Here is a 144,179-nt window from a genome sequence, read left to right on the forward strand (position 1 = left end):
TACTTTCTGACATGAGTTCTGTGATAGCGCCACACAGAAGGCAAAACTTCAATGTCCTGGTAGGAATCAAACAAACTTAACTAAATGGATCTCTCAAAAGGCCAGTGTTAAACTGAAGTAAAATGAGAAGCTTCCAGATTTAAGAGACAAGGAAACTAAAGACAGTTTATGAGCCTGGGTTAATATTGGACTAAAGATTAAGGTAGTTGTGAAAGGAATTGTTAGAACATTTTGCAAAATTGGACTTGATATCTACAAATGAGATAATACAGTTTGTTAGTTTTTATAATTATATCTGATTATTCTCTCTAAAAGTTTATGCTTATTTTTATTTTATGTATATGTTCTGTCTGCATGTATAGATGTGTTCTGCATATATATTTGGTATCCAACGAGTTCAGAAATTGGTATAGAATCTCCCAAATTGTAGTTACTGACAGCTGTGAGCTTCCATGTGGGTGTTGGGAACAAAACCCAGATCCTCTGCAAGTGTAGCAAGTGTTCTTGATGCCAAACCATCTATTTCTCTATCCCAACACTTGACCATTCTTGTTCTTAGGCACATAATATTTAAGTTTTTATGGTAAAAAAACTAGAAATGTCCAGTTTATTGTAACATGGGTTGAAAATATCTAATGCAGTTTTGTAGAAAGGCAAAGCTTCAGTATTTATGTTATACAGCATAGACAATTGGGAAATACAGATAAACTGATTTTTCCCCAAGCTATTTCTCTCCTTTGCCTTTGGTAGTGTTTTTCAGAATAGAAATTGGGAAAGAAATGGCACAAACACCTCCTACTCCTGCCACAGCAGGAGGTTCTCTGAGACCTGCCCACTTCTCAAACACAAATCGACTTGTGATTTTTGATGATCTTATACCAGCTGCATTTGAAGCAGGAACAGAGTAGTCATCAAGTTTAGACGTTGCAGAGTTAAAAGGACACTGCTAATTTTACTTTACACAATAGTCCTGCACTCAGCTCATTGCCCTGCAGACAATGTGGCTTTGTGCTTTTTAAAGACTAGTGTCTCAGTTACTAGTCCATTACTGTGAATCGAAACCATGACCCAGGCAATGTATAAAAGAAAGCATTTAATTTGGGGATAATGGTTCCAAGGAGTAGTGAAGTCCATAACCATCATGATGGGAAGCATGGCAGTAGGCAGGCATGAATCTGGAGCAGTAGCTGAGAGCTCACACACTGAGACAGGAGCCACAAGGCAGAGAGAGAGAGCCAAATGGAATGATGTGGGCTTTTGAAAACCCAATGGTGCACCTTCTTTAATATGGCCACACATCCTAGTTCTTCTCAATTATTTCTAACAATTGGGGAACAAGCATTCAAATATATGGGAACAATCCTTATTCAATAAACACAGCTAGATATATTCAACTATTCACAAGTATCACATTTAAATTTTCATTTATCTGTAGAGTCATCTCATTGATTTTATGACTTGGCCAGTGTCAATAGTGCCACAATGAACTGGGCATGTATGAATCTCTAATGTACATGTTCTTTGATACACCCAAGAGTGGTGGAGTTGGATTGCGTAGTGATTTGTCTCTTAAGTTTAGAGACACTTTCATGCTGATTTCCATGGGCTAGCTTATATTGCTATCAACAGTGTATAGGGTTCCCTTTTCCCTGTTTCTCAACAATGGCTGCTGCTTGTGTCCTTGCTGACAGTTTTTGCCACTGAGATGAAATAGAAATTCAGTGCAATTCTGGTCTGTGTTTCACTGATGGCTAAGGATGTTACATATTTTCCTTAGGTACCTATTGGCCATTTACATCTCTGTATTTCAAACTTTTCAGTTCAATTGTGTGTTCTCAACTGAATTATTTGGTTTTTTTGATGATTGTTTTGAGCTCTTCATATAGTCTAAATATTAATCCCCTGATAAATTAATAGTTGTAAAAGATAATTTTTCATTCTGTAGACTGTCTTTTTACTGTTGGTTATTTTCTTTTGCTATGTAGAAATGTTTTAATATATTGATATAACACCGTTAATTATTTATTATTTTTTATACTATTAAAGTCTATCCAGAAAAACATTTTGTCTCCATTGTGAAATATTTTTCCTATTTTTTCTCTAGTAGTTTCAAAGATTCATATTAAATCATTGATTCCTTGTGTTTGAGACCAAATGGATTTTTCCAGACAAATATTATTTTAATAACTTTTAAATCAATATTGTTACATTGGTACCACTTATCTTTGGGGTTCTGTGATCAAAAATAAGTCTTTCACACATTGTTTATAGTTGGAATTACAAATATGCATATTATTCTCTGACATCATATAGCAGGATGTGGCATGTGAAAAAAACAGTATATATCATGCATTAAATAAAAACTCAGAGGTAAAAAGGTCTAAAAGGTCTATCTATCCACCTATTCATCCATCCATCTATTCATCCCTTATTTACTTATTATCTATCTTAACAATTGTTCGAATAACATAACATTTACTTTGCTTCATATTTCAACATGGATTTCATTGACATATACATTTTTGTATGTGTATGCACACATGAGTGTAGGTGCCTCGGTGGGTTCTGAAAGCCTATCTGGATCTGCTAAAAGAAGAGCACTCTCTGCCCCTGAACCATGTCTTCAGCCCCATGCAATTCTCAGTCACTTAGTGCAGATTGGTGTACAGAGGCAAAGTTTCCTCTCAAGACATATAGCTCACATTCACGCTCGTGTCTTAGAATTAACAACTGAAACATGCTACATAAAGCTACAGGTTTGAATCAAAATGTCCAGCTCTGTGAGAACTTCATGTTCTCTCATACTTGAAATCAGTTTACGACCCCACGTTCTTCCTCCTTCCAGATCTGTTCAGTGTTCCGCACGTGATTCAGAAGCACTGGGTAGGACAGCCTCCTCCCATGTTTTACTGACTTAACTATAAAAGCAGCACAGCTTACATGATGAGAATGTGGGGCATTAGAGGCGGAGTCGCCTTCAGTAATTACATTTTCTTACAGTCTAACAACCCATGGCAGAAAGACATCAGATGATATGTCTTATCACCCAGTTTAGTGAGGCTTAGTCATGTGCTGTGCTGTGCAGCTGGATTCCCGGCCCTAAAGTGACTGAGGCAGGAGGATTTGAGGACTTTCTGAGCTCACCTCAAACTTCACACCCCTGTCATCCAGAAAGCACAAATGAATTCCAGCTCTCGTACTCGCTGCCTGCCTGTCTGTGTCAGGCGCACTTTGTGTTGCTGGGATGAAATAAACAAGAAAGGGTGAAGAAAGTTTTATTTCAGCCCACAGTGCTATTGGAGGCAACCTACATGTCAAGGCTGCTGTTTCCATGCTTGTGCTGAGGCAGAGCATCAGGTTCCTGAAAGCATAGTGAAAGCGTGCACGGCGCTGCTTGTCTCAGGGCAAACAGAGAGAGCAGACAGGAACGTGGCTGGAGAACTAGCTCCCTGGAAACCCTTAGCGACCTACTTCCACCAACCAAGGTACTTCTCTGATGCTTTCCTTCCTCCCAATAATGCCACCAAAGTTGAGTCCATTGAGTAATTAATCTTCTGAGTAGGTCAGAGACCATAGGATGCAATCGTGTCTCCCAGAGTCTATCTGCTGACCACAAAGATACCAATATATAAGACTATAGGGGCATTTCATACTCAGACATCATCTGGTTTTTTAATTCATCATATAAACCTCTCAGAATCCTGACCACCTACCACAGAAATGTCTTTACATTGCTCTAGTGATGACCATATTTCAAATAAGAGCAAAAAAATGGTATCTTGTTCTGCCAAATGATAAATTGCTGTCACCGTATAAATTTAATAACTTTGTTCAGTGTGAAGGTTGTTATGTGCGAATGAAAAACAGTGTTGAGAAAAGGCACAAACAGCTCAACTATCTGCCATAACACAAGTGGCAGACTCCCTGGGAGCTCTTCTAAGCAAAAGCCTAACACTTCCACCGTCAATGTGGATCCCTGTAACACTGCTTTGACTTACAGAGTTTGAGTTGTCTAGAACATGGCTGAACATTACATCACCAACTCCATTACCTCCAATACCAGGTGTTTGCAAGGAGATTACCCATGCATTGTTTAAATAAAACATGTATTAATTGATTAATGTAAGTCTTCAAGCCATTGGGTATTTATAGATGGATGGTCGCTCTGTTGCTTAGTTTTTGTCAGCTTGACATAAACTAGAGTAATTTGCTCAGGGGGAACTTCACGTGAAGACGTGTGACCATCAGATTGGCCTTTGGGCATGTCTGTGGGGACATTTTAAGTGATGATCAGCGTGGGAGGACCCAGTCTACTGTGGATAGCAGGTGGTCCCGGGCTGTATGAGAAAGCAAGCTGAGCAAGCCATGAGAACCAAGCTCTAAGCAGTGTTCCTGCACAGACTGACTTCCCTCAGTGATCATGGTGTTTATTACAGCAGCAGAACAAACCAGCATCACCCCAAACCAAATTTCAAGAAGAACCTTTTTTGCTGAGTGTAGTTGCCATGAGGTAGTAAGAATTTTCCACCATGCTGCGACATAGTGATAGCTTAAAAGAAAGCTCTTAGGAACCACCAGCTGCAGGTTACAAATACTCATTTACTGTATGTGTCTGTCTGTCTGTCTGTCTGTCTCTGCACGTCTCTCTGTGCACCCGAGCACAGGGTGGGTAATTTGAATGCCCATGTGGTATCAGAGATCAATTTAAGTTCTCTTTTTCTCTCAACTCTCCACTTTTTCAGGCAAGGCTCAGCGGAGCCTGGAGCTCAGCCGGCCTCAAGCTAGAGACGCCCTTCACTATGGAAGACGGCTATATGAATGCAGGAGACCCCCAACTCCTGTCCCCATACTTTCGCCCCGAGCACCTTAACCACTGAAAGATTTCCCATCTGTTCTTGTTGAGGTTTTGGTTTCGACAGATGTATGCCAATTAGTACGGTTTTTAAAACAAGTGTTCAAAGCAGTTAGGACGTTGGAGAAAACTTGCCAAACCGAGCCACTGTTTCTGGCGTTCAAATAAATGAATCAGAAATATTTTTTCCTAAAGCAAGCAGGCATCATTGGAAAATGTCCGTTTTCTTGTTGGTTTTCTCAGGAACATTCTTCAGTAAGAACGCAGATTGCTCTTTCAAAGTGGAGTCCAAATTACGTCGGAGCTTGGGAACGGAAATAATCATCTCGAGAAAATGAAAGAAGCTTGGAAGAAGGAGAGGATCCTGTTTTCTGAGTGTTATTTAAAAGAAACTTCCTCGAAAGCCCTCCCTTGGCATTGCTAAAGAAACCTACTTTGGGAGCAGTTAGCCCTCCCAAGCCCAAATAAAGAGCATTCCCGGCTCCCCCTAGTTTAGGTTTATTCTGGCTGTGCATGTTGTGGCTTCCAGACAGGGGTCGGCGGATTTCTGGACGGTCCTTTCGATCCCTTTAAAGGTGGGGATCGTGACGGAGGATGTGGGGGAAGAAGGCGGGAGGCGAGGGCTGGAGAGTCGCGGTTGACATAGTAACTCCTCAGCTGCTCTCCTTGGCGGCTGCCACTGAGGCCCCGCCTGTGCCCTCTGCCTGGGAGCCTGGGGCCGCCTGTCTGAACGGTCCGGATGCCATCAGGTCTCCCAAGCCTCTAAGTAGTGACTTCCACTCTGGCGGGCAGAGAAGCCACTGGCAGAAACCAGTCAGCCAGGCATCTGCGTCTCTTCCCTCACCTTCCTTTCCCGGGTATCGCTTTGCTCTGGGCCAGCTCGGTAGGTGACGCGACCCCTTCTTCCCAGGTCCACGGAAGCCGGGTGCTGCCAGGCCGGGCGCTGTGCCATGAGCCAGAACCCAGGGTTCGTGACCCGTAGGGGCGGCTCTCCGAAGGCTGCCCCTGGAGCCTGTGCACGGCGTAACGAGAGTCAGGACAATCTGCTGATGGACGAGATGGGAGACGACGGCTACCCTCAGCTCCCCCTGCCTCCTTATGGCTACTACCCCAATTTGTAAGTACGGGCGAGGTGAGGGCAGCATGGGTTGCAGGAGTGGGTCCCGCGCGTGTCTCACCAGCGATGTCTCTCCCGACTCCTAGACAAGCTAGGGGTACGAGAGCGCGTGGGACTAGGCTGGCTACCAGTAAGCACTTGAGGGCTGTGCTCACCCTCAGAGTGAGCCCGCATGGTTCCTGCCCCACCACAGTTGGTGCGATGCAAGGTCACCACAGGGGACCTGATGCTTTGTCACCGCAAGGGGTGGGGTATGCTTAGTCAATTTCTAAAGCCCCTGCGACCCTGAGGAACTCTGCTCAACAGGCACTATCTGAACTGGTTCCCGTTTTCTCTCTAGTGACTCAGTTTGTGTGGGAGAGATGATCAGAACTCTAAGTGTCTTTGAAGACACTTTGGGGCAGAAACCCACTATAGTGCACTCACCATAGTCTTCTGGTCTTGAGCAAGGATTACTTAGGGAGCTGAAATTAAGATGGGGGGGGGGACCCAATTAGTATTTTGTACCCGTAGCAGGACAGAAAAACAGAGACTAGCTCTTTACCAGTGGCCCCTCAATAACCATGAGCCTTTAACAACAGAAGCAGCAGCAGTAGCAGCAACAACAAAACAACTGCCCCCCCCCATGTGAGGTTGGTGACAGTGGTGCTGGGGAGGGACAGACAGCAGGTAATAGAATGGAGAAATAAAGTCTCCATTCCTCTTTTGCTCCCCACAGCCTGTGACCACATGTGCGGCAGGCAGATAGTGTTTCCGGCTCTTTACACCTTCCCTTAATCTCTGCTTGACTGAGTACCCGGGTTTCCTGGCCTGTCACAGCCATCCGCAAGCTGTTTCCTAGAAAAGCCTTTATCAGTTAGTTAGCTCTTCTAGAATGTGGAGGGAAGGCTTTAATCCCCCCCACACACACCCCAGGGGACCTGGAAGACCCCCTGACATAGGCTGGCTTTTGGGGGTAGTGGGACCTGGAAGACCCCCTGACATAGGCTGGCTTTTGGGGGTAGTGGGACCTGGAAGACCCCCTGACATAGGCTGGCTTTTGGGGGTAGTGGGACCTGGAAGACCCCCTGACATAAGCTGGCTTTGGGGGAAGTGATCAGAGCTGAGAGAGGCAGAGTTGGAGGTGGTTTATTCTCTTGGTGAGAACTGAGCCCCCCCGGGAAATGGGGCATCTACATTTTCTGATGATGAAAAAAAAGTTGGAAGTGGTTCCGTTCATCTGAGCGGTGCAAGCCAAACTCATCTAAAACAACCCACCCTTCTGTTTCTGAGAAATTCAGATACAACAGACAACATAAAATTCATCTCTTAAGCTGTACTGCCCAGCATTTTTTTTTTTTCTGCTCATGTAAAAGTCAATAGGTAATTTCAGGACATTTTTGTCAGTTATATTTTCTGTCCAGTTAGAAATCTCTCTCCTTCTTCCTCTTCCTCTCCCTCCCTCCCTGTGTGTGTGCAGGTGTGGTACTGTGTGAATGTGCTTGCCCATCTGTTAGTGTGGAGAGGTCTGAGATAGAAACAGATTATCTTCCTTGACAGTGCTCCACATTACTTTTGGGGGGGGACAGGGTTTCTCACTGACCTGATGCTCACCGTAATGCTTAGACTGGCAGACTAAGTTCTAACAAGATGTTGGGGATTTGAACTTGGGTCCTCATGATTTTGCAATAGGCAGTTTTACCCACTGAGCCTTCTCTCAGCCCTAGAATGTTCTGTCTCCTAAGACAGACTTAAACCATCTCAAACTTTGATAAGCATATGACCACCTGGAGGCTCTACTAAACTTCAGTTCTCTGCATCCTAGAGGTAGCTGGCTGTGATGCGTTTTTAACAGTCTCTAGTGATGATGGCTGTGCTTCCGGACAGTCTAACACTCACGATAAGAAGATGCATGGGAAGAAAAAATAATTATAGAAAAGTGAATTGGTCCCAGCTTTTCATACATAGCTATTTGCAAATTTACTGTGAAGCTGGGCCAGGTGGCCCACACCCATAGTCTTATCGATTTAAGAGGTTTCAAGTTTTTGGTCAGTCTGAGCAGCATAAGAAAACTTTATCTTTGGATTGAACCTGCCACACTCTAATGCTGTTTAGTAACATTATCTGTTGGCTAAATTAAGTGATTTAATAACTGTGTGCCTTTTCAAGAATTAGATGGTCTCATTATTAAAGTACTTTTATTCTATAATCTCTGCTCTGATTTATCTCTTTGTCTTTAGAAAAATGTTTTGCTTTAAATACTTATTCTGTTATCGGCAGTGAGATTAAATGAAGTAAGATTTCCAACTTCTCTAGAAGCTTTCTATAATGTCTTTAAACATCATTTACTGTTTAAATTATACATTTCTTTAAATTACTCGTGTATATAATCATTTTATGCAATTATATATTCAATCATTCTATATTTAGAGCAAACATACTTTTCTCCTTTGGTCCAGGAATCTCAGACCACTCTGCGTGTGGGCAGGTAAGAAACAGATGTAGGCAGATGCTGGACTGGGGCCCACTTCATGATGAGCACTGTGTGTTGAGTCATGTTGACAGTAAAACATACACCAAAATTAAAGCTTTTCTTTCCCAAATCTATTTTTTTCCAAAAAGTTTAGGGTTCTATTTGTCCACTATGTTTTTTTGTCAAAGTTTTAAGATTTTACAGTTGAATGAAAATGTAACTGGGAAAGTCTAAGCAGTGAGCACTGCTTCTTCCATGTGTAAGACGAGGAGGAAGTGCTGAGGAAAATCAGCCCCCTTGGTAGAGGCTCCGAAGCTTGTGAAGGGATGAGTTCTGCCTTTGCTTTTGTTTTGTCTTGTTCTTCACAGCTGGTGGAGTTTCATGTGCCCTGGTGGGTTGTAGCCATCACTGCTGCGTGCACCTCAGTTACAGGGTGATTCGTTTCTCAAGTCATTAAGATTTCCCGATAAGATTCCGGAGTTTTCTTAGTGACCATTCTGGTGCTACAAACTCACCCAGTCTAAACAATGCTCTTTCACATTTCTCTTCTTTAAAAGAATGTTTTTACAAGTAGTCTTAGAGGTCGATTACTGAGGGTTGTGGGAAATTATACTGTGGAAGACCAACTGCACGTTCTCAGGCTTTGGGAAGTGGGAGTGTTGGTGCTTTTGAAACAAAAATTCTCAGTTTCTTTTCTCTCTAACTTCCAATTAGAAATCAAATGCCATATTCTATTAGTCATTTTGAGTGATTAATCAAATACAGTCTCAAGTCCTGCCAAGACCCCAGGAGTTCCTTTATTCAAAGGTGTGTCTCTAGTCTATGACTGAATGTGAGGGAGAATCTCAGATATGTACACATAAAGTGTTTCCAAAGTAACAAAAACTAGTTGACTTAGTTCAATTGGTCACTGGGTTCTAAGCCATTGAATTGTTACTATTACTGTTAAGATTGTGAATAATGACATAGTAAGAAAAAGCTGTGGGCAATATGATTAATGTTTGTTTAAAGCAACAAGAAAAACTTATGGTTATGAGCAGCACAGTAGCTCAGTGGTTAAAGCTGCTTGTCAACTCCTGAGTTTGATCCCTGGGATCTGGAAAAATAGCCTCTGACTTCCATATGTGTACTGTGCAGCATGTGCCCCCCAAAAATAAATGTAAAAAGTACCCCCAATATCGAAAGCACATTGTAATAATATATTTTAAAATATATTAAAACATTAGTAACTTGACAGGCTGAGGATAGATATAGCTCCATGGTAAGATGCTTGTCAACATATCCAAAGTTTTGGATTTGATCAAAAGTACCACGGAACAAAACAAGAACATTATTTAAATTGCTAAAGAATTATAAGGGATTGCTGTATTTCAGGAACAAAGATGCCAGAGATAGTATAATGTGAGAAGGTCTGAGCTGTAAATGAGCTAGAACTGAGATGTATCTCGAATAAACCATAGCTCTCTGAATACTGAGACATGAGGGAAAACCATGCGCACTAGTACAGAGTCAGGACAAAAACCAGGAAGTAGGCATCTCCACCCCTGGTAATGTCAACTAGAGATCCTCAAGCCTTGGGCTCTTAGTGTATTAACCCTGACCCTAAGTCATGAAGAAGGAATAGTCCTGTCCATGTTGACTGCTTAGGAGATTTATCCAAGAGCAAGTTGCTGAAAATAGGCTCACTACAGCCAGTGACCAAGCACACTGGGAGACAGTTAACCAAGAGAGAGTTAGGTAACAACAGAATCCACCACAAAACAAGCTGAGAACTGCAGTGTGAGGGCCTTAGAAACTTAGGATGACAGTGTAACCAGGGGAAAGGTTAAAGTTGGTGTGCATAAAATATCACAATATAAAAACAGAAAACTGTATGGGAAGAATGAAACTGAGAAAAGTGACAGATGGAACATTACAAAAGAGGGCACTTTCATTTTACAAAGTTTTTGTCAAAATTTTTGACTTATTGTGTGTATTCATGTATGCTTGAGGATACACCCACAAAAGAAAATAATCCAACTCTATTTTTAAAGTTGATTACAAGTGTGTGTGTATGATGTTTGTGTCCATGTGCACATGCTTGTGTGTATGTGTGTGTGTGCATGTATGGTGATTGCACATAACTGTAGGTGTGTGCTCCTGTTGTGCGTGTGGAGGACAGAGCAAGGCTTTGAATGTGTTTTTCTATGATTCTTTGCCCTGTTGCCTCTTCCAGTGAGACAAAGCCTCTCTCTGACCCATCCGTGTCTTTCACCTACCTCGGTTGGCTAGTAAGGGCTTTCAAATCAATTAGTTTCTACTTCCTGATTCTGGGCTTACAGGTTTATGCAACCATTCCTGGATTTTTCCCCCCTTGGGTTCTGGAATTTGAACTTAGATCCTCACATTGGCAGAACAAGCACTCTCATCTCTTCAAACCCCTGAAAGATTTTGAAATTCCATTTTCTATTTCCTGTTAAGGAAACAATAATGCATAGGTAGTGTTTTGAATTCAGTGAGAATATTTTGAATTCAGTGAGAATGGTAATTATCTGTTATGCCCTTTAAAATAATATCAGTAACACTAACAACAAATCCTGAACTTTGGTTAAGATAGGCAAATAGATCATCTATTCATAAAAATATAATTCCACTTTTATTTTTGAGGTCGAGTTTCACCAGTTGTCCAGGCTAACATTGAATCCATGATGTAGTAAAGGTTGAACTCCTGTTAAGTGCTGAAATTATGGTTGTTGTAGCACCATACATAGCTGAAAATACAGTTCTTAGAGAAAAGAATTCAATGCAACAATAAAATACAATTTGGATATAGAATAGTTGATAATGTCCCAAATGCAGTGGTAGATAGAAATATCAATGACTATCAACCAGTATTTAATGGTGAAATTTTACATTCTAGAGCCCCATCTCAGGGGAAGAACAGGTCTGAAAATAATGTTGATTTTGGTTTCTCAGTTTCATTAGGGATCAGCACCTCTCTAGCCATTTACAGTTTAGGAGGGTCTCACCCTTGACCTCATGGAGAGGGTTTTGCATGACAGACACACCTTGTACTGGCTGGTTTTATGTGTCAACTTGACACAAGCTGGAGTTATTACAGAGAAAGGAGCCTCAGTTGAGAAAATGCCTCCATGAGATCCAGCTGTAAGGCATTTTCTCTACTAGTGATCAAGGGGGGAAGGCCCAGCCCATTGTGGGTGGTGCTATCCCTGGGCTGGCAGACCTGGGTTCTATAACAAAGCAAGCTGAGTATTCAAGGGGAAGCAAGCCAGTAAGTAATGTCCCTCCATGGCCTCTGCACCAGCTCCTGCTTCCTGACCTGCTTGAGTTCTGCTCCTGACTTCCTTTGGAAGGAACAGATGAACAGCGATATGGAAGTGTAAGCTGAATAAACCCTTTCCTCCCCAACTTGCTTCTTGGTCATGATGTTTTGTGCAGGAATAAAAACCCTGACTGAGACACACCTGTTTGGTTTGAAGTCATCAATAACCACTGGGAAACACTGATTGTCATGAGCTATGTCTTTAAAGCGCCAGCACTGTGCGACAAATGATCCTCAGATGGACTTGGCGTCAGGCCTGCAGCACTCGCCCTAGTTAGTGTGAACATCGGAGGAATCGCACGTTTTTCTTCACATGCTGTGCTCCCTGGGTTGTCAGAAGTAACTTCCCAGGGCAATTTGTATTTTAGATAGTAAAAGTCATTTAAAAAGGACATTTTGTTGAATCCACTCTTTTTTCCCTTCTTTGTTTCATTGAAATAATGGCTATAGTTGCATCTAATGAGTTAAATTCCCATTTGTGATTGCTCTTTGTTTAGAAGTGTTATTCTGGTTTCAATGGAAGGAAACATCTTCATCCTTACACCATGCTTCAATTAAATTCTGGCATTTAAAATGTGATATGCTTCTCAAAATTCGACGCCACTGGAGTTTACTGAACCCCAGGTTTTTACAAATGTGTTACAGCTATCCCGTGGCACGTGGCTGGGGCATGACCGGCTTCAGGAAGAGAAGAAAAATACTGAGAATTGTATACAATGCAGCATAAGTTTCTGTTTCTACAGACAACTTATCCAAAATATTTACATCTGTCTGGGAATCTCACATTTTTGGGATACCTACTCTGTAGTAAGTCGTCGTTTGGTTGTACAAATGTGGTCGAGTCATAAAAGCAGCTACTTGGCTATGTTTAATGTTTGTTTTACAAATAATGATGAAGAAATTTACAGATGTTAGGCATGAGCAGGAAGTCACAAAGCTGGCAAGTTTTCACAAAAGTCCAACCAAGTGTCTCTCAGAAGGGCATGTGTCACACATGCACAGAAAGATCCTCTACCCTCTCAGTGTCCCACACGATCACGCTTGTACCTATATAAAGGGCTCATCACACTGTTTCTCCCTTACGTATCCTTCCCCTTGCTAGAGATAAGTTGGAGAGTCACATGCTGGCTCTGCTATATGGAGCCAAGGTCCCTGTGCTATGCTCATTAATACAGAAGAAGACAGGAGAGAAAATCTCACGTATCTGCATGGCACTAGACATCTTTGACTGTGACTTTCTATTTCTAAAATGTTCTCCGTCTTTGCTGGTCAGAGCCAACCCGCATACTTCAGACCTTTAATTGCTTTCTGAATCTATTTACTCATCTCTATTGACCTGATATGGTTACACCCAGTAAGGAGAATTTATTGTGGACTTTTAAATTAATTAATCTACATCCCAAGTACTACCTACATTCCTGGTCCTCCCTCACTGAGACCCTCCCCACCCCTTTTTCTCTTGTCATTTGAGAAGGTAGAGCTTCCCTGGTTATCCTGCTACCTTGGTGTATCAAGTCTCTGCCATATTAGATGAAGTTTCTCTCACTGAGGCCAGTCTCAGAAACCAAGCAGTGAACACACAAGGACTGGAATGAGGCTCCCTGCACATATGCAGCAGATGTGCAGCTCAATCTCCATGTGGGCACTCCAACAGCTGGAGCAGAGGCTCTCCCTACAGCTGTAACCTAACTGTGGTGTTGTAGATGTTTCTGTGCTTCACCAACAGATACTAAGTCATTCAACCTCGAATAAAAGCTGTAAGGTGTGAGCATTCCACCCTCTTACTATACTGATACAGAAAGAATCGCACAGCTAAGGGACTGATGAATGTTTCTACGGTGTCACTGCTTGCAGGAGAAGGAATAGGAATGTAGGGAGGGACCAGGACCCCCTCATCAGCTCCATCAACAGTGAAATGAAGCTTTGAAGGTTTACCAGCCTTTCTCACCAAGAAAGGCCTGTGTTCCACAATGAGTGTTCTGTAGGTGACTTGCAAATTTAACCGAAGATTCACAAATAGCTGACAACTCTTTAAAGAATACAGACATTGTGTATAAACATGTATATATAATTTAAATAGATCTTTCTAATCTGTGAGGACAATGCTTCCTCCAAGAGCCAAAAGTCACCTAACAAATGCTCCTAAACCAAGTGTGAAAAACCCTCTTTTGAGGCAGGGTTGTGGAAGAACCTCCCAAAACACATAGGATATATGTGTTGCTATTGTTCTTATTTCTGAAGACACATATACTTCAAACACAGGGCCCAGAGGCTCCTGAACTGGAATGGACCTGAACACCTCCTTCCTGAAGCCTAGGTCTCATGGTATTGAAGGTGCAGTGCCACACAAGCTTCCAAAGGAGAGAGGAGGCCAACGGCCTTCCCCAGTTGTGATGCTGATGGACATATACAAGGAGAAACATGACATACCAACCCTAACCTGCAATAGTGCCGTTCTTGCCTTGGGGGTAATCTACAGCATCTAATTCAATAAGAGAGACATCATATCTGGTCCTGGGAAAGTCAGTCTATCTCAAAGGAGAAGCTCCAACCTCCACTGTCCTAAACCAGCATGACCCCTAACTACACTCTTAGTATTTGTTTTACAATTACAGAAAAGTGTAGTCCTCACACTCATTGAGAAAATTTCTCTTTACAAAACACAGACCATTACAAAAAAAAAATTAATAAAAGTACAGAATTGTGAAGCCCAGTTCCAATGGATACATGTACAAAACACTCCTATGTAAGTAAGGTTCAGAGAACATCGCATAAGAGGGTCAAAGAGTTTGCTTTGAGATTGGTTCTCTTAGTAATGTCGAAAGCTACACTCAAAGTCTCAACAGCAAGCATGCACTGAACAAGATCAACAATAGACGTGTCAAACTGGACTGGGAACAATCATGAGGCCTCAACCCTACACAAAGAACTGCAGGCACCCAAAGAATACCAAACATGGGAGAAATAGTCTTCCCATTGGTCAGCCCTGAAAATACAAGTAACATTTTACAGGCTGAGCATGTTATGTTTAGATATATACATGTATTCGTGCGCTACTGAAGAAAAAGGAAGGTATGAATTTGAATGAGAACAAGGACATGTATATAAGAGGGATTGTGAGGGAGAAACAGGAATGGAGAAATACAGTATATTATAATTCTAGAAACAAGAGATTATAAATATAAAGTGCACTTTTCTAAAAGAAGCACAAAAGGTCTCACATGCCAGCATACAGTTCATGTTAAAGACAGACTCTAATGACAGGGTGAGGTCCTGGAGTAATGGCTCAACTGCTGAGTGCTCACACTGCCTCTGAGAGGACCAGAACTCAATCTCCAGCCTCTGTCTAGCATAGCTAGAACTCAAGCTCCAAGGGATCTATGTTCTGCCCTAATAAGTCCTTCACGGGCACCTACACCTACACAGCACATACCTACCCCCTAAAGTTAAAATTATTAACAACAGCATGAAACTAGAATTCAATGTAGGATTTGCACAATTTATTCTTAAAATTTTATTATATGTGTGTGTGTGTGTGTGTGTGTGTGTCTGTGTGTCTGTGTGTCTGTGTGTGCGCATTGGTCATAATTTTTCTTTCTCCCAACTCTTGACTGTTTCTTTTCATCCAACTTTGTCTTTTTTCTTGCTCTCAAAACAAACAGACAAACAAACAACAGAACAAACAAAAAACAAACTAAAAATTATGAGACAAAAGAAAACTCAGAAAAACAGAAATTGATTTGCTTATTTGAAAAAGTATGTGTGTAATGTACTGCAGAAACTTAGTTGAGGCAGTGGTCATGTTAAGACTGAGGCAGTGGTCATGTTAAGACTGAGGCAGTGGTCATGTTAAGACTGACTGAGGCAGTGGTCATGTTAAGACTGAGGCAGTGGTCATGTTAAGACTGAGGCTGTGGTCATGTTAAGACTGAGGCAGTGGTCATGTTAAGACTGACTGAGGCAGTGGTCATGTTAAGACTGAGGCAGTGGTCATGTTAAGACTGAGGCTGTGGTCATGTTAAGACTGAGGCAGTGGTCATGTTAAGACTGACTGAGGCAGTGGTCATGTTAAGACTGACTGAGGCAGTGGTCATGTTAAGACTGAGGCAGTGGTCATGTTAAGACTGACTGAGGCAGTGGTCATGTTAAGACTGAGGCAGTGGTCATGTTAAGACTGAGGCTGTGGTCATGTTAAGACTGAGGCAGTGGTCATGTTAAGACTGACTGAGGCAGTGGTCATGTTAAGACTGAGGCTGTGGTCATGTTAAGACTGAGGCAGTGGTCATGTTAAGACTGAGGCTGTGGTCATGTTAAGACTGACTGAGGCAGTGGTCATGTTAAGACTGACTGAGGCAGTGGTCATGTTAAGACTGACTGAAACAGTGGTCATGTTAAGACTGACTGAGGCAGTGGTCATGTTAAGACTGAGGCAGTGGTCATGTTAAGACTGACTGAGGCAGTGGTCATGTTAAGACTGAGGCTGTGGTCATGTTAAGACTGAGGCAGTGGTCATGTTAAGACTGAGGCTGTGGTCATGTTAAGACTGAGGCTGTGGTCATGTTAAGACTGAGGCAGTGGTCATGTTAAGACTGACTGAGGCAGTGGTCATGTTAAGACTGAGGCAGTGGTCATGTTAAGACTGATCGCCTATGCTCTGCTGAGCACAGGAAGTGTCCTGTCCTGAAGTGATCAATAGGAACAAAACCTTCATGCTGAAGCCTGAGAGGCTCTTTCAGGGCCAGGCTGTCAAAATGAACATTTAAATGACCGAATTACCATATGAATTCGAAATGAGCTGATTTCTAAGAGTGGCTTAAAAATTCTCTCAGGGAGTTAAACTGTTATGAATAAAAGTCTTGCTGTTATTGCAATATTAGCATTCTTTTTAAAACTATTTTTGATTTTTCTTTTTTCTTAGATATTTTATGTATTGACATTTTAAATATTACCTCCTTTCTTGGTGGTTTCCCCTCCAGAACCCTCTTCTTCCTTCTTTTCTTTCCCTGCTTCTTTGAGGGTGCTCCCCCTCCCACCCACCCACTCCCACCTCACAACCCTGGCACTTCCCTACACCAGAAAATTGAGCATTCAAAGGACCTAGGGCTTTTCTGATGCCAGACAATGAGGATGAAGTCATGGGTCCCTCCATGTGTACTCTTTGGTTAGTGGTTTAGTTCCTAGAAGCTTGGGGGGGGGGGTCTGGTTGGATGATATTGTTTTTCCTATGGGGTTGCAAACCCCTTCAACTCCTTCAGTCTTTTCTCTAGCTCCTCCATAAGGGTCCCTGTGCTCAGTCCAATAATTGGCTGTGAGCCTCTGACTCTGTATTTGTCAGGCTCTGACAGAGCCTCTCAGGAGACAGTTATATCAGGCTCCTGTTAGCAAGCATCCCCAAAAGTGTCTGGGTTTGGTGTTTGTATATGGGATGAATCCCCAGGTGGGGTCCCTGGATGGCCTTTACTTCAGTCTCTGCTCCACACTTTGTCCTCGAATTTCCTTTAGACAGGAGCCCTTCATGGTTGAGAATTTGGAGATGGATTTCTCATCACCCAAATGGAATCCTTGCCTAATCTCTGGATATGGTCTCTCCAGGTTCTCCCTCCACTTTGTTGGCATTTCAGCTAATCTCATCCCTGTTGGGTCCTGGGAGCCTCTTGCTTTCCTGGCATCTGGGACTTGCTTGTAGCTACCCAGTTCCCCATCCCCTATTGCTACACACCTCTGATCAAATTCCTGACCCTCTGTATATCATCCCAGTCTCCTCCCAAATCTGATCCTGACCCCCTTTCCCCCTCCTGTTCTTCTCCTCCTCCCAAGTCCCTCCCACCTTCTATCTCCCATGAACATTTTGTTTCCCCTTCTAAGAAGGACTGAAGCATCCACATTTTGGTCTTCTTTCTTCTTGAACTTCATATAGTCTGTGAATTATATCTTGGGTGTTGCAAACTCTGGGGCTAATATCCACTTATCAGTGAGTGCATATCTTGTGTGTTCTTTTGTGTCTGGGTTACCTCACTCAAGATGATACTTTCTAGTTTGATCCATTTGCCTCAGAATTTCATGAGGTCATTGTTTCTAATAGCTGAGTAGTACTCCATTGTGTAAATGTACCACATTTTTAAAATTCCATTCCTCTGTTGAAGGACATTTGGGTTCGTTCCAGCTTCTGGCAATTATAAATAAGGCTGCTATGAATATAGTGGAGAATGTGTCCCTCTTATATGTTGGAGCATCTTTTGGGTATATGCCCAGGGGGGGGATATAGCTGGGTCCTCAGGTAGCACTATGTTCAATTTTCTGAGGAACTACCAGACTTATTTCCACAGTGGTTGCACCAGCTTGCAATTTCCCCAGCAGTGGAGGAGTATTCCTCTTTCTCCACATCATTTCCAGCCTCTGCTGTTACCTGAGTTTTTGATCTTAGCCATTCTGAGTGGTGTGAAATGGTGTCTAGTTGTTTTTATTTGCATTTCCCTGAGGAATAAGGATGTTGAACATTTCCTTAGTTGCTTCTCAGCCATTCAGTATTCCTCAGTTGAGACTTCTTTGTTTAGCTCTGCAGACATTTGTAAGAACAGACTGAAGAGCAGTGGGCAGCTGTGCAGGCCTTGTCTCTGAGTGGGGTGAAAATTCTTGCACTTACTTATGCTGTCTTCTCCTGTGCTTCCTACTTACATTCAGAGCCGGTCACTTCTCCAAGATGAAAGTCACTAATTAATTTCAATGTTATTTAAGTGATTAATATTCATCTGGCACTGCAATTGAAATCTATGAGCTTCACATATTATTAACTCCAAGGAGCTATAATCTGTAGCCTCAAGAAACTGTAGTTTATATTTATTTTATATTTGTTGAAATGACAACATTTATGTAGATGTGACTTGTGTATGACATAAGAACACAGAAAAGAGGCATTTCTATAAAATAATTTTTTAACCACATCACGGACACTTCACATTCAAGAAGTGATTCTCCTGAGTCCATTTTAACTGAGACTTGTCAATGGCCCTGTATTCTACAGAGTGCTGTCCTAAACAGCAAACGGGATATTGGTGTAGAAACAGTTTTAAAGTGTATTTATTTGCTTACTTATTGTTATTATGTATTCATGTGTGTGTGCGTGCATACATGCATGCCTGTGTGTATGTACATGTTTACAGATGTGTGCAGATCCCAGTGAAGTCCGTAAAAGGTATTAGACATCCCTAGAGCTGGAGTTGCAGGTTGTTGCCTGTTGTGGGCACTGGGGACTAATCTAATGCTCTCTACAAAGCCTCAAGGACTCTGACTCTCGAAGCTATTTCTCTAGCTCCTACTATAGGTGTTATTATTTTTTTTAATTTCAAGTTATGCATTGATTGGTATGATGCAGTTAAACTGACTTTCTAATTATATGTTTTCAGAACACTGTTTAAAGAACTCGATTTACTGCTGTTCCTTATGGACTCCCTGTAGTCCCCGACATATACACAAATGCACAAGTATTTCTTATGCGTGAGGAGAATATTTCACACTATTCCTGGGATTTATTTTTGAACTTTTATCCCCCACTGAACCCGTGGAGGCTATTGCCTTTAATGTTCCTACAGGCACCACTGATTAAAGCTATGTCCCAGAAAAGATTGACACCCAGCAGAGCTTTAGCATAGAAGCTTACAATGTAAGACACGTGCACTTCCAGGCTTGTTAATATAGGAGAAACAAGGGCTGATCCCTAGGAGAAGCCATCTCTCCCAGCAGGCGTCAGTTGCCTGTAGTTCTCAGTCCAAGGGCGAGACCCCATGGAACTTCCCCACTAGCATGTCTCCTAATAATGCCATTTCCAGGAGATATTGTTTCACACCAGACTGCTTGTATTCTGTTTCTTATAATCTTTCTGCCCCTCTCCCATAATGTCCCCTGAATAGATGCAGGAATTGTGACATAGATGAATCCATTGGGGCTGGGCATCCCGTGATCTGTTGGTCTTCAATGGGGCTGGATACCCCATGATTTGTTGGTCTTTGATGATCTCCAGTTGTGCTTGTCAGTAATGATTGATCTCTGCTGTAAAGTGAAACTTCTCTGATGTCAGGTGATAGATTCATTTATCTGTGTGTATAAAGTTTAGAATGTAGTAAGGGATTATGCTGGTCTAGCAGAACAGTGATTCTTTTCCTAAAATCTGTGACTTTACTAACTCTGTGAAGTTGGGTAGGTTTTAGTCTCAGGTATGGGAACAGACCTTCCTTCCTGTTGAGTGGGTCTTAAGATGAATTTGGCAGCTGATGGTTACCATGAACATGCAAATGCTGCTTATTACACTTTTATACACAGTATATTCTAGTACTATGAAGGCTAGACAGCCGGAAGGAGGCTTTTAGTTAGATTTTGCTAGAATCATCCAAGTCCCATATCCTAAGTGTGAACTGCTTCACCCATCCCAGACTGAATTATATCAACACACACACAGCTGCTGTATCATCACAGGCTTATTCTCTCTCCTGTCTTGTGGGTCTCTGCTGTTACATCGATGGGTATTGACAGTTGCTAAGACAACAGTGGATATGTGCTCCCTGTAGTGGTGGAGTTCTGCATCTGCTCTGTGCCATATGGCAGTCTTCTGTGGTGTGGAGGTTGTGGAATATGACAATGAGTGAGAAGTGACTTCTAGCTTTGTTTAGTCTCCACCAGTGCCCACTGTTTTATGCAGCCAGGCCAGCACATTGATTAGTTTCTTGAAGCACCAGCAGAGGAAACATGACCAAAGGCACATTGTGTTCCAGGCACTAGCTTAAGCATTTTGGACATGCAAACTCTTTAATACCCAGTAGCAATCCTATGATGTAGGCTTACTGTGTCTCTCCATGTTATGGATAGGGGGAAATGACGCTGTCCTTCTAAAGTCATGTGTTTAATTAACCCAGGTGGGATTCAAACTGAAGCACTATGTGATCTTGGGTAAAGAAGGTGATTTTGATACTTTCTTCGAAACTCATATTCCAAAGGGGTCAGGAACAAGGGCAAAGGTCATTTCCCATTCATGTTTAAATTTATGATGGAAATGGAAAGTTTCACAGAGACAGGCACAATAAATTTTTTAAAAAAGATAGAAAAGAAAAAAAAATTGCAATGGGGTTTGCTGTGGAAAAATTGTGGGATTCAGGATGAGGTCATAGTTCTCTCCAAGGCGGGAACTTCCCTAAAGAAGCACATAGTGTCCAGTCTGTTTCCTACAAGTCTGGTAAAACTGGGTGACTTCCTCTACTACACTTCTCCTCCTCCTCCTCCTCCTCCTCCTCCTCCTCCTCCTCCTTCTCCTCCTCTTCCTCCTCCTCCTCCTCCTTTCCCTCCTCTTCCTCCTCCTCCTCCTTTTTCTCCTCCTCACTCTCTTTCTTCTCTTCTTCCTTCTCCTCCTCTTCCTCCTCCTTCTTTTTCTCCTCTTCCTCTTCTTCCTCTCCCTCTTCCTCCTCCTTCTCCTCCTCCTCATCGTCCTCCCCCTCCTCTTCCTCTTTCTCCTCTTCCTCCCCCTCCTTTTTCTTCTCATTCTCTTTCTTCTCTTCTTCCTTCTCCTCCTCCTTCTTTTCCTCTTCATCCTCTTCCTCCTCTTCTTCCTTCTCCTCCTCTTCCTCCTTCTTCTCCTTTTTCTCCTCCTTCTCCTACTCTTTGTCCTCCTCCTCTTCCTCCTCCATCTTCTCTTACTCCTCCTTCTACTCTTCCTCCTTCTCCTCTTCCTCCTTCTTCTTCTCTTTCTCCTCCTTCTCCTCTACCTCCTCCTTCTCCTTCTCTACTTCCTTCTCCTCCTCTTCCTCCTCCTCCTTCTTCTTCTTTTTCTTCTTTTTCTCTTCCTTTACCTCCTTCCTTCTTTCTCCTCCTACCCTTTCTTCCTCACCCTATGCATATATCTCTCTTCAGTTGCAGATTTTACTTTTGCATCTTCTTTTTCTTTTATGAGATTTCCTTTTATCAAATTTCAGGAGAATTAGAGGAAAAAGACACACAAACATTATAAGCTGCCATGATCAAAGTCACGTTGAAGTTTTAGTACCTCAGGACATGCCTTTACCTCTATTTCTCTCTGTTCATCTAGACAACCAACTCCATTCTCCTATAATATGGGATGGCTTTGGCTTTTCAGAGGTATATTCTAGGTCATTTACTAAGAATTACTTAAATTCTTAAAAATTTACTTTTCAAAAAAGTTTTCATGATTATTCCTTAATACATTTATATGCCTATATATATTAAATATAAATAATCACATATGTATATGTTCATAAAATAATGTTGTTTTATATATATTCATATTTTATATTTATATATCATGTATATTCTAAACATGACAATGGCATTCCTAATTGTTTTTGTTTCCACTTGACATTATTATCACAAATTTTAGGCTATTTAAATTTAGCCTTAGAACTTTCTAAAAGTGACAGACTTATTATATTAAATGAGAGTAAGTTTCATTCCATGTATATTCATGGAAAAAACATTTTTCTCTCAGAGTTTGAACAGATCACATATAATAGAAAGTATTTAAAAAGAAGAATCACTCTTCTTCAGTGTACTTCATTTTACATGGAAATTTAAAATAAAAGTGTTATTTATATGTGTGGTTATTGTATAACTGAAAGATTTGCAAAGAACTTCTTGTATAGAGTTTATAAGTGCTCATTTTAGCCTAAACTAAAGATTTTACCTGTTATCATGAAATTTGTTCTGTATGTTTCGCCCACAGCATACTCGAAAGAACAAGTGAGCAGAGACAACCCTCAGCAGTTTGTAATTTTCATTGTTGTACAGGTTTATGTAAAAGATGAGCTACTCAAACAGGTTATCCTGTAGGAAGAAGTGTCTCATAACAGCCAAACTCACTTAAAATATTGATATTTTATTGGCAGTGAGGTATCATGATTAACATTTACAAGGGTACTCTGGAATTATAAAAACAAACTTGATCATGATTTGTCAAAGGGAAAACATAAACAATGCATTTAGAGAGGCCTTAAAATCAAATGAATTGGATTAATAAAAATGTTCATGCATTGAGACATGATAAGGGAATAGATCACTCCTGACTGTGGGTTTGTCTTATGAGCAACACTCACTGAGATGCTCCAGGGAACAAGCTGCATCTACTGAGTCCTGCTGACTGACTGCTGCCTTAGTCCCCAACATCAGTTCGCTTTGGTTTTCCAACCTTTGTATTTACCAACACATGGCAGCTTCTCCTTCTGGAATTCCTCCACTCTTTCCTGGCACAGGCTATGCTTGCCTTGCTTTTTACCAAGGCATCCCTCAGCGAAGGCTTCCTTCAGCCTTCTCTGAACTTTACATACTTTTCCATAGAGCTCCCATAATGCTCTGGGAAAACTGACTTGGAATTTTTAGACAATGCAGTACAAGGACTCTGAGGTGTTTGGGGCTTAGTACTATGCTCATAGGTTTTAAAACAATGCGATATCCAAACTACGTCTGATGCATGGGTGGATGGTTGAATGAATTAGTCTAAACAACTCAAATTTATCCACCAATAATAAAAAATAAATAACTTTGATGTAAAGATAGGAAAGGGGACATATTTACTGTGAAGCTGCCCTTTATGACAATGGCAATTTATATTTGGTTTTGATCAATAGTTACCATGACACACCAGAAGTATGAGGAATGTTTCAAATACTGGATGATCCAAAAGTACAATAAATCAGATATAACTCCTAGCCTATAATTTTTAAAGACTTAGAATGAGCAAACAGTCGGTTTCCATGAGACTGTAGTTCACGGTTGAAGAAGCTCTGCTCTCTCAAAGGCTGCAGTAATGAAATCTGCTTCTGTCAATCCACAGTCATGGTGTTCTGTGTGCTCTCCAGGCCTCAGCTTTATGTCTAAAGCTGGGCCAACTGTCCTTTCTTTTTCACAAGGTGACCAGCCAAAACTTTAGAAATGAACTGATACAAGAGATAAATTGAGTAAAAATGTAGATACTTGTAAGTTTATGAAGAAATAAATATTTAAAACATGACATTGATAATATTTCTTTGAGTTCCCTGAAAAAACTTCCAGGCAGTGTCCGCAGCAGGTCAGACTTATTAAGGCTTAATGTCTATGGTCCCAACATCATGAAAAAACATTCCAGAGGGACTTGCTGAGATGGAGAATGTCAAACTTTACAAATAAAAAATTATTTATATAAAATTCTTAATGTTTTATGTTCCCCACTGCAGAATAAAAATGACTTGCTCTCAGAGAGATCTGGTACATCCTGCTTTAAGCACAAATATTTCTTAATGTTTGTTTTATATTAAAAGTTTGCATCTGATTCCACAATGTTCCCATGTTAACTTCTCCCAGAGAGATGTAATGTGTTTATCCATAACTTTGTGTGTCATTAGGCTGTACCACAAGCTCAGGGGTATTTGTTCTAAAATAGGGAAAAGCCCATGACTCACACTGATTACTATGCAAAGGAAAATATGAATGTAACTACTCTCTAAGCTCAGACCATGAACAAATACACAGCCCATAGGACCCTTCCCAGGCGGGAAAAGGAAGTTGTGGAACTGACAGGAAGCCTTTAAAGGCTATGGAAGAGCAGAGAGGGCTGGGGCAGCTTGATGAAAGAGTAGGATGCCATGTCACAGAGTTGAAAAGGAAGATATGTGTGAACGGAAGAAATAATACAGAACCAGCATATGCTCCATGACCAGCTGACCCCAAGCCTAAAGCCTCCTGCCTGCCTCTGAAGAATGGGGGAGAAAAGCTTATTTCATCAAAAGGGGGTGAGTTGTGTGATCACCTATTGATATATAAGTCACAGGACATGACTCCAAAATTCACATTTCCCTTGTTGCCAGCTATGTCCTGTGGCATAGCACAGAGTATGAATTCAAAGACATCAGCCCGCACTGTGAGCTCTGGGGTAAGAGACACACCAATCTGACCTGGAAAAACCCAAGCTGTGGAGTGGGGCCACGATGACTGTGCCTGGACTTAGCAACAGTGAAGACATGCTTAGGAAAGGCAAGAAGGGAAGGAGTTAAAGGTGTGCAAGAATGATTAGCAGGACAGCGAACTGCAGGGTACAGGGCTGCTGAGGGTGCCTCTAGCTCTGTCAGTCCAGTGGCTATTCATGCCAGTCAGGAGTTTAGAGACTATTTCTCACTACCTTTTAATTAGCAAAGAATGCTTGTTGGTTTGCTGTTTTTCACGTTCTTTTGTTCCTCCCAACTCTTCATGTGAGGGTTCTGATTTGCTTCTCTCATTGCTTGGTTTTGGGCAGCCACTACCCGGAACAGACTAGGTTGGGAGTAGACTTCCGAGGTTACCATTGGGCCTCACTGTTGCCAGGGAAACCCACCCAGCATATTCCCAGTCCTTCTGGGTTTTACCCAGAGTCCTGCAAGCCTGGGAAATGGTAAGGAGTCAAGCACAATGGGCTGTTGTTCCTCCCTTACCAAGTCCAGTTCCAGTGTTGCTCAACTTTGGAATAACCACAAGTGTCCAGTTAAGACAATAAGTATAGCATTTATGCAAATTAAGGCTTTTAAAATGAGTATATGTAAATATAAAACTTTAAAACTTAGGTCCAATTCAATGCAATTCTCCAGTTAATAAAATACAGAAGTAAAAAGAGGCAGCTTCCCCTTTGAGCTCTTCCTGCTAAAACCACACAGGATGCATCACTTCGTCTAACACATCCATTACACCGCACACTCTGGTCTGTCTGCCTGGAATGTTGATGGTTTTTCTTTATTTATAGACTCAATTGCATTGGTCACATGTAGTTTAGACTTCACCTTCCTCTAAATTCAGCTGAGACTCCAACATTTCTAACTCTTTATTCTATGCACAGTACATGTATATGCCCTCCCAACATTTCCCCACTAAGTTGAGAGATCATGTCACAGTGTGCGGAACAAGGCAGGCACTTGTAAATGATTCCCTCCCACTGTCTTCTGATCCCAGCACGATAAGTCTTACAAGCACATCTGTGGCAGCAGTGATTCCTGAGTATTTTGATCCCTCTGATGCTACCTGTGGAGCTAAAAGATGGTGACCAGAAGGCCCTTTGAACGGTTCAAGGTCTTGAGTAGTTCTCAGTGGTGTGGCATAGCTGTTATGTCTGCAGGAAAACATGGCTGAGCACAAAGGCAGCCTGGAGATTTCTTTAGCTTTTTTACTTTATTGTCTCAGAGTTTTATATATTTATATAATAATTTTAGTAATTTCACCCCACATTCTTTTCTCATTCTCCCCCTCTCACATTGGAGCCCTTCCTCTCAACTAGCCCCACCCCTTATTTCTCAGTCTTATTTTATGTGTTGCATCCCAAGTTTAATTAGGGTTTCTTGTCTAAGCATGAACGGGGTTATTCACTCGAACTGGGGCAAGTTATCAACGACAACAGCACTGGAGAAAACAGCACCCTCCCCAGCAATCATTCACTGCTAACAGTTCCTCACCAACTCATGGTGACCTGCTGAGGGGCCTAATACTGTTCAGATAGTCACTGGAATTTCATAGGAGCACAGTCTAGGTGGTCCTAAAGTATTTTTTCTAATAGGCTAATGACCCAAATATGAGCAGTTACTACAGTTTTAGGCTAAAATTGGTGTCAAAGGGTCTTATCTGATAGGTGGCCAAGTCAATAGAATTTAGTGAGCAGTGAAAAATTTGTACCCAGCCTATGGTGGCATCTGTCTGTTTTAGTTCTTCCAGCATGAATTGGAATATTGGCTGTGACAGAGGCACAGTGGAAGGAAGACAAAGTTGAGTGTGGAAGAGACAAAAACCAACATTTAAAGCAAATGTATTAAAGGTGGAATTCAGGGTGTATGCAAGTTGTCTCCCTTAGAGGCTGGAGCAACTGTGGGTACCCAGGTTAGCTCAGGCTCATGTCCTGACTCAGCCAGGGCAGAAGAAGACGAATGCTGTTTCCTTCTTGGTGCACTTTATCCCATGATTTGGTTTCCCATTCGAATCCACTTCCATAATTTCTGCAAACCTAGACTTAAAGCATTTTTGTATGACTGGCAATAAAACAGTTTTCTAGTATTTAAAAAAAAATCCCTTGGTTCTGATATTTTTACCTTACATCCACCATTGGAAGCAGAAAAGCCACTCTGACTCGAGTTCGATGAGGTTCATCATTTTCCTATATAAACATACCCTTTCATGTTCATGTATGCTATTCTCAGCCTCCCCAGAGCCCAGAATTAGACGGGGTACTTTTCCACTGGGGTAAAATGTCTTCTCCACACTGGTAGGAAAGAGAAATGCACAAGTTCTAAGCATGATACAGTTTGAGACATCTACTATCTTCATAAGAGATAGAGTTTATAAAATTACTCAATTTAGTAGAGGTAGAACTTCATTTCTTTTAGAATCTGTTGTGAAGAATTAACATATGCTTCTTTTTAAAAAATCTGAGCAATAAATAAACAGATAAAAAAATGAGAAGAAAAAGAAATCTCTAGAGCAGAACTTGGTTTCTGACTTAGTGGCTCAGTTTCTGTTCAATGTTGACACAGCCTTAATTATTTGGCACAAATATTTCCGAGAACATTTTTTTCTCTTGACACACAGACCACTGTGACAGCAGCTGATAAACATGTTGAGAGCCAACTCATTCAGACAGTTACACAAGTCTGTCTCCTTTGTTGTCATTTAAACATGGGTCATGTGGGCTTCCTCGTGCCACCATCTTTCTCACTTTTTTCTTTTATTTATATGTGGCCCAGACTTTAACTTTGTTCATTTTATTTTTGTTTTGTTGAAGAAATTCATAACTTTCTGGATCCTAAACATGATGAATGAATATAGAGAAAGCCTGCAATATTAGTAATGTCAATTATGAGGAGAGACCTGGATTTCCAGTTGCATATTTACAAAATAACCTGTCATAGTTTTGTAGACACTGGGGAAAGACACTAATTTATTTCTTGGTCTCAGGTAATCAGGTTTCTGTTACAGCAATGACAGCAGCAAATGTGTTTTCAATGCTGAACTGCTTTCCCATGTTCTGATTTTGTCTCGGAGGTGCAAGAGGATGAGATGTTACCTGTTCCTCCAGAGAGGCGTGTGATAGAGTCGTTCATTCTGTGCTCAGTTTACCTAAGTTTTACCAAGACAGCAAAAATCTTGATAAGTCCTCAGCTCAGTAGAGGGCACATGCTATCTTGGAAGGCAGCTTGCTGTACCCTTCTTGAAAACATTCTTACAAAAGGTACAACACCGTCTCCACCAGAATATGTAGGGACTCCAAACACAGCTGGACCTAACTGAATGTTAGAGATGACTCTGAGTTGCTAATAGGTAGGGTTGTTTTATCGGAAGGAGCTGGGATCACTCACTTACTACCTACTCAAGAGCAAGCTAACCAAAATTGCAGTATGTCTGCTCCAGGCCCCTTTCTACTGAAGCAATACGAGGAAGGTAGAGACTTGGTGTGTTCCAGGAATGGTGAGGAAACAAACCCAGGTCTTTGGAGTAGGAGACAGTGAGAGGTGAGCTGTAAGATACCTGTTTGATTTTTCTCCAGATAGTTTGTAAAGGGATTTTTATACAAACTGATGGCAGTAGGAGATGCTTATAGTTTCTCTTTTAGCAAAGCAACATTAAACATCTGACTTTATACTGTAAGAAAGATAGACTTTTGAGTAGGAGATAAGGCTAGACCCTGGAGACCAGTTAGGGGCCTAACGCTGGCAAGCATAACAGAGGTGGTGCGAAGATAAAGTGCAGTTTTATAAGCAGATATACTTCTAAATGACTGGATTTCAGATAGACGTAGCTTGTTATGTAGATATTAGCTGTATCTAAAAAAGGAAAAGAGATCATGACTTCTCCAAAGCAGATGTGGTGACCATCTGTTGAGTGAAAGCCAACTGGAGAACAGGAGAAATGGAATCCAAGTCTCACCCTGGGCATTTAAATTGCAGATGCTTATTAGATTCCCATATATGTTCAAAGTAGAAGAGTCAGCAGGACCCAGTAATATAGACTTATTATTTAGATCCAAACATTAAATGGATTTTTGTAGGCATGAGTCAAAGAAGACTAGACAAGACATCAATCCTGGGACAAAACAAAAACATGAATAAATAAACTGGCCACTGAATTTTCAGTATGAAAGTCAATAATAGCATTGATCCAGAGTGTTCGGTGACATAAACATGCCTATCTGATGGAACAGTTGGAAGAGAGTCTGGGTAGAGAGATCACAGGCAGTGGGATTGTTTAGCAGTTTTGAAAGTGTTTGCTATCTAGACCCTGCCTACCTCTTTTCTCCAACACACAGTCAGATACCTTCTACCTATTAACATCAGCAGATAACACTGAAACTGATATCTTCTACAAATTAACAGCAGTGGATAGCAGTGAAACTGACGTTTTCTAACTATTAGCACTGGTAGATAACAGTCAAGTTGAAAATGTTGACTGAAGCAAGGACTTTAAATCAATTACTTCAGGGTTGCTATATTAAGTTAGAGCATAATTAAAACCACAAAATAAGACAGACTCACTGATGTTGTGTGTTGTAAAACCATAATGAACTATTTAAGTGTATTAGAAATTCAGTGCGGTTGGAACAATGGCAGGGTTAATACAGTCTTTACCTTATTCAGGACAGAGTTTGATCTTCAGAATCTATACGTAAATACTGTCTTGTGTGCTGTCATGCAGGGACCCCCAGGGGTAACTGTCTAGTCAGTCCTACCTAAATGAGGAGCTCCAGGTCAATAAGTGACCATCTCAAGGAAGGTGAGCCGCATTCCCTAGGATAACAACCTGAGGTTTTCCTTTGACCTCTTTATATGTGTGTGCATAAACATTGCTCAGTCAAAAAAAAAAAGTCACTTGCTTCATAGTCTTGAAAATCTGAGCCTGGTACCCAAACCTGGGGATGAAGCTGGGCATGGTGGTTAACACTTGCAGCCCCAGATATGGCCCGGTAGGAGGCAGAGACGGGCAGCTAGCTGGAAAGCTCTTTGCCCTGCTAGTCTGACCTATGTGGTAAGTTCCAGGCTTTAGAGAAGACACCTGAAAATGATACCTAACGTTGTCTTCTGACCTCCACAAACTTGTATAAAAATGCCTAATGTACACCCATATCTACCTATGTATTCTCTTTCTCTCCCTTTCCTTCCTCCCATCATGTGCACATACAAAAACTTCAGGTCCTTAATTGTGATAACTGCTTCAAATACTTGACAGCAATATTTAAATTGTATCTACTGTACAGGATGGTACCAACTAATATAATTTTACCTTTGAAAGTTTTATTGCTCAGCCAGGCTGAATAGATGTCTATGAGAACTGATAGTTCCCAAAATACACAGAGCTTTACCAGATAATGTTAAACTGACTTTCAAACAGTCTTCCATTTTCTCTTCCATCAGACAATCTGAGCATCCACCTTAGCCAAATCTTGTACAAAGTTTGTCTCAGTCTGTGAGTGCTGCTTAAACAGGGCATCAGGAAACAAGTGCCCTTCTATAGCAGAAAGCTCTTATCCTCCATTTCTGGAAGCTACAAAGTTAAAGCTGAGATGTTAGCAACTTTAATTTCTCCTCAGGTATTTCTCCCCTCCCAGCCTCCTTCCATCTCTCCCCTCCCCTCCCTCCGTTTCCCCCTCCTCCTCCTCCTTCTCCTCCTCCTCCTCCTCCTCTTCCTCCTCTCTCTCTCTCTCTCTCTCTCTCTCTCTCTCTCTCTCTCTCTCTCTCTCTCTCTCTCTCTCTCTCTCTCTCTCTCTCTCTCTCTCCCTCCCCAGTCACACTGGATCAGAGCCCATTCTAATAATCTCACCTTCATTTGATAACTCTTGTTTAGATCCTATCACGTGTAAGGTCACATTCAGTGACACTGGTTTAGGACTTCATTGTGTGAACTCTGAGGCAGAAAAACACAACCCAACCCTTTACAGATTTTTTTTTTATGTCTTAATATTTTCAAATCTCACAAAAATGTCATGCTATCTAATTACAGTTTTACCTTTATTTACCATCATTTAAGCAATCTTTCTATATATATGTTCTCTTGTTAATCTTTCAATATAGCAAATAAAAACCCTGGCCATGGTTGGCACAATAGCTCAGTGGGTTAAGGGCTCTTGATACTATACTAAGCCTATTGACCTGAGCTCCATCTAGGACAGTCATAACTGTGCTTGACATCCACACACATGCTGTGGCACACATAAAAACACAGACACAGATGAAACACATACTACACAGATATACATAAGTACATATAAAATATGAGTAAAAAAGCACCGGCCCATCGGAGTTTTCACTCCCTCTGCCCTGCACCTGTCCACATCTTTGTCCGAGACCCTCCTCTGTCTCTGCTGCTCTTTCAATCCTGCCCTGTCCAGCTTATCTTCACATCATGATTTGCCTTTAGTTTTGTATTTCAGTTCTGGTCTCCTATTCTGTGGCCTACTTCTTTTAGAGAGTAGATTTTTGAGTGTGGGTATGCGCATCTTTAACCCCAGCACTCGCAATGGTGAAGCAGGTGGATCTCCGAGTTTGAGGCTAACCTAAGATGGGAGATTACTTTGTCTGTCTGTTTTGGTTTTACAAGCAAACAAATATCCCAAAGATTCAAGTATGTTCTTAAATACAACTTACCTTATTTATGGCTGATCTTTTTTGTGTGTTTTGTTAAAATGTCTTTTAAATAGGCATGACCTATTCTCTCCATGTTGTTCTCCAGAACCTTGGTAGGTTTGCTTTTTCTAATTTACAGAGTTTTTATACCTGGGCTTTTTGTTTGTTTGGGTTTTTTGTTTTGTTTTGTTTTTCTGTTTATTTTATTTGGTGTAAACTTCTTTTCAGTAAAGAAAACCATTTTTTTCAGCCATGTTTATTGAAATGTGACACTATTCTGGCTGTGCACAGACTGCCTGTGTGAATTCACAGTGCTTTGCTCTGCTCTGGTGTCTGTCTTGTTTCCTTTTCCCACCAAAGCTCCACTGCAGGTCCTACTGGCAGGAGTCTGACTAACTTGTCTTTTTATTTTAAGAGTGTCCAAGTTTCTAGTGACCTGTTGCGTGATCTAGTTTTTAATAGTTTCTTTTATCAGAATAAGTTTGTCTCTATTCCTGGATGGGAAAAGACTTATTTTAAAATATCCTGATAGAAGCTGAATTGTAGGAACAGTTTTCCAACAGCCATAGTAAACTTTTGCTTATTGTCCTCTGCTGTTCCAAGAACATGATGGGTGCTTCGGTATTATTATCATCATCTGGTCAATCAAGAAGCCATGAACCACAAGGGTAAGTATCAGGCCTGAATTTCCAGATATCTAGTAGAAAAGTTGGGATTCAAACTCAGAACTTTGGGTTAATTCAAAACTTAATTATACTTATTTATACAATACATTGCTACTGAGCAATCTCCATGTTTCTTTGAAAGTGACAAATATATGGATGTTGTGGCGAAAGAAAAGAAGATGATGAAAGTTCCCATCCTCTGCCTAGAGCCGACTTTAATCAGTGGAACAAAACTTCTCTTAATGCGCTAAGGCTGAAGTTGAATGAACTCTTTAGAGAATGATTTAGTTCCATAAGGAGGCTCTATCATATGGTGCAGAGCGTTAGGTTGCAAGTTAAAAGCCTCCACCTCGAAACAGATTCAAGAAATCTAGCTTAAACAGGTTCATGTATCTGATAAACACAAGGTCCAATTGCTTCAGTTACTGAGGACACATATTAATCACGTAAAGACCAGCAGAGATCTTTAGTGACTAGACCTTGTGAGAGTCACACACTTGGATGTATAGGTATTCCTCATGAACTGAATGAATTCCTGAGAGGCCATTTCCCAGAACTGAAGAAGTGACTACTGTTCCTAACATGTTCCCGGAAAAATAAAAGACTCAAACAGAAACAAACACCAACTAATGTGAGGATTACAAAGCAAGCCTGCCTTCATATCCCTCGGAGTGAGATTGATAGGTCAGAGGGTACATGTGTACTTTCGAAAAGGGCCAGACACCAGCATGTGTGAGCTGCAGGTGGCCCACAGTCTCATTAGATTGGCATAGTGAGAACTTCTAATTAGCCGCCTCATAACTAATTATGTTGAGGACCTTTCTATGTATGAATCGGGCATTAGATTATTTATTCATTTGCTATTAGAGATTTTCTTATCTGTATTTTACGTATGTGAGTGTTTGCCTCCATTTATATGTGTGCTGCATGTGTGTGCCTCATGTTCATGGAGACCAGCAGGGGTGTCAGATTTCCTATAACTGGAGTTAGAGACAGTTGAGAAAGACCATATGCTGGGAATCAAACCCGAGTCCTCTAGAGCAGCCAAGGTCTTAACTGTTGAGCCAGCTTTACATACTTACTTATTTTAAAGTATTTCTCTGTGTATCATTCTTTTTGTGTTATTAAGATTGCTTTATATTTTGTAAATATTTTCTATGTAGTGAGGTTTTTGTTTTTGTTTTTTGTTTGTTTTTTTGTTTGGTTTTTGGAGACAAGGTCTATAGTAGCTCAGTGACTTCCAATGGAGAGAGAGATTGGACACGCTTCTGCCTTCTGAGTACTGGATTTGGACAGGTCCACCGCCATGTTAGTCAAGAAGGTTCTAATTTTAAGGAAACAAAATTTGATATATTTGAAACAGATTTGAAATTTATATTTTTAAAATTCTATTAAAATCTTTGTGTATCCAATGGTCACTCAATTATCTCATATTTCCTCTGAGGTTTTATTTTTTGTGTTAAAGTTTCATCTTTAATGTCTCTATGCTTACTTTTCATTTTCTTTCTTATAACTTAAAATTATATATATGTACATACACACACACACACTCACACACGCATATATATATATATTCGTTAGCCATAAAGATAGCTTATATGAATAGCTGTAAAAACATTCCAAAATTAATTTTTGTCTTTTCAGTAGCAAAATCTCTATGCCTTTTTAAGTTAATCTTCTCATTTTAAATTTCTTTCAGTAATATATTTTTTTTTAAATTTCCCAATACAGGCCTTTTAATGTTAGATACTTGATATTTTACTTATTTCATTGTATTTATTTATACTTACATATGTATTAATAATTATTCCTATTACTTCAATTTTTATTCTAGCAGAAGGTACACCACCTGAGCAAGGTGGCTCCGTAAATAAAGGCACTTGCTGCCAGGCCTGAGGACCTGAGTTTAATCCCCAGACATACTTGGTATAAAGAGAGAACAAACAAAAGAGAACAAGAGGTTCTCTACCCTACCATGTGTGCCATGAAACATGGGTACCATTCACATGCATACATACATGCATACATACATGCATACATGCATACATACATGCATGCACACATACATACATACATACATGCATACATACATACATGCTTATATGCATACATACATACATACATACTTACATGCATGCATACATGCTTATATGCATACATACATACATGCGTGCATACATGCGTGCATACATACTTACTAAATATATACATTAGTAAAACTTCTATTTGAATGAAAGGACACGTTTTGACATGGTTACTTAGTAGTCAGTTATACTGCAGTAAAGAGAGGACAGCTGCCCTTCACTCTTCAGGGAGGCTTAGTGGCAATCTGCTTCCTCTGGTAAGATGACAGACATGACAATGCTCCCTAGCAATATCTAAATTTCAAAGATAAGGTTTAACCTAAATATTTCATCATATGATCATGTGTCATTTACTGCTTACTGATGCACTTCCTTTTTGCTGTCTACATTTGGTTGATGTATTTCAGTGTCAAAATCTCATTCATCTCCAATTGATTTTTGTCTTGTGCATTATGTTTATTTTAATATAATAAAATATATAAATTTAAAGTATTTATGAATAGAATTACGTATTGACTAAAAATACATGTATACATAGTATACATACAGACATATTCTGCAGCCTCACATTTAAGAAAGAGTCTATGCTGTCATGAACTGTACAGAACTGACAAGAAATCATAACAGCAGGACTTATTTGTTAATTTTTTTAAAACAGCTTTTAATAATATTTCTTTTGGCAAATAAATTATTTCATGTAGTTCAGTGAATTTAAAAAAAATGTATACCATTGCTCTTTTAATCTAAACAAAATGCCTGTGAAAAGAGTTATAGTTACACACACATAAAGAGTGCTTGTTACATCTTCTGTGTTGCTAGCAAATGTAGCTTCCTCTGGGCAGCAGCAGATTGGCCAAGAGCAAAGTGCACAGTGCAGTGAGGTCCTGAGTGTACGATGGAGCTGCGAGTCCCTGTCTCCCACTGACAGAGCAGCCATGCTCTCATGGAGCAGTGCCCTCCTCACACATTCAGGAAGAAGCTGGACAACAGTTCCATCTCCCTATCCGTTCTATAAAACTGCAGCAACGTGACTCCGAGTTGTATCTGATGCTCTTTTGTGATTACGAACGACTCTGTGGCTGGTTTCTGTATTTACTTTCTATTCTTTTAGTGTGCGCCTCTACTTACATGAAAGTTGATAATGATATAGGTATATTGGAAAAATAACTTCTGGTATTCTGTGGCACAGAAGGGTGAGCATATTGTATACCTTAAAATAGAAGAAAGACTTTTGAGTGTCTATTGCATAAATAAACACTAAGGAGCTGGGTGAGGCTTCCGTGGGCAAGAGTGTTTGCTTTGCAAGCAATGAGGAACCAAGTTTAACACCCCAGCACTTGTGCAAAAAGGTCAGGCATTGCTATGTGTGTCTGTTACCTCTGCATCAAGGGGTGGAGAAAGCCAGTTCTCCAGAGCTCTGCAGCTTGCCAACCTGGCTAAAATAGTGAGCATCCAGTTCAGTGAGAGACTCTGTCTCAAGGCATAGTGGAGCATGTGTCCTTGTTCTACGTTGGAGCATCTTTTGGGTAGGTGTCCAGTAGTGGTATAGCTGGGTTCTCAGGAACTGCCAGACTGATTTTCAGAGTGGTTACACCAGCTTACAATCCCGCCAGCAATGGAAGAGTAGTCCTCTTTCTCCACATCATTGCCAGCATCAGCTGTTACCTGAATTTTTTTATCTAAGCCATTCTGACTGGTGTGAAGTGGAATCTCAGGGTTGTTTTGATTTGCATTTCCTGATGACTATGGATGTTAAACATTTCTTTAGGTGCTTCTCAGTCATTCAGTATTCCTCAGTCGAAAATTCTTTGTTTAGCTCTGTACCCCATTTTTAATAGGGTTATTTGGTTCTCTGGAGTCTAACTTCTTGAGTTCTTTGTATATATTGGATATCAGCACTCTGTCAGATTGGTAAAGATCTTCTTCCAATATGTTGGTCGCTGTTTTGTCCTGCTGACAGTGTCCTTTGCCTTATGGAAACTTTGCAATTTTATGAGGTCTCGTTTCTTGATTCTTGATCTTAGAGCATAAGCCATTGGTGTTTTGTTCAGAAAAGATTCCCCTGTGCCCATGTGTTCAAGGCTCTTGCCCACATTCTCTTCTATTATTTTGAATGTATCTGGTTTTATGTGGAGGTCCTTGATTCATGTGCACTTGAGCTTTGTACAAGAAGGCAAGAATGGATCAATTTGCATTTTTCTACATGCTGACCATCAGTTGAACCAGTATAATTTGTTGAAAATGCTGTCTTTTTTCCACTGGATAGTTTAGCTCCTTTGTCATTTTATCTTTGACAAGGATTATAGGTGTGTGGGTTCATATCTGGGTCTTCAGTTCTATTCCATTGATCAACCTGCCTGTCTCTGTACCAATACCATGTAGTTTTATCATGGTTGATTTATAATACAGCTTGAGGTCAGGGATGGTGATTTCCCCAGAAGTTCTTTTATTGTTGAGAATAGTTTGACTATTCTGTTTTTTTTATTCCAAATTAATTTGCAAATTGCTCTTTCCAACTCTATGAAGAATTGAGTTGGAATTTTGATGGGTATTGCACTGAATCTGTAGATTGCTTTTGGCAAGATTTCAAGATTTTTACTATATTAATTCTTCCAATTCATGAACATGGAAGATCTTTCCATCTTCTGAGATCCTCTTCGATTTCTTTCTCCAGAGACTTGAAGTTTTTGTCATTACAGATGTTTCACTTGCTTGGTTAGAGTCAAAAGAAGGTATTTTATATTACTTGTGACTATCGTGAAGGATGTCAATTCTCTAATTCCTTTCTCAGCCTGTTTATCCTTTGAATAGAGGAAGGCTACTGATTTGTTCAAGTTAATTTTATATCCAGCCATTTTGCTGAGTTATTTATCAGATTTAGAAGTTCTCTGATGGAATTTTGGGGTCACTTAAGTATACTATCATATCATTTGCAAATGGTGATATTTTGACTTCCCCCTTTTCTATTTGACCTCTTTTTTTTTCTTTTTCTTTCTTTTTTTTTTTTTTTTTTTTTTTTTTTTTTTTTTTTTTTTTTGTCTAATTGCTCTCTCTAGAATTTTGAGTACTATACTGAGTAGGTAGGGAGAGAGTGGGCAGCTTTGTGTAGTCCCTGATTTTAGTGGGATTGTTTCAAGCTTCTCTTCATTTAGTTTGATGTTGACTTCTGGTTTGCTATATATTGCTTTTACTATATTTAAATATGGGTCTTAAATTTCTAATTTTTCTAAGACTTTTAACATGAAGGAGTGTTGAATTTTGTCAAATGCTTTCTCAGAATCCAATGAGATGATCAAGTGTTTTTTTCTTTTTATCTTTGAGTGTGTTCATAAACTGGATTACATTGATGGATTTCCATATATTGATCCATCCCTGCATCCCTGGGATGAAGCATACTCGATCATGATGGATGATCTGGGCAGGATATGGGTCCTGAGAGCTGTGCCACATGGTTAACTCCAGGGTACAGTTCCCTAATTGTTTCTTGATTACATCAATAAAGATGGCAGAAGTTAATCACTGTGTGAAGACAAAGAGGTGGGATTTACTGTTCCCAGGAGGAAGATGAGAAAGAAATAGTCAATGGGGTTAGAGATGGGAGCACGAACTATGAAAGGTCTGCAGGCTATAAGAACCAGTGGCAGCTTCCACCCCCAGCAGAATTCTGATTAGAATAGCTGATTAATTTAGGGCTATAGCTTCTTCACCTATTGAGTTATCTGGCAAGTTTTAAAATATTAAGGCTATTTCTTGGGTATTCATAGCTTTCTGGGGCTAGTATCCAATTATCAGTGGCTGCATACCATATCTGTTCTTTTGTGGGTTACCTCACTCAGGATGATAGTATCTAGTTCCATCCATTTGCCCGGGAATTTTGTAAAATCATTGTTTTAATAGCTGATTAGTACTCCATTGTGTAAATATAGCACACTTCCTGTATCCATTCCTTTGTTGAAGGACATCTGGGTTCTTTCCAGCTTCTGGCTATTACAAATAAGGCTGCTATGAACATGATGGAGTATGCGTCTTTATGATATGTTGGAGCTTCTTTGGGTATATGCCCAGAAGTGGAATAACAGGGTCTGCAGGTTATGTCCAATTTTCTGAGGAACTTCCAGACTGATTTCCAGAGTGGCTGTACCAGCTTACAACCCCACCAACAGTGGAGGAGTGCTCCTTTTTCTCCACATCCTCACCAGCATCTGCTGTCATATGAGTTTTTGATCTTAGTCATTCTGACAGGTGTTAGGTGGAATCTCAGGGTTGTTTTGATTTTCATTTCCCTGATGACTAGGGATGTTGAGCATTTCTTTAGGTCCTTCTCAGGCATTCAACCAAGAAACAACTCTCAGATTATATGAAGCTCAAAAAGGAGGGCCAAAATGTAGAAGCCTCAGTCCTTCGTAGAAAAAGAAAAATAAGTGTATAGCACCCTCTCAGAGTGTGGTATACCTAGACCTTAAATTATTAATAATTCAAGAGCTAAGAATGCAGCCTTGTGGCTATCCTTGGTATTTAAAAGTCGTTATGTTTAATCTTTACACACCAAAAAAATTTAGACTATTTCCATGTTACATTTTGTTTTATATGTACTTTATGCTCATTGTAACTAATAAGTTTTCATTGTATATTATCAAACCCTTAAAAAAATCAAGTACTGACAAAAAATTATATTCATATAGTTTCATGCAAAAAAACTTTTAAAATTTGTACATTCATCTCTGCTTTTAAAAGCAAAGTTGTGTAGTTTAAAAAATAAAAAAGCATTTTGATTACTTAAAAAATATTAAGACTGTCCGGGGTTTCCATCTGACTTTGGTGACTTAGGTAGGCAAGAGAAAGGACACAGCATGGGTGGTTTGTCAGTGTGGAGAGACCCAGCTCCCTCTATTCATGCGAAAAGCGTGAGCTGGCAGTGCTTGATCCTGGACCATAGTTCGGCCTTGGCACCGAGCAAGGAGCCAGCATGGATGTAAAATTACACAACATGCCCTTGTCAGACAGATAGCAGCCTCATGTGTCCCATGTTTATGGCATCACTCTGTCTGTATCTGGATGTTCAGTTGAATGACTGATTTGTACTACTGATGTTTGTATAAAACACTGATATTTCCACAATGACAAACCACATTTTATTGTACTCTTCAGTGGCAAACAATGGTTGGCCCTGTTAGTATTGGAACTCTGTCGTTAACACAGGTAAATTAAAACCCGTGTTTGTTCTCAGAATTGCAGAGACACTTGCTTGTTCAGTAATGTCACAAAGGGCACGAGACAATATAGCCAAATTGTTTCTTCAGAAAAAAAAGTATCATAGAGACATGGAGTTTAATGTTATCTAGAATAAAAGAATGCATCTTCTAATATTGATTTTCAAGCTTGAGAGTAATTAGTAGAATCCTACTAGACTCGGAAGCTGTAATCTAAGTGGGCTTTGCAAAATTGAGAAACCACAGTTGACATTTCAAGCAAACTATAAATTTCACCGAGAAACAAATCAGTTATAAGAGACAAATTTCTGTGGTATGCTGACTTAAAGTTTTTCAGATATTCCAGGAATGGAGTGGCTGGGCTGCATATCCTTTTGCATCAAGAAAACGGATTTATGTGAAAAGTATTGTGACTACACTGGAGGAAACATAAGATAATGACAAAAGATCTGCATGGTGGGAACCTTACGATGGATGCCATCTATGGCAGACATTTCGTCCAGTCACCCTTCACAGAGAATGGGGGAGAAACTCTGTGTGTGTGTGCATTATGCATGCAGTTAGTATTTTAAGAAATGGAGATATTGCTAGACGCAGCCTTGAAACTGAAGCTCTTGCATAATGGCAGCATTGTTGTAATGCTGCGGTTCATTTACACTATAGCTAAGTGGGTAAGAAGAGCCCAGCAGAGGTGCATGCTCCAGTCTTTTCCATGTACTGGGATATTCACCTTTGTGCCTACCATGGTACCCACAGTGCCCATTAGTAAAGGGAGCTGTGGGATAGAAGCATGCGTGAGAAGCCACCTGTAGATCTCAAGAGCGCTGACTAACCAAGCAGACACACCCAGGTCCATTTCTGAGTATACACATGTTTATCTTGCCGAGGACAAAGCTATCCCTTTAAGATCAATGCTTCTCACGTCAGCAGCCACTATAGATATGAAACGGCAGCAGATGTAAAACAATATACAGGAGTAACAGAAAGACACGCTTCGCCAAATTTGTTGCAGGAAGGAGTAGAGTTTTTCACAGAATGACAATATACATTCTTAATTATTTTCTATGGTCATAGAACATTTAGATATCTTTATTTTTCATTTTCCTAGACCAACTTCCCTTAAATGATCATTGTCAGTACAGTAGAATATTTGGGGAGATATTGGATACATATTTTTAAAAATCACTGCTGTTGTTTAGTCTTTGAGAATGTTTTCTATTGTGTTTCATCCAATAATAACTATCTGTGAAGTGAACTATTATCTAACATCAGGGGAAATTATACATCTTTCTTCCTCCTTCCCTCCTTCTCTCCCTCTCTTCACTTTCTCCCTCCTTCTCTCCCTCCCTCCCCCTCCTTCTTTTTTCCCCCTTTAACTTTCACTGCAATTGATTTTAAATGTTTTACAAGAAAGGTAAAGAACAGAAGGTTCTAGAGTTGAAGACATTGCCACCTGACCAGTCCATTCTGTAATGCATTTTGGAAATGATGCTGGACAGAGAACAGGAAGCTCCAAGGGAAGGATGCCATTATGGAACACAGAGGCTGAGGGCGAGCCAACTTCCAAGTATGATCCCTTTTTCAAATATTCTATCAGATCTTTCCATTGCTCTGCCAACCTCCTGACTTTTCTTTCCACCCTGAAAAGAAAAGAAAATCACACAGAACAAAGAAAAAGAGGAGGAAAAGTCCAAGCATACAAATAAAACACCACAAAGTGAGTGGCATTTGGCTCTAATAAAGTCACTTCCAGGGAGAAGTAATTAATCTTAAATCTGGAACTAGACAAGAACATGAATTTTAAAGTAATTAAAAAGCATGCATGATTTAAATGCTTTAATTTATTTAAAAGGTATAACATCTAGTTAGAAAGAGCAAAGTGACTTTCTAAACATGTTTTAATTTTCACACAGTAACAGAGAAGAGAAAAGGTACAGGTCTATGTCCCTCCACTGACAGCCGAGAGGTAATTTTGTGTCAGTTTGACTGAGCCACAAGTTAGAAAGCCAAATATCTGTCAATCTGTATGTGTGAGAGATTCTCCAGAAAAACCAACATTTTTACTGATGGACTGAGGAGTGCAAGTGTCCCGCAGTGTGAGCCTGCATTTCCATCACTCCACCCGTGAAGAGTCCAAACAAGAAGGTACCTCGAGAAGCACACCCTGAATGGCCATCCTTATTCAGGTCTCATGCCTTTGACTCAGACTTGCATGACACCACCATTTTTTCTTTGATCTACTATGTGCAGAGGGTGGGACTCCTCCGCCCACTTAACCAAAAGGCCATTTCTATACATTAAGTCTTCCTGCTTCTGTTTCTCTGGATCTTTCTGACAAATACAACAGACAACCAAAAGATTAGATGTGTAAACTCACACCACCCCAGCAGCTCAGAGGCCCGAGTGTTTGAACTTTTCAATGCAGACAGAAGAGGGTGCCGCTGAGCTGGGAATCTTACTCCACGCAGCAAGGCCAGGGGATGCAGGTCCCACATACCCAGTCCTCCAGCAGTCTGCCATTGCTCTCTTACTTCAGCCATTGCAGTGCATCTGCAGTGCATCTCACAGGGGTTTGGTTTGTTTTCTAAAGGGTTGATATTTGTTATCCATATATGCTTCCACTAAGGATCTGCTAAATATATTCATTTTAAACTGAATTCTACTGCTAGTGAGGCAGAAGAACACACAAAGCTGCCATTCAAACATGTCTAAGGACCTGAGTTGTGTCCCTGCAACCTGCAGAGAGTAGAATCGAGCTGACCTGCAAACTTGGTTTTTGATCTCCATGCACATCTCCACTCACACACATCATGCACGCACAGATAATAATCTTGAGTTTACTGGGTTTTTCTTTACCCTCTTCCTATCTATGGTTCTGGATGTTGAGTGTAGGGCCTTGAGCGTGGTAGACAGGCTGAGTTACCTCCACAGAACCTGATATCTTAATTGAAATCTTATCACATTATCTTATGTGTCTTTTACTAGATTTGCCACATGAGCATATTTTCTCCCAGACCCTGGATTTTCACAGACTGTGTTTTGGGTGTCGTATCTAAAATTCTGTTCCAGTGCGCATCATTGAACATATATACTGATAAAGTGATCTGCAGTCTGTCATACTTTTCAACATATAGAGACTGTAATATTAATTCTCTTACTTTTCTCAATTGTAATTTGTGGTTTTTTGTCTTATTTTTTCTTTTTATGGTGGTTGCTCTTGTGTTGGTTTGTTTGGGGGTTTTGTTGTTTCTGTCAGTTTGTGTTGACAGAGACTTACAAGTGTCATCTGCCTTTCTGAAGAACTCCTTTGACATTTTGTATATTGAACATGAACCTCATGTTTCAGTTCAGGCATCAAGTCACATGACATAGATGTGTTTACCCGTTCAGTGTAACCTCAGCTAGCGTCTGCTCAGTGTCAGGGGTAATCTGCATACTTGGAATAAATCGCTGAGGATGAGGACATGTTGCTTCAAAAGCAGAAGACCAAAGAAGGAAAATTCTTCCTTCTTTTCTTCAAACTGGCATGAAATATTATTGGGTTGCTTTATTTGGTTTAGTGCCCTGTAAAAAAGAAAACTGTGTTTCAGAAACACAGGAACTGCTGGGCATCTGAGCTCAGAGGGGAAGTAGATGCAAAGTGTGACCTGTGGCTGAGAAGCTGTTTGCAACTGACATCTGCTGAGAAAGGGGAAGGATCCCCAAGCAATGATATTGAGTACTTCAACAACGCTCCAGGGCAGTCCTTTCCCAGGAGCAGTTGGCACATTGTGTGTGTGTGTGTGTGTGTGTGTGTGTGTGTGTGTGTGTGTGTATGTGTGTGTATGTGTGTGTGTGTGTGTGTATGTGTGTATGTGTGTATGTGTGTGTGTATGTGTGTGTATGTGTGTGTATGTGTGTATGTGTGTGTGTGTGTATGTATGTGTGTGTATGTGTGTGTATGTGTGTGTATGTGTGTGTATGTGTGTGTGTGTATGTGTATGTGTGTATGTGTGTATGTGTGTGTGTGTATGTGTGTGTGTATGTGTGTGTGTGTGTGTGTATGTGTGTGTGTGTGTATGTGTGTGTGAAGAGAAGAGTGCTTCCCTTCCCACTTACTTTAGAGAAGTCTCAGGACTTTGTAGGTGGAGTCACCTTGCCAGTCTCAAGTAGAAGTATGTTATGACTAGAGTAAGCATTATTTCATTCTTAACAATGTAAGTGGCTGCTTTGCCACTGGCTGGTCACACTAAGGTAGCTTTTGTTCAGTGCTTTGTTCTGCAGAACTTGTCTTAAAAATAATACAAGCAAGGGGCTAGAGAGGTGGCTCATTGGGAAAGAGCATTTTCCGTGTCTTCTGAGGACACAAGTTTGGTTCCCAGCACCCCTAGTGGATAACTCCTGTTCCAGGTGATCTGATACTCATTTCTGGCCTCCACAGCACCAACACATATGTGACATTCATACACACTTGTTAAAAATATAAAACTTTAAAGCAATACAAACAAAAGAGGTCATATGATAAAACAAAGAAACCTGTAGCTTGCACCTTTACTAAAGACAACATGAGCTTGCCTGAGCCTCTCTGATATGTGCTTTGACCTGTGCATTTGGAACAGAGTAGAGAACAGTAGACAGGAAAAGAGGCCTTAGCTACACAGAACTCACAATTCCCATACCTGCTGACTGACCCAGGAGCTCTGGGTTGGTTCTCAGGGAAGCTGGCTGGACACAGTAAGTCACAAACTTCTCTGATAGGAAACACCCTCCAAGTGTCCTACACCAACAGTGTTTCTTCATTTTGCTTTTTGTGTATGTAGCTAACAAAAGTATAAAATGAAGAGGATTTTTAATATAAAAGCTAGGTACTTGCTCCTTGTAATGATCAATGGTATAATTAGGTGGGGACAGAGATAAATTTTGTCAAATTTATTATTTCTTTAAAAATTATAGTTTTTTAACCTATTTCTGTCACAGCAAGGAAAACAATGTAGAAATATTACTGTCTGCAAACCTGAATTTGCAATCATACATCTCTACTTGTTCATGAAGCCACTGTCTTTATTAAATTTGTGTTCTGGTACAGCTGTAAGTGGAATTTTCCAAATTAACACACACACACACACACACACACAGAGAGAGAGAGAGAGAGAGAGAGAGAGAGAGAGAGAGAGAGACAGAGACAGAGAAACAGAGACAGAGACAGAGAGCTTTGCTATCACTTCTGTGAAAAGAGCATTTTTATTCTCATTTTTTAGGAAGCCAGACAGTCAACAAATGGTAAAGCCAGAACCAAAATCTACGTCTGCTTCCTCCAGCATCTGTGCCTTCAGTTGTCAGAATTTGGAATGTGAGCTAAAATCTGAACATATAATGAGGGGGGAAAAAAGGAAAGAATAAAATTTGTCTGGGCCAGCAGATGAGCTAAGTTAGTAAAGGGCTTGCTGTGTGTACTAGTCAGGATTCTGCAAAGTAACAAAACTCAGAATGAATCTCTCTCTCTCTCTCTCTCTCTCTCTCTCTCTCTCTCTCTCTCTCTCTCTCTCTCTCTCCTCTCCCTCTCTTCCTCTCTCTCTCTTCCTCTCTCCCTCCCTCCACCCCCTCTCTCTTTCTCTCCCTCTCTCCCTCTCTCTCTCCCTCCCTCCCTCCCTTCCTGTGTGTGTATGTGTAAAAGAGATTTATTACTATGATTCACAGGCTGCAGTCAAACTGATCTAAAAATGGCTGGCTATGAATGGAAAGTTCAAGAATCCAGTAGCCAGTCCTCAAAGCTGGATGCCTCAGACAGTGTTCACTGTATGCTGGGATCTCAAAGAAGTAGCCTCTAATGTAAGTGAAAGATCGACTTGCTATCAAGGTGATGGCAAGGAGGCCAAGACCAAGGGCTTTCATATTCCATTTTCTTATATAGGCTCCCAACGAAGGTATGGTCCAGATTAGGGGTGGCTTTTCCCATCTCTAACAATCTGGATTAAAGGTGTATCTTCCTGCCTCAAGATCCAGATTAAAGATATGTCTTTCCCTGGCTCAAAAGATCTGTATTAGACCCAGATCTCTGTACTTCCAATTAAACAAAAATCCCTCACAGGTATGCCTTCTATTTTGGGGTTTTAGTTAATCCGTTTGTAGTCAAGTTGGCAACCAAGAACAGCCACCACATTGAACAAGCATGAAGATTCTGTTCGGATCCCCAGACTCATGTAAAAGGTGGATATGGAAGCTCATGGACCAGCCAGACTAGAAGAAACAGGAAACTCCCAGATCAGTGAGATTACCTGTTTCAAAAGAACCATGTAAAGAGGTGGTTAAACAAGACAGCTGACATGAGCATCCACAGCCCCCACTGGCAAACAGAGCTGTAAAAATTTTAAAAAAATTCTGGGGCAGGGTTTCTATTCACCTTAGACCATTTATGTTCCCGAATGAAAGAGACACACACAGACAGCCTTTATATTTTAATGTGCCTTAAGCAACACGATAGCTGGGCAATTTTCTACCCTCCACACCATTATACTCTGCCTTTCTACAGCTAACCCAGCTATTACTTACTATGTTTCATCTGGGCTGTTCTTAGCTCCAATTGGCTCTCCCACATGGCCACATTTTTTATGGTATCACTAACCTGTGGTGGCTGTCCTTTCTTCTCTCCTTGTTCTTTGTAGAGTGAGAAAATGTTAACTAAACCCTAGTTTCCTAATTGTTTGATTGGCTAAAGAAAAACAGGGGAAGCTGATTGTTGGGTGAAGTTATGCAGGTGAGTTTTCTGGGTCCCAGAGAGGAAGAAGAGGACAGGATACATAACGAGACTTTTTGGACAGGCAGTGGAAAGAGGAACATAGGCACCATGTAGTCTGGCTAGCTCAGGCTAGACCCTGGTGGCAGGTGCAGAATCAACCATGGAAGTAGATGGTTGGTATAGAGTGATCACAGATCCCAGTTGTTTATGGGAAAAGTGTAAGCTAGCCATGGGAGCTGGGCGTGATGCCATTGCGTGGGGGCAAAGAACAGAGCCCAGAGCTGCTTGGCAAAGCTAACTGTGGGGGCAGGGTGAGACCACTGCTTCGGGCACCTACATGGAGCAAGCATAGATTAATTCAAATTACACACAACAGTTCATTTTCATTTGGGGCTTCTCTTCCCCTTCTTTTTCCTTCTAAGACCACCCAAGCCCAACCTCACCTATTTCTCTTTTCCTCCCCTTCCCCCCAGCTATTAGCCATTGGCATCTTTATTCACCAATCACAATCAACTGGGGCAGAGTCACTCAGTTTCTTACCTCTGGACTCTCCTCTTTAAAGCAAATAGCCTTGGGGGCTCAAATTAGCATTAGAACACAAGCAGCCTTAGGCCAGCCCACTACAGAAAAGCCTCCAGACTTGTCTGTACAATTACACACAATGCCTTGATACTAAGAACATCATAAGGACAATTTTTTAAAATATGGATCAATTTTGAAATCCCCTGGGGTTTATTAAATGTTTATAATGCTTCTTAAACCTAAACCCAACAGGTCTAGGACATTAGCCCATTAAAAAGACAGAAAGGTGCATTATAGAAAGATCTTAGTTGTTTTTCAAAAGAGCATGTAAAAAATTTATAAATTTAGTCTTTTGACAACTTTTATAGCCAGATGTAAAATTGTCTTTCAGATTTTGATTTGAAACCTGATGTGTGATTAATGAGGTTGCATTCTATACAAATAGTAAGTTCAAGCTTCAAAGTAAACATGGTCTCAGTATAAACTGAGCTCACCCCCTTTCTCCCCAAGGGTCATATAAATATTTGGAAGACACAGTTTCTTGATAGTATACAGCTCATGTTATTTAAAATTATCTCTAAGATGGAACAGGAAGGCCATATAGTATGGATATTATCTATTTAGCTGTTAAAGATAAATTAGTTTATTACTAGATGATATCATTGAAAGCCTCTTGATGTGGAATAATAAAAGCTTTCCCACGACTTTTTTGAAGATTGAAAATGTCTTTTACAAAATGAAAACCCTCAAATGACCTTGATTCAGTTTTCTTTTTATAGTTTCTCTCCATTTGTTTATTTATTTAAGATTCATTATAGAGTTTGTGCTTCGCCCCTGGTCTTGGCTCTGGAATACAAAAAAGAGTTTATAATTTCAGAACACTGATGCACAAGAAAAGAAAGCAAAATATGTAATGAAGGCCCAAGGTGGAACAATGGAACGCACTTGTGAGGATAAGAAATGAAAGTTAAAGCACTGAAGATGCTAATTTGGACACGATGGTGTTTCTGATAAAGTCTCTCACAGGAGCAATACTGGCACATGTGTTATGGGGGTAACTCTCTGCTTTCTGACTGACTCTAAGACCTACTCCATGAGTTGGAATTTGTATTTGGTCCTGTTAAAACGCTAAGAACATGTGGTTAAGTTGGCCATAGGCCCCTAAAGGAGAACACAATGATAGCATTCTACTAAATTAATATAGTATTAAAGCACATTTTATTTTTAGTTGACATACAAGTAATTTCACACATGAATATGGGTTGTGCTATATAATTTATAATGATCATATCAGACTTAGCATATGTATCACTTCAATGATTTATTGTTTCTCTGTAGTGAGAACATTTAAAATTCCCTTCTAATAATTATAACATTATGCCATCATTAACTAATTGTATAACTTATTCTTCTACATCAGTTTTAGCACTGTACCCATTAACCAGTCTCTTCCTTTTCCCTCTACCTGTGACCTTTCCTGCCTCTTGCAGTCTATTATAACTATTACATTTACTACTAGTATGAGATAAACATTTTCAGCATCCACATATAAGCAAATTTCATATGTGCTATTGTCCTCCTGTACCTGGCTTATTTCCTTAATATACCATAGGTTCGTCTATTTTTCTACAAATCACAGGATCTTAATATTTATGTTGAATAATATTGCATCGTGTGTGACACATTTTCTTTGTGCACTCAAGCTGGTGGATACTTAGATTGATCCCATTTACTGACTATTATAAATAATGTTGCCATTACCGTGAGAAGATAGAAGTATTTGATAAATATACTTCTTTTCCTTTGGACATATAGTGAGAAGGGTATCACTTGGTCACACTGTAACTGTGTTTGTGAACATTAATTCATGTTTCACCAACAATACATGTTGCTTTTTCTCTGCATCTCACAAGCACCTTTTTTTTAATCCTTCTCCTCCTTTTTCTTGTCTTCTATGAAAAATATCTGATCACATTATTTATCTGACACTGGTCTTGAACAATCATGATTAAGAAGCTTTGTAGTCCACAGTAGACAAAGCACAGTTCATTAAACTAAATTTTATGAATCATCAATTTCATAATAACCCTGAATGCAGGGCTATCCCTCTATCCCATGAAGCGATATGAGGCTTAGCAGCCGACCCAATAAAAATGTAGGAACTGCAGGGCCAAGTCTTTGTGCTCTTCCTATTGTTTCATAGATTCCCCCAAGTGACACCAAGCTCAGATTTAGGAGACTCTGAGTTTAGTTGCAATGAGATCTGCTTGAGTGATACTCAGCTTAGAGACTGGAATCTTAAGAACCCAGGTGACTCAGAGCAATACTTGTTGGACTGGATACACACTCAATACATGAATTCTGAAACTCAAATCTCTAAAAGATGATCCTGAGCTTTCAGAGTGCCCTAAACAGTCTCATTTCTAATTAAAATCAAGTCCTAAGAGCTAAACAGTGAAGGTCAACTGATGCTCTGCACCCAGCCCCAGGTCCCAGACCCCCAGTGAAATAAAGCCAGCAACCAGATTTGTCACTGCAGGAGGCAACTCTTGAGTTCTCCGAATGAAGGCAAAGTTTCTGCGTGCTGACTCATAGAGCAGGCTGATTTCTCTGTTTGTTTGTTCTTCTTGTGTTGTTTTCTAGCCATCCCTCCTCTCTGCTAGTTTTTGCTTTTCATTAGTTTCAGCCACATTTGTTCTGAGGAGGGTTTTTCCTTATCCATAGACTGGTTTCAAAATTGCCTGCTACCGGTTTGCACAGTACATCACCCCATCATGAGAACCTCCACATTTGATCTTCTGGTCTCTTTTCTACCTCATCCCCTCATGCAATATTCCTCATGTTGCAAGCACAGGAACTTGAACATTCTGGAGTAGTCATCTGGCAAATAGTGCAACAGCTAGACAAACAAGATACATAATTAGAGTAAAGGTACTGCCACCATGCTTGTCAAACTCAGTTTCACACCTGGACTCATAGTTCTAGAAAGATATAAGTGACTTATGCAAGTTTTTTTTCTGACATCTACATTGTGCTGTGGCAACGCACATAGTACACATGAACACAAATGCACCCCCCCACACACACACAAAACATGAAAGGAAAAACATTTGATCTCTTAAATGATTGAATCAATGCAATTGGTAACTTCCACCTAAATCATACCTGATCCATGAAGAAAGATGTCTGTAATTTTGGTTTCAATAAATGAAGTCAGTATGCTGCATGGTAATTTAACACTGACGTTCTTTGTAACCATATTTGCTGATACAAGCATCCTCCTGTAAAGTGAGGCTTCAGTAATAGATGCTTAGATCTAGCTCTGGTAGTAGAAGTCAAGAGTGTAAGAAATGGTTCTAGAATCTCAAGAATGACCACACAATTGAAAGTATTTAAGGTTAAAAAATAGTACTTCAGAAAGGGACGTGGCATGATGAGTTCCGAAAGGGGTATGGCGTGCTGAATGGGGCACATACCCCATGTGTGCAGTGTGTGTGCACTTGTAGAATTTCTGCTAGGTTCTTATTGCTCACACAAAGGGTCCCATACATCCCTCCGAGGGCTCAGTGTCAGCGCACATTGTTACAAGACTGGCTAGATTGAAACAATGAAGCTGAGAAACTGAATGTATTTTTAAAACTGAGTGTGAAATGTTCGGCACTATTTTGACTTTAAGAAAGGGCAGTAGCCTTCATTTATACGTTCCACAGGAGCAAGATCCAGATGTATCATTCATACTTGTTTCTGGGAACCAGCATCATCAGTGTAGACTCTTTACAACTGTTTGTGACAAATCAGAAACACCAGACTGACTCCTTCTCAACTTTAGAATATGAATTGTTCACCCAAAGCCTTATATGAACATTAGCTTAAAACCCAGAGAGATTATATTTGTTAGAGACTTTTAAAAAGATAAGAGACTTGGCTGAACTTGAATGTGAGTGTCTTTCCTGGCAAAGCTTAGAGATGTAAGAACTGATAACCACCTAGTGAAGGTTCCTCCACTTCTCAATACATGTTTCTGCCAGTCATTTCTGAAGGAGTTCACCATGGCAAAGTTAAGTTCACTGTGAATCTTAGGCTGAGTGCTATTGGCTTGGTCTATCTTGCACTCTATCCAGTGTGTGAGGGCCATCATTACCGATCTGCATAGATTACATCAGTGGGCTCATTTGTCTCCTGGCACTGGCCATGTTTCAGCCTATGGGAAGAAATGTGAGTTGCAGAGGACAGGAAAGTGAGATCCTGGTCCCTGGCTCATTCCTCAAAGAGTAGAACCTCTGCTAAATTGTTCTTTTACAATGACTTTGCTTCACTTCTGATAAGTTTAAAAATGTGTCTTCTCTCTCTCTCTCTCTCTCTCTCTCTCTCTCTCTCTCTCTCTCTCTCTCTCTCCCCCCCCCTTGGGTGTGTGTGTCTACGCACATCACATACTTGTGCAACTTCCAAAAGAGGATGTCAGCTCCCGAGGGTCAGAGTAACAGGTGTTAGTCATCCAACATGGGTGATGGTAGCTGGTTTCCTGTTCTTTGTAAGAGCAGTGAGTGCTCCTATCTCTAGGCCATCTCTGTGTCCCACACTTTTGGTGGCCGGCCACCTTCTCACAGCACTTTATATCTGCACCTCAGCTGTGCTGGCGTGGGTATCGCATGGCACTGTGTTAGCACGCCATTCCCCAAACCATGTTAACCAGTATAAACATTCTCCTTTCTGTCCTGGCCTTATATTCATGCTCCTTGTGCAATGGGAACGGATCTGTGTAAAGTACACAGGATCAGGCAGTTGTTAGTAATAGAAGAAAAAGGTTTAAACTTCTTTCTTTGACATAATTGGTGTCTATTTTGCTCATGTTGTATACAAAGGTTTTAATAGTCTCATGAACACACATCAAAATAGAGAAACATGAATGTCTGTCCCCAGAACTCTCCCAAAAAGCATTTCAAAGAAAGAAAGATGGCAACGAAATTAACTGAACTTGAACTGGAAGCTGAAAAACAGAGCAGCTCTGCATGTCAGATGTAGTTCTTCCATGAAAGCCAAGTTTTGTTCACATTCAGAAGTCGTTTGTCTCTTTCCTCTTACAGTTTGAGATCCAACTGATTCAAACAAGATGATAATTGGTAATTAAAACCAAAATGTGCAATTCAGTTTGCGCCATGAGCAAGATCTTCTTTCTGTCCGTACTTTTGCTACCTCTGAGTGAGAAACATCTCTGGCTCCATTTTGCCCAGGGACTGTCAGGACAGGTCAGGGACTCTGACTGATCAAGTGGGAAGTTAGGTTTGATGAAATGAGATAAGTTCACAGGAAAACCAAGGCATAAAAACCATGCTGCAGAGAAGCTTCTGGTGCTCAGCTGGGTCTGCTGATACATCGTGAGGAGTGGCGGCCACACTGCAGTGCCAAGTCAGGGAGGAAGAGCAGAGCTCCTGGGAAGCTATTAATTCTATTTTTAAGGGTAAAACAATCTCAATGGGAGGCATTAAAAACACACTTTTCAACTTCTCCTATTCCCCACTGAGGTTGTTGTTTATTGAGGAGCATGAAATGTTATATTTGCACAGCAAGACACACTGTAGCTTAGGCTGTGTGCTGTGTCTTTCTTTGCTGGAGCATTGCACATGGTGACTGTGGGCTGTGGGGTTAATGCAGAATTTGAACTAAGGCTGTGAACTTGATCCCTGGAAAGACAGGAGTCACTTATTGGCATGTGTGTACTGAGCTTTCACAGAGCACTCTCCCAGTGTGAATTCAAGGCTCCTGAGGGACGGAGACACAACCCACTAAGAGTTACTCCTTCCTCAACTCCAGAGGGGAGCCTAGAATATGGAGAGGGAAACTAAACAGACAGGGTCAAAACAGACTTAGTGTTATGTAATTATAATAAAATGACTTCTGTCATTCATCCTGAACAATGATTGTAAACGGACTACTTGTATTGATCAACAGTTTCTAACTAACTAACCAAGTCTGATTCTTCTGGGAAATAATTGTACATGTGATAAAATATAGATCACTGCATATCTTTTATTTCTGTTTCCAAGGCTAAATCTATAAAGTCTACTTCTGTGATCCCTAATATTAACTTTAGTAAGCAGATTTGTGCTTGAGTTTTCATATTCACCAGAATTTTACAAAAAACAAAACAACAACGACTACAACAACAGATGCAAGGTAAGCAAGGCACTTATAGCAAATGAAAGTGCTCCTGCACAAAGGACGCCCACTTACTGTGTGCAGGAGCACTTTCATTTGATAAAAGCACACCATCTTAAAGCAGGAAGTAGAGAAAATTACTGTACATGCTCTGGCACCCAGCAAACAGTCATTCTGCTCAGCAGCTAATTCATGCTGCTGGCTTTTGCAAGTGAGATGGAGTATTCCATCGTTCGCTATCTGGAGAAACAGGCACTCTTTTGCCAGAGACAAGAATCAGGAAAATGAGGTATGTTAAAAACCCGCTTTTCATGACCTCCTTGAGAGCTGTGAGTTGGTGGTTATTTTGAATTATTTCTAGAACTGTTATTTATATATGATGATGAGGCAAAATGTAAAGATATAAAGATAAATATGTATTATTAAACTCTCAATCATGTTAAATATGACTGAATAGAAAGGAAAATTGTGCATGTGGTATGTGTGGTATGTGTGTGTATCTATAAAACAGAAGAGATGATTTTGCAGAATAACCTTGTGGTTGAGATGAAAAAAACCTCTTGTTGATGCAGTGTTAGGTACATGGATTTGTTCTGAACAATGGGTGTTTGTTCCTGGCTGTTTTCTCTTAAGATCCAAGTCTGAATGACACTTTATATAACCCACTTTCAGAGACGTGGTGTGGTCTATTAACAGTTCCTATGCTTTCTGGAAGTGCTGAAGTATTTCTTATTTTAAAAGTTAATCTACTTTGTATTAACAGTGTGAAGTTAGGAACCAAGCAACTCATGACCAAAAACTAAACACAAAACCAAACCAAACCAAGGACCAGACATTCCCATTGGTTTCTTACTCTGTGGCTTAGAGTGAGCAGGGACAGACAGAAGCCATGTATCTACCAGCCCAGGAGCAGATTCAGAATCTCCTGCCATGGGAACTAACCTCTTCATGCATGTAGTTATTGTTCTGCTAAGGCAGTAGACGGTGCACATGTATGTAAACATCCCTGTCGCCTTTTCTTCATTGAAACAACATAAAAGACAAAATGAAAACCCAGATTTTTAAAATAAAAATGTGCCTAAAATTAATGTCACTGTGTTTCACATATATTTATGGCAGAAACATTAGGAGGGACAGAGTGGCTTCTCTCTAGAAAACAGCATTTTCCCCCTCAGGGAATGCCTTTCAAGAGGGCAGTCTGAGTGTGAAAGGCAGAGGTGTGAGAGAAAGAGGGTATGTCTCAGGATTAATGGCTTGTCAAAATAGAACATGACATATTTTCAAAGAAATAATAAGATAATAACTTTTTATTTTTAAATTTTAGAGTAAGTATGTCACTACTAAGGCAATATAAGTTCAATACAAACTTAAGTGTGTATCACATGCAAATACAGCTGTGGGGCCTGAGTAAAATGTCATCTATTGATGAAGTTACTGATCAGATCTCTTCTGTCTCTGGAAAAGGACAAGAAAGCTGCTTATTTTGGTCAGCATCATGTTCTAGGCTTTGCCAGGTTCCTTTATTTGAATGATAAGTAGCGAATGATGACGTCTAAGTGCCCTTGCTCCTTTAAGTGCCTGTTCATCAGGGTGCAAAGGAATGCAATCTGCATCTAAGTGCTTTCCAGGTCTGAACTTTAGCAGACACCCAGAGCAATACTTTGAGTTCTTTGTTTCCATTTTAATGAGTTTCAAAGAGCAACGATGAAGGCTGGAGAGGTGACTCGGTGCTCTCTGAGCATTGGCTGCTCTTCCAGAGGATCCTAGTTCAGTTCCAGCCACACATTAGGTGGTTCACAGGCACCTGTAACTCCAGTCTCAGAGGATCCAATTACCTCTCTGGCCTGTAGGATATCCACACTCATGAGGCATATGCACATAAGTAAAAATGGATAACTACTTAAAAATGGAAAAATCATGGTTCTTGATCTTTTGGTACTTTGTACTATTTTATGACTTTTCTCTATTATTATTATTATCATTATTATTTGTTTTATGGGAGCTTTCCTTGCCAACTTTCACTTCCAGATGCTTTCATCTCATCCTTTTAAATCCCCAGTTCCTAGTTCATTTCATTACTGCTATCATCATCATCACCATTATCATCATCATCGTTTTATTTTATTTGAAACTATCCTGCACCTTCAGCTGACAGCTCTTCTTTCCTCATTTTTCAATGTTCTTGTCTAAAACAGAAATCATAAAATATGATAATTATAGAACACAGGATGTGAAAGACCAAGGAGGTCATCAGAAGGCAGATAAAGATAGAGAAGGAAAAGGGCTAAGAATTTCATGGAGAAGATGATGGATAGCTGTTATAACAACACACCTCGGTGACTCCCTGTCTTCTGCCTCATCCTTGTTAACTTAGAAATAATGCTTCTCCCAGAAACTCCTGTTCTACTCAGAAAACCTGCTTTGTTAAACCAACATCAGTCCAGTCCTCCTACGGAGAGGTGGTACTCTCTTAGAAGCATGAGGACTACTGTGCCGAACAGGAAAGTAATCCACCAAGGACTGTGGTCTGTTTGTGGGAAAGCTGATGTGACACAGAGACCAAAGCAAGCAATGGAAGCAACTGCAAGGCAAATGTGTGTCACTACAATCTGCACAGCCTGCATCCTTAATATCCCAGAGGGACAGTAAAAGACACTAAAAAAGTGTTGTAAGAAAAATATTTGGGTCATGTGATGGCAGAAGACCCTAGCTTGGTTCCTGGACTTTATGGTGGAAGGAGAGAAAACACTCTTGAAAATTGTTCCCTGATCTCAACATAGGAAGATTCTCACATCACACCATATGCACATTCAGTAGTAGTGGTTATAATAATAATATATAATAGTAATAATAAATGATAATTGAAAATTGTAAAAATATAATAAAATTATAAAGGAATTTATTTTTATTATATAAATGAATCTATTTTATTATAATATATTATTTACAAATATTAATAATAACAAAAGAAAAATATAATAATAAATGCATAATGATTAAAAAGGAAGCATTAGAAAAGACCTTGAAAATTAAAAGTGTAGGGGCAGGTAAAACAAACTCATTAGTTATACAACAGGATAAGATTGAAAAAGTTCACCCAGAATATGACAGACATAGATAAATAATTGGAAATGGGAGAAAAGAGTAAAGAACTAAAAATACAATTAGAAAAATCTAACTTCCAAATATAGAAAGTTAAACACAGTAGGCAGTAAGACTACTGAAGACCTATGGCAGAAATGTTCTCAGAGCTGTTGAGGAGAAACCCATCACTTAATCTTAAAACAATAAAGACAAAGAAGTGACCCCGAATTCAAAGGACATTGTGCTCATCGGCAGTTGCTTCAGAACTTGGATCTAACAGAGTCCTGACTCCAGAGTTTCTGGAGCATAGAGCTCCTCATCTAGCCACACCATCGCTATACTCAGTGATAGGATTAAGTAATCTTAGACATGACTCATCTACAAAACATTTGCTTCCATTTACCTGTGAACTTTATCATTTTATTTTTACCAACAGCTGGATAATAAATGTTCCATCATATAAATGTACCTCATTTTTGCAATAATTTAAAAAATATTTTTGAAATAATAGAATTACATTATTTCCTCTTTTCATTTTCTCTCTCCAGGCCCCCCCCCAACCCCCACGTACCCCTTTGCTATTTGAATTTCATGGCTTCTTTTTAAAAGAAACTTATTGCTACACACACACACACACACACACACACACACACACACACACACACACACAAACACGTATATATACATACATGCATATTACTAAATACAGAAATATAACTTTCTCAGTCTATGTAATGTCACCTGTATGTGTATTAACTCAATGCTAATCACATGGTATTTGTCCTGGTTACTTTTCTAAAGAAGCACCATGACCAAGGAAACTCTTATAAAGGAAAGCATTTAACTGGAGACTTGCTTACAGCTTCAGAGGCTTAGTACATTATCTTCACGGTAAGGGCATGGTGGCTGGCAAAGGAACAGACAAGAAGGCACAGTGATCAAGAAGAAGCTGGGTGCTATGTCAGGCAACATGCAGAGAGACTGGGGAAGAGCGAGAGAGCAAGAGAGTGAGAGTGAGAGAGAGAGAGAGAAACAGAGACAGAGACAGAGACAGAGATATGGAGAGGAGAAAGTGAGGGTCTGGTGGTATGTGCTCTTAAAGCTCAAAGCTCACTTCCAATGACATACTTCCTTCAACAAGGAAACATCTATTCTAACATGGCCACACCTCCTATTTTTTCTCAAACAGTTTATCAACTGGGAACTTAATATGCAAGTACATGAGCCTATGGGGAACATTTTCCTTCAAAGCAACATGTGACTGACTATCCACAAGAGGGTTTTTCTACAGGAAGCACCTTTCATCTGCTCTTAGCATTCTCCAGTTGCTGTAGTTCTTTGTCTAGAGTCGAGGCCAAACACAGGAGCTTTCCAATTTCCACGTTAGCATGCCTATTGGTGTCTTACTGTCAGGGCTTCTTTAGGCAGCCAAAGTGATGAGATCTTAAGGGGATAACCTCTATGACATGTCTTGAAGACACAGTCTCACGACAGACTTCATGCTCTTTTGGGTCCTACAATTTTCCTGATTCCTCTCCCACAACAATCCTTGATCATCATCTGACAGACAACTTCCATTTTCTGGCTGCTGGGTATGACAGCAATGGACATGGATGAGCTAGTGTCTCTGTCGTAGGATATGATGGGTGAAAACGAAAGTTATTCTGAACCGGCACTGCACTGTACAAGCTCCTTGAACTATAATCTTGGAGTTGATGAAGTTTCACTAAGTTGTTATTGAAGGTGGGCATCACTTCTACAGACAACACAGTCAAGAAAGCAGAAGCATTCCAGAAAAAACAGGGCATTAGGTTTTCTAGACCTGGCTACATTCCGGAAAGGAGTCTTGTGACATGTATCAATTCTTATACTAGAGGGTATTTTGCAGGATTTAGAGAAGCTACACCCTTGGACATTTATAACAAAGAGACTACTCATTTGTCATCTGTTTCCTATATTTAAGCTCCTTCCTTACACAGGCCTGTCCTATTCCTCTTTGGATTTCCACTAGGCAATAGCTACTGTCATCTTATTAAATTGGAATATCTCAACTGAACAAGAGTCCTCCATCCTAAACGAGACCTCAGTCACTATGTTTTCAATTCATAAGGGATAGATTTCTTCTTATAGAAGTTTGATCAGAACATAGATTAGTTAAGCTTCTTATTATATAGACTAAAGTGCTTGGTAGGGGCCAGGGGACCCTCAGCAACAGTTTCCGTACCTTCATACCTTCCTTTCTTCCTGGATTCTTAATTATGGCCTCTTCAAATTTGCAGCAATTTTGCAAGATGGCAGAGTTCAAGCCTTAATTTTCCCAGCTAGTAAAGTTCTCACTTAGCACATTAATGATTCCTCTGTGGAAAACAGCTCCCATCATATCAAATGATCGTTTTGATGTGTTCTTAGATTCTGTTTGCAAGAATTTTATTGAGTATTGTTGCATCAATGTTCATGAGGGAAATTGGTCTAAAATCCTCTTACTTTGTAGGGTTTTTTGTGTGGTTTAGGAATGAGAGTTATTGTGGCTTCGAAGAATGAGTTGGGTAGTGTTCCCTCTGTTTCTATCTTGTGGAATAGTTTGGAGAGTATTGGCATTAGGCCTTCTATATAGGTCTGATAGAATTTAGCACTAACTAAACCAATCTTGTCCTGAGCATTTTTTTGGTTGGGAGACTTTTGATGACTGCTTCTATTTCTTTAGGGGTTGAGGGGCTGTTTAGATGGTTTATTTGATCCTGATTTAATTTGGTACCTGGTATCTGGCTCAGAGATCATTCATTTCTTCTATCTTTTCCAGTTTTGTTGAGTATAGGCTTTTGAAGTAGGATCTGATGACTTCTTGAATTTCTTCAGTTTCTGTTCTTATGTCTCTTCTTTCATTTCTGATTTTGCTAATTTGGATATCTCTGCACCCTCTTCTTAATCTGGTTTATCGATCTTGTTGATTTTCTCAAAGAACGATCTCCTGGTTTTGTTGATTCTTGGTACAGTTCTTTTTGTTTTTATTTGGTTGATTGCAGCTCTGAGTCTATTTCCTGCTGTCTACTCCTTTTGGGTGTATCTGCTTCTTTTTGTTCTATTTGTTCTAGAGCTTTCAGGTGTGCTGTCAATCTGTTAGTGTATGCTTTCCCCATTTTTTTTTTTTTTTTTTTTTTTTTTTTTTTTTTTTGGTGGGGAAGGGTCTCAGACCTATGAGTTTTCCTTTTAGCCCTGCTTTCATTCTGTTCCATCTAAAAAGTCTTTGATTTCTTTTCTTATTTCTCCCTTGACCAAGCTATCATTGAGTAGAGCACTGTTCAATTTCCATGTGTATGTGGGTTTTTTGTTGTTATTGAAGACCAGCTTTAATCCATGGTATCTGATAGCATGCATGGGATTATTTAGATGTTCTTGTATTTGTTGAGGCCTATTTTTTCACCTACTATATGGTCAATTTTGTAGAAGATGCTGTGAGGTGCTGAAAAGAATGTATATTCTTGTGTTTTATGATTCTATAGATGTCTGTTAAATCATTTGGTTCATAACTTCTGTTAGTTTCACTGTGTCTCTGTTCAGTTTCTGCTTCCACTATCTGTCCATTGATGAGAGTGGGGAGCTGAAGTCTCTTACTATTACTGTGTGTAATAGTAATATATGCTTTGAGCTTTAGTAAAGTTTCCTTTATGAATGTAGGTGTTTTGTTATTTGTAGCATAGATGTTCAGGATTGAGAGTTCATTTTGATAGATTTTTCCTTGTTAAGTAAAAAGTTTCCTTCCTTATCTTTTTTAATGACTTTTTGTTGCAGTAAATATATAATAGAATCTTGCTTGTCTCTTTATTGGACACCGTGGTCTCACTCCAGGGGCGAAGCCTTTAGTATGGAGCTGTGCACACAGACTCTATCACTTGGTCCAAGACACCCTCTCCAGTAAATTTCCTTCTCAAGCAGTTCACTCTGTCCTCTCTAGTGCTTCTGCCCCAGTGTATTTCTTTACTCCACCGCCCAGCACAAATATGACTCTAAGGCCTGATCACTTTTCATACAGGTTTATATATCAAACTCTCAATCCACAAACCCTCTACACAATAAGATTACATCAAATGGACAGAGATATAAACTGCCCTTCTATATGAGATAAAAGAACTGAGAGTTTTGCTGGATATAGTAACCTGGGCTGGTATTTGTGTTCTCTTAGGGTCTGTATGACATCTGTCCAGGATCTTCTAGCTTTCATAGTCTCTGTTGAGAAGTCTGGTGTAGTTCTGATTGGTCTGTCTTTATATGTTACTTGTCTTTTTTTTCCTTACAGCTTTCAGTATTCTTTCTTTGTTTTGAACATTTGGTGTTTTGACCATTATGTGTCAGGAGGAATTTCTATTCTGGTCCAATCTATTTGGGTTTGTGTAGGCTTCTTGTATGTTCATGGTCATCTCTTTTTTTAGGTTAGGGGAGCTTTCTTTTATAATTTTGTTGAAGATAATTACTGGGATTTTCAGTTGAGAGTCTTCCCTCTATTCTATACCTATTCTCCTTAGATTTGGTCTTCTCATTGTGTTCTGGATTTCCTGAATATTTTGGGTTAGGATCTTTTTAATTTTTACATTTTTTTCTTGCTGTTCTATCAAAGCTTTCTGTGTGATCCTTCTGCCCCTGAGATTCTCTCTTCTGTCTCTTGTATTCTGTTGGTTATGCATGCATTTATGATTCCTGACCTCTTTCTTAGGTTTTCTATCTCCAGGGTTTTCCTCTCTTTTTGTTTTCTTTATTGTTTCAATTTTTTTTTTATCCTGGATGATTTTGTTCAATTCCTTCATCTATTTGTTTGTGTTTTCCTGTGTTTCTCTAAGGGCTTGTACTTGTTTTTCTGTGTTCTCCTGTATTTCCTTAAGGGAGTTAGTTACTCATGTGCTTCTTGAGGCCCTTTATCATCAGTATGAGTTACAATTTTATTTCCAAATCTTGTTTTTTTTTTTTTTTTTTTTTTTTTTTTTTTTTTTTTTTTGATGTGTTGGGATATAAACTGCTTGCTGTGGTGGGAGACCTAGGTTCTGATGTTGCCAGGTTATATTGGTTTCTGTTGCTTATATTTATGTGTTTGCCTCTTGCCATCTTCTTATTTTTGGTGTTAGCTGTTCTTGTTGTCTCTGAATGGCGCTTGTTTTTCCTGTACATCTGTGGGCCTTGGGATCCAGAGGGAGATTGGTCCTGTGTCTCTGGGCAAGCTGTGAGTTCTGGTGGTGATATGCTAGCTCTATCTCTGGTTGCAAATAGAGACCCAAACAGTAGCTTGATACCTGCCCCCTAAGGGTTCCCGGAGGTCTTTCCCTAGATAATCAGTGGAGAGACAGCGTGGGCTCACTTGTGGGCTCAGTAGGCAGAGCACTCCTGCATCTCCTCTGGGTGTTCAGTTCTCTGTGGACAGGTCACACGTCCTAATGGCAGTGTGCCTGATCTACCTGTGGCTCAGGTGGACATAGAGCCAGTCTGATCCCAGACTGCTCTGTGATCCCTGTACCTTGTGAGTTCCTGGAGGTCTCTCCCAGATAATCAGTGGAGAGACGGTGTGAACTCACCCATGGGCTCATTAGGGAGAGTGCTTCTGCATCTCCTCTGGTTGTTTAGTTCTCTGTGGGCAGGTGGTGAGTCCTGATGGCAGAGTGAAAATTTACTATTCTGTTCGCAAGTTAGAAATGCTGTCATGTTCTTTATTCTAGTTCCATTTCTGTCAATATCACAAACAATTTAGAAAAATTAGCTTCTTTGGCTTTTGATTCCAGTTCCAGTCCATCACAGGAGGGAAGTCACAGGGGAAGAAGCTTGGGAGAGCTGTTCACAGCACAGCCACAGATAAGAGCAGAGAAGAGCTAATGTGCCCATGACACCTCCTTGCTTACTCCTGTGGTAGCTCTCCTGACTCTTACACAACCCAGAGCTTGCATACAGGGAATAGTGCTGCCCATGAACCGAGTCAATGTACAACCAGTAAAATCCCCTACAATCAGCACACAGGCTAATCAGATCTAGATAATACTTTATTCAGACTCTTTCCAGGTGGCTGTATATTGTGGCAAGTTGACATTTAAAATTAACCATCCCAGTTTTACCATCTGCAGTTCAGAAATACTCACCAACATCTCTTAGTGAGTGACACAAGAAAAAGGAATACAGTCACCAGGGCTTCTACCTCATACTGGAATGTTAAACTCTATAAAGTACTTATCTTTCTTAAATAGGAAGTTCTTGGAATTCATTCACAAATAAATTAATCTTCATCTTATCAGCTAGTACGTCTAGAGATGCTGAGGCAACATCTAATATACTTGAGGATTGCATTAGATGAATGACAGGTTATTTGGCATACGAAAATGCTCCTAATATGATTTCTTCACCATCTTTCTGTCTTACTGCAGCCGGGGTAATGAGAACAGACTGACTCACCGGCGGCAGACAGTTCTTCGTGAGAAGGGAAGAAGGTTGGCTAATCGAGGACCAGCATACATGTTTAATGATCACTCAACAAGCCTGTCTATTGAGGAGGAGCGCTTTCTAGATGCAGCTGAATATGGCAACATCCCAGTGGTGCGGAAGATGCTAGAAGAGTGTCTTTCCCTCAATGTTAACTGTGTGGATTACATGGGCCAGAACGCCCTACAGTTGGCAGTGGCCAATGAGCACCTGGAAATCACAGAGCTGTTACTCAAGAAGGAAAACTTGTCTCGAGTTGGGGATGCTTTACTCTTAGCTATTAGTAAAGGTTATGTACGGATTGTGGAGGCAATCCTTAACCATCCAGCTTTTGCTGAAGGCAAAAGGTTAGCAACAAGCCCCAGCCAGTCTGAACTCCAGCAAGATGACTTTTATGCCTATGATGAAGATGGGACACGGTTCTCCCATGATGTGACTCCAATCATTCTGGCTGCCCATTGCCAGGAATATGAAATTGTGCATACCCTCCTGAGAAAGGGTGCCCGGATTGAACGGCCTCATGATTACTTCTGCAAGTGTACAGAATGCAGCCAGAAGCAAAAGCATGACTCCTTCAGCCACTCTCGATCCAGGATCAATGCCTACAAAGGCCTAGCAAGTCCAGCATACCTGTCATTGTCCAGTGAAGATCCAGTCATGACAGCTTTAGAACTTAGCAATGAGCTAGCCGTGCTTGCCAACATTGAGAAAGAGTTTAAGGTAGGTTGTCCACAGCAGCAGTGTTCCAAAGTTTATGTACTAAGTAGATGTGTGAGCGATGTGCTGTAAAATATCACAGCAAAAATATATAATGCCTACCAGGTTTCAGTAAATTTCTGTAGAAGCTGTCATTTCAGCTATGTGTGGAAGAGTTGACAAGAACTTAGAAGGTTCAGATTGAGGGAAAGTTTGTTTGTTTGTTTTAGAGTGAGGGAAAGTTAAGCCGAGGTGTGCTTCCATGACATGTTAATTACTGTGCATTCTGAGATTTTTATGGAGATGTGTGTGTGTGTGTGTGTGTGTGTGTGTGTGTGTGTGTGTGTGTGATATGTGGTATGTGTGTTTATGTGAGTGTGTGCAAATAAATACATGTGCACATGTGGAGCCAACAGCTGGCATTGGGTTATCTGGCTTGATCAGTTTCTCCCTTATTGTTTGAAACAGGATCTCTTACTGAACCTGGATCTCATTAATACAGCTAAATGTCTGGGCAATGAGCTTCAGGTGTCCAGTAAGTGAACCTACTGCTGGGGTTACAGACATGTGCCAATATGTAGGGTTTTTAACGTGTTCCAGGGATCTCACATATTATTCTTGTACAGCAGGAACTTTATTGATTGAACCATTTTCCCAGCCTCAATTTTATGTTTCATTCAATAAGTATAATTATTGTTGTAATAATCTGCTTTCTATCAGATATTTTTTTACTTATCAGGCCCAAATGGATATTCTTTCTATTCTACACAAGGACTGGTGAATAGAATGGTTTAGTAGTACTTGACTTTAACAACTGGTAATTGATAGAGGTGGGGTCACAACACAGGCTTCCTCTAATTTTTAGCTTTCTTTCTTAAAATACATTATCTTTGTGTATAGTACACAGTAAAACATGCCAATGTATCAGAAAAACTAATAAGAGAAACAGTTAGAGAGGCAGTACATATATGAACAAAGAAATCATAAACAAAGAGTTACTGTTAGGTAGAGCTTGGACCATTGAGCTATAGAAGTTAAGGAGAAAGATTAAATTCCTACTAGGCTTCAGCCTACTCCCATGGGAGGTGGCACTTCAACTATTTGTGGAAGAATGAATGGGATTTTGGAGGGCTAAGAATGAGAGAACAGTTGCAACAGAACAGTTTTGTACACATGAATGAAGCAGGCATTCTGAACTTTATGCTGACTCTTACTAGAAGTGTCTGGGGAAAGATGTGGTATTAGATCCATGTGTATATGTGGTCCCTGCTCAGATTCCAAGCCAAAGAACATCCTCATAGTGCAGAGCTCCCTCCATGAGTTATCTAGTCTGATTGTGTTCAGTTTTCTCTGTCCTACCTTGTCATGGCTATATGTGTATATGTGTTGATGTGCATATGCATGTATGTGAATATGCATGTGTGCATAAACATGTGGTGCCCAGAGGTTGACTTCAAGTGTCTTTCTTAGTCACTGTAAACATTTTTATGTATATGTGTATTTATGTGTCATGACATGTATGTAGAGGTCAGAGACCAACTTGTGAGAGTTGATTCTCACCTTCTATTATATGGATTCTGGGGACTGAATGTGGGTCATAAGGCTTGGGGACAAGGAACTTTACTTGCTGACCCATTTCATCAGCCCTTGGCCTTAGGTTTGGAGAGAGTGTCTCTCATTGTATTTGGAGCTCCTTTATTTGGCTAGACTGGTAGTTCAGAGAGTTTCCAGGATTTGCCTGTCTCTGCCTCCCTAGCACTGGAATTTAAAGTTTGGCCTTTTATGTTGGTGCTGGGATTGAAATCATGTCTTCAAGCCTGTGCTTCAAACACTTTATGGGCCACTGAGCTATTGCCCCATCCCTAGATCACGATTGTCCACTTCACCAAACTATATGCAGCTGTGAGTCAAGTCATTTTATCAAATTCAGTGTTTTACACAAGTGCGTGATAACATCATCTTCTCTATTCTATGTGGCCTCTATACCGCACACCTTTGGAAATCATAGTAAAGTCTTTCCTGGATTGGTCCCTGGTGTCACTACCATTGAACACAGGGGAGAGGAAACTGGAGAGATGAAAGAATTTATCACACTATCAGGAAGTATATACAATTTAAAAAATAGAAATTTCTTATTTCTAGAAAATTTCCATCCATTTAGTATTTTCTGACAACTTTTAAACACTGAAATGTGAAACTTCAGAAGGCAAAAATTCTATGAAAGAGGAAGAGCTACGGTACACAGTGGTCCTGGATATACATTTCTTATTCCAGTCTTTCTGACCTCTCAAGAACAAAGTCTTCTCTGGCAATGGTGGAGGATGAAGAGGTGATGTACACTGAAAACAATCCTGATTCTCACTGCTAAACTTGACCATACATATGAAATTTAGCATTTTAAAAACGTTTTATTGGTTCTTTGTTAATTTTACATCACGCACCCCAATTCCACTCATATCCCCTCCCTTCAGACCCACCCTCCCACACTGCAACCTCTCACCCAACAGAGGAAGACATCTTGTAGAAGCCGTAGTGTGTCAGAGTTTCCCACAGTGTGCCTTTTTGCCTACACTTGGCTCTGCAAATGTTTGCTGTACTGGCTGGTTGCTGTCTGCTACTCTGTCAGTACTGGGGCCTCACTGGGACTCCTCGTGGGTATCATGTTGTTATCTGGTATCATGCAGATCCTGTAGTTTTGGATCTATGGGACCTACTTCTTCATGAATTGTAGCAGTTCACTGATGGGGTAGATGTTAGGGTGAGCCAATTCAAAGCCCTGAATCTGGGCCTGAGAGGTATCTGAGCTGGTCAGCCCATGTGCTTTCTCTCCTGCTGTCATGCCCTCAGGGCCAGCTCACCTGCTAACACATCCAGGGCAAGTTTTACTCTGCTGCCTAGGTAAGGTCTGCTCTCTGGGGTACTGCAGCAAGTGAGGGTCATTGTTAAAACTCCTGCTCTATGACCCAAGCGTCAGCTCTCCCACCTACCTCCTGTGGCGAGGAACAAGGGCAGGAGAGGCCACCTCTCCTTTACCCATGCTGCCTCACTGCAGACAAGTTGCAGGGCCAGACCCCCCCCCCCCCCAATTCACCCCACACCCTCAGGCCCCTGACATTTGGGTCCCATTTACCCTGCTGCTCGGGTGAAGTGCACGGCCTGCCCTCCTGCTTCCAAGACCCAGTTGGGGACAACTCTCCTGCCCACCTCCCATGATGAGGGCAAAAGGAGAGATCTTTTCTCCAGGACTCCACCATGCAGGAGGCAAGAGGCAAGGCCAGCTCTCCCACTAAGCCTAAATGAGGGGCAAGGCCAGTTCAGTGAGGTCATCAGACATCAAGATGTCCTCAGGCAACAGCCCAGATCCTGACTGGGAAAGACCCCTGCTGTTGCAGGGACACATCACAGGCCAGGATCCCACCAGGCCCCTAGGTGGCACCACAGGCTGTTCCTCGCTGTCCTCAAGTCTCCAGTTCTGCCTCCCTTCCTTTGTGTTTACATCTTCTGTTTCTCTTTCTCTTCCATTTCTCCTATTTCTCCTTACTTGCTCCTCTTAGTGGTACCTGAGGTCTCTGAATATCTGAGATCATCAGGAGTGGTCTCAAGAGTACTATGTCTTGCTCATGTATTATGATACCAGGTAGGGGTCATTACAGGCCTGGTCTGTCCCCCAGACCTTTACAGTGCTGGACTGGTGGTCATCTCAGGCTAGCTCCCTGTCCTCTAGGCTCCACTGTGGTTTTTGTATCAGGCTTGTTCCCCACCCCACCCCCGAATATGTAAGGCTACTAACCATTCGGGTGTTTATAGGTCAGAACACTGAGCGAACAGGTAACCTTTCCCTTCTCTGCTTCTCAGTGACACACATGTGATGTGGCAGGCACACCTGCAATGCATCTAGGGGCAAGTGAGCAGATAGCACTTTACCATTAGTCCACACACATCTTCAGCAGATGGGTGAAGTGTGGGAGGCATTGGGCACCCATTTGGTTCTATGGTGATATCATTAGAGGAAGGTCTCTTATTACTAGGTACACATGATATTTTACAAAATAGTTAAGTACCTTAACTCAAAAATATAGGCTTTACAGAGTAATTAATATAGGCGTTACACAGAATTAAGTGTTGGCAGTGGACAAAAAAATTAATAAGCAATCAAGCAAACAAATAAATAATCACAAATCCAAAAATGTAAGACCAGAACTTTTATTTTAATACTACAAAAGAGCAGATTTTCCTGCCTCTAGTCTAAGCTCAAACCAGGAGTGAGAAAGCCCAAAGGGAGAGATCAGTACAGGATGGCCCTGCGGCAAATGGAGTCATAAGTGTCCCTAAGTCCATTGGTGTCGTCATATGTTTCTGTAAGTTAGACCTATAGGCCTTTCTCTGAACCTCGCCATCTTGAGGATTGCTTTTAGTAACATAACGATTCATGTTCGGCCCCCAGTTCCCATTCATTTGTTTTATGCCATAAGGATCATCAGCGTCCCTGTCGATCTGAAGAGATAGTGTTCCAGTGCCTTTCCCTCTCCATTATGTGTCCCTAGAGGTCCATGCATTACCACGCACATGGCTCTCCAGATGCCTCTGCTGCAGAGAGGGGAGGAAACAGCAGAGGAGCTACTGCTGTACCTATTTTTAAGTCACTGCTATGTTCTTCTGTATAATGTTAAAAAATGTCTGATTTTGCCTGTTTGAAAAATAAGTATCTTCCAAGAACCTGGACTGAGCTGGGAAGCAATATTTGTTAGTATTAAGGTGGTGTGCCTATTATCAGACCTTATGGGGGGGAAAAGTGTCACTTATTTGAGATATAACCTGCTAGATGGAGTCATGTACCAGGGACCCAGAACTGAGGTCCTGGCTGGCAAAACAGGAAGGAGAAAATTTACTCTTGTTGATATCTATGGATTATTTTAAGGCATTTTCACTGTGACTTCATGACAGAGCAGCGTTCACCAGGAAACCAGACAGGGAGCTGCCATTTCCTACCTCACAAGCAGCAAGCAGGACTTTAGATGCAGTGACGCTTTATGTCCTTCCATGCTTCCTTCTGTACACTCAGTAGCTGAGTTTGCCCACCGTGTGCCTCACACTATGAAGGCTTGGGTAGACTCAAAAGAGAAGTAAGATATGGCACTTGTCTGGACGGATATTCAAATTAGTGCACACACAAAAAAAAAAAAAAAAAAAAAAAAACAAAGCAAAAAAAAACAAACAAAAAACAAACAAACAAAAAAACCAAGTAGCTTTTCTATACAGCAGTGAATACCATGCTGAGAAGTAGATCGTGTGCACAATCCCATTCACACCATTCACAGCAGTCTCAAAATACATATCTAAGAATAAAATAACCTAGGAGGTGAGAGACGTCTATGAAAAGAACTCTAACTATCTGAAGAGAGAGACTGAGGAGGACACTAAAACGTAAATCCTTCCACACTCAGGCATTGACAGATTAAATAACAGAAAAATGACCATTCTACCAAGAGCAGCTCCCATCTTAAAACTATGGAGAGAGGGCGTGGGGATGAGCCCCTGATTCGTTACTCAACGCAAACTCTTTATCCCTAGAAACATACATGTTGCAGTAAATATTAAATGGATGGCTTAACCTTTCATTGGCCCCCGTGGTCTAACGCCACAAACACTGCTGTACACATGTGGTCCCCACAGCATTTGGTGCTCCAGGCCAGCTCTAAGAACTCAGACAAGGCTCATTCCACTACCCCCGTTGTTTCTGTCCTGGGAGGATTCAACCTACTTGACATGTTCCTTTACTCCACCGCCAAACACAAACATGACTTCAAGCCTGGTAGGTTTTCAGGCAGGTTTATATATTAAATTCTCAACAAACCCTCTACGCAATAATATTACATCCAGTGGACAAAGATACAAACTGCCCTTCTATATGAGATAAAATGATCTACAGAAACCCTTAAAAACCTGGATCTAGATCCTCCTTCTCCAGCTCCATCTTGATTCCTCCTCCAATCTCCTTCCACCTCCTGTCTCCATTTCCTCTCTTCAACCTTTTACTGCCTATCTCTCTCCTGTGCAATAATAAATCTACATATACATGCAAATGACACAGAGGTGATTCACAGGGCATTCTGTGTTTAACACACACACACACACACACACACACACACACACACCTGACTAAATATTTTCTTCTCTAAAGAGGATATCAGTTCTCAGGATCTATACACAGATCTTATATTTTGACCCTGTGCTGGATTCATAATATAAGGAAAAACAATTATTTTAAAAGATAATTGATAAGTCAGATATGGTAGAACACATCTGTATTCCCAGCACTTACGAGGTAATGACAGAGGATCAGAAGTTCAAGACCACCTTGAGGTACTTGAGAATCAGTCTCAAAAAAATAACAACAAAAGGGAAAGAAAGAAAAAAGAAAATAGAAAGGCAGGAAGGTAATTGTCAAGTGCTTGCATGCTTTTTATGGTACATTTCTAGAAATCTTTTGCCATTTTAAAGTATATATTTTATACCTCAGTGGTGAAATTATACCATATAGGACAGGATCTATACCAAGTACAGTTAGTAGTCATGTTACAGAGGTTTCTCCTATATTGGTTGGTGAGTTTAGCACAGCAAAGTTTTAAAAAATAACTTTGGTGATTCTTTGAGCAGATACCATTTTTTTAGATTCTAGAGAAAATCCTTCATGGTGATAAAATATCCCAGAGGGCTGACAGCAAGGTAGAATCAAAAGATACTTAAAATAAAGCACAGTGAAAGCAGGCTGGGCATGGTCACTCATCCTAACTGCAGCACTTGGGGAAACAGTGTGCAAGTTTGCAGTGAAACTGAGACCATTAAGTTTCATATCGGCATAGGCTACAGTGTGAGACCCTGTCTCAAAGGAAAAATAAAACAAAACAAAAATATCGGGTGTACTAAAACTGAACTTTGATTTTTCCTCTTGAAATCTACAATCCCTGGATTATCTGAAACTTCGTGCCATGCATGGAATATGAGCTAGCTCTTCTCGTTTTAACCATACTTCTCTGTTCTAGAATGACTACAGGAAACTGTCCGTGCAGTGCAAGGATTTCGTTGTTGGCCTCCTGGACCTCTGCAGAAACACGGAGGAAGTGGAGGCCATCCTTAATGGGGACGCAAAGACTCGCCAGCCCGGGGATCTCGGCCGCCCGAATCTCAGCCGTTTAAAACTTGCTATTAAATATGAAGTAAAAAAAGTAAGGTCGGGTGTGAGACCCCTTCGTTACTTTAGTTTGTGTGCAGGGATACACACAGCTGCATAGAGCACGGGGTTTCTAACAGGCAGTTACAGTAAGTAGGTGGGTTCCCAAGGAAACACGGAACCCGCAGGGCTGTTCAGTCATTAAAATCCTGACCCGGATGTAGAACACCACAGTCAGTGCCATTTTACTTGACTCAGGTAGGAACAACAATGACTTTGTATATAGAAGCCCTACGGCATTGTCTGTATGAAGGAAATGAAGTCACAATATTTCAGATTTCATTATTTTCCTTGCAGTTGCGAGTTTCCAATTTGGGTCAGCAGTTTCAATTTCTTTTTCATTTTGAATCCTTCGAGGGTCGTTGTAGAAAACTTTTCAGGTTCCTCTTTAGACAATGAACCCTATCCTCTGACAACTTTTCCAGAACATGAAGACTTTTTTAGTTTTACTTATTTAATTTATTTATTATGTGTGTGCACACGTGCATATGTGTATGCTAGATAAAACCCGAGAGGATTTTGGATTCAGGGGAGCAGTAGTTTCCGGTTCTAGAGTCTGATGGATGCTGGGAAGTGAAGTCTGTTCTTCTGCTAAAGCATCAAGTTCCCTTAAACATAGTCCTCTCTCCAGCCCTTAACAAGCTCCGAAATATAAGTCTTTTCTACATATACAATAAAGCTGCTATTGTGTTTATAGTGGTTATTCAGGGTAGACTTTTCAATGTGCCAGTTAATCACAGAGAGGAATTAGCCATTACCTTTTCCTTCCCCAGATGCTTCTCTGAGCTGCTTCAGTCAACAAACACCCACGTCATTGTTTCTCTGGGTCAGCTGTATCATTCATTCTGTTATTCGAACAGTTTAGTGTGCAATGAGATTTTTATCTTTTTAAAAACTCTGGTCATTAAGACACTATGATTTTTTTTACATAGTAGACATTCTTTTTTTAAAAAAAATCAAATAATCTGATGTTTATTATCTGATCAGAACATCCAATGTAAACAAGTTTGTGAGTTCTGAACATAGTAGACATTTTTACATGTCCTACTTATTGTAAATGTCCAAGGAATCCTTGGGAGTGATATTAATATGCTAGAATTTTACTTCATACATTACTTTTATTATATTTCAGAGTATTTTGTAAATTTCCCGCACCAAAAAGATGCATACAGTTTTCAGTTCCAACAGTGTGCAGAGAGAGAAGGCTCCCTCCTCCCCACAGTGTGCATAGAGAGGCTCCCTCCTCCCCCAGTGTGCATAGAGAGACTCCCTCCTCCCCACAGTGTGCATAGAGAGGCTCCCTCCTCCCCCAGTGTGCATAGAGAGACTCCCTCCTCCCCACAGTGTGCATAGAGAGGCTCCCTCCTCCCCCAGTGTGCATAGGGAGGGCTCCCTCCTCCCCACAGTGTGCATAGGGAGGCTCCCTCCTCCCCCAGTGTGCATAGAGAGGCTCCCTCCTCCCCACAGTGTGCATAGGGAGGCTCCCTCCTCCCCCAGTGTGCATAGGGAGGGCTCCCTCCTCCCCACAGTGTGCATAGGGAGACTCCCTCCTCCCCCAGTGTGCATAGAGAGGCTCCCTCTTCCCCCAGTGTGCATAGAGAGACTCCCTCCTCCCCACAGTGTGCATAGAGAGGCTCCCTCCTCCCCCAGTGTGCATAGGGAGGGCTCCCTCCTCCCCACAGTGTGCATAGAGAGACTCCCTCCTCCCCACAGTGTGCATAGAGAGACTCCCTCCTCCCCACAGTGTGCATAGGGAGGGCTCCCTCCTCCCCACAGTGTGCATAGAGAGGCTCCCTCCTCCCCCAGTGTGCATAGGGAGGGCTCCCTCTTCCCCCAGTGTGCATAGAGAGGCTCCCTCCTCCCCCAGTGTGCATAGTGAGGGCTCCCTCCTCCCCCAGTGTGCATAGGGAGGGCTCCCTCCTCCCCACAGTGTGCATAGGGAGGGCTCCCTCCTCCCCCAGTGTGCATAGAGAGACTCCCTCCTCCCACAGTGTGCATAGAGAGGCTCCCTCCTCCCCCAGTGTGCATAGAGAGACTCCCTCCTCCCACAGTGTGCATAGAGAGACTCCCTCCTCCCCCAGTGTGCATAGAGAGGCTCCCTCCTCCCCACAGTGTGCATAGGGAGGCTCCCTCCTCCCCCAGTGTGCATAGGGAGGGCTCCCTCCTCCCCCAGTGTGCATAGGGAGGGCTCCCTCCTCCCCCAGTGTGCATAGAGAGACTCCCTCCTCCCACAGTGTGCATAGGGAGGGCTCCCTCCTCCCCCAGTGTGCATAGAGAGACTCCCTCCTCCCCCAGTGTGCATAGAGAGGTTCCCTCCTCCCCACAGTGTGCATAGAGAGACTCCCTCCTCCCCCAGTGTGCATAGAGAGACTCCCTCCTCCCCCAGTGTGCATAGGGAGGGCTCCCTCCTCCCCCAGTGTGCATAGGGAGGGCTCCCTCCTCCCCCAGTGTGCATAGAGAGGCTCCCTCCTCCCCCAGTGTGCATAGGGAGGGCTCCCTCCTCCCCACAGTGTGCATAGGGAGGGCTCCCTCCTCCCCACAGTGTGCATAGAGAGGCTCCCTCCTCCCCCAGTGTGCATAGAGAGGCTCCCTCTTCCCCCAGTGTGCATAGAGAGACTCCCTCCTCCCCACAGTGTGCATAGAGAGGCTCCCTCCTCCCCCAGTGTGCATAGGGAGGGCTCCCTCCTCCCCACAGTGTGCATAGAGAGACTCCCTCCTCCCCACAGTGTGCATAGAGAGACTCCCTCCTCCCCACAGTGTGCATAGGGAGGGCTCCCTCCTCCCCACAGTGTGCATAGAGAGGCTCCCTCCTCCCCCAGTGTGCATAGGGAGGGCTCCCTCTTCCCCCAGTGTGCATAGAGAGGCTCCCTCCTCCCCCAGTGTGCATAGTGAGGGCTCCCTCCTCCCCCAGTGTGCATAGAAAGGGCTCCCTCCTCCCCACAGTGTGCATAGGGAGGGCTCCCTCCTCCCCCAGTGTGCATAGAGAGACTCCCTCCTCCCACAGTGTGCATAGAGAGGCTCCCTCCTCCCCCAGTGTGCATAGAGAGACTCCCTCCTCCCACAGTGTGCATAGAGAGACTCCCTCCTCCCCCAGTGTGCATAGAGAGGCTCCCTCCTTCCCACAGTGTGCATAGGGAGGCTCCCTCCTCCCCCAGTGTGCATAGGGAGGGCTCCCTCCTCCCCCAGTGTGCATAGGGAGGGCTCCCTCCTCCCCCAGTGTGCATAGAGAGACTCCCTCCTCCCACAGTGTGCATAGGGAGGGCTCCCTCCTCCCCCAGTGTGCATAGAGAGACTCCCTCCTCCCCCAGTGTGCATAGAGAGGCTCCCTCCTCCCCACAGTGTGCATAGAGAGACTCCCTCCTCCCCCAGTGTGCATAGAGAGACTCCCTCCTCCCCCAGTGTGCATAGGGAGGGCTCCCTCCTCCCCCAGTGTGCATAGGGAGGGCTCCCTCCTCCCCCAGTGTGCATAGAGAGGCTCCCTCCTCCCCCAGTGTGCATAGGGAGGGCTCCCTCCTCCCCCAGTGTGCATACGGAGGGCTCCCTCCTCCCCCAGTGTGCATAGGGAGGGCTCCCTCTTCCCCCAGTGTGCATAGAGAGGCTCCCTCCTCCCCCAGTGTGCATAGAGAGGCTCCCTCCTCCCCCAGTGTGCATAGAGAGACTCCCTCCTCCCCCAGTGTGCATAGAGAGGCTCCCTCCTCCCCCAGTGTGCATAGAGAGGCTCCCTCCTCCCCCAGTGTGCATAGAGAGACTCCCTCCTCCCCCAGTGTGCATAGGGAGGGCTCCCTCCTCCCCCAGTGTGCATAGAGAGGCTCCCTCCTCCCCCAGTGTGCATAGGGAGGGCTCCCTCCTCCCCCAGTGTGCATAGGGAGGGCTCCCTCCTCCCCCAGTGTGCATAGAGAGACTCCCTCCTCCCACAGTGTGCATAGGGAGGGCTCCCTCCTCCCCCAGTGTGCATAGAGAGACTCCCTCCTCCCCCAGTGTGCATAGAGAGGCTCCCTCCTCCCCACAGTGTGCATAGGGAGGCTCCCTCCTCCCCCAGTGTGCATAGGGAGGGCTCCCTCCTCCCTCAGTGTGCATAGGGAGGGCTCCCTCCTCCCCCAGTGTGCATAGAGAGACTCCCTCCTCCCCACAGTGTGCATAGAGAGGCTCCCTCCTCCCCACAGTGTGCATAGAGAGACTCCCTCCTCCCCCAGTGTGCATAGAGAGGCTCCCTCCTCCCCACAGTGTGCATAGGGAGGCTCCCTCCTCCCCCAGTGTGCATAGGGAGGGCTCCCTCCTCCCCCAGTGTGCATAGGGAGGGCTCCCTCCTCCCCACAGTGTGCATAGGGAGGGCTCCCTCCTCCCCCAGTGTGCATAGGGAGGGCTCCCTCCTCCCCCAGTGTGCATAGAGAGGCTCCCTCCTCCCCCAGTGTGCATAGGGAGGGCTCCCTCCTCCCCCAGTGTGCATAGGGAGGGCTCCCTCCTCCCCCAGTGTGCATAGAGAGACTCCCTCCTCCCCCAGTGTGCATAGGGAGGCTCCCTCCTCCCCACAGTGTGCATAGGGAGACTCCCTCCTCCCCACAGTGTGCATAGGGAGACTCCCTCCTCCCCCAGTGTGCATAGGGAGACTCCCTCCTCCCCCAGTGTGCATAGGGAGGCTCCCTCCTCCCCACAGTGTGCATAGGGAGGGCTCCCTCCTCCCCACAGTGTGCATAGGGAGACTCCCTCCTCCCCCAGTGTGCATAGGGAGGGCTCCCTCTTCCCCACAGTGTGCATAGAGAGGCTCCCTCCTCCCCCAGTGTGCATAGAGAGACTCCCTCCTCCCCCAGTGTGCATAGGGAGGCTCCCTCCTCCCCCAACGGCTGCTAGCAAGGTTTTGCCTCTGAACAAATTTTTTGCTTTCATCCTCTTTGTGGTGAACTGTCCTTAAAACTCATCTAGATGAAGGTTCTTAAAATGTAGCCTGACTTTCCTTATAAAATTTTATTTTAGATGATTGCTTTTTTGTATACAGACTAACTTTAAACTCTCTTATATAAAACATAAATAAATATGAGGAAAAACACATTATTTAAATGAAATGTGTGAGAAGAAAGAATTCTAGAAAAGAATTGAATTGAAAGATTTAAGATGCTAGCAGAGACTGCGAGGAGCTGGGTGTAGATATGAGAGATACAAGCATCAATGTGATCCCTGCAGGAAGCACACCGTTGTAGAGTGAAGGGAAAATGGAATTTGTTTTGAAACCTTGATTTGCGGCTGGAGACATGGCTCAGCAGTTAAGAGCACATGCTCTTTGAAACGAACAACCAAGTTCAATTTCTAGCATCTATATCAGATGATTCACAGACTGCTTGTAACTCCAGAGGGGGTGTGATGTCCTTTCTCTTCTGACTTCTGAGGGCATGTGGACACATGTGTTCACAAACACACACACACACATACACACACACACACACACACATCACTCACACAAGTCACTCACACACACGTTCACACAACAGACATGCACACACAACACACACAGCCACTGACATAGTCATTCACACATACATACACACACAATCACAGACATTCATACAACACACATGTACACAACACCCACACAGTCACTCACACATATACACACACATGCATACATGTACACACAACACCCACATAGTCATTCACACACATACACAGGTATGCACATGAACCAATTAAAAGCGAATCTTTATAAATAAGTTATATGTCCACATTTCAGCTAAGATGATCTTTCTGGCTTATATATATATATACACACACACATAAAAACATTTGTGTAAAATACTTAGAAATCTTTTTATAATGTTAAAAACCCAAGTGTTTTCTGTGTTTCAAAAGACAGGCCAAAGATAGAGAAGTCATTAGCAAGAATATCTGGATATATAGAACATATTTCGGACTGTTTTGCTTGTTACCTGTTTGATGTGTTGATTCTCCTGGGAAGGCATAGAGATTCATCAGAGCTCCAGAGCATAGCCTAAGCTGAAGTGCCTTTAACCAAACCATTCTGTACGCTGTCTCACCCCTAGTTTGTGGCTCATCCAAACTGCCAACAACAGCTCCTGTCCATATGGTATGAGAACCTCTCTGGTTTACGGCAGCAGACCATGGCAGTGAAGTTCCTCGTGGTCCTTGCCGTCGCCATTGGACTGCCCTTCCTGGCTCTCATATACTGGTGTGCTCCTTGCAGCAAGGTATGTTTGTGAGACTTTCGCCTATCTGTAGTTGAACTCTGTCCAGCAGACAAAGATCTAGCTCCAAAATCAAAATCTGACCTGAAGTACACAGGTTTAAATAATCCTTCTGTTTGCTTGAGAATTTCATACATGCATGTAATGTATTTGAACAAGTCCAACCCCCACTTCTACCCTGTACACGCCACCCAATGCCTCCTAACTTCATGCTCTCTTTTAAAAACCCACAGAGTTCATTCAGTGATGCCAGCATGTGCATGCCTATAGGCTGCCCACCAGAGCATGGGTAGCCTCTCAGCAACTGCCCGTGTCCCAATCTTAGCAAGGAGCACTTGCTAACCACTCCAGCCAGGGGTGGGACTTCATGACATTTCAGACAATGAGAGACAAGTAAAATCCTAAAAATTCACCTGAAGCAAAATACTATCACTATCTTTGAAATGAATTGTCAGCCTATTTTTCCTTATTTTTCCTCTAAGCATTTAGATAGACACAGTTTTGTGCATTTTAAAATTCTAGTTTTACTGGGTTCATCTATCAAAGGCTTCCTCAAATTTGATCAGTATTTCTCCTGCAACGGTATTCGAGAAAAGAAATATATTTTGTGTGCATGTTACCTTGTGTCTTGCTTAGGTTTCACTGCTGTGAAGAGAGACCATGACCAAGGCAAAGCTTATAAGGTTTAACATTTAATTGGGGCTGCCTTACAACTTCAGAGGTTCAGTCCATGATGATTAAGGTGGGGGCATGGAAGCAGTGCAGGAGGAGCTGAGAGTTTTACATCTTCATCTGAAGGCCTCCAGGAGAAGGCAGGCATTTAGGATGAAGGTCTTAGAGCTTATTTCCACAGTGACACACTTCCTCCAACAAAGCCACACCTATTCCAGCAAGGCCATACCTTTTAATCATGCCATTCTTTGGCCAAAAATACTGAACACAACACATTCTTCTTCCTGACCCACATAAGCTTCTTCAAACACACGAATCTGTGGCATCCATTCCTAGTCATAGCATAATGCAAGGTACATTTAAACCAACTTCAAATGTCCCCATAGTCTATAGCAGTCTCAACTTTGTTAAAAGTCCAAAGTTCAAAATCTCTTCTGAGATTCATGCAGTCTCCTAACTGTAATCTTGTATAAAGCAAAAAAAAAAAAAAAAAAAAAAAAAAAAAAAAAAATCCTGGACCAACACTAGACAGAAAACCAGCTGGGCAAACTTGAAACTCCACATCTCCATATCTGGTGTCAAAGTTTTCAGATCTCCAACTCCTTTCATCCTTGCTGACTGCTGTTGGCATTCAGCAGCATCAAACTTCATTCTCTTGGGCTAGTTATATTTCCTGTCAGCAGCTTTCCAGTAGGTATTCTATGGTTCTGACACCTCTAACATCTTAGGGTATTCCAGGGAACTTCAATATTTCAGCTTCTGATTCCAGTGTCTGGAATTCACCCATGATCTTCTGGGTTCCTCAAAAGGGCTTGGGACACTTCTCCAGCTCTGCACTCTGTAGCACTTTAGGCTCTGGTTGACTCCATTCCATTGCTGCTGGTGTTCCTGGTGGTCATCCCATGGTATGGGCATCTCCAGTATGCTGGGGTTTGTCACTGCAACTAGGCTTCACCAATAGGCTCTCTTAGGTTCTATCTACGGTACCAAGCCTCAATTTCTTTTCATGACCCTTTTAACCCTGGGCCATCAACTGCAACTGAGACTGCACCTTCACCAATGGCTTTCCATGTCCTCTCACAGTAACAAGCCTCAGCTGCTGTCCATGACCAATCCATGCCTTCAAATCCAGTACCACCTTTGTGACTCTTACACATTACCAAGTTCAGCTGAAACAGGAGGTTGACTGTTTCTGGAACACAGCTTCTTTGCGCTCTCAGAAAACTCTTCTCAGAGGATTTCACCTCAGTGATGTTGGTCCCTTCTTAATCACTTCTAGCTTCCTAGCTCCAGCTAACCAGCACCAATTGTCCCAGTAGTCCCTGACAGCATCCAAGCCAGCATGATGCACGAGGAACTTAGAGTTCTGCATCGTCATGTGAAGACCTTTAGGAGAACACTGGCTTCCAGGCAGCTAAAATGAGGGTCTAAGAACCCATGCCCACAATAACACCCTTCCTCCCCACTTATTCTAACAAGGCCACACCCAGTAATAGTGTCACTGCCTTATTCAAACCACCACACATTTTATGGTCATGGAACACTAGTAGAAATGCTACTACAAGGTTTGTTTCAGTAAAGAATGTCTATATCAAGGAGAAATACACTATTAGATAAGCAACAATGGCCACCTGTTGTTAAAGCATAAACTGTGCAGGCTTTGGTAAAAACCAGGCCTTGCTTTTTTGATAAAAGTTCAAACAGAATAAAGAATTATTTATCAGGACTGAGTGTTGAATTCAAGGCCTCGGACATGCTAGGTAAACACTCTACCATCAAGTGACAATTTTAATTCTCTTTAAACTGTTTATTTTGAGACAAGATCTCACTGACTTGCCTGTTCATGCCTTGAGCTTGTGATCTTTGAGTGAGATTGCTATGTAGCTGGGCCTACAGGTCCACTATGCTAGGCATGAGGGACACTGACCTACCATCCTGTTAAACAGGGATATGAATTTGGAGCCTGCAACTTTTCATCATGTTTTTGAAGCCACATTTCTAGTTCTGTTAAATATCAAATCTGAGTCTTACTAAAATAATTCACAGATAAACACAGTCTGGTACATCTATTTTGTGTGTTGGCTAGACATATCAGGAGGTAACTGCAGTTTCTAGACACAGGTGGCCCTCATTTTAGGCACTTGTTATGTGGAGGACTTTGCATCAGCATTTCCAACATGGTGTCTTATGACCCAGATGCTGCAGGCATTTCAGTCACTGAAGGTCCATGTCCTGACTCACACTGGATGCTGGTATAGGTCTTTTAAGCAGTGGCAACTTCCTCACTACTCACAGTGATAACATTAGGAATCCACTTCCATGGAATTTTCCCCTTGTAATTTATGAGAGCAAAACTTGACCATATATAAAGTACACATTGATGACACAAACAATAAAAGATTTATTAGAAATTATATTCATTGTCCAGTTTTCTTATATAAAGTTGTGCAGTTTGTTGTATATGAAATTGTATTCTAATTCCAAGGAAATTAATTGAAAAACATTTATCTTTACTCTTTCTCTCTCTGTGGTATGTGGCACGTATATGTACACTTGTGTGTACATGAGTGTACATATGCATGTACATATATACACACACAACAAACACAGGTGTGTAGTGTATGGTGTATATGTATATGTATATGTATGTAGGTGTATGAGTGTGTGTGTGTGTATGTGTGGTGTGTGGTATGTATGGGTATATGTGTCTGTGTTCATAAATGTATGTGTGCATGTGTGTATGTATGTGTGTCTATGTACTGTGTGGTATATGGTGTGTGTATTATATGAATGTGTCTGTATAAGTATATTAAGTATGTGTATGTGTGTGTGCTGAGTGGTATGTGGTGTGTGGTATTGGTGTATGTGGTGCATGCATCTGTGTTCATGACTGTATGTGTGCATGTATATATGTGTGTGAGCATGTGTGTGTGCATTTCATGTATCCATGTGTGCACATGTGTGTGTGCACATGTTATGTGTACGTGTGCGTGTGCATGTGTGCATGTGTGTGTGTGTCTGTCTGTCATAGGACATGTGTGGAGATCTGAGGGCATCTTCATAGAGTTCATTTTTTCTGTCCACATTTCTGTGTGTTTCATGAACAAGGACCCAAGGACCTAAGAGCATTCACCTGCTCAGCTGTCTTGTTGGCATTGCTCCCATTTTCCATAAAATGAGAAATTCTTTTTAATTTAAAATGTTGAGAGTTTTGCATATTCATCATATTATATAATGAATTTTCCTTATTTATATCCTATACTGCTCCCTACCTTAGTATGTTTTAATGCTCTGCATTATTTGATTTTTAAAAGTCCTCTGGTCTCTTATAGTAGTAATACTACAAACTATTCCAAACCCATTTCCTAGCCTGATGGCAGCTACAGGCCTTCAGAAGAGTAAATCATGACCTCCAATTCTGCAGGAAGAAAACGTGAGCATAGAAAAGTTAAGGAATCTGTACAAACTTGCAAGTAATAAGGTTTAGGATTTAACTTTTAAGAAATACAGTTTCTAGACAGCTGCCGAATTCTCTATCTTTGACATCTGCTTTCCTCTCTTCTGAGTTAGTGTCTCGCCTGCATGTGTTTTAACCCCCTCTTCTGGGCACAGGCTGGACTCCTGCATCTTTGTTTCTGTTTCCCAAGGCTTCAGGAGGTAGTTCAGTAGGGTTGTGTTTCTTCTCACTCTGCGGTCATGCAACCGTGACAACCTTTCTACAGTGAACGCCGTTCCTTTCCTGGGAGCCATGGGCAGGAATCGCAGTGTTTCCTTAAGCCTTTGCAGCTTGCCCCAGATTTACACATTTCTTACATTTTACCTAAATCTTAACTATCTGATTTCTGTCTCCATTTCTTCTGCGATGGGAATGGTTCTTTTGAACATTTGTTTTCAACCCTAACTTGTCAGCATTGAGGCAAACAACTAGTTTAAACAGGCATTTTCAGAGTATTTTCCTCATATCTAAAATCTGTTTTTGGTTACTATTTATCTTTAGAATCAAGGTGAGGAAGTCTGTAATTTTATCATTCCCACTGAACTAATCAATATTACTGGGCCATAGAACTGATTTATTTTTTAATAATAATAATATCTTTGGCTAAATTGGTGTCTTTACTTTAAATACTTTTGATTTTCTTTTTTTTTTGGGGGGGGGGTGAAATTTTTTCAAGCTTTGTTATTTTAACAAAGTTACTATAATGGATGTTCTTTTTTATTGGATATATTTTATTTACATTTCAAATGTTATCCCCTTTCCCAGTTTCCCCTCAATAAACTCCTATCCTATCCCCCCTGTCATTGCTTCTGTGAGGGTGCCTGACCTCTCTTCCCACCCTGACATTTCCCTACTATGGGGCATTGGCAGGACCAAGGGCTTCTCTTCCAATTGATGCCTAACAAGGCCATCCTCTGCTACATATGCAGCTGGAGCAAAAGGTCCATCCATGTGTACTCTTTGGACAGTTGATTAATCCCTTGGAGCTCTGGTTGTTGGTACTGTTGTTTTTATGGGGTTGCAAATCCCTTCAGCTCTTTCAATGCTTTCTCAAACTCTTCCATCGAGGACCCTGCTCTCAATTCAGTGGTTGGCTGTGGGCATCTGCCTCTGTATTTGTTGTGATCTGGCAGAGCCTCTCAGGAGAGAGTTATATTAGGCTCCTGTTAATATATAATTCTTGGGATCACCAATATTGTCTGGGTTTGGTGGTTGTATATGGGCTGGATCTCCAGGTGGATCAGTCTTTGGATGGCCTTTGCTTCAGTCTCTGCATCAAACTTTGTCTTCTTATTTCTCCTGTGGATATTTTTGTTCCCCCTTCTAAGAAGTACTGAAGCATCCACACTTTGTTCTTCCTTATTTGAGTTTGATGTGGTCTGTGAATTGTATTGTTGGTAATCCAAGCTTTTGGGCTAATATCCACTTATCAGTGTGTGTATAACATGTACGTTTTGTTTTTTGGGTTTGTGTGTGTGTGTGTGTGTGTGTGTGTGTGTGAGAGAGAGAGAGAGAGAGAGAGAGAGAGAGAGAGAGAGAGAGAGAGAGAGAGAGAGAGAGATTGAGTTACCTCACTCAGGATATTTTCTAGTTCCATTCATTTGCCTAAGAATTTCATGAAATCATTGTTTCTAATAGCTGAGTAGTACTTCATTGTGTAAATGTACAACAATTTCTGCATTCATTCCTCTGTTTAAGGACATTTAGCTTTTTTTCCAGCTGCTGGATATTATAAATAAAGCTGCTATGAACATAAAGGGGCATGTTTCCTTGTTATAGGTAGGAGCATCTTTTGGGTATATGCCCAGGAGTGGTATAGCTGGGTCCTCAGGAAGTACTATGTCCAATTTTCTGATTTCCACCAGACCGATTTCCAGAGTGGTTGTACCAGCTTGCAGTCCCACCAACAATGGAGGAATGTTCCTTTTTCTTTACATCCTCACCAGTATCTGCTCTCACCTAAGTTTTGATCTTAGCCATTCTAACTGGTGTGAAGTGGAATCTCAGGGTAGTTTTGGTTTCCATTTACCCACTGACCAAGGATGATGAACATTTCTTTAGGTGCTTCTCAGCCATTTGATATTCTTCAGTTGAGAATTTTTTGTTTAGCTCTGTCCCCTATTTTTTAATAGGGGTATTTGATTCTCTGAGTTCTAACTTCTTGAGTTCTTTGTATATATTGAATATTAGTTTTCAATCAGATGTGGAATTAGTAAAGATCTTTTTCCAGTCTGTCAATTGCCGTTTTGTCCTAATGACAGTGTCCTTTGCCTTACAGAAGCTTTGAAATTTCATGAGGTCCCATTTGCTGATTCTTGATCTCAGAGCATAAACCATTGGTGTTCTGTTCTATTACTTTCAGTGTGTCTGGTTTTATGTGGAGGTTATTAATCCACTTAGACTTGAGCTTTGTAAAGATTGATAAGAATGGATTGATTTGCATTCTTCTACATGCTGACATCCATTTGTTGACAATGCTATTTTTTTTTCCAGTGGATGGTTTCATCTCCTTTGTCAAAGATCAAGTGACCATAGGCTTGTGGATTAATTTGTGGGTCTTCAATTCTATTCCATTGATCTACCTGTCTATCTCTGTATCAATACCATACAGATTTTATCTATTGCTTTGTAATACAGCTTGAGGTCAGGAATGATGATTTTCTCAGAAGTTTTTTTTTAATTGCTTAAAATAGCTTCTGTTATCCTGAACTTTTGTTATTCCAATGAATTTGCAAATTGCTCTTTCTAACTTTATGAAGAATTGAGTTGGAATTTTCTTATATAGCCACAAAAATATGCACAAATTTTTAGGAATATATATTTTCACAAATACTGCTTGTCCTTCGGTTGCTCATAGATTAAAAAACTAGAAGTGGAATTAATAATGCTTAAAAAGAAGTACTTACTTTCTTTTTCTTTAAATATTTATTTTGTTTTCATGTGCATTGGTGTTCTGCTTGGCATGCCTGGGTGAGGCCGTTAGGTCTTGGAGTTACAGACAGCTGTTTTGGTGCTGGAAATTGAACCAAAGTCCCCAGTCAGTGCTCTCTGCTGCTGAGCCACCTCTCCAGTCCCAACACTCTACCTCAATCTCTCCCATGAGCACACATCTGTCATACTGGCAACTGGAACCTCATTAAAAAAAAAAGACACAACAAAGGGTTAATATCCTGTCCTAGACCAGCTCAGGGAAACATGGGTCCCCCAAAGCTGCAACATGACTTCGCCAGACTTGAGGCCTAAGCCTCATGGCCAACATGAAACTTGGTTTAATCCGTCCTCTTTTAAATCATTTTAATTACATGCAAAAAGGTAACATCAGTCCTGAGACAGGGATCAAGAGAGATAACAACCAAAGTTCCTGTAAACATCTTACTGGAGGTCAGGTAAAAAAGGTCAGAGACAAAAATTGATACTGCTGTGCCTACATCCTGAAAACCGCTCTGCCCTGAGCTGCATTCCTAAGGATATCACTTGGAGCTTCAAATATGAATGTACTTCCCTGTGCCACATTCTTAAAAGCCCTGCTCCAGATGTAGATGTAGATGTAGATGTACTTCCTTATAGCCTTATCCCAGGGGCTCTGCCTAGAGTTACAGATACCAATGTGGTTAATATTAGCCCTTACAGGGCGTAGCACAGAAGCCAGATTCCTGCCTATAGTCAGCTTCAGGGTTCTGGTAAAATTAATAATATTATTACCCTGCTACCAACTGTCTAGAGGTTCCAAAAATGCTCTCCACAATATCTAGAATATACAAAGAACTCAGTAAACAAAGAATCAAGGAAACTAATGTGTAACACACAGTCTAAGCAGGTTGTATTTATGTATAAAATATACAGGAAAGTTAATGAAAAGACATAAGTTTGAAAGAGAGCAATAAAGGACATATGAAAGTATTGGGGGAGGAGAAAAACTCAGAGAATGATTTATTATAACCTCAAAAAACCTTAAACATATCTTAAATGGACTAGGGATATAAACAAAGGGTTTCCCATAGAAGAAATGGCTAAGAAATACCTCATAAAGTGTTTATCGCTTTATAAATTAATAGAACAAAAATTTTAAAACTTTAAGATTTCATCTTGCCCTAGTCAAAATGACTTAAGATTGACAAAATAACTTGAAACAAATGCTAATGATATTGTAGAGAAAGAGGAACCCTCCTTCTCTGTTGACAAGGATGAAGATTGGTGTAGATTTCTGGAAGTCAGTATGGGAAGCTCTCAGAGAGAGCAGAGAAAATACCCTACTGTATGGCCTAGCTCGGCAGACCACTGCTGGGCATTTCCTCCAGGACTAACGTCTCATGTCACTGACCCTTGCTCAGTACATAGACATCCTGGTAACAGTCACCAGGACATGGGAACAACCTAAATGTTCTTCAACAGAAGATGGGACAGGACAAATACCACCAAAGATATTTGATGAAGCCTTGAGGAATGATATTTTGTTTTAATTTACCTAAAGTTACAGTACACATATAATGTATAGAAAATTATGCCACTATGCCACTTGGGCTGACAATATTGCCCACAAGAACTACACACTAAGAAAAACCCAAGTAACCAAGTGTAAGAAACTGCCTTTTGAATGGTCGGACAAGGCAGTCCTAGCAACTTCCCAAACAGTATAGATTAGGAATGTAGCTCTTGGTTGCCTTGTGGGGGTGGAAGTTGGCTCTTATCGATGAAGATATACCATGCTTAAAACATAGGACTTGGATGATTATGCTCTGGATTGGACCTAAAAATCCTTCTTCCTATGGTATAGTTTCTGTAATAGCAGAAAATATTATACAAGCTGCCAAGTGCGGGGGGGGTGATTAAAGTAGTTCTGCTGAGACAGAGTACCTATGAACAACAGCAGTGATGCAATAATTGGTCCACACATGTTGATGGTGACCAATAGCTCTCTAATTGGATTGAGACCCACTCAGGAGGGAAATTGGCCTGTACTAGAAACCTAGCCAACTTTCTAGGGCTACTGAGGTCATAAAGTTGAGAATAAAACACTACCCCCACTTTATTAGACAATCATAATTCTTTACTACACTCTAAATACATTCTACACCCCCCCCAAAAAAAAAAAAAACCCAAGAGATCAATCATGGGGATCCAGACTTACCAGTTACATCTACATCACAGCTCCTGCATCCTTGACTCAGGAAACTTCAGAGAAGACAGAAAAATTATAAAACTCAGAACAACAGAACGTCTACTGTAAAACAGTCTCTCTGAGAACTGGCTGAATAAACAAGAAAGCAATAACTATTAACAAAGAACTAAAAGAACTATAGGCTATTCTTGTGAAATTGATTGTTTCTACATTTCCTGATGAAATTTTTTAGATCTCTTATGCATAATATCATATCATCTGGAAAAGAAAATACTTTGACTTTTTGTTTTTCTAATTCTATCCCTTTATTTTTCTTCTCTTGCCTTATTACTCCAGCTAGTACTTCAAGAGCAATATTGAAAGGAAGTGGGTAGACCTGTCTCATTTTCTATAGTATTGCTTCAAGGTTCTCTTCATTCAGGATAAAGTTGGGTGTGGATTTATCACATATACCTTTAATGTTTTGAGGAGTTCTCTCCAGTCCTACTCTCTTGAACACTTTTATCATGAAATCATGTTTGATTTTGTCAAAGTCCTTTCCTATATCTACTGAGAAGATTGCTTTTTGTCTTTAAATCCATTTATATAATTTATTATTATTTATTTACTTAGGTATGTTGAATTAAACATGTGTTTTCCGGATATGGCCAGTTTGATTAAAGTGGGTGATATTATTAATTTATGCCTGTATTTGTATGTATTTTATTGAGGATTTTTGAATCTATGTTCATCAATGATATTGGCCTGTTATTTTTATTTTTGTTTTGTGTGTGTGTGTGTGTGTGTGTGTGTGTGTGTGTGTGTGTGTGTGTGTGTTAGTTGTGTCTTTAATTGGTTTGGGTATTAGTGTTATAGTATCTTCATAGAATGAATTTGGAAGTGACACTTATCTTCTCTTTTGAGGAAGGGAAGTGGTTAAAGAAGAACTTATTGTAGCTTCTTTTTGGAAAGTGTGGTAGAATTCTGCTGTGAATACATCTGGCCCTGAAACACTTAGTTGGAAGACTTATTGCAGTTTCAGTCTCCTGTGTCTGTTTAGCTTATTGGTTTCTTCCAGGTTTAATTTTGATAGTTTGGATAAATAAGAAAAATCCATTTAAAAATATATTCTACCTTAATAGAATACAGGTTTTTTCAAGTATTACCTTAAATATTTTGTATTCCTTTGGTGTATGTTATAGTGTTTCTCTCTCTCTCTCTCTCTCTCTCTCTCTCTCTCTCTCTCTCTCTCTCTCTCTCTCTCTCTCTCTTTCTCTCTCTCTCTCTTTCTGATTCTGTTAATTTGGGTTCTCTTTCTTTAGTGGGGCCAAGTGTCTGTCAATCTTGTTTATTTTCCCTGAGAACCAGTTCTTAAGTACAATTATTCTTTGTGGTTTTTTCTTTGTTTCTTTTTCATTAATTTCTGTTCTTATTTTTACTTTTTTCTTCTCATCTACTGGGTTGTGTTTGGATCAATTAATCAAGAGAAAAACCATAATATTAAATGTATATGAACCAATCACTGGTGCAACAAATTTTAAACAAAGCCCACTCATGAAATTAAAGACAAAGATTAACACAAGCTCAATAGTAGTAGTCATTCTCAAAGTCCCGCTTTTATAAGAAACAGGTCATCTGGACAAAAATAAACAGAGAAACATCAGGATTAAATGAGATCTTCCATCAAATGGACCTAACAGATGTCTATAGAATAGTCCACTGAAATGATTCTAACAGATTTATATAGAATAGTCCACTGAAATGATTCTAACAGATGTTTATAGAATAGTCCACTGAAATGATTCTAACACATGTCTACACTATAGTCCACTGAAATGATTCTAGCAGATGTCTACACTATAGTCCACTGAAATGATTCTAACAGATGTCTATAGAATAGTCCACTGAAATGATTCTAACAAATGTCTACACTATAGTCCACTGAAATGATTCTAGCAGATGTCTACACTATAGTCCACTGAAATGATTCTAGCAGATGTCTACACTATAGTCCACTGAAATGATTCTAACACATGTCTATAGAATAGTTCATTGAAATCATTCTACTCAGCAACACATGGAAGCATCTCAAAGCTGAAAAACTGAACTAATCCCATATATCCTATCTGACCATTACATAATAAAACCTAAGATCCACAGCAAACAGAACTCTAGTAGGTATATAAACTCACTGAGATAAACATGGTCAGAAAATTTATAACAGCATAAAAATCATTTCCCTGTTACAAGCCATGTAAATATGTATGGCTATTTTAAGAGAAGGTTGAAATATGAAAATGTGTGTGTGAGAGAGAGAGGGGGTGGGGAAGGAGGGGAAGGGAGGGAGAGTGGGAGGGAGAGGGAAGACAAAGGTAACATTCTTCTGTTGATGTGTGTCACGGCAGATGGGGAAGATACTGCGAGGACCATTCATGAAGTTTGTAGCCCATGCAGCCTCCTTCACCATTTTTCTGGGGCTGCTTGTCATGAATGCAGCTGACAGATTTGAAGGCACCAAGCTCCTCCCTAATGAAACCAGCACAGATAATGCAAGACAGCTGTTTAGGATGAAAACATCCTGCTTCTCGTGGATGGAGATGCTCATTATATCCTGGGTAATAGGTAAAGACTGACTTCTTGTTGCTTTCTGCAGCCTTAGCAGTTGGATTGAATCATGCTGATTGTTGCACACAAATGTATGCAGCAGGAAATAGTGTTCCATGCACTGTGACTTTCTTTGTGATCTTACACAGTTGCTATGGTGGCCTTATGACCAGTCACAGTCTCTTCATATGCCGTGTGATAGCTGCATTCCCACCTCATCCCCCGAAAGGAAGAAAACCAGCAGGATGCTGTTAGTCAAACCCACCATTATGTGAGGTTTGGGAGATCTTTGATTTTGAGTTTGAAAACAGCCATGTTATTTTTTGTTGAGATTTAAGAGAAACTGAAGCTAATAGCCACTCATTTTTTTATTAAATTTTATTATGTTCAAAGCCGTTGACATACCACAAACCACAGAGTTTCTATGTACCTCAGATTTGCAAACTGTTATATATAATAATATTTTTATTGAGTTATGTGAGCATTAAATTTCTCACGTTCTTCGGTGGCTTGTGGAAGAGAAGCAATTCAGTATAAGGCATTACGAGATTTAACTTGACGTTAGAGCCCACTTACACCTGTGGATTGTCACAAATTGCAAAACACGCAAGAAAAGTGTCTCATCGATATTCATGAATATTCAACAGGTATTTCCTGTTACTGGGCAATAAGGACACCTATTCAGTTGAGTGGAACTAATCTGGCTAACAAATCAATAAGTCAACAATAAAAATCTCAATTGTACAAAATGCTAGAGTTGGGGACTTTTAAGATAGAGTACAGATTAGACTTTAAATCTGTGACAGGTGAGAAGCACAAGCAGGAACCTTCCTAAATACCACTGGCACCTTCAAGTTAAGGCTTTGGGGAAAATAAAATGTTAACTAAACCAAGCATTTGAAGGATAAGGACACAGACGGCCTGGGAGCACTAGGTGTTGAGCTGTGACAAGCTTGGACCACTTGAGATATGAGCCTGTTGCAGCTGGTGTCAGAGTGCTTCATGGATGTGGGTGACAGATGTAGGTAGTCAAATGATCAGAGGGTGATTTCCTGTGGTTGGTGATGGGTTCAGGGCACATTTCAGAAATGTTTTTTATGGTTTTGCGGTAGAGGGAAACCTGAAGGAGAGGTGAGCAGAGGCTGAGCCCATTGGAGGAAAGTTACCTGAGTTCATCATGGATAAAGAGAACCTGAGAGTGGCTTAAAGGTTGAGCTGTTAATAATTGGTAATTGTTCTGTGTCGATGGAGGTTGTGGATTGGAAGGTGTTACTGTCCTCTACAGGGGAGAACACAGATGCCCATGCTTAGAATGTGGAACGTGAAAAACTGCTTCTGAAATTTGTGATCATCTGTGAAATGTCCTAGCACTTCCAGAAATAAATGCCGACGAAATCATAGGAAGTTTGGCTCCTGGAAGTAGACTGACCATACACAAATTTGCAGGAATTCTTCAATCTCATGACTCTTAAGGTCTTGACTGCGTAGAATTCCCTCAGTAACACTATGTAGAAACATAAAGAGAAGCCTCCAGAGCTCTTGGTACAGAATCTCCAACAGTCCACAAGGTCTGTCCATCACCTGTCCATCTGAGTCACCCAGAGAAACAACTGCGGTTAATTTCATGTCACCTTTAGGACATCCATGCCTTCTTGGTGGCTTCATATTAGATCCCAAAAGATGACCAGTTGAAATATTAGAAGGGAGTGTGTCAGTCACAGCATGATTATTCTTAAATCAGAGCAATTCAATAGCTACCGAGTTATTCAGCACCTTTAAACCACAAACACATTTCTTGGAAAAACAGTTTTTCTTTGGTTTTTACTAAAACATTGGCAAATCTAGGACAAACTACAAGACTTTCACTTTTCCTTAACTCTTTCTTTTATAGTTTAATTGACAAAACTGGAAGAGGTATATTTTATCTCTGTTTTATGACTAAAGAGTAAGCATTATTACATTACCTTTATCTCATTACATGAAGTGCTAGCTTTTTACTATATCAGTATAAGTAAGACATGCAGTGCAGAGATGGGCACATAGGGCAGGCTCAGGAGATCTCAGATACTTATAAAAAGCTATCATCATTTTCTTCACAGGGTGAGTATTTCCTATTAAAAAGAGATGTCTTCTTAAGTGCAAAATTGAGAGAATTAGAGATAATGAATGTTCATTTCATTCTGTATCAAAATGTATTGTCTTCATAATTTGCTATTTTTAGTATGGACTTAGATACTTTTCACTGAAAAAAAAAAACAAAGCTGAGAATATCAAATTAATATTTTGATATGTTACAAAGAAAAGCATTTTCTATAGAAGAACTGCCCGTTAATGTTTGTTTTACTTCAGAGATTATGTCATAATGCTTATTTGAAAAATGAAGCAGCCAGCCGTGCACATGTAGTATACGTGAGGTTCCTTGTTTGTTTTCTTGTTGCTTTGTTCTTGCAAAAATGTCACAAAGCCTTCTACACATATTAAGAAAAAAATTGTTTATGTGGGTCACAGACTGGATGTGTCGCCTTGGTTGGTAGAAAATACTCATGTTTTTAAAAACAGAAAGCAAATCTATATGATTTTCATTTGATAAAAATTCGAACAGCCAAAGAGCAGAACTGATTTTATAAGAGATTTGTGCAGAGTAATTCACACCCAAGTTGGTGTAAGGTCTAGCAGGAACGCAAGGCAGGGTGTGTGCTTGAAAGTGCTAATGTTCATGGGTCGATAGTGAGTTGCTGGGAAAGCACAAACAATCCTGGGTTCACTCTAAGAGGGTAGTAAGCACACTCAGACTGCCACTGTCCTGCTGTGGAGACTAAGGCTGCAAATTAACAAAGAACAGTGCATGCCTGTCACAGCAACTGTAGAGCAAGTGACCTCACAGTGTGTTCTTTGGAGGATTTGTGAGAGTTACTGTTCTCACTGACGGTGATAGAAAGAAGGGGGCACAATATTGTAACTTGAGCTTTATTCCATTGGTGGCGAGGGTCTCATTTAGAGAGAAAGAAAGAAGATGAACTATGCCTGGAAGGAGGGCCAAGCAGGGTACGTTGAAGCCCAAGCCTGCTCAGTTTCACAGATCAACATGACTCTGCTAGAGAAGCTCTTTAGAGATATTCAAGTGTAAAGGGAGCTGACTTGTCAGGCTCTCCGAGCAGAAACAGAGCCAGCGTATTCTCTTTGAAGTCCTCACAGTGTGGCAGCAGAGCAGAGTCTCCCTCAGCAGTAGTTAAGCCCCTCCCTCACCCAGTGCTGGTCAAGCAGTGAGGTCTCTACGGAGAACTGTCTGGCATAGGGAAGAAGCCATACTAGGTGTGGGCAGTTTCTAAACCAACAGCTCAGAGGTGAAGATGGACATACATCCTTTAAGCTGATACCTCTGAATACTCACGGTGGTCTGTCAGCTACAGCAAGATTTATATTTATATAAATTTATATAATATTTATACTATGGAAAAGCTGGTGGAAAGATATGAGGAAGAAGGAAAGCTTTAAGAATGGCGATTGTTTGAGTTTTATGGAGGTCTGTTGGTTCCTGTGATTGCAGACTTTGCAGTCCTCCTGTCACTTTAGTCGTTGCTGAGGTTGGGAGACACATGAAGATCACACCAAGAACTTAGATGTTTTTAGGTTTTCCATCCTGTTCACTGCTTTGCTGTGAATATGAGTCTTGCACTATTTCTCGTTACAAATTTGTAGGAGTTCATAGAAAGTCAATACCAATGCTCCCTTAACCTGAAATCTCCTGACAGGGGCAGGGAAATGGCCTTGCCGGTAAGATCACATTCTTTGATTCTTTGTGCTACACTGAGAAAAGCAGACGATGTGTTCTTGGAGCATAGGCCATGACACTTTCCTCATCTCCACAGGCTCCTCAGGCATCAGAGTGGTGTGTTCTGTGATACACATGAGGTGACTGTGAGAACTGGGGTGGGGTTCCTGAAGGTTAGGAGAGCACCCCACTTCAGTCAGCAGTTACCGGTGGAGCAAGGCTTGAACTTGGGGTGAAATGAGGAGGGCTCTAAGAGGGAATGGGATAACAGAGCAGAAGGCATTTTTAACTTCTTTTTAACTGAGTATTCTTCAAGTTAAGAAAGAGGATATGTGAATATTCTGAGTAAATCAAAGAAGGAAGGACAAAGTGCTATAGTTTCTTCACAAAAGCCAGCACTTCCTGATGGCTTTTACTTCTACATTGTCTTGCAAAGCAGGTCAATTTGCATCCTCATTTTGTGAGCTGCATTCCTGGATTTAGTGGAGAAGCAAAATCTCGCAACCAGTACTCCTAAAGACTGCATTAAATCTTTGACAAACCATGACGTGTTGTTAGTAAGTCCATCCCAGCAGTCAGCTCCTAGAAGTGCACCGGTACTGACGCTTCTTTCATTTCTTTTAGTCTTCCAAGATGCTCATTTAAAATGTGTTCACAAGCTGCATGCCATTTAAAAATTTTAAATTTATGGTATGTGTTCTGGTCCCCAAGATACATATAGAAATACTAAGTAACCAATACGGAGATAGAAAGAAGTGCAACTTTATTATGAAGAACTTTTTCTGAGGAAAACAGTGGGGAGGGAGTCAGGCAGGGGCTGCTAAACCAGTTGCATGCTAAGCCCTAAGTGTTGGAGAAGAGGGTAAACCATCTTTTGTTAGATGTGTTTGAACTTTCATTCACACTAAGAGAAATATGGCAAGGTCATTAATATTTGAGCCAAAGGCCCCATCAGAGGACTTTACGTGTTCCTCTGTCTGGCCGGGAGTGGTACACAGTTGGAAGAGTGGAAGTTGTTTTCAGTAGACAGTAGATGAGGCTCATGGTCAACAAAGGTTCTGTATTTATAAGTTAGCGTGTTATTCCTGTAACTCACAGTAATTTATATGATATCATATCCAATGTCTGCATAACTTTGTTGTGAAACTGTGAGCATTTCCATTTTAAATATGTGGGTATGTTGTGTTTGGGTTGTGTGGGTATGTTGTGTTTGATTTATCATAATGAACATCTTAATTATTTTTTCCATTGCTAGAAATAAAAGACAACTTCACTTGAGATTCTTGATCACTTGGTTGCTTTCTGAGAGCTCTGTGATGTTGTTGGGCTGTGGTTTTTCGGGTGGGAAAGGAAGGATGGGGAAAATTTACAGGATCTGAATAGCCAGTGAGACTTTTCCAATGGCTTTTCTTTGTGGAAGAGCTAAAGTCAGACCGAAATTGATCTGTTATATTAACCCTTTACTGATGCAGGCATGATATGGGCTGAATGCAAAGAAATCTGGACTCAAGGCCCCAAAGAATACTTATTTGAGTTGTGGAATATGCTTGACTTTGGGATGCTGGCAATCTTTGCAGCATCATTCATTGCAAGATTTATGGCATTCTGGCATGCATCCAAAGCTCAGAGCATCATCGATGCAAATGACACTTTAAAGGACTTGACAAAAGTCTCACTGGGTGACAACGTCAAATACTACAATCTGGGTGAGTTCATAATACTGATTAAACTAATGAAAATCAACTTGTGAAAAAGACATAAATATTAGTAGTTTTTCTCCACTTCACATAAATTTGTTTATTGATGGCATTTGTATTTGACAAATAGCATCAGTATCTGAAGAATTGTGCTTTCTGCCTCTCCTTTTTGTTTACCTTCTGATTGGAAACCTTTATTAATCATCTCCCATTATCTCAATTAGATAGCTATACAATCAACTGAAAATTACTATCTCATAGCTTATATCTATGCATCGTTATATTTTATTTTTATTTATGAGTCTCTACATGTGTTTCCCATGTAAAACCAAGTTCATAAAGAGTCCAGAAGTTGTTAGATATACTGAAGCTAGAGTTACAGGGGGCTATGAGCTGTTAGATGGGACTTATGGGAACTGAATTTGTGTCCTTTACAAAAGAAGCAAGCATTCTTAAGCATGGAGCCCTATCTCTACTCCATATTTTTTCCTAGTCTATTAAGATATATGGTCCACATTAGACAGTGATCCAAAAAGAACTACAATAGGTATTTGACCAATCATGTCTTCCATGTCATGAAAGCATCCCCTTCTTCCTAAAGCCTCTATTAAAATCTTCTTTTGGCTGTATCTCTGTCTATAATGGTGTAAGAAAGCAGAGATCTCACAGTGGGCACCCCTCATACATCTCAGTATCTCATTGATTAAACTCCCTTGACTGTTCACCTACTGCATAGACCCAAGCAAGTCCATTTTTAGTACTTTTGTAAAAACAGCTTTGAGTCGTTAGTAACTGTGGATAAAAAAGATATGGCTTTTTTTCTATTTTTTCTTCTCCTCCTCCTCTTTCTTCTTTTCCTCCTCCTTCTCCTCCTCCTCCTCCTCCTCCTCCTCCTTCTTCTTCTTCTCTCTCTCTCTCTCTCTCTCTCTCTCTCTCTCTCTCTCTCTCTCTCTCTCTCTCTTTTTTTTTTCAGATAGAGTTTCTCTGTATAGTACTGGCTGTGCCCTAAAACTCACTTTGTAAGCCATGTTGGCTTTGAACGCACAAAGGTCCATCTACTTATGCCTCCCAAGTGTCATAGTCAAAGATCAGGACCACCACACCTGGCCAAATATGGCTTCTTAGTGCAGGTTTTGTTGGAGCATTTGACAGGATCACATGTTGACGGCAGGTGTTCAATAGGCATTTGTCTAATCAAACATGTTTAACAATTGTGAAATTTTGAAATAGAAAAGTTCATATTTGAACTATGTATACATGATGAAATGATACTTGAATTTAAATAAGAAAGAAGATAATTTTTTGCAAAGCCATGATGAATACCATGTTATGTGAAACAAGACTGGTATGGACAAAAAAATTCTCATGATGTTACTTATATGTGTGTTGTCATGGGAGTACACCATGTTCTTACCACACAGAAAAAGTATGTGAAGTGATTGATATTTTAATTATATTAACTTAATCAGTATGACATGTCAAAATATGTGACATTGAACCCACATACACATGATTTTTAAAAGTTTATATTTGAACCTATTTTCCTGTCAAGACATATAAACTCTTTCAAACCAAAAGTCTTTGAAGTCTCCACAAGGGCTTTCAGTCAATAGTAATGTCACTGTTTCCAACCAGGCATTGAATACGATGAGAGATTAAATGACTATGGAGTTGAGTTCTAATAATCATTCCTAAACCTGACCAAAGGGTAGATTTCATAAGTCTGAACCAAACAGATCACCAAAACTGAGTAGCAGAAATTTCCACAAATATCATCCAATTTTCAGACAGCAGTGGACAGCTAATGTCTCAGTGAGGGGTGGCAGGGTGACTGCAATAAATGGTTGACCATGAGACTAAAGAAGTCAATGCAAGTCCCATCCCTGATTAACAAGCCAGGTGAGATATTCTTCTCCCCTGGAGAAAGGTGACTAAGGAATGGATATAAAGTTTAATATTTGCCAAAGGAAAATCATCCCTCCCATAGAAACTTGGCTTGAGGGAAATATAGTCCTTTTGAATATTTATTGAAACTCTCTAGTGAGAAGTCTATTAACATTCAAATGGCACCTTTGTGTGTTTAATGTCTATATCACTAAGGCATCTCCATTATGAATTCTTAGTACCTATTTCAATTCTAAGTTTTTAATTTAAGGAGTTTCTAAGCTATATTTAAAAAATCTATTTATAGGGAATATTCAAACACTACAAAAACATATTCATAAGTCCTGTGTTATCCTTTTCCAATTCTAATTCTCTGCAAATAAGGAAATGCAAATTTATAATTATATATATTTGCTTCTTATAAATATATATATTGCTTCTTACATACTGTGCTGCATTTTTCTTCATAATGGTCCCTTAAGTGGGTTTTGGTGGCCTGATGTAATAATACCAGAAGAAACTATTAATGAATTATAGATTATTTTTGTCAAAATAGATTTGTTTTTACTGACCAATAAAAAGTATTTCTAGTAAGTTTAAATAATAAAAAGGATAAATCTCAAATAACATTATTTTGTAGCTACAGTTTAAGATGATGAATGCTTCAACTGAGTAAGTGACAGATGTAGCTATCAATAGAATCAATAGTGTCACTTGCTCAACTGGTCTAAGCCATAGTGAGAATTCATAACAAATCACCCCAATCAAGTCAAAATATACAGACACTTGAAGTTCTTCAGAGTTCAAACATTTACTCTGGAAATGTGGTTGTACATTTATTTCCTCAGAAAAGTATTTACCTAAACAAATAACCCAAGGAAACTTGCCATAATCTTTGTCTCTAATTTTTTTTTCTTTAGCCAGGATAAAGTGGGACCCTACTGATCCTCAAATCATCTCTGAAGGTCTTTATGCAATCGCTGTGGTTTTAAGTTTCTCCAGAATAGCTTACATTTTACCAGCAAATGAAAGCTTTGGACCTCTGCAGATTTCACTTGGAAGAACAGTGAAAGATATCTTCAAATTTATGGTCATATTCATCATGGTGTTTGTAGCCTTTATGATTGGAATGTTCAACCTCTACTCCTATTACATTGGTGCAAAACAGAATGAAGCCTTCACAACGTATGTGGTACTAAGTGTCCTGATGTTAGAAGCTGTAGATTAGAGGATTAGCAGAGGATTAGACCAATAGCATTTATACTTGCAGGTCTACACTTCGATGCAATCAATCTTCCTCTCTCAGTGTGATGTGAGGACAAAATCAGCAAGATGTGATGTTAAAGTGGATTGCAAGAAAACTAGCATATAGGAACCTAAAACAATGATAATAATGTTTTAGAGTCATATTAGATGACAATATCTCCCATGCATGCCTTTATTATCTTCAGTCCACAAAAAGAAGAAACCAAAGCTCACTAAAGCTAAACAATGTTGCATACGTGCTGACAATGTTTACTACGTGGCATCCACTGCCCTGAATCCTGAGCCTTTCTCTGTAATAGGGACTCCAGACACTAGGTATGAGGACAGCTGCTCTCCTACTTTCGTTTTCTAGAACCTATCACCACACACACAACTGAAAATACTGTGCTGCAATGGGTGCTTAAACGCCAGAGCCTCCGTATCACACTGCACATGGCGTCTCAGGAAAAACTACTGTTTTTCATATTCTTTTGAAGTGCATTTTTAAAGGGAAAATTAAACCAGCTTGGTTAAAAACATGGGCTTAACCTTGGACAAACAATTGCATCTACAGCAAGACAATTATTCCTAGGTCATCCCAGGAATTTTGGTACCATTGGATATTGTAACATTTCCTGACATAATTTATTTTCTATTTATTTTGTATGAATGAAAGCACAAATGAAGCAGAAACTACAATCACTCTAACAAGTTGTATTTTTAATCCAATTTGTTTAACTTTGCCAAATCCAGCGAATATAAATGTCTGTCAGTTGTGAAGTTATCTCACAGACTTTACCATCTATCCAATGTGAATACTGTGATTTCTCTTAAGTATCTAGTTGTTTGCAAGAATATAGAAGCAACTGATTTATGATGGTGCTATTATTATGTATTCATATCTTTTCTCATATTCTTCTTTCTCTTATTTGATTCCCCCAGAGTTGAGGAAAGTTTTAAGACTCTGTTCTGGGCTATATTTGGTCTTTCTGAAGTGAAGTCGGTGGTCATCAACTACAATCACAAGTTCATTGAGAACATCGGCTATGTTCTGTATGGCGTCTATAATGTCACAATGGTCATTGTTTTGCTAAATATGTTAATTGCGATGATCAACAGCTCATTCCAGGAAATTGAGGTATGAAATCTATGTGATCACATTGTCCATGCTTACATCTTCCAAGTAGTGTAAGAATCAGTAATCAGTGGAATGCAGCAGATTCTGCCTTCCTTCTTATTTCTCCATGCTTCATGCTTGTTTGGTCAGTGTTGGTCAAGGAATGCTGAAGAGTTTAATTTTGCTCTTAAATACAGTATTGATGGGATATGCTGTGTGAGCAAAGTCCAAGGGGTAGACATGTCTAATGCATCACTGTTTTAAAATTTAAAATATTTATACAAGGTAAACAATTTTGTGGTGTTTTGGTCTTCTATTTTTTTTTTTTTTTTTTTTTGAGATATAATTTCTTGAAATTCAAGATAGCCTAGAACTTATTGCATAGCAGAGAATAATTCTGAGTTCCTGGTTCTCCCGTCTACCTCTGAATCCATGTGCCACTGTGCCTAGTAGCAAATTCTTATTTTAATAAACAGTTATTACCAACAGCCAGGTGTTGTGGCCCAAGCCTGAAACCTTAACATTTGTAAGACTGAGGCAGATAGAATAATATGAATTTCAGACATGCTTGGGTCTACAGTAAGACTTCATCTCAAAGCAATACCACCAAAAAAGAAAAAAAGTAGTCCTGCAAGCATGGCATCAGTGTACCACAGAGCTCTCAGATTAGGGAATCTTAAGTCCTTTGTAGCCTTTGCCTCTTCTCTCTAGCCATGTGGTGTTACAAGAACTTGATAATTCTGTTTCCCTGCTGAACAATCACATCTGTTTGTACAGGATGATGCTGATGTGGAATGGAAGTTTGCAAGGGCCAAATTGTGGTTTTCCTACTTTGAGGAGGGAAGAACACTTCCTGTCCCCTTCAATCTTGTGCCAAGTCCAAAGTCCCTGCTTTATCTCCTATTGAAATTTAAGAAATGGATGTCTGAGCTCATCCAAGGTCATAAAAAAGGCTTCCAAGAAGATGCAGAGATGAACAAGGTAATTGGCTTGATCAACAATTTCTATGATCATAATTGCTCTCATCACAGTAACCACTGAGCTCACCCTTTTAAAGAAACTGTCCATGAATGAATGCTGCTCCTCCATGCTCACTGCTCGTAACTACCTATAAGATGCTCCTTGGTCTATTGACAACAAGAACACACTGGAAAATTCCTACCTAAAAAGAGTGTAAGAAAAATTCATAAAATGTAACTAAATCAATGCATTGTCTGATAGATACTAAAAGTGAGAGCATTTGGAGCCTTGTTGTGCTCTTGATGCCCAAATTCCTCACTTCCCGGTTAGTGAAATGGCAGTAGTTATAAACAGCGGATGGGAACTGGACTGCCTCTGACATAACATCTGCATTGCGAAGTTCAGGACTTACTGCTCACACACAATGTGGGAGATCAGTGTCTACAGCAAGGTGCTTGAAGGTAGGTCTAATATTACGGACTAGAAATAAGAATCCCAGCAGGCAAGGTGATCTCAAGAACAAACAGATCAAGAGCAGTGTTTGAATTATGCGGTAGAAGTCAAGCAGTGTACACTTGATATCTTGTGTAGTGTTTATAAACACATATGAGTTTTTGAGGTCAATAGTCCTGAAAGCCTTTCAAACACATATGCAGTGCTATATGTGCCCTGTACAAGGCTCCTTTGTGGCTGTTGAGTAGCATACCAAGGATCATTGTTAAGTTTCCAGCTACCTCCAGGAAAGGTGGGTCGGGGTGGGGGCAGCTTTGCATAAAGTGTATGTGAATAATTAACGTAGCTGTCAGTTTCTTCTCAAAAAAAGAATTTGAAAGGAACAAGAATCTTTTTAGAATATTCATTTTGGTTAGAGATTATAGGCATCTTTTTGTCTCTTCAAAATTGAGAAGTAAGGCAATGAGCAAAAGTTATAAATAGTTTGATTTGAATTTTATAAAGAACAAACTCATAATGATAAGATCTACCCAGCACAGTGGGAGATAATCTTTGGAAGTAGGGTGGCCCTATAACTGCTGCCAATCAGAAAAAATTGAGTGTCTGAAATTAGGAACTCAGAGAAGTTTCTCCCTAGACTGGGTGGTCAATTGAATAGAACAATTTAAAGGTTCTTGTAATGTTGAGTCTGTCACTGGCTTTCATTGGCTGGAAGGAAAACACTTTTCAATAGTTGTTCAAGCTCTGTAGGTCTCTGAGTCAGGGACAAGCTCCCTGGGTTCAGATTTCCTTATATCTGCATTGCAGAAATTAAACCAAATCAATATAAAGAGCAGTCTTAAGTTTCTAAATAATTGTGCTAGAAATTTGGGGGAAACATGCGTCTATGGCCTTCCTCCAGATATCTGATTTAGTCAGTGAGTTATTAGAAAAAAATCATCTACTCAATGTAATTAAATATAGAGTTGTCAGATTTGATAAGAATTGTAACAGGAGAAAATAGTGTTTAAATAAATGTGCAAGGACTTGTCAAAGGGAAGACTCCAAAAGAATGTATTTCTGTCACTAAAACATGCTGATAAATTAGAGCAGGTAGAATTTGGGATATGGATTGAAGAATAAAAATTGGCTATGTTACTGGACTCACTTAAATGTCCATCTTTTAAAGAGAAATGAAGAAAAGAAATTTGGAATTTTGGGAAGTCATGAAGACCTTTCAAACTTTTCACTTGACAAAAATCAGGTAAGTTAATACTTGAAACTAGGAATCCACACCAGTGTTTGGAAAAATGGTTAAGGGATGGGTACCAGCAGTTAGAGATGGCTTAGTGGTTAAGAGCTTAGGCTGCTTCTCCGGGAAGCCAGATTTAAATCTACACACATACATTGTGGTACATAACCTTTTGTAACACCAGTCCCAGGGAATCCAATGTCTTCTTCTGGACCCTACAGACACTAGATATGCACAGGCATGTATGCAGGCAAAACACCAATGCACCTTTAAAAAGGAAGGGAAATAGATAACAGCCACATTAATATTATTAACAGATACCATGGCAACTTTTAAGGATTTTATAATTGAGACGTGAAGATGCATCAGTGTTCTTTTGCAAAAGGAAATTAGTGTTTGTGTAAACAACCTGTTAACCTCAGATCTGCGGGACTGATGAGTAGTGGTATGTCAGGCTAATGCTAGGAAGAAGGCTCTGGATTAGGTGGTGTTAACTGCTCAGAATCAAGTGAAGGGCACACAGGTATTGATGTCTGTCAGGCAGCAAGAAGCTGTTTCCAGAGGTACTGTGAGGATTCAACAGATGCTGTGGCCAGTACAGTTCATAATGAGCTAGGTATCTTGAGATACGCCAGCCTCCTTAATTAAAGACAGCAAATCCTCAGTGATGAGGGTGTTTACTCTCTTCCTTGTTAGTCATAGGTCGTAGGGTTCCAACAGACACTAAAGAGAAACTCAACTAAGCAAATCCAGAGAGCAATTTGTCAGGAAGGCTCTGTGTTCACTTGTACATAATAAAATTCCAAATTTTGACGGGGAAGTCAGACGGTTGTATTCATTTTTCTCCTCTTGTCTAACCTGCCCCAGTGAGAGAGCATGTGGGGCTTATTAACAGTGAGTGGCTGTGATTCTCTTGGAGTTTTCTTGTCATGGACAGAACATGACAGCTTTACCTCCCGTCATTTTGCTCCCTGTTAAGGTAAGAAAGAGAAATGTGTACCAAGAATCATGGTTAGCTAGGTGAATTCCCAAAGCATCTGTACACCACCTCTGTTATTCTGGTTGGCTACCAGCTGCTCCAAGGCAAGCAAAAACCAAGAGGGAGGCCACTGTTGACTGCTTTTAACTGAATATTTTTCTGTCCCACACCAAAGCACGGGTATTCTCAGAGTCTGTGTGACCACTATGCGCAGTCTCCCAGCTACCTGTCTTCCCACCTCAGCCTCGAGTCTGTCAACCATTTTCCACTTTTCCCCTTTTTATTCTGTTTTGTTTTGTTTTTAAACTTTATTTTTTTAAAAAATAGAGATACATGTACAGATTTTTAAAAGCATTTTTGCATTAAACTATTTTTTGTTAGTACTTGATTTTTTTAAAGGTTTGATAGTATGCATTGAAATCTTATTAGTTACAATGAGCATAAAGTACATGTAAAACAAAATGTAACATGGAAATAGTCAAAGTTTTCTTGGTGTGTAAAGATTAAACATAATGATTTTTAAATACCAAGAATTGCCACAAGGCTATTCGTAGCTCTTGAATTACTGATGATTTCAGGTCTAGGTTTATTCTACTCTTAGAAGGTGCTATTCACTTATTTTTTTTTCTAAGAAGGACTGAGGATTCCACTTTTTGCCCCCTCCCCTTTTTTGAGCTTCATTAAGGTCTGTGAGTTGTTTCTTGTGTATTCAAAACTTTCTGGGGCTAGTATCCAATTATCAGTGACCTCACTCAGGATGATAATCTCTAGATGTATCCATTTTCTTAGGAATTTCACAAAGTCACTGTTTCTAATAGCTGAGTAGTACTCCATTGTGTAAATGTACCACAGTTTCTGTATCCATTCATCTACTAAAGGACATCTGGGTTCTTTCTAGCTTCTGGTTATTATAAATAAGGCAGCTATGAACATGGTGGAGCATGTGTCCTTATTATATGTTAAAGCATCTTTGGGGAATATACCCAGAAGTAAAATAACTGGGTCCTCAGGTAATACTATGTCCAATTTTCTGAGGAACAGCCAGACTGATTTCCAGAGTGGTCATTTCCCACTTTGAACCAGAACCTAATGGGCAGCTCTAGATTAAGAGTACCTAGAAACAGAAGCCCTACTCTGGTTAGAAATTTTATCTGGAAGAAGTTACATGGAACAGGATCCCAAGCAGAAAGGGTAGTAGGAAGGAGGCATGGCTATGACACACCCAGGGACACACGGACACACGTGGCCTGAGGCTTTAGTCTGCAACAGGGGGCTGCGAGTGAGGTGGTAGAAGGTGAGGTGAAAGTAACCTTCAGCCCTCAGGGAAGTCGCCATCAGGGTTGTGGGGAATTGGCAGAGTTTTGCTATTAGAATGTTGTTTATCTTCTGGCCAAGGAACCGGGCATTTTCAAGTGGTACAGATAGGGGACACATAGAGTGAAATCATGTTTTCAAGAGCTCCCCAAGGTCCACTTTCTCTGTGCGGAGTAGTTGTGTGGCTTGCAAGGAATGTGTGCATGTGTGTGATGGTGTGTGTGTGTGATGGTGTGTGTGTGTGTGTGTGTGTGTGTGTGTGTGTTTACATTTTAAGAAATTATAGAAAAAAACAAGGGAAGAATTTGGCAGAATAGTATGTAGTTCACAACTCAGAAGTATTTACTATCTGTTTACAGCAGAAGCTTCCTGCTCCTGGGCTTGTGCTAATGTTATGGCAAGAACACATTGAAAACACAGAGCACATTTGAATATTTACAAAGGATTTCCTTAGGATAGTACATGGCTGTAAGAGTTATGCCAGAAACATTACAGAATGACTTCTTCTTCATGTGTAGAATGTTGGCAGCAAACACTACCACTCTAGAGGCATTTTGAACTCAGCTCAGTTAAGGCAGATAGAGTGCTGATGGCAGTATCTGAGACGGAGTGGAATAGCGTAGGTACTTATTATTTTTGTTATGGGGAGACAGAACTGAGACCAAACCTAAAGTCCTAGAGAAAGGGTTTGAACAGTAAATAGAATGAGTCCAGCTCAATCATGTAATGGGTGTGTCTGGAAAAATAATTGCAAATAAATGAATTAGTAAGTAGAAAACCAGTAATGATAATGGAGAATCATTACGCCTCTTGGAAGCCAGCGTATGTTAATCGAGGAATGGCACCAGCATTAGCATCTGTTGTGTGTACTTGACAGTGCTCTGTCTCTCTCTCTCTCTCTCTCTCTCTCTCTCTCTCTCTCTCTCTCTCTCTCTCTCTCTCTCTTATATTCATTTTTCCATTACACTCCTGCTAAGAATTTACACAAATTGCATGAACCTCTCAAGTTGGTTGGTTACGGTAGTAACTACAATCTCAAAGGAAGACCAAAGGAGGCAAGATAAACTCTTAAGCAAGGCATGTTGTGGGATGTAGACTTGCCATGTTTGTGTTAGTGAGTTCGCATTCCTTTTTCCCAAAGAGGTCATACTGGCCATGGCATGGTAACCAGTCCTCAGGTCAAGAAGAGGGTGTGAATATCTAGGCAGCACAGGTGATGTTTTAGTTGATCCAGTTGTGGAGTTTGGGGTGAGATTGATTCTGTTGTCAATTTGAAAATAAGACCTTTTTACGTGGTTGTACATGTGGCATTCATGTCTTTCTTCAAGAAAGAGTGGTAATTTGGCTATCACCTGGCAGCCTCTAGCTGTAGAACCTTTGAGATCTTGTCACTCTCTTGCTATGGTTGTATTCTTTAGGTCCCAGGTAGTCTGTATCACATGGAACATCAGTCACCTCTCCCCCACCCCCTGTGAAATCTACACACTGGAATTGAGCTGGCTTTCTCCTAGGCAATCTCTGTGCCTTTTCCTCTTTCATAGACAAGCCAACCCTCAGTGTTGAGGGGAGAGAGTGAAAATGAGAGAGGGTAACGAGGAAGAGAACAGAGTACCTGACACACGTCTATGAGTCATAAGAAAGCCCATTATTTTGCATGTGATATAACCTGTAATTCTGGGTCTGTCCCAAACTTCTGGAACTGTCTTTGACTTTTGCCTATTTTCCTTACCATGTGAGATTCTGGTTTCAAATAATTTTATTTGAGAAAATAATTTTAAATCAGCCATTTATATTGAAAATAACCTCTTCCCAGTGTTGCTGAGGGAGGTTACTCCAAGAACATGCTTTTCTCTATAGATACAGGTTCAAACACCCACAGTTCAGTCTTCATTATCCAATAGCTTGGCTCCTTCTTTTTCATAAAGTCAGCCTCTAGGATCGCAGTTAGTGTTTTATCCAAGACCTCTCTCTGACGGCTTGGAAGTTATACTCCTTAATTAGCTCTGGAAAGCCTCTCACTTCATTTACTCCGGGCATACCATAAAAGCAATAGGGTGAGCCAGACAAATGTTTTTAAAACTGAGAAGACCCTTTCATTATTTTCTACCATGTTTTATTTTGAGTGAGTACTGGCTTTGATGGAGAATAGTAGTAGCTTTTCAGACACGTAGTGCCAAAGAAGAGTGTAATTAAAAATCAGTCTCTGCCATTCAACATCACACACATAAACTACCTAATGAAGAGTGATATTTTAAGTTCCTGCTCTGCTACTGTTTCAAAACAGGTCACCATCAGGTTGTTGATGTCACAGTGGTTTGCATGTCTTTGGGATAGTTTTCTCTGCCTTAGATTCAGTGAGAATATTGTTTGTTTGTTTGTTTTACTGGTTTTATATCTAGAACTTGTAGTTTTAGCCACCACATAGGGCAGGAGCTACTGAAAAGAAAATCATCTAAAAAAACAAGAAGAAGAAATGCTGGACTGTCTTTCTACATGACCTTGTAAAAACTCTTAATTGTTCCCGTTTGAATTAATATATTACAGAGGGTTCGGGAAATGTATGTATTCATTAAGCTCAGGGTAAGTTGGATATAGGAGCTCATGCTTTTTATTCCTAAACTCAAGTAGCAGAGGCAGGAGGATTGTTGCTCAAGACCAGTCTGGGGTACAGAGTGAGTCTTAGGTCACCTAGGGCTGAGTGGTAAAAACCTGTTTAAAAGAAGGGAAAGGCAAAACTTTAGGAGATTATGGGGGAATAATATTATATAATTCTCTAAATGTCTTAGTCAAAGACTTGGGCACATAAATCAAAAGCACTGTTTGCAGATTATCCGCAAATCAACTAGATCAGAACTGTCTAAGAACAGGCTTCAAACCATATAGTACATACGTATGCCTCTGTATAATCATAATAACAACAACAGAGGTTGGCAACACCTGCCATTCCAAGCTGCAGAATCTACACAGCTTTTCTTTTGCAATATTATTTCTTCACTTTGCACCTGAGGTCTCTGAGCTCAGATAGGTAAAATACTTTAACTAAATTCCAGTCTAGGAAAGTGGTAGCTAAAATCCAAGTCCACATCTACTTAGTTCTATAACAGGAGGTAAACTAGCAATGCACACGGCGGTTCATCTCAATCTGCATTTGGTGAAGCCTGAGTACCTTACCTTCACCTTTTTATTTCATTTATTTTTTTCCTGGCTGCTGGTAATTCAATCCTTACAAGGTCAAGAAAACTTCTAGAACTCTCTGCATGCAGAAATGGACTTGGTGTGTAATTCATGGAAGAGCACCTATGCAGCATTTGCAGTCTCATGCATTTGATCCCAATATCTTCCAAAAAATACACAAAATGTAGTTAGCAAGTTTTAAGCGCAGTTTGTGCTCTGTTCTTAACTGGAGAGAGTGAATATGTACAGATAGTAAAAACAAAGCTTGCACTCAGTTATTTGTGCCTTTACTGTGCCTACATATCTAAATTATAAATATTCTTCATACTGGCAATCGAATTCCCTTGTATGAGCCAAAGAGCAAACCTGCTGGTGTACTTAGACTTAGAGCCAGCTAGGCAGCTGAGCACGGGGCCAGATGATAAAACAGGATTTTGTGCCACCAAGTGGTAATAATGCTTCTTTGCACATTGAGGACATTTCCTCTTACACATTTCTTTGCCTGACTCAATTTTCAAATAACTATTTGTTGCATTGTTTTGATGTTTTGGAAAATGATAATATTATGTCCTGAAATAACAAATTTATGTCTTCAAAGTGGAACTAACTAGAAATGGATCGGTATGAGTTAATACCTGCCTGCTAAGGAACTGTTGAAGTGATTTTTCTCATTAACCCTTCACAGGGATAAATTTGATTTGAATAATTTGGGGTTGCTGAATGGGGTAGGGGACTGCTATCAACATGTAGAGCTTAGGAACCAAGCTTGCTGCTAAAATGTTATTAGGAAATCTAGGGAATCTAAACCATGGATGACTTCACAGGCTGTTGGTAAAGTTTTATTCCATTAGAAGTTGACTTTTCCTTATAATATAGACTTAGAAGTATTGTGTTTTGCTCAATCCCTCATGTTTATTTGTAAGTAAAATAGTTTTTCTTGTAAAAACTGCCTTGAAGAGTCCTCAGTCAACCTCTTAGCACTTAAGTGTGGTTGGTTGCATTTATTGTGTATTGCCAAAGTTCATTTTCTTTCGTTAAACGCGCTGCCACAGTGGCAGTTTAGCATCAAGTCCAACTGAGGGGACACTGTACAGATCCCCCAATTGTAACAGGCTCATTCAAGCTTCCACAGCCTCCGAGTTCTGTTTGGTAAGGCCCCTGGTGTTCTGCTGAGCACCTGGGACAGGTGCAGGTTTGGAGGTCATGCAGCAGATGCCTTCTTACCTGCTGACTGACGTTGATACCATCACCACAAAGTTCCCAGAACATCTGATTCCCTCGCACCACACACTTTCCTGCTGCAAGGCTAAAACAATTATCTTTAGGAGGAACTGGGAGCATGTCTGAAGCCTCCACACAATCGCCGGTGGCTGCAGTGACTGAAGACTGTAGGACCAGTTTTTTATCTTATAAGACAGAGTTCTATGGAATTATAACAAATGGCCTTATACATACAGATATGCTCATCTGAGAGCACCAGACTATCAGGTGGTGCTAATAGTCACATTTGTAACTAATAATCTCTCACACACTACTTACAAATATAAATTAAATTAGAATTTCTCATTCTCTTTGTAGCTACCACACAACAAACATTCAAGTACAAGGAGCTCAGAAGATTTTCGTTTAAATAGCTTAAGTAATCCTCCAAGACAATACCAGGTAAGCACAAAGTACTTCAAGATGTAAAGTTAGCTATTGGTTAAGTTCAGGTATTCAAGCTCTAACCTCTGTGAAATGAAAATGAAATATCAGGCTATTTTCATCATCAAAGGTTGCATCCATTTACAAAGCGCATGTAGAGTTCTCATCACATGTTGGTCTTTTCAAGCAAGGACTATGTAAATAGGTAACCACACAGCTTAAAGCCTGGGTTCTTTGCAGACGGCCAGACTCACAAAACAAGAAAGAGGGGCTAGAGAAATGGCTCAACTTAGGAGCACATACTGCCCTTACAGAGGACCCATGTCCCTATCAACCACATGGCAGTTTACCACAACATATAACTTCAGCTCCAGGGTATCTACTCCCCTCTTTTGACCTTCAAGGACACCTACATTCTTATGCATATATGTGCCCACAGATACACACGACTTACATAATTTTAAATGAAAATCTTTAAAAATAAAACCAGAGCAAATTTTTACCTCACATTTTCCCACTGTGAAATGAAGATGGCTTACTTGTGAGTAGTGTATCTGCTGCTTGTATATGTATGTGCATGTATACAATGTTATATATGTTAATGCTCTGTAACATGTGTGGCATGTTATTCAGATAAATTAATTGTAAGTTGTGTAATAATTCTATAATGGGTGCTTTCACTCTGACATATATTCCTGTATCAGTGGATATTATTCTTTTATATAAGTAAATAAAAATTTAGCAAAAAACAAACAAACAAACAAAAAAACACCCCTCACCATGGATGGACACCTAATGTTTCTCTTTGTAAGCAACACTTCTGAAACATATTTTTTATATTTTTATGTTAAAAACATGGCATCTATAAACCGAACCATATCCTCATGTAAATTGTTTTTAGCACAGAACTGTATTAATTAATTTTAATTTGGGTTTTATGTAGTAAGTTTTGTTGTAACAATGTTCTGTACAATTGTTGCATATTAATTTATATTTAATATATATTTATAGTTATACACAAGCCAAGACACCGGAGAAACTTTATTTCATTGAAACTGGTGGTTCTTAAAGCAGTTCTACAAGCAGAAGTATCTACAATTCTTGGTAGGGTAGGGAACTGGACATTGTTTAATTCTTTACTTTCTCAAAGAATTCTGCGCAAATTCAAATTTTTTACCTATCTGACAGGAAGTCAGTGCTTTACTTTCAAATAATATAAGAACAAACACAAAGAATTAAATGTTTGCTCTATGGTCTTCCTCCTTTTGAGAATTAACTTTTGAGTCATTAGCCCAAGTAATGTGAAAGTTGCTTTCATAAGAAAAATAAAATATGGAGATGCATAGTCCCTGTGAGATATAACTTACCTGAGCTTTGATAGCCATCACTTCCAAAGACTGGTAGACCAGAATCCCAACCCAAATGAGAGATTTGCATGAACATAATTCTGAAGTGGATTTCTTCTTGTCTTGTCTAGAAAATCATGAAGAGACTCATTAAAAGATACGTATTGCAGGCTCAGATCGATAAGGAGAGTGACGAAGTGAATGAAGGTGAGTTGAGCATAAGAACAAAGCTTTGCTGTGTGAGCTGAGGCTCTGTGGAGATGTGGAGGTGAGAGAGAGAGAGCTGAGCAAGGCGGATGAGCCTCTGGAGGCCATAAAGAATAAGTTTTCTGTTAGTACCTCTCCCACTGAGATGACATGCCCAACAAAGTGATCAGAGGAAGAGAGAGTTTACTCTGGCTCACTGAATAAGGCCACAGTCCACCATGCAACGAGAGAGGACAGTTCACTGCGCTGGCGGGAGGGTCGGAAGGCAGCTCCATACTATGTCTGCTGTCAGGAAGCAGAACAAATTCGTGGCTGTGCTGGCTTCACTCTCACTTTTGTCCTGCTGGGACCCTGCCCAGAGATTGGTGCAGCCAAAGGTTTGGTGAATCTTCCCAGGACATTTACTCTGGCTCCTCACAAGAAACTCCCGTACTGGCCTAGATGCTAACCAGTCTTCAAGGTCATTCTAGATCTTGTCAAGTAACAATCAATATTAGCTGTGGCCAAAACCATCAAAGGCACAAAACAGCTGGGAACAGGCTCTTTATCCAAAGACTGCATGGACTAGATGATACACTGTATGTAATCTTAGGGGGTCTTGGTGGAGGTGCCTGGGGAAGGAGGGGGTGCTACCATACTTCTCCATGTCTCCAGATAACTAAAATTTTACTGCAATTACTTTTCTTGTCCAGAAAATAGTAATCTTTTTTTGATTGGCAAGCTGTTTCCTTTACAAAGATTCAGAATATGGTTAGGACTGTCTTTATCCTAACCTAAAAACATGGGTTTGCATTTCAAATTCACCGTTAACTCTATTTCTTATTTATAGTTAATTTTTTATTCTCCATCTTCACAGGGGAGCTGAAGGAAATTAAGCAAGACATCTCAAGTCTCCGTTATGAACTCCTTGAAGAAAAATCACAGAACTCAGAAGACCTAGCAGAACTCATTAGGAAACTTGGGGAGAGACTGTCTTTAGAGCCAAAACTAGAGGAAAGCCGCAGATAATGCACGGCCCCTCAGAAATGCATATTTATTTCTTGAAGCCATATTATTTTCTCACTTATTTTTTTAAGTGTCAACGATAAAATGTACGTTAACTGATAATTTGGATCATTTAGAGTCCTTTCTAATATTAGTGTTTTGGTGAATAAATTTCATTGTTGAGGCTAAAATTGCAGATACACTGCAAAGTCTGTTCAGTTCCTTAGAGCTTGTTTTCTGAACAGCTTTCTTGGGGGGGGGGGGAGTAACTCATGCTGGTATAAATGTCTCTTCTGTCTGCTTGGGAATGGGCCTCCGAGGGTCTAGGGTGTGTTCCCTGTTTGGGAATGATACTCAGAGGAGTTTACACCCTTCCATGTGCCCTTGTGCAGTTCCTATGACAACGTGAACTCAGGCATCTGCTTTCACCAGGGGACTTCTGACCACGAAATATGGAAGAAAATCATTTAAAGTTGTAATCACCATCTAGACATTTGATAGGATTGATGATGCCTGTTCTAACTTGGTTTAAAGCATTGTGCAGTGGCAAACTCCTGTCAGACAGCACTCGGCAGATAGAGGAAGGTCTGGAACTTAAGGTCAGCCATGACTACATGATGAGATTCTCTGGGTTACATGAGACCATGTCTAAAAATGAAAACAAAATAAGCCTGTGCCTGTGTTCAATTCTCTCTTATCTTGGCTAGGAAACATGATCCGTGTGAGTGTGTGTGTGCATACATGTGTGTTCGTACGTGTGTGTATGAGTGTGTGTGTGCATGTATGTATGTGTTTGTGTGTGTGGGTATCTGTGTGTGTGAGTGTGCATGTGTGCATGTGTATGTGTGTGTATGTGTGTGTGTGCATTGTGTGTGTACGTATGTGTTTGTGTGTGTATGTGTGCATATGTGTGTTTGTGTGTGCATATGTATCTCTGCTTGAGTACTTATGTGTATGTGTGCTTTCACATTTATATAAATCTGTGTTTGAAAATGTATATGCAACATGCTTGTCTACTTTTATAGCTAGTGTGGATCCTCAAAAGCTCTTTATTATGACTTTTAAAATTGTGGCTAAAAGTTATTGTTCAATAAGAACATTTTTACTACAGTTGTGTCAAAGTCCCAAACAGTGTAATTCTTTGTTTCTCTGTCAGCACAATTCTGTGTCATTTCTGATGGATTTACAAACTTCCATGCTCAGTCTTTGACTGTAAGCAGTCCTGTGGTAATTTGCAGTCACTGACTGTGTTACTCCCAGTGTGTTCTACTCTGCTCCCCACACAAGTGAAGAAACATGCAAGCGCTCACTCAGCGCTGATTGTTGTACTTACTGAGGCTGTAATCCAGCATCTTAAGTAACGGAAACACGGCAATGATGGCTACCATCTCATCCACGGATCTTCAGGTGATGCCGCCGTTAGCTGCAGTGCCGCTTCCGGTGCAGCAGAAGCCTGTCTATCAGCTCCCTTACAGGTGGAGAGAATGAAAAATCTCTTTAACACCAAATATGGCTGCAGAACCAGTTTAGACAGCACAGCTGGAATTTTGTATTCAGAATTTTGTATTTTCATATTCATGGTTATGTATAAACATTACTATGACCAAGCAAAGGTCTGTCTGCAAAAAGTGTGTGGCAATATTTAACTAGCAATTATGAAAAATACCCCCAAACTACTTCATACGAACTGCTGTATCCACAAGTAAATAATGTGACATCCATAGATTTTGTGTGTAATGAAGAGATTGGCTTCCATGTCAAGGATCATGGAACAATGACTGGGCTTGTTTCCAGGGTTCTCCAGAAAAGAGGAGGCAATGCAGTTGTGGGTCCCAGGAGAAAAAAGGACAACATGGTATGGGTCCCCAGGAGAAGAGCAGTACTTTCTAAGCATGATCAGAATGACTGTTCTGAGGTCAGCAGGCTAACCCTCAGGGCAGCTGGACTGTTATTTGTTCTGGTTTTCCCCAGATAGAAAATTTTAAAAAGATGCCAGAGTATAATGTGACTTTTAAAACTTCAGCAACAGCTTCATTACAGCGCATTGCTGAAGACAGACACTGAACATGACAAAAATCTCAGGATCATGGGCTTTTATAAACTCAAGTCATTGAAGACCCTTATACACATCACACCTCCCTTGCTAAAATAAAGATGAAATACCATATACTTGTTCCTCTTTGAGACCTGCACACCAGGTAGAGGAGAGATTAGTGAAGTTTTTCATAGTCAACAGCTGTTCCTTCCTGCCTAGCCTTGCCCTCTTTTTCCAAACCTCTCACAAGAGGATTTATTGTTAGTGAGCAGATCAAAACCTGTTGTGTTTTTATGCATGATTTTACCTCTCATTTCATGGCTAAATACAAGAAATGACACAAACTCATCACTTACTAGATGCTGTAGTCTGAATGTGAAATGTCAGCCACAGGCTCATTTGTTTGAACACTTGGTCCCTAAAGTGGTGAGAGACCGGGAACGGGGAGCTGTGGGACCTTTGGCAGGTAAGACCTTGCTGGAGAAAGAGAATCACTGGAAAGCGGGACACAAAGTTTATAGGTCTGTCCTTACTAGTGTTTTCTTTCTTTCTCTCCTCAAATATGATGTGACATGTCCAGCAAGACAGCATGAAATTCTTGCCATAATAGAATTACATTCCCTCAAGTCATGAGCTAAAATTAATCCTTTCTCCATGAAGTTGCTTCTTGTTTGGTGTTTAGATATAGCAACAAGAAACTAGGCCTGTGGAACAAATTGTGAGAACCTCCCTCTCAGTATCTGAACGTAAATGGAAGTGAGACATCGTACACCTGGGAGAAAGAATTACTGAGCATGGGCCATGTGCCAGGCTCTCACACCTCTTTTCTTCCAAAGTTTTGTTTATGCTGCTGTGTCAAAAACAACCTAAGAGAAAGCAACTTTGGGGAGCTAGGTTTATGTCAGCTCACAATTTCATGTCACAGCTTATCACACAGAACAGTCAGAGCTGCAGGAATGGAAGGCAACTAGTCATATCACACCTATTGCAAGAGCAGAGAAACACAAGTGCATTCATGCATCCTGCAGTCTAGGCCCAAACCCAGGGAATGGTGCCACCCACAGTAGGCTGGGTCTTTGCTCAGTAATAAACATAATTAAAATAATCTCTCATAAAAATGTCCATAGGCTTGTCTGGTCTAGGCATTTCCTCATTGAGACTGACTCCCTTCTGAGATGATTCAAGATTGTATCAATTTGACAATATTACCACAACATCCATATCTTACCTATTCAAACTATAAAAACTAAAAACTTATTTTGTAAATGAGAAAAAAAAAAGTTCTTAGAGTATAAATGATTTGCCAACAGAAGTTCCAGGGTGAGGACTGAAGCACACACCTCCCTCATCCTCATGCTACTTTCCACCGGCTGGAGGTGCGGACTCATACTGTGTTTAATCTCTTGATAAGAACCTGGTCTGCACCCAGCACTCAAGGTTCCCTTGTATGTCCAGTCCAGAAGCAGATGGCAGACAGCCTCTGATGAGGAAGGCTGTGGTCAGTAGAGATCTGCTTTCAAGTGGGTGTAGGTACAGGGGAGAAGGGAATATTTTTGTTACTCACATAGGCTCATTACTGAATCTCCTGTAACAAAACACAGGCTAACAAACAGACCAACATACAGGGTTATTTAATACTAACCTTATGTGGCACTGAGCCAACAGAAATGAAGACTCACAGGATAATTAAACACATATTTTGCTTCAAGTCTGACGAAAGCAGACAATCATGAGCATTTAGATAAATGGTTAATGAGACTCATAGTTTTAGTCTTGTTGTGTGTGTTTATATGTGTGTGCTTGTGCCTGTCTGTGTGTGTGTACATGTATAGATGTGTGCATACACTTGTGTTTGTGTGTGTGCATGTGAATGTGTGCATGTCTGTGTTCAAATGACTGCTTGACGTTTTTTCTTTATCTCATGTTTGTACCTATAGAACTTTCCAGAGATCTTGTTTCAATTTTTAAGTCTTTAAGATTTTATTTAAGTGCACTGATTTGCATATGGATTTTAGACTTTGTTACAAACAGCCATGTCCAGGGACTGCATATAATCCTCAAAAGTGGTAACCTGCTCCATCTGCCTTAGCTACTTCAACGTTATCATTTTCAGCCACACTTAATTTAAAACACCTTTTAATCTATGATCCCAGCAGAACCAACTATGAAGAGCCACACATGTCTTCTGGATAAAGTTTGTCATAGTAATTGTAAAACTGTCTCTTGTTTTGGAGTCAACTTTTACAAAGATTTGTGTGTAACTAAGTTTATGCTAGACAGCAATGTGGTTACTATTCTTAAAAATTATGCTATTTTATAGATAATTACAGTGAACGGATACAGAGATTGTAATTCATATCCTGTCTACAAGAAATACACTTCACTCTTTTGAAAATGACATGTTGGAGGCCATTTTATTTAGTAGATAAGGAAAGAGGTCAAATGCTAACAATGCCTACTCTAAGTAATTACAGTGTTACATGGATATGGGAGAAAAACAGAAGAATAGATTTTAGTCTGTGTGAGATGCTATTAAACAATGTCACTAAAGCAAGCAGCTTGTAAATATCACCTGCACTTTCTACGCTCAGTGGAGAAGTGAGTTTGTGGGGAGACCATTTCCTGCTTCGTGAACTTTGTTCACTGTAGTCTTGCACAGCAAACGGGGCCATCTATTCTCTGGGATCTCATTCATTACCTCCCTAAGTGTTCATCACTAATACTTCTCAAAGCTCTGGCTTTCTTTCTTTTTTTTTTTTATTTTTCATTGATGCTCTGACAAACATAAAGAGGCAAGATGTGTCTGTGTCACTGTGTGTGGTTGCAGGAGTGTGTCTGTGTCATTGTGTGTGATTGCAGGAGTGTGTCTCTGTCACTGTGTATAGTTGCAGGAGTGTGTCTGTGTCACTGTGTGTGGTTGCAGGAGTGTGTCTCTGTCACTGTGTGTGGTTGCAGGAGTGTGTCTGTGTCACTGTGTGTGGTTGCAGGAGTGTGTCTGTGTCACTGTGGTTGCAGGAGTGTGTCTGTGTCAGTGTTTATTCAAGAGTGTATTTACATTCACCATCTTGTGATTGTGATTGCAGAAGTGTATCTGTGCTCACTGACTGGATGTGGCTGGAGCAGAAGGAAGATGATCCCTTTGCACCACAGTTATGGAGCAGAGAGATGAATATACAAGATGAATATACATACTCTGCTCCCTTTGCTCTATATGTAGCCTGGGATCCCAGCAAATGAAATGATGCCATCCACATTTAATGTGGCTCTCTTTACCTAAGTTAGTCCAATCTTGATATGCCAACATAGGTGTGCCCAGAGTTTGCTCAAGTTGATAATTCATGTTAACCATCACAATTATCTCCCCAGACAGCTTTGCCTTGTGGTTTTGCCTTGTGTGCATTTTAACACTTAAATTTGGGAGGCAGACACAAATACTTTGGCCACAGTCATGGGTGTGTACAGAATCCTTTGTTCTTGTGCCTACTGGGCAGCAAGGGCTATTCTTCTATGTTGGCAAACAGTGGAGAAAATGTAGAGGTAGGTAGATGGACATGCCCGTTAGGAAACACAGGAGCATTGTGGATGTTTTTTGTAAATCCCTAGAGAAGAGCCTCGATACTGACATTCAGGAAGTAAGTCTTGAACTTCCCTACTTGGCATTTTGGCCCTAATTGTTGTCCATGAAAACAGACTCTCATATCACCACAAGACGAATTTTTAATCAGAATAAATTAAGTTCCTTATTACCATGTCTTGAGTAAATCAGTCTAGAGATGCTTTTCTGTGCCGTAACCTTTTCAGTAGTCCATGATTTGCTGCCTGACATTTACCCCTCATCTTTCCTTCAGTAGGTGGACTTTCACTAGGATAATTGGAAAAGGTCAAATTTTACAGAGTTTCTGAGTATCTTAAAAATATTCACTTGTGTCCATTTTGTTGCCATAAGTTGTTAACATGTAGAAAAATGTGTGCATGTACATGTGCACCCACATGCATGCACACACACACACAGAATCTGCAATGGTATGTAATTAATAACAGCACTAACACATAGATATACATGCATATGTGATCAGAGACATTTTTCAGTCAAAGCTGACTGTGACAATGGAAAGCATCATATTGATTTCTTTCTCTTGTGTTTTCATTCAGTTTTCACATTATCTTAAAAATTTTATCCCCCTTTCTAGTCTCTGTTATCTTTCTCTTTTTAGACATTCTCAGCCTAATACAGAATATGTGGGTTCAAATCCCAACTCTGGAAATTTTCACCTGTGCATTCTTTATAGTTTTTTTTCTTGGTTTTACACAATTACAGAAATGGCAAACAAATGTTTATATAGATGGAAAACATCTGCTCTGAGAGATTTTTAGGCTGAATGAAGTAAGTTTAAACACTGTAGCTTCAGACCACAGTACCTGAGACATCGTGAGTATTCCACTAATGGAAAACATTGCAGAAAAATAAGGGAGCTCAGAATTTGCTTTGTGTGGATGTGGGGACAACTCCATTGGTAAACTTCTTGCTTAATGCGTATTAGGCTTTGGGTTTAAACCTCAGATAACTTAGCTAGGAGACATGGTGCAGGCCTGTAATCTCATAATTAGGAGGTAGAGGAGAGAGACAGGAATTGAAGATTTTTGGCTAGCTTGAACATTGAGTTCAAAGCTAGTCTGAGTCAAATGGATTCTCCCTTAAAAGGGTGGGGGGATTCAGGATGAACAGACTCCATGTCTTAGACTCTTCCATCTTAATGTAATTAAAACCAAGTGCCACTTGGGTTTTTGACTCCTGTTTTCTGATCATCTGTTATATCAGACCTGTAGCTCTGATTTGAGAAAGAGCCTGAGGCCCCAGTTGGAATTGTAGAAAAAAATGACAGAGGAGTTCTGTTTGTTTAGGACAAGACTGACCTTCAGGCCACATGGCTATCATGCTTAAAAATTAGATGAGTCACATTTAAACAGTATTTGGGAAATTTTTAAGGTGCTTTTATATTTTGCATCCTAATAATGTATTCTTTTAAATAATGGAATTGAAAAGTTGTTTGGGGTAAGGACTATGTTAGATCATATTTATAAAACTTTTATTAAACAATTCTGATAGTTGTGGGAATGTCCTGGTAATACTTGTAATAGTAACACTTGAGACAGAGTAAGTAAGTAGACTCTCAGTGACAGAGGGCAGGGTTTCTTCTTTCTTAGACGACACACTGAACATTGTGCAGATGCTAGCAAGGTGATGCTCCGTATGTTTTCAAGTCCTCCTTGCGGTATGTAGATTTAATTTATTCACCTTTTCCTTCTCTTTAGTAGAAAACAATCATCATGCAGCTTAAGAAAGCAGTAGCATACCACTCCTGGGCATATACCAAAAAGACTCTGCAACATAGAACAAGGACACATACTCCACAATGCTCATAGCAGCCTTATTTATAACAGCCAGAAGCTAGAAAGAACCCAGATGTCCCTCAATGGAGGAATGGATACAGAAATTGTGGTACATTTACACAAGGGAGTACTAGTCAACTATTAAAAACAATAACTTCATGAAATTCTTAGGCAAATGGAAGGAACTAGAAACTATCATCCTGAGTGAGGTAACCCAGTCATAAAAGAACAAATATGTTATGCACTCACTGTTAAGTGGATATTAGACCCAAAGCCAAGAATACCCAAGATACAATTTACAGACCACATGAAACTCAAGAAGAAGGAAGATCAAAGTGTGGATGCTTCAGTCCTTCTTAAAAGGGGAAAAGAAAATACTCACAGGAGGAAATACAGGGACAGAAAGTGGAACAGAGATTGAAAGAAAGGTCCTCCAGATACTTTCCCATTTTGGGAATTTATCCCATATACAGCCACCAAACCCAGACACTATTGCTAATGCCAAGAAGCACTTGCTGACAGGAACCTGGTATCCTTGCCTCCTGAGAGGCTTTGTCAGAACCTGAGAAATACAGAGGCAGATGCACACAGCCAACCATTGGACTGAGCGTGGGACCCGATGGAGGAGCTAAAGAACCAAAGGAGCTGAAGGGGATTGTAACCCCATAAAAAGAATAACAATATCAACCAATCAGACCCCCCTCATTGCTCCCAGTGATTAAACCACCAGCCAAAGAGTACACATGGAGGGACCCGTGGCTCCAGCCCCATATGTAGTAGAGGATGGCATTGTCTGGAATCAATAGGAGGAGAAGCCTTTGGTCCTGTGAAGGCTCTTTTCCCAGTGCAGGGGAATGCCAGGGTGGGGAGGGGGAAGTGGGTGGGTGGGAGGGGCAGCATCCCCATAGAAACAGGAGGAAGGGGAAGGGAGAAGAAGCAACTGGGAGAGGGGATAATATTTGAAATGTAAATACATAAAATATCCAATCAAAAACAAGGAAAAAGAAAGCAATAGCACACTTGTTAATTCACTGACTGTCATCTATCTGGATTTTCACCAGTATGGTCCATTCTCCATGGTCATCATCAATGGGAAGAGCCTCTTCTTGCTCATGTCCCATTTCAGGATGTTACTTCTGCTAAATGTTGTTTGTTCTGGGACCTCATTCTGTTTCTTACACATCTCCAGTATAGTTAGGCACAACCATAGGATGTATTTAAGCTTTTTTTTATTAGACCCTTGGCATTTTCCTGATGGGTTAGAACCTCAATGAAGTTCCATATGTGAACCCTGTATGTGGATCTTCACAGGTCTCCAGGGCCTTCTGACTATTCCTTATTATGGACAAAGCAATATTGATAATATAAGATAAAAGTGTTTAATATATTGATGGATCCAGACTTTGGTTTTGGATATAAGAAATACAACCTCTTTAGTGGTCTGGTCTAAAGTGGTGACACTATGTGGTCATGGCAACCTCCTCCACTTGTGGTCATGGCAACCTCCTCCACCTGTGGTCATAGCAACCTCCTCCACCTGTGGTCATGGAAACCTCCTCCACCTGTAGTCATGGCTACCTCCTCCAACTGTGGTCATAGCAACCTCCTCCACCTGTGGTCATGGAAACCTCCTCCACCTGTAGTCATGGCTACCTCCTCCACCTGTGGTCATAGCAACCTCCTCCACCTGTGGTCATGGAAACCTCCTCCACTTGTGGTCATGGCAACCTCCTCCACCTGTGGTCATAGCAACCTCCTCCACCTGTAGTCATGGCTACCTCCTCCAACTGTGGTCATAGCAACCTCCTCCACCTGTGGTCATGGCAACCTCCTCCACCTGTAGTCATGGCTACCTCCTCCAACTGTGGTCATAGCAACCTCCTCCACCTGTGGTCATGGCTATCTCCTCCAGAGATTAGTTTATGCTGGGATTAGACATTAGACTTGAACAATCTGTTGGTTGAAGGTTGTGACCAACAAGAAAGTCTACATCATCCTGAATTCCTCCTTCTCCAGTCCTGTACCAGAACTGTATCCTTTGAGTATTTTACAGCACTTGGGAGGATTACAAAACTATCCATCAGGAATGCACATTAAGTTCATGTCACTGTGGTGGTACTGTCCTCATCATGTCTTGGTGTGTGCTTCACAAGGCAGTGTCTGGTATTCACTTCTGTTCTGGGCTTAGCAAAACTTCTAAACGAGCAGAAGGTATTCATGTCTTCTTTAGTCATTTTGTTTAGATTGATGACAGTAGCTAAGATGGTTCATGTCCTACTAGAATTTTGAGACATATAACTTGTGAAAACACTGTAATTCATCAGGAGAAGCCCTAGCATGTGTGGTTTATGGTGAGCAGAACTGATTTTATTTGTCCAAAAGGCTTCCAGTTGGATAGGATGCTTCAGCTCCGTACAGTCATTTGTGTTGCTTTGGGTAACAGCATCAGGCCATGCTCTATTGTTAGCATGTTGCTTTCATTGTCTTGGACACTTTGCATTTTCCCTTAGTTTTAGTGAGGTTGAAACATCACAGCCAGGTCTCTGACCTGAAGGATTGCAGGGAAGTATTGGATAGCCTCAGCAAATGCAAAAACTAAACATACTTCATACAATGTACCAAGAAGTGCCCTTCGAAGGGCTTGTGTTCTGAATGAATATGCTCATGGCCATAAAAACAAGCAAACAATCAAACAAATGAACAATCACACACACATAAACAAACAAACCACAACTTGCACAATCCTGAGAGACCTATACCCATGGAGTTATTTAGCAGATGCTTTCAGAGGTCTCAGCAAATTTTAAGAGTCACAAATAATGTTTATAAAATGGTCATGTTTACTGAATAAATGTTCTGGTGCCACTTGCAACCTCAGTAGGACTGGCAGCCTTCACGTGAGAAAAGAACAGAAGGACAGTTCCCAGGCATAGAAAGGCTTCAGAGGGGACCAAGTCAAGATATGCTGGTCAGATTTTGGCAGTGGCATCTGAATAAGTCCCTTTAGGCTTCCTGGGCACCAAAGACTTCACGAAGGGCCTGGGGCTCCAGTGCTCTGGCAACCATCTCTGTCTTTCTGCACAAACCTGGCCAGATGTAGATTCTGTTTCCTTTATATGTGGTTTTGGCCAGACCACACTGTTTTTTATCCAGACTGAGAGGTCACAGTGACACAGTTAAGGCAGGCTTGTGACAAGACCCTGGAAATACAGACAGGAAGTGGTAGAGCCTGCTGTTGCTGTGATGCCCTAGAGAAATGAACCAAGAGACAGAGATGGACTGGAAGAAAAGCCCAGCTGCAGCTGAGAAATCTGGGAAACTGCTGAATCTCCCAGAGGCCCTGCCTACTCTGAGGTTGAAGGGTAGATTGAACAAGGCATGTATGAGGTCCTGTCTTTAAGAACTTCATTTGGATTGCACTACCAGAAAACAGCCCTTATCTGTCTTCTGTATGTTGTCTACTTGTGATGTAAAATGCTCAACTGCCAAATGCTACACACACAAACACACACACACACACACACACACACACACACACACACACACACACACACACACACTTATTAGACAATCTGGAGGCAAGACTCAAGGTATGCATATGGGTTACCAAATACCAGGGCAAGATTCACACAGGCCACTCCCAGGAATGTAGAGAGGACATAGACACAGGACAGAGTTCTAGAGCCACAAGGAGACAACATATCTATTCTGATGAGTAGTCATTAGCAAACAGGGTCTGTTTTAGCTCCAAAGTCCACTATGCTATTTCCAGTGGAGACACACTTGTATGCTTGACATTTCTGAAGTCTCAATGGCTTTGTGTTGAGTTCTTTGGGTCTTCTGCAGTCTTCTATTCTTAAAAGTCAGGTAGGTTACTACATTGTAAACTCACACACACAGGCATGCCTGTCACAATGGGGTTTCTGACTTCCTTGATCACATTTATTATTTCTCAGGCTTGGAAGTTATAGATCCTCAGAGCTTCCATCCCATGAAAGACAAGGCTGGTGAGTAGCAGGTGACTGCCCTGTTCCACGAATATGCCTCAAGTGCTGTGTGCCTTAGAGGCTCACCTAGGTGAGGCTGATAACAAAGAAAACATTTGCCTTCCCATGGGCCTGGAAGCCAGGGGGCTGAAGACCCAACATAAATAAAATTTGCATCGTTTACTGCAAGGAAGCATGAAGACAGTCTAGTGAGTTCCAGTTTTAAGTAGAAAAATGTCTGAGATGGCAGAAAAATGTCAGAGCAGACAGAGAAGGTTCCAGGCCAGAAGAGCCCCAGTGAGACTCCCAGGCTGGAGCACAGGATGGGCATAGCTGGAACTGAAGGGACAAGGATGGAAGGCCACAGTCTGTAGAGAGAATGGAAGCAGAGAAGGCCACAGGAAGGCTGCGGATTGCACTCTGATGCAAAGCAGGACACTGATGTCAGCTAAGGCTTTGCTGCTGGCGTGTCTGTTTCTTTCTCTGCCTGATCTCCTGAAGGCATTACCACCCTGGTGCAATTTGGTGTGTTTCAGGGAGCACAGGCTTGTCTGACCTCCCACTCACACTGTGGTTCTTTGCTGACCTTATCTGGGTCCCCTGTGTTTTGTGTCATACTCTGTGATCCCACCCCCTGTTTCATAGTTCCTTCCAATGGGAGCTGCATCTGCTTTCCTTTTCCCTCCCCATTTCCTCTTGCTTCCTTTGACATGGGCTCTTTGCAACCAGCAGGCCACAAACATGGACATAACTGAAGGGTTTTCTAATTAACTCTTAGGAGCAGGTGCTAGAAGAGCAGAAGACAGCCTGCTGATGAGTTAGAATCCTCCATGTTTCTAATCTTGCTTGTTTCACCAGAGAATAAAACCAGTAAAGGACTAGCCTCTGAATCCTTATGTCAGAAAGAAAACCAGTTTAATTCATATGACGCTTATCTGTCTGAATGTCCGTCTGTTTATAGCATGTGTGTGCACTTGTGTTCCTGTACCACACATGGTCAGAGGACAGCTGGTTTCCTCCTTCCACATGTGGGGTCCTCAGGTGGTCTGGCCTAATGGACAGTAGCTACCCACTGAGTCATTACATCAGAGCCTGAAAACTGGTTTTTATAAAATAAGTGTGAAATATCTTTTATCCTTTTATTTCCAGGAATTGGCTTCAGGGCACAAGACTGGCAGCCGCTCTATATTTATTAGTCGGTTCTATTCCTCTTTGCTCTCTAGCAGCACCATGTGCTGAAGCGAAGGTGATGGCTTCAGCCCTCTGTTTAGCTGGCCTGACTGGATCAGGGGCAAGGAGAGAGTCCGGGTGGGTAGCTAAGCAACAGTATGCCCTGGTACAGGCTGCTAGTAGTTCAGACCATTGTGACACAGACTGGTTCTATAACTGAGATCATCTGAGGTCCTCAGTGCTCAGTGAGATGAGTTCTGAAGACCATCTGAACAGCAAGTGTGGTTAAGGCCTGGTGTGTACAATGTCCATTGACCCAACCCTTCATAGGATGTTCCCTGCAGTGAGTTGGATAGCTCTAAAATAACTGGATTGTGAGGTTCACATGCTCAGACATAATGAAAAACATTGTAAAATAATAAAGGAGTTTATGTGTGTTGATGTGTGTGATATATGCTATGTGTTGTACTTATGTGTAATTGTGTTTGTGTGTGTGATATGTGCTCTGTGTATCTCTGTGTGTGTGTGTGTGTGTGTAGGTTAGATATGTGTAAGGAGGCATTCCATGGTGTGCAGTTACTGAGAGGCCAGTGGAGACACTGCGCATTCATACCCTGCTCAGTCATTCTGTCCTGATGAGATGCCGTCTCTCGGTGAACCTGGAGCCAGGCTGTCAGGCTATCAGTCTGTGAGCTCCAGCCACTCTCCTGTCTCTGTTCACACAGTGCTAAGGCTGAGGTACACACATGGTCATGTTCACACTTTTTGGGTATCTGGGATTTGGACTCCGATTCTCAGTCTTACAGAGCAAGCATCTTACTTTACAAACCCAGGGGTATTTTAACTAATTTATTTTATCACCCAATTGTTGCCATTAAAAGTTCTTTTTTGTTGCACAAGAACATACAGAAATAATAGCAACAGTTGCCAAGTATTAAACACGGTCTATGCCAGGTCTTCCTTTCTCTGCATCATTTTTTTCAAATCTCCATGAAAATCCATCATGTGGATGCTATTTCTTTAGAAGAGAATATATGGGAGCTTTGGGCCTTCAGTGCCGAGCAGAAGCAAGGAGTGGGAGTTGGTATGCCAGTAACCCCGGGGCTGTGGCTGTAGAAGGGTGTGTGCATGTTTAATGGTGTTGAGGCCGGTCTACTGTAGCATTGCAGAACTGCATGCCATGTCTTCAGCCTCAATTTCAGTTCCTACCCAGGCAAGAAAATAAATCCACCCCTCACACAGTTTCACAGCCCCAGGGGAAAACTGGTCTCTTGGGGAAGCTGTGACATCCCAAAGCCACAGAAGCACAAGGCCCTGAGAGATGGCTTTACATCACCATACTTAGGACTAAGAAAAGCAATGTGCTTACTGTAGCTGGATGTAAGCACACAAAACAACCCAGACACTCAAAGAACAACCTGCCCCTGTGCCCTGAGAGATGTTTTAGGTTAAAGCTGGTCCTGTGTGGATTCTCGTCCCTTTACTAGAGACCTAGCAGACACTGTGAGGAGAACCTGGAGACCAAGGTTTACCCCTGACCATAGAACTTGGATCTAATAACCTGGGACCCAAGCCAGGATCAGCTGCCTAGCTTCAGCAGCCAAGGAAGAGACAAATTAAGGGTGGGAAGCAGAAGATGAAGAGTTAACCAACATGGCTATACTGGGAAGGACAAAGAAATCTGGGACCACATATCCCATGCCCTCTTATGTTCATCTCTGGGGTTCTGAAGTGAGACTGAAGATTTGGTAGTAAGTGAAGGGTTAGCACATCTGAACAGTCAGGGTCCAGATGTGCTCCGCCCACCACTGGCTCCTCCTTGTCTGGTCTAGTTACAGAAACGCACAGAATAATCCGGTGCATGTTCAAAGTAAATGTTTATTTTTTCTTGACAAACTTTTGACCATAGTTGAACAAAGAATTATTAAGAATGATTCCACCCTTATCATCTGTGTCTCGTTTGGCTATGGTGTCCCTTCACCTAGAGCCAGGACAAAAGCCTTATGCTAAAGCCTATCTACTGCATCCTGTCTTCCCTGAGGTGCTTCACTCTGCTCCGTACTCATCCTCATTCTCACAGTGGTCCCCACGCGGAGGCTGAGAAAAAAGAAGGTGAGCCATTGTTCCTAAAACTAGAACTGAAAGGCCAGCTCATTTAAGGCAAAGACTAGTACTTTCTGAATGCGGGGATATAATGGCAAAGAAGAGAGTCTCTAAATGGGAGAGTTTTGAAGTCATCCTCAGACTCAGGTCAAGTTGCTCCTGTCTATCTGCAGCGAAGTTAGGAAAAGAACAAATTGTCTTTTCATCTGCCTACCGAGGACGGAAACAAACAGCATGTGACAAAGTGCGTCACAAGAGGGCGCCATTGACCACCCCTGCAGGCGCATTCCAGGCCCCTGATGTCAGCCTCTGGCCACAAAAGCAGATTTGGGTGAGAGGTTCCCAGACGTCCAAGACCATAAAGCTCAGGTCAGCTCTGCACGAAATTTAGGACAGCAGTCAGAAAGTTTTCCTGCAGGCAAGTACACTTTATTGCAGATCGGCCAGAGTTTTGGTTTTGCTCTTGTAAACTCAGTAGAAAGTGAGTTACTAGAAAAAGTCTGAAATGAGGCACATAAGCAAAAACAACAGTTCAAGGTGTTGATCTTGGAAGAGACTTCACTTATCTCTTTAGGAAGAAAATATTAGCCTATAAGAAATCAGCTTTGCCCGCTTCTGCCTAAGGACGGAGATTCCGTGTAGAACAGTCTTTAATACCGTTCCCACCCACTGCCCCATCACCAACTCTAACTTCTGGATGCTCAAGGGAAGAATGGACGATACGACAGCATCTAGCCCAGGGACTACTCAGTGAACAGTAGGTGAGTAGGCAGGTGAAGAGCCTATTTAACAACAGCAATGGGCTCTCTAGAACCTTTCACAGCCCCTTTACCACGGCCCTCAACTCCTCTGCACAAAGGAAACAGAAATGAGACATGGCCAGTGCTTGCAATTCATCCTTCCTCAAAATGCCTACAAACACAGCTTCATCTTCATAGTGGATGTTTTGAAATACTTGATGGACAGAAATTATGAAGCTCAAAGAGAAGGAAGGTCAGAAGGTGGATGCCTCAGTTCTTCTTAGAAGGGAGAACAAAACATTCATGGGAGGAAATAAAGGGACAAATAGAGGAGCGGGGATTGGAGAGAAGACCATTCAGAGGTGGACTCACATGGGGATCCATCCCATATGCATCCATTAAACCCATGCACTATTGCTGATGCCAAGAAGTGCTTATTGGCAGGAACCTGATATGGATGCCTCTTCAGAAGCTGTGCCAAAGCCATACTGATAGAGGAGGATGCTTGCAGCTAACCATCGGACTGAACACGGGGACCCTAATGAAGGAGCTGAAAGGGTCTGCAACCCCATGGGAAGAACAAACTCATCAATTAACCAAACCCACCACAGCTCCCAGGGACTAAAGCACCAACCAATGAGTTCTTATGGAGAGACCCAAGGTCCCAGGTACATATGCAGCAGTGGATAGCATTGTCTGGCATCAGTGGGAGGAGAGGCCTTTGGTCCATGCAAGGCTTGCTTTCCCAGTGTAAGGGAACACCAAGGTGCTGAGGTGGGAGAGGAAGCACCTTCATGGAGGCAATGGGAGGTGGAAGGGGATGGGATTAGAGGAAAGAGGATTACACTTGAAATGTAAACACAGAAAATATCCAACAAAAAAAGAGGAGAAAAAGAACTACCTGATGAATAAGTGAATAGGAGCTGGCTGTAACTAGGTGTTATAAGTGAAACGGAGGCTTGAAACATTGTCAAGGGAAGATATTGGTAGTAAGGTCGTCTTGTGGGTGTCACTGCGACTCAGCAGTGCAATGTCTCTGTCCTGCCATGATTAACTTACAAAATAACTAGTTATGCATAGAGATCTTCCTGCAGGGTAAGGTGGGGGGATGAATCAGGTAGAAGAAAAGAGCAGAGATACCCTAATGGCTTTCCCATAACTAGCTGTTGAGAAAAGAAGGAACAGTTCTTGGTAGCTATAGGTCATGCATCTATTTTTCTGTTTGACAGGGACAAGGAGTTGCTGGTGACTGGTACAAGCCCAGAATGCCTCATTCACGCTGTGATGACCAGGACAGAGGTCAGGTTTTCTGGTGTGAGCTGTAGAGAGGGCCAGGTGTGTGGCTAACTGTTTGCTTGTCACTGCGAACGTATCTGGAGTTAGCCAAGCTCTGCAGGTGAGAAAATGAAGACTAATGTGTCTAAACACATGGGAGTGAATTTTCTTCAAAGGATAGAAAGAAGAGCAAATGAGGGCTAATAACTTTTCCCCTCTCTCCATCCCCAGGTATGCCACCTTCAATTGGATTACATCTAAGCAATATCCTGTGAGCTCTTCTTCTCAAGTGCCCAGCCGTGGGCTGAGAGAAGTGTACCATGCTGCCTGCCCCTCCACAGCTACCTTAAGACAGAAGATAAATGCCTGATTAAATACTCACTAACCGCATCCCATGAGCAAGGCTGCAGCACTGAGCATCGGTGAGCACGGAGCTTGCCCTCCTCTGATTAGAACTGAAGGACATAACGCCATAGTGAGACATGCAAATGAATTTTCAGCAGATAAGCCCATTTTCTCCACCTGTGAACTCTGAACAGTACTGATGGGTACAGGAGTAAATTAATGCCTCCTGTGCCTGGGATCTCCAGTACTGAGAGGCAAGCCTGCCGGGAGCTGCCGTAGTCTTGTCCTCTGGAAGACGCTTTCAGCCTCACGGTGATATTAGGGTTTGCAAGTGGAACTTTATTTCATCTCACCGTTAGCATTATTTAAACCTGTAAGATTTCCTCTGGGCACAAGGAGGATCCTGGGAAATGTAGTCAGCTAGAAGGCCCTTGTCTTTGCAGGCCAGGATTGTCAATGTTTTCCTCGGGAAAGGAAGCATTGAAGAGCCCTGGGTACCCAAGCCATAAAGTAAAAGCGTGCAGTTAAGTGGGAAAGGGAAAGACACAAGATTTTTCTGTCATGTTCCAGTTCTGAACATGGTAATTTATTTAGTCTTTATTTACCAGGAATCTTTTCTTTTTAAAAGTATTTTTAGTATGTATTTTATTTATAACACACATATGTATATAAAACTTGCCTGCATACATGCATGTGTGTTCTTGTAATTGGTAGAGGCCAGAGGAGGACATTAGATCTCCCTAGAACTAGAGTTAAAGAAAACTGTGACTCACCTGCTTGGTGCTGGGGACTGAGCCTAAGTCTGCAGCAACAGCAGCAAGAGTTCTTAAACTCCAGCCTCTCGAACAGCTCCTTAACTTTGCCTTGTTCCTGCATGGTTTTATAAATACTTTCCTTGGCTCCTTGTTATACCCTAACAAACAATTCTCTTCATATGTACCCACAAAGGGGGCAGAGAAAGAAGGTCAGTGGTTTCTTTCTGTAGAATAGCCACATGCTTCAGTTTAGGGGAGCACATAGAGAATGGGCAACCTATACAGAGAAAATAAGCTCTGTGTGTCTTCAGACACCCCGTGTTCTTGTACTGAGGCCTTGGCCTCAGATCCTTAGTAGGAGTAAGTGAATGAAAAATACATAAATATAAGCAGTAAAGAAAACTGCAGAGGTTCATGAAGAAAATTAATAAAAACTTAAGAAAAACGTGCAACAATGAACATTCCACAGTATGACAACAGTTCACTTTTTATCCCAAAGAGCCCTTTGTGGTTGGTTAATCTTGTGGAACTGACTTTGGAGTAAGGGAAAGTACAATTATTGAATTATGTACAACTGTCATACTGAACCTCAGTGCTGTAAGAAAACCACCAATAGTAATTCTCCAAAACCCTAATCTCAGGAGTAGTGGCATCAAGCACTGGAATGTTTTTAATTTGATTTAGGCTGTTTTCCCTGGGTTTACTATGCCCCTCAATGTGGAAATTAGACCCAAACTTCAGAGAGACATAGGGAAGACACCTCCTCTCCAGCTCTCTGGCTATGGTCATCTAGGCTCTGCTGAGCCCACAGCGCAGCCCAGGCCTGTGCGTGCAAACAACAGGGTCTGGCTTGCTGCGCACTGTCAGATGATACGTGATAGTCTTAAACATAAGCCACCACTCAGGAGGCCTTCGAACAGAAGGGCCATGTGAACTCAGGGCTACTAGTGTGTCACACAAACTTTACTTAGCAAGAGTTTGGAAGTGTTGGTGTTACCAGAGGAGACATTGGGGGTGTAATCCAACTTTTGCCTAGCAAAGGAATTCCAGCTGTGACCTAATTTTCTCAGTCACCTTGAGCTCCATGTTTGATGAGTTACAACTGAAGCTTGAGGAGGGGGAATGAAAATAACAGTCTGCACCTCACACTCTGGATCTGGCAATGTCTGAGATTAAAGCAGGGCCTAGAATTAAACACTCTTAAGTCGCCATAGAAGCACCTGGTACTTGAAAATCAAATTATTTCCTGTGTAGAGGGCGCTAACAGCAAAAATCTCCATGTAGGGGTAACAGAGGTCTGTCTGTCTTAGTCAGGGAAGGATCTCTCAACTTGCCCTCCCCATCAGCCCTGGGCTGTGTGTGCCCGTCCCCAAGGCAAGGCTAGGACAAAGGTGTCCTGAAGGACAAGAGCTGACCCCATACATTTTTACACAATCCACTCATAAATATTTTGGACACCACATTCCTCCCTTCTAAAAGCCCTGAAAAAATTTGATATCAAAATATTTTTAGTTTTTTACCCGTTTCATGTTAATGCACACTTTCTGCATGCATTGAACCATGGACATGCTTGGCTGAACAAAGAAAGCCTCAAAAAACCGTCTCCCATTATACCCATTTTAGGAAGGGCAGTGTGTAGATGACATCGTGACTGTTTTGAGATAAGGCAGGGTAGTGTGTAAGGATGTGTATAAGGATGCCCGGTGTGAGGCAGAGCTTAGCTCAGGAGGTGAAGTGCTTACCCAGCATCGGTAGGCACTGGATCCAGTCCCCAGAACTAAAGGAGAGAGGAAGGTCAGAAGATCAAAACTAGCCTTGGCTCATGGGAAGCCAGAGGCCCAAACTGTAAACTCACATGATCTAGATGGCGTGGCAGGGACCCTCAGTGAGTACAGTCCTGAGTGCGGTAAAGAGGACGACCAGGGAGTGTTTGTCTCTTGCATATGTACTTCATATCATCACATTGGACATTAAAAATAAATACAGGTAACGTCATCTGCAATTTTCAAATAAAGAAGTGGAATCGAAGAGGGAAAGCACAGTTGTTTCTTACTTGAAAGTGAGAGTGTTTTTATTAAGACAGGGGCGTAATTTTATCTCACATATAAAATGTTGGGCACGGTGGGACTCTCATTTATAGATATTCTATTAAATCCCAAACACCCCCTTTTGTTAAAGCACAAGGCCGAGAGGGTAAGGGAAGTGATCTTAAAACCAATTAAGACCACACAGAGATTAATCTGGGCGGGGCTGAATTTCGGAATAGACCTGATGGCTCCCTCAAGGGTCATTTACAACACTATGAAGAATGAACTGAAGGGAGGAAGGAAGGGAGCTATGCAGTTTCGTGCACAGAGAGACCACACAGAAACATAGTCTGAAAGCTTTGTTTTGTTTTTCTGCTTGCCAGTTGATTTTGAAACTGATTTTGGATGGGAATATGAGGGTAGAATTTATTCTTAAATGTATATTCTCTTAAGGATGGAAAGAGCCTTGGCACACATACTTTGACATCTACAAATACAGAGATGATGTGGGACAGAAACCTTATTTCTTGAAACAATGAATTAGAGAACTAGATAAAAATTCCAGGAAAAAATGTACTAAGGAAAAGCAAGACTCAGAGGGTGTGTGACACACACGTGGTGTCTTGTCACTTAAAAGGCCAAATCAAGAGTTAAAGGGCAGCTGAGCACATACAACGTTCTAGGTCAGCTTGGACCACAGAAAGAGAGACTTAGAAAGAGCGGTGGAGGAGAAGACAGAACAGGTTGACAGGAAAGAGAGGGGAAGAGAAAGAAGGGGAAGGAAGGGAAAGTGGAGAAAAGGAGGGGGATGCGGTGGGGCAGAGAAGGAGAGGAAAGGAAAGCAAGTCCTTAGTGACCTTTATAGATCTAAAGGCAAACACTAAAGCAAGGTTTCATGTACAAAAAGAAATTATTGGGTGGCCTTCTGCAAGTACAAAGGCAGGAGTGAGGGGCGAAAGAGGGCTCACAGGGATAGGCAAGTGTGAGAGGAAAAGGAACTCACAGCAGCAAGCCACTATATGTCTTTTTGTGCCACTTCTTATGGGCCCATGAGGAATGCTGGAGGACCAGTCAGGAAGGTAGCTGGAAATGGAAGAAGAGAGATGCTGTCCTTGGTTATGATAGTGGATAGGAACTTAGAATGATGCATGTGTTCCAAAATTCTGAGCCTAAGAAAGGAAGGAAGGAAGGAAGGAAGGAAGGAAGGAAGGAAGGAAGGAAGAAAGCAAGAAAGGAAGCAAGGAAGGAAGGGAGGGTAAATGGCTCCCATTTCTTCACTAGTCTCTCTCCTCTGTCTTCAAAGATTCTGTGCCTGGCCTGACCTGTGTTTATGGGCTATCTTGTTGTGGAAAGAGCCTGGAGAAATATAGGTGACTTCTTGAATGTGCTATTTAAGAAATAATGGTTATGTAAATTATGTAGGTGGAAAAATTGATAGGGAATTGAAGAAATTTGGATAAACTATGATTCGTTATTTTTATTAAAATGGGCTATAGTGAATGCATCACCAGGGTTCTAAGAACTCACATGGTCTGGGTAAATGGGAGAGGACACTTTCCTCAGGAAAGACAAGTCAAACCTTTGCACCTTATCATAAGGACTGTAGAGAAAGCTTGATTTGTTCATCTTATACAAAAGCATATGCTCATGTGGATGAATTTAAAATGACTTCTTAGCTCATAAAAGCATATTAGAAAAAAACAGCCCTTTATTCACATTAGAAATTTTATGGACTGGAACCCTAGCAGCATGCCATACATCTCGAACTGTAGCAACATCCCTAAATGTTTAAAACATGATACCTCTTTGTTCTCTGGCTGACCCAGACACATGGTTTCGTGACTCTCTCTGGGAGTGTAAGTCTGACACATCGCACAGAAACTACTGGGTTTGTGCCCAGACTCTCCCTAGGTTGGTTTATACTTCCTGAGTATGGCTTCCATGTCCTTTGTTTTAGCCTATATCGGTGATATCTAGAACATGGTAATGTTCAAAGAATATCAAATGAATGGGGATATATGCTTACTGCTATAAAATAAAAAAATACATTTTTAGAAAATGAATGATTTAAAATACAAATAGATTTCATTAAGATATTACCAGTGTGGTGGCCTGTATAGGACCACACCTGGTCAGTGTGACAAAGTAGATACAAGGAAGTCTCACCGGCCCCACCACCAGATGAAGAAGCACTGGACCAATGGCTGTAGCAGGAAGTAAGAGCAGTTTTCTACCGGACACACCCTGGGAGCTTATCAGCTCCTCAGTGTGTAACCCTAAACACGTGTGCATATGAGAAACACTAAATAGACTCAGCAGATTATACACATGTACAGGTACATACATTAAAAATAATTATAAGCAGCCAGGAGTAAAAGAAGGGATAAGAGGAGAGGTGAGTGAAATAGAAAGTATGTAAGTACATTGTACTCACATGCAAAATTTTAAAAAATTAAAAATTAAAAAGTCATATAGCTTAAATAAGCTTTGTTCTTTTCAGAAGTTAAGTTTTTGTTTGTAATTTATTTAAGACATTTCTTATGGCTTAAATAGCAAGTTTTTTAATTCACTATTTCCCAGTCTCACCACTGGTAACACAGAGTCTATAGTTAGTAGTTTGGGGCCTGTTGTGCACACTGCATATTAATATCTTAAAAGCATCTTAGTATCTCCTGGTAGATCCTAGAGTCATCCCTTTATTGTGTTCTACCCAAACCTTTGTAGTAGAGAGGGATAAAAGAAAGGAAAGTAAAATTTTGTCTGTGACAAGCCAGGTGATGGGAAATGAAATGAGTCAGGTGTGAGAGAGCTGAGGCCCAAACCTGCAGTAGTGTAGAGCTCTTTATGATGCTAATTGGAAGAATTACATACTGTTCACATGTAAGCATTCTTAGCACATATTAATGCCCTCTTCAATTTGCATGCTGAGTAGGACGACTGAAAAATTGTGCCATTTTTCAGAACTAACTAGTGTCTGGGGTTTGCTTCAACGTGGCCAGCTGGTTTTCCATTGGCTTTCATGCTTCATTTTTCTAGATCTTTCCTTGACCTCCTTCAACTCCAATTGCAACAACAATAACCCATGCAGAATATCACAACAGCCCACTAATGCATTAGCTACTTTTATCCTTTCAGTGACCTAAAATCTAATTTGGTGGTTTGAATGGAAATGGCCCCCATAGGCTAACATATTTGCTTCCCAGTTGATGGAATTGTATGGGAAGGATTAGAAGGAAGTATGTCACTGGAAGTGGGCTTTGAGGTTTCAAAACCCCATCACCACCAGTTAGGTCTGTCTCCATCTCTGTCTCTCCATCTCCCTCTGTTTCTCTGGTGCATTGTTTCAGCACCAGACCTGTCTGCTCTCCACTATAATGTTCATGGACTCACCTCTGAAGCTGTAAGCAAGCCCCAAATTAAATTCCCTTGTAAGTTGCCTTGGTCATGGTGTCTCTTTAACCAATAGAGGGAGAGGGTTTCATTTTGGCTCTAATTGGAAGGTGTGTTTCATTATAGTGGGGTACATGGCAGAGGCACTGTAAGGAAGCTTCTCAAATGTTTGTAGACAGGGGATCAGAGATGGGACAGGAATTTTGGCCAGGCTAAGAGCCCCAAGTCTCACGTCTAGATGACTTACTTACTCTTTGGTACTCCACAACTTCCCCAGGGTGCTGGAGACCAGGCAATGGTATACAGGGACCCATGGGGATCATTTTAACCCATAGCAGGCAGAGCACTGAAGTCACAGAGGTCTAAGTCATCATGAGAATGAGATTCTTCAGTAGCAGGAATATTTCACTATAGCTTGCTGTGCCTGTAACAACTTCCCTTCATTGATATTGAATGATGTTTTCTTAAGCCAATAAATAAAGCAAGATCATAATGACATTTCCCCTTTTGTAATACTTTCAGAAAGAGGGATTTTATTATTTACATTAACGCAAGAGACTGTTCAGATGGTACGGAGTGCAGAGGCTGTGGTGGCTGGTTTATGCAGGGTGTGTCTTCTCTTCACATTTTTGTCTTGTGTCACCACTGATAAATAGCATCAATTTGTTGATGTTAACTTGTTCCTATACTGTTCAGACATTTACCTCAACACTATGCGAAAATTAATCTTCATGTAAGTGGAGATCAAATTCATACTTAACTATAGCAAGGGCATGATCTTTACACAGTAAATCTTCTACAATGTCTTAGCCATCTTTAGCTGAAATTTGACATAAAAACAGATTTTGAGAAAGGTAATAAATTTGAATCTACATTTTGATAAGTCACTAAAGAACACACTAGCTTGTCTCACAAAATGGCACTATTCCTCAGATTTCATCAGTTAGAATAGTTATCTTGCAGTAAATATTTGCATTAGCCAAATATTAAACAAGAAGACAATTTAAAAAAATAAATATAAGTTCAATGCATGTTCTTTTTCCTCAAAATCTGAATGCAAGCCTACTTTACAAACTATGAGAAAGCTAAGCAGCAGATCTCCCCGTCTTCTCAGCTGGGACTGGAATGTGGAAGGTCATGGTGTCCTAGCAAACAGGTCTTCGTGGCCTTGGATATGCTTTCATTTCATGGTGAGAGAATAAAGGATTATTCTCCCCTCCCTTGGGACAGAGCAGCTCATCCCCTGGCAAACCTGAAACATTTTGCCTGGTTTTGGAAGCAGTCTATACAGGGCTCTGGAAGTCTTGCCATCCCTGAGTATGTCCGTTGGGCCCAGCAACTTTTAAGGTCACATTTGTGACAGGAGGTATATGCACACAAGAAGTCAGATACCCACTCCTACAATCACAACCTCATGCAGGGCCCCGCATGCCATGAATAAAATACATGGAATGTGTGTGCCTTCAAGGTGCTGACATTGTAGCCCCTATAGTGATGTTAGGAGTAGGCAAACTCTACATGTCAGAGCCTTTGGGAAATGGTTAGGTCATAAGAACACTGCCTCTACAAATGGGATCAGTATGGTAAGAGAAGCCGAAAAGAGTTATATCCATGGGTCAGCTAGCCAGCCTTCACCACATGCTGAATATACCCACAGTTTACACTCTTCATTTCCAGAAATGTGAGAAGTGGATCTCTGTTGTTTGTGCATTTTATTGCAGCATCCTGACTGAACTAAGATACCTTTGCCACCATCCTTGTCAATCTTATTCAATGTTTTTTGAGCCATTTCACCTTTCCCAGTGTTCTTTACCTCAATACAGATGCTTTTTAAAATGGTTCTCTTAGTCACTCTCACACCTGACTGGAGTCCTCCCACAGATTTCTCGTGCCAGACTACTCCTGACACGTCTAACCCCTGTTATCTGCCAGTTCACCACCATGGCAGCCCTTTTCAAGACTTGCTTTTTTTCCTCTGCACTCAGGACCCATTGTTGCCTGTGATTAAAGATGTTTATAAGAACTGTGTTTTTTAAAACTTAGTCACTAATACTGAGTAGTCCTGGCCATGTGTGTAAAGAAATGGAACACGCATGAGAGCACAGGGCACCTACCAGTGGTTACACCTTAAGAAAAGAATGATGTTAACTACAGGAGTAGCTACAACCTACTAACAACTTCTCAGTAAAAGACCCGGAGAGCACCCGCACTGTCTATGTCAGAACTCTGGATTCTTGACCTTGTACAGGTCTTGTTTAAATGGTAATGGCTGCTGTGTGAGGAGGCTGAATTGAAAAGTTGAAAGAAGTAATGGGGGCAGACATGACAATATTTCATTGTACATAGGCGCAAACCCCTCAGAAATAAAGAAAATTTATTTTTAAATGTAAACAATGAAATAACTATAATGACGGACTATAAACGTAAGACAAATAAGTCTATCTCCCTTAGTAGGTAGAGAGAACATACTTCTCTGCTTTCAACACTTTGAAATCAATACTCAGAGTTGTGCCCACATTGACACAGCTTACAAGAAGAGACAAATGCTATTCTCACTTTCAGATGCACTTTTAGAGGAAAACAGCACAGGTTTTTGTTTGTGTGACCCACAATAACAAGAAAGATGTCTACAGGAGATACTAGAAAGGGAGATAGTCCCTTACCAACATTGTCATGAAAGCTGCTTCTGCTAAATTGGAGTTTTCTTACAGATGAAATTAACTATAAATAATTGAGAACTCAAAGACAGACTCAAAAAATGTTTTTATCAGTCTCTGTAGATGCCAAAACTTGAATCTGGAATACCCCTTGAGAGTCCATGTCACTGGAGTAGTGATTTGTAGTGGAGTGTAATGGAACCTTTAAGAGTCTAGTGAGAGGCTTTATTGGGTGTCTAAACTAGAAGGGAATAATTGGAACCTGTCTCTTTCCATTAGCTCTTTCACATCTTGGCTATGAAGTAAATGATTTTACTATTCACCCTCTTGACAGGATGTGCTATGCTGTATGATCTTTTCCTTGGGAGACATGAACAAATATCTTCTCACTTTAGAGAGGATGCCCATGACAGATTAAAGAAATAATTACATCCATGTCCAGCATAGATCAATGATCACTGGTCTAAGAAGCATGCTTAGAGAAGTGAGGGCCCCCACAAGACAGCTGCATTACTGAAAATCCCATCTAAGGCTGGATGATGACCTAAAAGTTGTAGAGATGGAGTCCCATCCTCAATTTACCTTCCACTGACTGTATACTCTGGCATCTCCCAAGACCATATGAGCTGGCATATCTTCACAAGAAGCTATAGGAGGTTGGGGTGCAGAAGAAAGCCAATCACTAGAATCTCAGGAGAATATTTAGTCATTCTTTCCACCCTCTCTCTTTGTGTAGCAAAGTAGTTGTGAGGGACACATCTCTGGTTTTAAGATGGCCGTGGCCATGCCTGAAGGATGGAACTCCTTACCATTGACTCCACTCCACAGTAGAAGCCCAAGAGTCATGAGGGAAACTGATAACGGGGCAAAACTCGTGAACCTGTGAACCCAGATGGACTTTCATTTTTGTACATTGACTACGTCAGGTATTTGCTCTGCATTAACGTAAAACTAAACAAGAAGACAGATGGTATCTATCTTGGTCTTCAGGTAATTCTTTCAAATGGGTGAAACAATTTTCTCCTTCCAACCCAAACATAGAACAGCCAAGGAACTTACCAACTGTCTGATAAGTAATAAGTAGTTGAGTCTTTATTAAAATATAGTTCTATGTGTGACCCAAATACAGATTCTCTATTGGCTGGGTCTCTTGTCTGTTTCCTAGTGTTCATTAGTGAAACCCAGTTCTGGGAGTTTTCTCTTCTTCATCTTGCATTGCTTTACCTCACTCAAAGACTGTGGAATTTGCTAAGAAAAATAGATCTAATTTATTTCTCTGTTTTTTACACATAGACACAGAAAGGTACACACATGTGCACACACACACAAGAAAGAGAGACACAGAGACACAGAGAGACAGAGACACAGAGACAGAGAGACTGATAACAATCTGACAGGGGAATGGCTGTGTTAATTAATTTAACTTTTGTGATTGTCTTATCATGAGTATAATTATACCTTGAATACCTGGGACGTTTATTTGCCAAACATACCCAAATAATATAGACAAATAAAATAAAATACTGCCATGTGGCACCTGGTTCAGGGGACCATTGTAGAGATGAGAATGATGATGGTGTGAAAGTGAGTAATGCCTTCACCCATCACTCACAGAGATACAATTGGCCCGCACTAGAGAGGGCGGGGAGCACACGCAGAAATGCTCTCCATAACCACATTCCAAACAGGCCATCTGCAATTCTACATCCTAATTTCTTTAGAAACTTAATTCAGGCTACATATTATTTTGTGGCAGTTTCCAGTTGGACAAAACACCTTGGCCTGGGCCTCACTATACAGAGTTCATGGTTGCCTGATCAAGCTGGTCCTCAATGAGAAAGCAGCAGAGGTTGGGGAAACCTCTTCTACTGTAAAAATAACTTAGGGCCTTAGTCCCATTTCCTGCGACAAACTGGATAGGGACACCTTCTCACTAACCCCAGATCAGGATGTTTGCATTTCTGCAGCTGGATTGCAGAGTGCAAAACTGGCTGCTTTCTTCCATTTTACTAGCAACTGTTATTTTGTACGTGGAGCAGAGTTAAATGTACACTCAATAGTGCTGGAGCGGAGTTAATGCTTCTTCATCCTCACAGCCAGGCAGCTGCAGGGCTCAGAGGGCAAGGTAAGTGAATTTGAGGAATTTATAGAGTTGGCTCATAGCATGACCTAGAACGCAATTTGAGAAATCGTTTTGAGCAGATTAGATTTCTGGTGGTAGTATAAAAGAAGACTGGCCACAAATCTGGAGCCAAGAAACATATTCCTTAAATCTACTAGCTTTACTCTTTCCTTTCAACAGCTCACCAGACACCATCATCCCGTCTTATCTGCTCATAAAATGTCCCCTCATTATGACTTCTAGTCCGATTTCATTCATTCTTGTAAAATCTGTCATCTAGCCCATTTCCGAAGGAACTGTCCTAGCATCTCAGCATCTCTACTTACACCCCCCCAAAGTACCGTTACTTTTTTTTTATCTTTTTCAAGTCTCTGACTTCACAGCTTTTCTAGTCTTCCTTTTTTTTTCCCATTTTATTCCACAGGAAATTATATTCTATTTTCACAGAGAAATTCCATCTCTCAAAATCTAAATGTTTAGAGCCTGTGCATTTTTAGTATACGGGACATTAATCACTAAAACAGCCAGGTTCTCAAAAATTCATCCTGACAGTAAAAGACAAAAATCAAATAAAAAAACCCAAACCATGAAAAGTCAGCATTTGTGCCTTCAAGTTTATGCTAACCTCTCCTATATAAAGTTTTCATGCTGCTAATTTCTTAATGAAAATTGTAGTAGTGTTCCCAGCCTCCTTTCGGTAATTCTACACTGAATGAAAACAGGATGCTGTGCTTAAGCTACTTATCAGTTCCAGAGGAAGACACTAACAACATTTTTCTAGGGAAAAATCTTGTTTAAGCAAAGATCTGAGCATTGAGCTTAGTCCAGGATGGTACAGTGGAGTCTTGACCACCCAATGCAGCTCGTCTTGTGCCTATGAAATAACTGGACTCCAATGTTCACCTCAAAGCTGTTTGATCCATTGTGATCTTTCTGTTCTTACACAAATGCTTTCTGTAACCATTATTTAATGATACCAGGTCTATGAAACAGATAAGAATAAGGAAAATGAGATTCAGAGAATCATGTACCACAGGCCACACAGGTAGGACAAAGCAGAACTGAACTACATAGCAGGTCCCAAGAACTTTACTTTGCTTGTGCCAAATATGACCTACCAGGGAGTACAAGGCAAAGCCAACTCATGACAGCTGCATGGCCTTTGATGACATGAAGATACAACTCCCACCACGTTTCCTGAGTGCTGTCTTATAGCCGTGGAAGTTCTACCACCTGATAAGAATTGACTTTCTGTTGTTTAAATCAGATCCATTCCAATGTTTTCAGCTCCCATTGAAATGACACTGATTCCCATGAGAAAACTTCCTTGCCCCTTGACCCATGTGTCACACAAATCTTAAGCTTTTGTTCCTCAAGAAGTCCTATCCAAAGTGGCAAACCAACAAACAAACACATTATCTCACATCACAAGAAATTCAGGCAGATTTTGGAATCCAAAAATAGTTGCTTTATCCTCAGTCATGTAGGAAGGACCAGGTTCTAACCTCGTCATGCCTAGAACCATACCTCTGCTCTCCCAGCCATGACAAGCAAGATACAGTTGAGGAAGGAAAAACTTTTATCCGCATACATTGTCTTACATAGATTTGGGTAGAGTAGCTATGGTGGTGTGAGCACGTGACAGGCAAATTAAATGTCTACTTCAGCTCCTAGACTGCCTCTACACAAGAAAGACCTCACAGCTAATATGTCACAAATCCATAATGTCACACATGCTGTTAGTGGACATTACCAGGTTGTCCATGACAAAATGAATGGATGAGGCACTAAGTTTATGAACTTTTTACTCAAAAAAAAAAATAATAATGTGGATCCATATCTGTTTTGTTACATGCTGCTTCTTTCACATGTGATGGCTGAAGCCTTCTGAATGCAGCTCAGATTTAATTTTGAACTGACATCCGTCTGGACATCTTCCAGGTGAACAGGGATCCTCTCTCTTTTCTGCATTTTCTTTTTTTTTTTTTTAGCGCAACCCAGGGCAGTATCAAAATGCTATTGCAATAAAGAAAATATGTGTGTCTCCTCCATGTGTGAGCTTTTCAAGGGAAAGAGTAGTGTTTGATTTACCCTTTTAAGCTCTGCATTTAGCATAATATCTGGCATCTGATAAAAAAAAACTTTGTTGAATTAATTTGTTTCACATTTTATAGATTTTCAGAAGAAAGTCTCTTAAAATTATTATTTTAGATGTTTTTACTAGACTTCTCTTCCATGCATTTCTCTTAATAATAGACATCAATAATTAATTTTGAGTGTATAAGCACGTTTATGTATTTATGTATGTTCATGTGTTTAAATCGTCCTGTAGCTGTTTGTATTTTAATGTTAATTTCACTTCCCCAAAAAGGGCTGGCTAGTCATGTGACTTCAACTGAACCTTCCCATTTTAATTAGTAAAATAAAGGAAAGTGAGTGACTGGGCTGGGCAAGGGAAGTAGAGAGGGCAGAGAGGTCTGAGGAGGTCAGAGGACAGAGGTTAGAGATCCTGGCAATATGGAGCTTCCCAAGGACCAGCTGGACCCAGCTGGAATGTATTGGTGTTAAAAAGCTATGAACATTAAGGATTTTACCGGTTTAATATCTCATATAAAAGGGTAGTTTGTATCTTTGTCTATTTGATGCAATCTTGTTGTGTAAAGGATTTGTGGATTGAGAGTTGAATATATAAACCTGTATGAAAAGCTATTGGGCTGTAGAGTTGTGTTTGTGTGGGATTTTGGGGTACAGAAATACCCCGGGACAGAGGCCGAGAACAGGCGGTAGTAAATCGCCAAGGGAAGGGAATTGCTTGGATGAGTCAGCCTGGGCACCAGAGGGGCGCACAGCCTCGGATCAGGGTTGGGCCTAAAGAGTGAGACCTCAGGGCCAGAAAAAGAGATAAACTGTTTTTATTTTTTAATATTTACTGCAACACATGTAGGTATGTATGTATGTATGCATGTATGTATGTTTGATGTAAATCTAAGTGTGTGTGTGATGATATATGCATGCACATGTACGTGGAGACCAGAGGAAGGCACCAGCTCTCCTGTTCTGTCCCTCACTTCACCTCTTTATTCCTTAAATCTTGGAACTTGGCTGGCATTCAGCACAACCTAACAACCCTTTTATCTTTACCCCTAACAGTGCTGGAGTTGCAAGCAGGCACAGTCATACCCAAATTTTTATGCAGCTGCTGGGATCTGAACTCAGGTTCTCATGCTTGTAAAACAAATTCTCTTACCTGATGAGCTATCTCTTCAGCCACATTAAAATTTTTATAATACGTTTATGTATAATTGTAAGGCTTTTAGTTTTTGTTCCGTTTCTAATTTGTCCTCAATGGGAGAGCACCGAACAAACTTCTTTCTGATCTATAACAAATGGAAAAAGAGCCACTCATTCTTTTGGAAAAGAAGTCAGTCTCCTGTCAATGCAGCAATTTAATGAAAGTCCTTTGTGTTCTTGTCTAGCACACATCAAACTTGGGGCAGGCTAAGATGTCTGACTGTCATTTTGTATTGAATCAGTGCAAGAAAGAAACGAGACTGTCGGAGTATTGCACTATATCAAGAAAAGCAATAATTTCATTTTTGTTGAGTCTGGAAAGACAAGTGACTAATGGCATGGATACATTTTTATTCAAAATGCAAAAGGAAAGCTGAATAGATTTACTTTTTTATACTTTTTCAGCCTAGTCAAATTAAAAAGCAAAATTAACTACCACAAATGACATTTTGGACCGAGAACATACTAATTAAGAAAATAGAAAATCATGGACAGACATTAAACTTTGGGATTTTGCAGAATATACTTTCTTTCTCACAATAGCACCAATAGGTAAAATGAAGAAACACATTGAATAATTATTGTGAGTTTTTGTGTCTTCACCTCCAGAGTAGGTGGAACAGCTAACTGCTGTTCCTGACTAGAGCTAAGCAATGCATAACAGCACTACTGAGGAAGCAGTGACAGGTCCGCAGGTGCTGAAATGGGGTGGTAACCTAGAGATGGTTGGAAGAGCCTGGCTTTCAGAGAGGTAAAGATCTCACACTGCCAGAAATGACATCCTTCACCACAGTCTCACAATCAGCACTTGGAACATGGGAAAGAGAAAAACCTCAAATCCAGAAGGAAACTTATATCAGTTGAATTTACTACATTTGGAGAACTTAGAGAAGTTTAGCCAAAAGGAAAGATCAGTGAATAATAGATCATAAGATGGCACTGGGGCATTAGATTATATTTTTTCTGGGCTCTGGAAGCCAGACATAATTTGTAATATGTGATTTACATATGTCTGTAAGTCAGATATAAGCTTTATGTAAAGAGAAACAAACCAATAGTGTTTTCAGTTTAGATGCAAAAGAAGGGGAAAAACAAAAAAGGAGAGGAGAGGATTGTTATGGAATTGTAGTGTAGAGTGGGTGTCCCTTCTGTTACCTTGGTCTTAGTAAAAAAGCAATGGCTCCCACTGTAAACAACAGACATGACTCAGAATGCAAGATAAAATATATCTGCCACCCATCCAGTGGAGGTTCACACTTTCTACTCATTATTTTCCCTCATGATTTCTTGTCTTAGCTTATTCAACAAATGGTGCTGGTCCAACTGGCACTCAGCATGCAGAAGAATGAAAATAGACCCTTTCTTATCTCCTTGTACAAAGCTCAAGTGTAAGTGGATCAAAGATCTCCACATTAAACCAGATACACTGAAACTATTAGATGAGAAAGTAGGGAAAACCTTAGAACTCATAGGCACAGGAGAAAATTTTCTGAACAAAGCACCAATGGCTCAAGCTCTAAGGTCAAACATTAACAAATGGGACTTAATGAGATTGCAAAGTTTCTGTAAGGCTAAGGACATAGTCAAGAAAACAAAATGGCAACCAACAGAATGGGAAAAGATCTTTACCAACTCCACATCAGATAGAGGCCTAATATCCAAGGTATACAAAGAACTCAAAAAGTTAGACACTAGAGAATCAAATAACCCTATTAAAAAATGGGGTACAGAGCTAAACAAAACGTTCTCAATTGAGGAACATGGAATGGCCGAGAAACATCTAAGGAAGTGCTCGACATCCTTAGCCATCCGCGAAATGCAAATCAAAACAACCCTGAGATTCCACCTCATACCAGTCAGATTGGCCAAGATTCAAAACTCAGATGACAGTATTTATCTATTGATTTATAGTCTGACCATGTGGCTTGAAATGGCTTCACAGTTGCATAGGCCTCAGGGTAAGATTTTACGTGTGTGTCCATATGTGAGGACGTGATTTATTTTCATCATATTTCTACTACAAGATGCTTATTTTGCTTGTAGGTTAACTTGTGGGAATTTTTGAAATCCGGGGAAAAGGCAGTTTACTTCTCTATGAGTTTGCATTCCGTTTCTGCCAGAAAAGGCATTACCTATGTAGACCACTTTCGTTAGAATGATCAGGTATCAGGAATGATCATGATCAATGTGGATATGAGCACAGTCTCCAGGCCATTTTCCAAATGAGATGACCATGTTTAACCTATTGAAAATAAAGAAGGAGTTGCAGCATTGGAAGAACAGAGCAAAGACGTCCAGCGCACAGCAAACTAGACTCCAGAAGCAATGGTTATAATGACTTCTTCAAATCCCCTGAGAGATAACAATTCATAAACAAATGACTGCTAAATAATTTCCAAGTTGAATCTGATGAAGGCTTTATTCAGAAACTCATAATTAAAGTATTTATTATAAAGAATCTATAAATGTTTAAGCTGATGAATGACAAAGCCTGTGCCATCATTGTCAGTCACTGAGCCTTGAACAGAGGCCTGGGGATTGAAAAAGAAACACACACACACACACACACACACACACACACACACACACACACACACACACACGGGTCACTCAATAATCGGTGAATGCCAACCAGGCTTTACTCGGGACTCCTTTTATATGGGGAGAACAACA

At 40.9% G+C, this 144,179-nt stretch overlaps 1 protein-coding gene across 3 annotated transcripts; it reads left to right on the top strand.

Annotated features, from left to right (window-relative positions):
• Positions 1-5,802: 5,802 nt before the first annotated feature.
• On the top strand, positions 5,803-110,243 carry TRPC6 (transient receptor potential cation channel subfamily C member 6; the record flags this gene model as incomplete). Of its 3 annotated transcripts, XM_080930623.1 has the most annotated exons (13): positions 5,803-5,969; positions 62,167-62,941; positions 69,961-70,143; positions 76,181-76,345; positions 88,014-88,230; positions 93,457-93,690; positions 96,486-96,750; positions 97,753-97,948; positions 98,705-98,908; positions 100,509-100,583; positions 107,617-107,700; positions 109,160-109,235; positions 110,092-110,243. In XM_080930623.1, 13 exons carry the CDS (start codon positions 5,803-5,805, stop codon positions 110,241-110,243), a joined length of 2,793 nt encoding a protein of 930 aa, XP_080786749.1. The 3 variants fall into 3 exon arrangements, with proteins under 3 accessions (XP_080786749.1, XP_080786750.1, XP_080786751.1); XM_080930624.1 differs by lacking the exon at positions 100,509-100,583; XM_080930625.1 differs by lacking the exon at positions 93,457-93,690.
• Between the last annotated feature and the right edge of the window lie 33,936 nt (positions 110,244-144,179).

This window comes from Micromys minutus (assembly GCF_963924665.1).
Source record: "Micromys minutus genome assembly, chromosome: 16".
In the NCBI taxonomy this organism is placed as follows: domain Eukaryota; kingdom Metazoa; phylum Chordata; class Mammalia; order Rodentia; family Muridae; genus Micromys; species Micromys minutus.